This window comes from Uloborus diversus, chromosome 6 (assembly GCF_026930045.1).
Source record: "Uloborus diversus isolate 005 chromosome 6, Udiv.v.3.1, whole genome shotgun sequence".
Lineage (NCBI taxonomy): Eukaryota > Metazoa > Arthropoda > Arachnida > Araneae > Uloboridae > Uloborus > Uloborus diversus.
This window is the reverse complement of record NC_072736.1, coordinates 144,767,833-144,912,011: the sequence shown is the minus strand read 5'-3', so window position 1 is coordinate 144,912,011 and position 144,179 is coordinate 144,767,833. Positions and strand designations below refer to the sequence as shown.

The window sequence follows — 144,179 nt, the reverse complement described above, 5'->3', positions numbered from 1 at the left end:
TTGAATAGAATTCAGAAATCCTATGTATTAAAAGAATTTGCAATTAACGTTTTGAGATCTTATGAAATTTATAGCTTAAAAAGCACACAGACTTATTTCTAACCACGATAAGCCATTGAACTTATCTTAATGCTTTTTTATTAGACTACTAACCCATTTTTTCGTGAGAAACAAGTGTTACAAACACACACACACACACACACACACACACACACACACACAATTAGTTTGAATTTTGAGATTTAAAATTTAAATTATGTTTTTTGCAATCACGAACTGAGATAGGATCCTTCTGGTTAGGCTTCTTGTTCCTACTAATGACTTTTATCGCAACCATAATTTGATTATTTCAAGATGCCAAAATTCAAATGATTGCCAGGGGTTGGATGTTGTGTGCTGTATACTGTTTTTGCATAAAAAGGATCGTGTAAAGTCGAGAAGATCGTTTATAAATAATTCGATTCCGAGGCACATGGACGCCTGCATTATGAACACAGAAAAATCAAAGCAAAAGGCGGACGTCAACTAACTATCGAGTGAAAACAGTAAGCAATTCGTGATTGCTCAAACCCTATAAGAAAGATAATTATCTCGTTATAAGATCACTAAAAACAGGGGGAAAAGGTTTAAATTAAAATTAACTAACTTAAAAAAAAAAAGAAAAATAGAAAATTTGAACTTTGGTTTTACAGTAAGGTAAGTGTTAAAAATAAGGCCAACTTAAGGTTCAGGGTCTAATATTTCACTTATTATGGTTCTATTGGCTCCAATCTTTTGTAATTCATCTTGATTAATGACTGAAATTTTTTTTTTGAACTGTTCAAAATTGAACGAAAAAATTGTTCAAGTTAAAAAGTGAAACATGGGAATGAGGTGTCCTTGCCGAGATCTTTCGAACAAAAAGAAAATTGTTCCAATCGGACTGTTCACTCAAAAGTTATAGGGAGCGGGTGGTCAGACAGACACGTATTTCTCCATCTCAGAACCCTACTTTTTTATTTTTAATTTTTCAAACAACACGAAGCTTGTGTAAAAAAATGGTATGGAAAAGTGATATTAGGTTTTTAAAATGGTATCATAAGAGAAATGTAAAAAATATATGGAGCACAAATGGCGCATGAAGCAGTCATCTGTTGAGGTAATATTTAATGAAAATTCTCATGTAATTACCCAGGAAAACAAATTTTTTCCAATTATTCAAACAAACAGTTTGATCAAGAAACATACTATCGGTTTTTGGTTTCAAGGATCAAGGGAGAGATTTTGTTATTCAAGTGGAATAGAGTAACCGTGAAAAAAGCTATAAAAATAGCTCCGAAAGAGCATATGATAGTTGATGCGAGCAGGGCCGTCCGAAGAGCTGACAACGCTCGGGGCGAAAGATTCATGACGCCCCCTCCCCCCTATACGCAAAAAAAAAGTTAGTTATAACATCTATGCCTAGTATACGTGAACGTGTCATACTTGAATTTTTTACATGTTAATGAACAGAACAATCAGAGAGCTATACATAAAACAATCTAACACGCAAGCAATGAATCTGTTTCTAATATTTGTAAAACATTAATGCACAAAAAACTTTTCGAAAAATGGAAATATTAAAAATCCAAATATTTATCTAGTAAAATGTTATTCCACTAGACAAAAAACTAACAATTAAAACTGAATTAGTAATTCATATTGATCAAACTAAAGAACACGTATAAATAATTTGCTGGTTATAAATAAAAAATGTATTTATCGAAGTAAATTACATCCAAAATTAAATCTCGATCTGGACTCATCCAATGATTCTTTTCAAGAGTTTTTTGATTTTACTTGCACCAACTTAATATCAGCTTTCATATATGTTAAAAACAAAGATGTTATTCTTTTGCATCAAATGTTTGTAAGTAGAGAGAAGCCCACAAATACTCAACAACATCGTAAATCGCTCAGAATTTCGTTTTTGGAGCTCTAATTTCGAAAAATCACGGGCCCTAATATTGCAAAATATGGCCTTATAAATTTGTTTTAAGATTTAAGCATAAGAAAATATACAAAAAAAAAAAAAAAAAAAAAAAAAAGCCAAATAGCCCCTGAATGTAAAAAATTGCTTAAATTTTTTAGACCATAATTTTGAACAATTTTCCTGGGAAATGCTCCAGACCCTCCTATCCATAAAATCTTCAAAGTTTGTCTAAAGTTTCCTGTTTGAAATTTCAGTTTCGAAAACTTGCAGGGGGAGAAGGAATTGATTTCAATCTATTTAAAAAAAATAATCGATCGGAAACAGTCTCTGAGCTCCCTCCTTTCCCTAACGTCAATAAACATGGCTTATAATCGCGTTTTTAAGGCTAAAATTGGGTTTTTAAAACTAAAAGTTTCAACATTTTGACCGGACACCTTTTGACCTTTTTCCTATCCGATCAAAAAAAAAAAAAAAATTTTTTTTTGCTGTTTTTTGTTTTTCAATGTGCCCCTTAAAACTTTTTTCTGGTTACGTCTCTGCGCGCAGGGGCAGAATTCAAGCAAATTTGGTGAGAACTAGACAAAGGAGAAGTGCATTTTGCTTGATTCTAATATTCTCAGAAATTGTATCTGCTTCAATGATACAAAGGAAACGTGTTTTGGAGACTTAAAGAGAGGAATATTTTCGTGTCCTAGGAAAAAATAGAGAATCTTTGCAATAATTCTTTTTTTGCGTGTGTGTCTATGACTGTGTATCTACGATACACGAAATGAGGGGGCGCCGCTAATTTTATACAATTGGGGCATTTCATACGATGAGGGGTGAAGCAAGGCACGGCGCACAGTGGTTCAAGGGCGGTAAAAATAGCCATTTTTAAGTTTTAAGAAAAAAAATTTTCATGCCGTAATTACTTAGCCCTTGAGTTGTAGTACCTTACTCCATAAGAGTTTTTTGAAAAAAAAAATTTGTTTTTACAAAAATAAGCCGAGATTGTTGAACAATTGTGTTTTTACTTTTTTCGAACGTACGCCTTATACTTCAGTTTTAATTCATTCGTTCAACAAGGAGGACTAAAAATTAATAAAAGTCATTTCTGATTGGTTTTTCACACTTATAAGATGCATATTACATCGTAATTAAAAATTAAAAATTCATCAAAATTAAAAAATTTCCTGAAATAAAAAAACATTATTTTCTTAAAAATATAATGAAAAGTATTGTGGAATATACTTTTATCGGCGGCTTCCGGTGGGCTAAAATTTACATGTATCAATAGTTTAATCCCTCCTGTAAATAAACAACAACATTTTAGCTGCGACCACCTGCGACTACAGTCGCGGCAGATGTTTTTGTTTGATCTTCTCTATTTACGAATACCAATATAGTAAGTTAGAAAATAACTCGTAACGGTATGACGGGGGTAAATTGCTTTTTTATCAAAGAAATTGGTCATCAAATTTGACATGCTCTAGACTAACGTATGTCACAGTTTCACTACTTTGCAGGAGAGCCTAAAAACGTTTGTTTACTGTTTCTGAAAGTTGGGGCTTTTGAAACATTCATCAATAAATATAGAGGATTTTTTAAAAACAGATTTATGTTGTTATGCCTTAATGCGGAGCATTATTCTACATGCAATGCAGTAGTAACCTGAAAAAAAAAAAACAATTTTCGGTCCCGTTTGGCTTTAAAGAAGATACATATGAGAAAGAATTTTTTTAAACTCATGCAGAATTCTATATAAAAAGTTAAATAACCATTCTGTTCATAAAACAATGAAATTAGAAAATCATTAAACGTTTGAAATTTCTAATTTCCTTTTCGAAATCATTCTAGTATGAAGCTGTTCTCAGTTTGTCATCATTGCCAGAAAATATTGTTCGAGGGTATCAATTGCAATAAATAAACCTTGCGTGTGGCATACGACTGATTTAATTTATATTTTTCACTAAAAACAGAAATGAATTTGAATAACAGAGAAACCCCGATTTCACGTTTCTCAGAGGCGTGAATCAAACAAAAAATACATAAAATATGGGAAAACGTAAAATACGGGAAATGTATAAAAAGCAAAAATCAGATAAGAAAACAAAAATAGTAATAAAGGTTGCTACGATGACGCTTATAAAATGTAAAAATGCGATATTTTGCGAAAAGAACATTATTGTACGCACCAGTTTAGATCATTCTAACACATTAAGTAACGAATTCGGGCGTTTAGGTTGAAAACAGTCAGTAATAATGAGTCATTGAATCGAAAGTAAATACAGCATCTTCCAGTATTGGAACACTTTGCAAAGTTTTTTCCTGGTTTTTATGACAAAGAAAATAGTCTTTCACTATTATTAAGCTTTTAAATGCAGTATTGAAAGAAGAGACGAGTTGGGTTTCCTCTTCTTCTGTTCATCTTCATTGGCAGCCGAAAAGTCCATAAGGTCAGCTACGGATGGAGCAGAAGCGTTTCTGTTTTCATGGATTAACTTTCAACAGAGTGGATTATGTTTAAAAATGCACAGATTGAAAACCTTTTCTTAGTTTTAAAACATTTTTTTTCTCTTTTTTTTAACTGCCAAGGGAAAACGTAAAATGCGGGAAATTCATAAATAACAAACTTTCCATCCGGGATCAATTAATATTATTAGTGTACGGAAAAACTGTGACCTGATGATAAAAAACTTAAAATGTGGGGAAAACGTAGATTCGAGGGACGTAAAATCGGGGTTTTGCAGTGAATACTATCAGCAAGCATGAAGATAAATATTACCATGCAACAATTTTAACAATTTTCCAAAGCATTTTTTGAGAATATTCAAAGTTATTGAACTTTTTCCGCTTTTTTGTCGTTTTGAACCACTGTGCGGCGCCTGTGTCTTCGTGTTCCGTCGAAACGAGAGGCGCCTTGCGTCGCCCCCTCATTTTGTGGCGCCCGGGGCGATTGTCCCGCTCGCTCCCCCCGTTCGGACGGCCCTGGATGCGAGTGATACAGATATTTTAATCCTTCTACTATATTATTCTTTTGGGAAATTTTAATTGCAGTTTACACGTGATCTGATCAAGATCGTGACGTTCAATTCATTCTAATTCTATCAGAGATAAATTTCGCAACATGTTGAATTTTGTTTACGCATGGTGACATGTGTGTTGCTTGGCCAACAGCAGGGGCGGACTGGCCAGGTCGGCTAGTCGGGGGATCCCCGACTGGGCCACTTAAACGATTTTTTTTTTAATTTTTATTGAACTTAATACATTTTAGTTCACACCTAACATGTTTAGTGTCAAAAAAAAAATACAATTTCCTAAGCAGAGACCAAAGTGAATAGACACACGTTCAAATGCTTCCCTCTCTTATCAACTTTCTCTCTTTTAGAGCTCTGGGGGCAGTGGCTCCAACATTGAGGAAATGGGAGGGGCCAGAGAAATTGGGGTCCGACGCAGCCTGAAAAAGGGTCCGGGACGAAAAAAAGAGCGTTAAAACTTATATTTGTATGTCTATTAACAAAAATTGAAGGGGCCTACACCATTAGACAAAGCGACCTCGACCCTGCTGTAAATGCGTGGACCATGCTTTGGGGTATTAATGCATGAATAGAGGCATACACAAGGAGGGGGAGGGGAGAAGGGACACCTGTTGGCCCGGTTCCGAGCCTAAAGGGGGCCCGAGATTTTTTAAAAGAGGGGTGAAATATATATTGATGGATGTGGGGGGGGGGGGGGAGATGGAGGGGGGAATTCATTTGTGACCGGCCCCAAAATTGCTGTGCACGCCCTTGGTATTCACTGGTTGTGACAGATTGAACTAAATACTGTCAGCTGGCAAGAGATTTCATTGGTTAATCGTAAATTTTCGCTATACGAGTATTTTCACCTCAGAATTGAATCCGAAAAAGGACCAAATTCGACATAGAAGGGAGAGCTCCTGAACATAGGCGGATTTAGGACTGAGTTCTAAGGAGGAGGGGGGGGGGGCAGGGTTTTTTTTTTATTGAACAATATTGGTTGTAATCAGGACCAGATTTAGACTTAACGGGTCTCCAAGGTATTTCCGGTATAAGGTCCCTTTGTAGTCCCAAAGTCGCCAACGATAGTCTTTAGTCTACAATTGAGGACTTTGAGGCAAAAACCAGTTTAGTCCAAGCTTTTCCTTAATTTTTTTTCATTTATTGTTGCGGGTGGTGAATATAGATGTTCCGCAATGGTGCCCTTTCCTAAGAGCAAGGGCGCACCCCCCGCCTAAATATCGCGAAGACCCCCCCCCCCCCCCCCATAAAAATTTCAATAGCGCAGGCTGTGTTCCGATGTGCCACCCCTGTATTCCGATTGGTGCAACAACGAGACACAAATGTAAGACCAGACCTCCGCTTTGTAGTAAATAATGTGGGAAAAGATATTACTCATTCTATCGGACACTGATGTTATTTGTTGGTCTTACCAAAAATGGGTGAGTCGGGACTTTCCTGTTTCTTAGATAAAGGCTCTCAATTGTGATTTTCAGATTTAAGTGTCGAAAAATTGCTAAAGTCTTCGAACCTTCACCGTTCCCTTAAATTCACTAATGATAGCTTAAAATTTCAGTTGTAGAATTTTCCCGTGGGAGAACTCCGTAACCCTTTTATCTGCACTATAGCCTAAAATTTATTTCAGTTACAGAAAAAAATACCCAGAGGGAACTAGTGTTTCCCCCAAACCAAAAAAGGAGCAGTGCGCCTTCCGATAAAGGGTACTTTTTAAGAGAAGTTTTTAAAAATGAGTTTCTTTTACTTTTTGGTATGCTAGGTACAGACAAAGTTCAAGTGTTTTCGATATTAATTATTCTTAAAATATTAAATATCTTCTTGATGTTCAGTTTTAAAGGTAGTGCAAAAAACATTCAGATATATTTGAATCAGATTCTTGTAGATAAGTGATTGAAACGAGGGAGTGACGTTTCAAGGACAGGCTTGTGTGAATCTTTACCTTTTGAAAAAAGTTTCGCTTTTATGAAGTTTTGTTGAAACTTTTAAGGGGCAAGGAGGACTGATTAAGTTAAGGGACAAAGGTTAGCTTGAAAGCGGAAGGGCACGGCGCACTCCGAAAAATTTTAGGGGAAACACTCGGAAAAACTGTCCCCTTTCTTTTTAATGTTTCCAAACATATTATAAGATTATGTTTTTAAAATTTCTATATCGAAAAATTCCGAAGGAGAGTCGCCGAATTCCCTATAGTAACTAAATGTAGTTTAAAATTGGGTCGAAAATACTTCAGTCTTTAAATGCTTCCAAATGAGTTCACTGAGCCTCCTACTTTCTCAAATGTAACCAAAGATAGTTTTGCGTTTTTTAATATTTTAAAGTCAAAACGTTTTCGTGGAGAGTTCCCGTTGCTTTCCTGTTCCATTCATTTTACAAAAGGTAGACTGAAATTGCTTTTCTAAAACTTACCACTTCGTAGAATTTCTGGGAAGAGCCCCCGTCATTCTATTGTAAACAAGGATAAACTAAAATAGACTTCAATTTAGGAAAGAAAAAAAAAAGGTTAAAAAAAACAAAATTGTGAGGGAACTCCTTTTTTCCTTTCCTCTAACGTAACTAAAAATTGTGGTTTTTGACATCAACTTTGAAATTATCGCTTGGAAGGGAACTCTAGAACCCTTCTCGCTATTTTTTTTTTTCTCCTTGGGCGTATATAGATTAACCAATTCCGAAAAATTTCTGGGGAGATTTACCTGATCCTTCCCTTTCCTCATGTTCTTCCTATGTTGTCAGAATAGAAGCCTAAAGATGTGCCTTTTCAGACTCATAACCATTAGTATCCTTCTTTCAAGGCCCATAAAAAATGTGTCAGTGTTAGCTTTATTTTACGTTTCACAATTTTCTTTTTTTAGAACTTTAAAACTTGATTTAGACACTTAAAGGAAAATAGAAACTAGCGGTTGATTAATGTCTTGCTCGACTCTTAAGAATCGAGATCCGGCATTGTTAAATTTAACTTTTTTAATTTGCAGAGGTGGGCCAAAATATTGCCGACTGGACCAAAGTGAGCCAGTCCGCCCCTGGCCAACAGTACGCTGTTTGACACAAATAAATCATCGGCTTTAAAAATGCCATAAAATCTTACACTCTAAGATCAAAGAAATTGAGTTGGCCATTTCGGATCAGCCAAAGATCTTACTAAGGAATATTTGGCGGAGATTGGCAGTAAGATTATCTATCACTACAAGAAGGCAGTGGCGGATACAGCCGGCGGGCAACCGGGCATTTGCCCGGTGGGCCGGTCATGCATTGGGCCGATCAACTAACAGCAAAGTATTTCGGGCCTGTCTACTAACAGCAAAATGTAAATTTTGCGCGCATGTGTTTAGAATAACGCAACTGCGCAAAACACAGCCTCAGCTCTTTTTTACGAATGGGCTAAAGCTTGCGGGTGGAGGGAGGCAGGGCAGTCACCAAGAGGGGGGAGGGGAAATTTCTGAAATGGATCTGTCCAGAGCCTGATTACCATAACAGGCTGACTAGGCCTAGGCAAGGGGCCCCATGTTCCTATGGGGCTCCACATTTTTCAAAGAATTATGCATAACATTGCAACGGTATGAAAAAATACACGTATTTTTAAAAAAATAATAATTATAAATTATGACTTATTAATTGGGAAAAAACTTCTTTAAAGGGGAATTTTTAATCATTCTGCCAGTAACGAATTTCCTTGTTCACGATTATAAGGGAGCCCAAAATGAACATAAGTGATTTATACATAGTTGTGTGATTAGACAAAGAGGCCTCCAAAAGTGCATTCGTGCCTTAAAAATGTAATTCAAACACTGCATAGTCTTCAGGGGGCCTCCAAATTAATGTGAGCCTAGAGTCTTACTTTTAGTTAGTCGGGCCCTGGGGCTGCCAATACAATTTTAGTGGTGTAATAAAAAAATGAATAAAAAAAAAAACACGGAAACCTTAGCGGTCGTAAAAAGTTAAAATACTTTTGGTTTCTTTGACGCTTTTATTTATAAATGACAATTCACAATTGCTCTAAAATGCAACTTACAACAAGGGCCGACGTGAGGTCATGTCAGCTTAGTTGGAGGATAGGGGCCCGGCTCGGAATTGAACTCGTGAAGAGTGTAAAATATCCTAATGGCGAAAGGTGTAGAAGGGGGCCTGTGAAAAATATTGACCTATGTCATTTTTTTCCCTTTTTGCTCTCGGCGACCCTGTTTATAACTATTCGAATAAAAGTGACAAAATATTTTTTTCCGTAAAATTATTTTAGAAAATGCAATTTTAAAATACCGTTGAGGAGCATGAAAGACTCTACATTATTAAGATTATCAAATCAAAGCCCAAAGGCCGCCGAAATGTGAATTTCAAACATTTTTTGACGAAACATTTAAGTATTCTGTACGCTGCACAAACTTACGGTTTCGGGCCCCTCAGTTTAAAAAGAAAATAGGTTGATAAAACCCAATGTTGAAAGAATTCCGGTGGTCCCCAGAACCTCCCCCCCCCCCCCTCCTAATATCATCGAAGATCGCGTAAAATTTAAATTTTTGGGCTTCAATTTTAAATAATTTCCTAAGAGAACAGCAGAATCCACTCCCGCCATAACATGGAATTCCAGTTTCGAAAGTTGCTGGAGGAAAGTACTCGAACCTCTCCCATTTTTTAACATTCCCAAAGATGGTCTAAAACTGGGTTTTTAAATTAACAGTATCAAAAATTTTCTGGGAAAGTGCCCCATCCCCTCTCTCGGCATCATCAAGGAAGAACGTTTTAAATCTCGTTTTTAGTGCTTCAATTTCGAAAATTTTCCCGGGTGAGCCTCCTGAAAACTCTTTTTCCTAACATCACTGAAGGTCAGCAGAAATTGCACTTTGGAACTTAACTTCGAGTAACTGCCGGTGCCCTACACTGTAACAAATTTCGGAAACGTTTCTGGATATATCCGAAACGTTTCCGAAATAGTAGGAATCCTTCATCCAATAGCAAACTCCTCAATATTCAGAAAGCTTTTTGTTATTTCAAGATATCTAAAAGCGGAAGTGATGACGCAACGCTTCGAAACCTATTTCATCCTTCCAACACAGGCGCCAATGAGTCGGAAATAACGAGAACTTCTTTTTTTCTTATCTATGGTTGCTGCAGTCAGCAACTGTTTAGCATTGGATTGCTTGTTATTTCATGTCTAGAGAGTAGTAAAATGTGTCGAAACTAATTTTACGCCTTTGCATTTTGGACTGCCCTTGATTTTTTAGACGATGTACGCAGCTATTAAGTTAGTTAATAACCATTTGCTTCTTTACAATTTCCAATGCGACCATAATTAGATATATATTGTGTGTTCAAGCGTGAATAGTTTCAACACCCGTGTTTATACTTAATGAAACGAAACCCTTTGGATTACTTATTCAGTTGTAATGGAGGTACTTAGATTTTCTTCCGCTCATGTTCACTTGTAAGTATTAATGAATATTTTAAAACATGTTGTTATATACATTTATATTTTTGTTGATTTGCATTTGATGAGGCTCCAATTGTAACTGTTTTTGGGTTTATCGAATTAATTTAAAGTTATCCTACATACCTATGTGCGCGGTGTACTATTTGTCGTAACCAACTGAAACTGATTAATTACGCAAAAGAAGTAAGATTTATATTTGAGAAGCAATCACAGAAAAGTTATTTCGAAATATTTGGATGTACATACATTTTGGTTCAAAAAGAAAAAAAAATCAATTGTTTAATTCATTAGAAATATGGTAATGCAAATATTTTCTAGTATTGTAATATGCTTCACAAAAAATGTGGCGGTATAATTTATCTTTTTTTATTATAATTCATTCATTCATTTAAAAATATTTATACCATTAGAAAATGACCATGTTATCTATTGGTAAGAACATAGTTATGAAATTAATTCATCTGCTTATTCATTTTGTTAAATGTGGTTAACAATAAAAAAATTCCTTGACATTAGTTCCGAAAATAACATTTCCTTCGTGGATATATTAGTTTAATGTAGGACAATCAGGAGGAATGAGTCAGTGGCAAAATGGAACAGCTGCATTTACATGCTGAAATAAAAAGTAATATTATTTCATGTCATCGTTTTAAAAGTGATCAGTTTTTAAATACTATGTTATTAATATGCAATGCACATATGGTGAGAAGACGAGGGGCGTTCACCACGAAAACTGTGCCATTGACATTTTCAAGGGGTTGCTTTTTTTAAGGTGGGGGGCGCTTTATATCATTTTATGGGTGCACCATCACTCTTATGGTGTGGGGGGGGGGGACTCTCGTATATATGAAATGGAATAATCATGTAATAGAGTTCAATGTTTTAATAAATAAAATATATAATGCATTTTGCGCACACTCTAAATCAGTAACCTATTTTGATTAAGTATCTATATTTGTGATAAACTGGAAAAGGGCAAGAACAGAAAACCCGAATGGTTCCAGCAGGGGGACTTTGGTGTCATATTTAAATTCATCAATTTCTCTGTTGGTACTTTTCGGTACACTTTGTTCGTCAAAGAAATTGACTTGACGTGAACGAATTTCGGAACGCAAAGTGTAGGTAAGTTCTGTCAAATTTTATCCGAAAATAAAAGCTATCAAGTTTGATACAAGATATGTTTTTAACTTCTGCATTAAAAATACAATATGCTGATAATTTTGTCTTGAAAATATTGAGAGAAAAACTGAAGTTTAATATTGTGTAACAAACAATCCCACTTTTGAGAAAGTACTCCCCTTCCCTCCCCCGACGATTTTATGATTATGAATGAAACTACTATATTGTTTCATAAATTTTCAAAAATATTTAACTGTGCATATGTTATGCTGTTAACCATGCTATTTGTCATTTGAAATTCAGAAAAAAAAATCCACGAATGATTCTAAAATTGCTTGTTTCATTGCTCTTAGATATGAAAGAATTGAAACTGATATGGCATGCAATACTATAGTAAAGAATTATTTTTTAGAAAAAATCACGGAAAAAGGATTCCGAAATTCTCAGAAACGTTTTTGAAAATTATTTGGAGAATTCCGAAATACTCGGAAACGTTTTCTAAACTTTCATGAACCACAGCTGCACAGAATACTCAGAAACATTCCTGGAAATTACGGAAAGAGGATTCCGAAATACTCAGAAACGTTTCTGAAAATTACAGAAAGAGTATTCCAAAATACTCAGAAACATTTCTGGAAATTATAGAAAGAGGATTCCGAAATACTCAGACACGTTTCTGGACATTACAGAAAGAGGATTCCGAAATACTCAGAAACGTTTTTGAAAATTTCATGAACCGCAGCTGCACAATATACTCAGAAACGTTTCCGAATTTTTTTTACAGTGTAGTCTTTACCAAAAAAGGCTTTTAAGACTTCAATTTGAAAATTTTCTGGTGGATGGCCTCGGAATCTATCTCGACTAAAAATCCCCAAAGATCTTCTAAAACTGCGTTTTCAGAGCTAATATTTTTTTTTTTTAATTTCAGAGGAGAGCCCCCGGAACCGCTCTTCATAGCATATACTCGAAGATAATCTGAAATTCTGTTTTTGGATTTCCACTTCCGAATAATTGTAGCAGGAGAAACCCTGAACCTACGCTCCCCTGACATCACCAAATATTGCCTAAAATTGAGTTTTTAAGACTATAATTTCGAAAATTTTCCGGGGGAGAGGCCTCCTGGACCCCCCTGTTTCAAACTCAATGTTAATCTTTCCATTAAGTTTATATGCTAATAATTTAATGGCTCCCAGAAGTCCGAAAGCTAAATCCACTTTCTCTCTTTGTATTGATACATGAGTTTGAAAAAAAAAATTAAGGGGCTGCCAAACTCGTACCCGACCCCTCCCACCAGGTTTTTGACCTCGTATCGAGTCTGGGGGTCGTCAGGGTATGGCAGTATAAAAACGGGAATGTTTATGACAGGGCCCAGTAATGTGTGTTTGTGTCGAGGGACCCATCACGTTCTAAGACGGCCCTAGTCTTTCACCCATGAACATCATAAAACAGGGCAATTAAGTTACTTGTTATGACTGCAGAAAAGGACATACTAAACAAGCAGTGTTATCAAGTATATTCAATCGAATTCCCGGCATTATAAAAATACTTAAATGGACAATTACAATCACAAATTTCTCTCAAAATAAGATTTAGCTAATACTGTATCAATTTGTTCACCACTAAAGCGCAAAAGTGTTCCTATCTGTTGAATTTCGTTTAAATGAAACATATTTAGTTTTTAAAAATAATTTCCTCATATTTAAGTGTTATCCCAATCGTTAGGTAAAACTTAATATCTATAAGAGCTATGGGGCCGCTACATCTAATGCCAGGGCCGATTTTTTCAACCAATCCGCCACTGCAAGAAGGTAACATCGACACATGCAACTTAAATACGCTTCACTATGAGCAATACTGTATAATAAAATAGCTTCAGCTAAAAAAACATTTGAGAAAGCTCGTTTGCCTTCAACACAAAAGCATCGAAATATCATCTATAACTAGCTGCGTCACCCGGCTTTGTACGGTCTACCTCGAAAGTAAAAGTTATCTCAAGTGACGCGTGTTCAACATTTAGGTTCTAACAAAAGGAAAAAAAAAATCAGTAAAATTTCGCGGCAGATTGCGGAAAAATAACCAAATAGGAAACATTTTAAACCCTCCGATTACAGGAAAGGCCTCAAAACAAAAAGCTAGAATTTTATTTCTTCATATTCGAGAAAAAATGGCAACAGATCTTTTTTTTCAATGATTTTCTTCATGCTACAAATTTCAATCAAAGCATTGTTACAGAAAGTTGAGATGAAGCATTGAATAATAATTTGAATGGAGGAAAGCCTTCGAAAAATAGGGGTTTTATGTCAAAATCTAAGGATCATAATTAATAGTTTTTAATTGATACCTCCGCTAATTATTATCGGAGGATTACGTTAAATAGCAAAACATAAAGACGGAAAAATTACGAATCCATCGATACCTGGTTCGATGGTCAGTTCACTGGCGTTCGGGAGAAGTAACTTGGACATAGTTACATAGGTACATACATAGATACATATAGGTACGTACACAGATACATATAGGTACGTACATAGATACATATAGGTACGTACATAGATACATATAGGTACGTACATAGATACATCCGCTCAGTTTCTAATTATATAAGATGAATACATTAGCAGTGATTTAATTGGAAAAACTTGATTTGCAAGCTCCTTATCTTACACTGTGTACATGAGGATGGCAGTTGGTTGATGGAGATTTCAGCCGGTACCAACAGACTTGAGCCCAACACCAGATAAAATGTTAAATATGTTCTAAGTTTATTCAAAAACGTACTTAAAATACTTACTCAAAAAAATGATACGTAATCTAGGACAAATTACCTTTTCGAATCATCAGAGAACAAACAGCCTGTAACGCTATGTAACAAGGCAGGGCATAGATCCGTTTGTTGGCGGTTAAACATAAATTTGAGTTTTCTCGGAACAGCTGAATTGTAGCTATAGCTGTAATATTTGCTCCACGATATAATTCTACTGTTAAAATAATGGGTTTATGTCATTTATAGCCCCCGCCTCCTTTTCCGCTTCTATAACTGACCTATATTTTTGGAGTCTACTATACACTGAAGTGACAAAAGTCATGGGATACGTCTTAATATCGTGTAGGTCCTCCTTTCGCCCGGCGAAGTGCAGCAACTCGACGTGGCATGGACTCAACAAGTTGTTGAAAGTCTTCTGCAGGAATATTGAGCCATGCTGTCTCTATAGACGTCCATAATTGAGAAAGTGTTGATGGTGCAGGATTTTGGGCACGAACAGACCTCTCGATGATGTCCCATAAATGCTCGATGGGATTCATGTCGGGCGATCTAGGTGGCCAGATCATTCGCTGGAATTGTCCAGAATGTTCTTCAAACCAATCACGAACAGTTGTGGACCGGTGACATGGTGCATTGTCATTCATAAAAATCCCATCGTTGTTGGGGTACATGAAGTCCATGAATGGCTGCAAGTGATCTCCCAGTAGCTGAACATAAGCATTTCCAGTCACTGTTTGGTTCAGTCGCACCAGAGGACCAAGTCCATGCCATGTAAAAACAGCCCACACCATTATGCTGCCACCACCAGCTTGAACAGTGCCTTATTGACAATTTGGGTCCATGGCTTCGTGGGGTCTGCGCCACACTCGAACCCTACCATCAGTTCTTAGCAACTGAAATCGTGACTCATCGGACCAGGCCACGGTTTTCCATTCATCTAGGGACCAACCGATATGCTCACGTGACCACGAGAGTCGCTGAAAGCGATGTCGTGCTGTCAGTAAAGGCACTCGAGTCGGTCTTCTGCTGGCATAGCCCAAGGAAGACAAATTTCGCCGCACAGTCCTACCGGACACGTCCCTCGTACGTCCCACATTGATTTCTGCGGTTATTTGACGCAGTGTTGCTTGTCTGTTAGCATTCACAACTCTACGCAGACGTCGCCGGTCTCGGTCGTTAAGTGCACGCGGTCGACTACTGCGCTGTCCATGGCGGGATGTTATGCCTGAAATTCGATACTCTCGGCACACTCTTGACACAGTGGACCTGGGAATGTTGAATTCCCTAACGATATCCGAAATGGCATGACTCATGCGTCTAGCTCCAACTAACATTCCGCGTTCAAAATCTGTTAATTCCCGTCGTGCGGTCATAATCACGTCAAAATCTCTTCACATGAACAACTTGAACACAAATGAAAGCTCTGCGAAAGCACTGCGCATTTATACCTGTTCTACGCGATGCTACTGCCATCTGTATATTTGCATATTGCTATCCCATGAATTTTGTCACTTCAGTGTAAAATCAAACGTTGGTGTTGAAAACTTTATGTGGTTCCTAAAAACAGGGAAACTTACTGTTGTGACTCGTAAACTTGTTTCCTTATATTGATTAATTTTATTACTAGCGGTACTCGCACTGCTTTGCCCGTAGTAGAAAATTAAAAGATCATTTGTTTCGCCTGTACATTTACAAATAATGGATGATGAATTTCTCGCCAATATGCTATATTAATTTGCTCGTCCATGTTATGGTAATTTGCTCGTTCATGTTATAGTAATTTACTCGTCCATGTTACGGTAATTCGTTTGGTAATGCTGCAGAGGAATTAAATCCACCAACTGTGGTTTAAAATTGGTATAGAAAAAGAACAAAATAGAATGTTTGAAAAATCACTTCGAGGTGCTCCCCCTTATGCTACGAACTAATTTTGTGCCGAATTTCATGAAAATCGGCAGAACGGTCTAGGCGCTATGCGCGTAACGAACATACAGAGACACAGACTTTCAGCTTTATTAATAGTAAAGTCCGAAACCAGACAAGACAAATGTATGTGAATGGATATTTACAAATGAGAAAATGTACAAATGCTTTTTTATAAATGCGTACGTCGTAAAGACATAAAGTTGAATGTCGTAGTATGCAATGTCTCAATAACGTAACATATAGTGCAGCTTTTTACAAACTCAAAACTTTTGAACGTAAATGTAAGAACAATAACGTTTTCTTCTGTTGCCAAATATAGATAAAATTCGAAGCTGAACTAAAGAAAAGAGTGACAACACTTAGATCCTACAGTTTTTCTTTTTTCTCTTTTTCTTTAAACCTTCAGAATTCAGACTAATAAATTCTTCAGATAATACTTACGCACGAATATCTGAAGAATATAGGGCAGCACTGATTTTTTGGTTGAAATAAAACCCTCGTTTTTCCTTTAATCTCTGCTACAAGGATCTCTAAAGGGCAGATTTTCAGTGGTCCGGTGGATGGCCAGCCAGCTTAGAAATATGTCATCATGGGAGTCTATATGTTTCTTTTTTATCTGTCTTCGACCTACCAATAAAATGAGTTCCCCCCACCTGAAATAATCATCTAGCTGCAAGCTCGAATGAGTGTACTTATCACAAGTTAAAAGAATACGTGTTCTTCTTTCGATGGACCCTTGCGAAACATATCAGCTGCTGCCAACCCATTTCTTAGAGAAAAATAATAAGATTCGAAGCAAGGAAAGCTAACGGTCGTTTGGGTTTTATGAGTCTGGGCCGAGTGAGGTAATATCGGGCCAAAGGCAGAAAAAGTACAGACACAAAAAAAGAAGCTTCAGTAGGCGGGATTGAGCTTCAATCGACTCGGTGGTCGTTTGGCGGTAAACGACCAATCGCCGCGACATTCGGCCCTAAAACCTCCCTCCCGACTCGAACGCAGAGAAGGGATGAAGCACTCCCCCCACTCCTTGATCCGCTTCTCGATTGTTTCTTCGGGATTTCGGAGAGAGCGCAGACATTAAAGTTAAATAATGGCGCCGGTACTGGCTTTAGCTTGAATTCTAATTGGAGAAGAGGATAAGGGAAGGGAAATTTCTCCCGGAAAAACGGGATTTCCTCGAATGAACTCGACAAATGGCTCTTCATGATCGTAAAACTTTTATCCCTCTTCTTGGGATGCTTAGATTCTTCTTTTTGTGCCTCGCGCTGCGAGAGAGAAAGGGAAAGCCATTGATGCGTGATGTCACGTCGGCGCTGAAGAAGTATCGATTATCTCTGGGACTCCTGGCAATAAATTCGATGGATAGTTCGGGAAGAAGAATACCATATATACCCTTTTGAAATGGAAGAAAAGGGGTGGATGCGGTCCCGCAATCCCGGGCATAATCGATACGGAGGCACTTTTTAACGTCGAGACTTCAAAGGGAAAATGGTAGTTCTAATGTTTGAATTGATGTTTGAAAAATGAAAACTGTGGCATTGCTGGTTGGGGATTCCTCTCGCCCGGTTGGGGAGCAATAAATGTTTTCTTCAATCGATGGTCCTCCTCTCTGTGAAGTTTTCGAGGAGCCCCTTCTCCGGAATTGTATTCCTAAATCAAACTTGTCCCACCGTAAAGGAAAATCAAAACTTTTTTGTCGTTGTTTTTTCTCCTTCTCGCAGTAACTTCTTTCTTACAGTCAGAAGCTTTATGGTTCGTTCGCGAAAAAATGTTTCAAATTGCTGTCCTTCAAATTCAATATCCGGAATGGTAGTTTATTTGTTTCTAACTATATAGCATGTCAGAACAAAATTAATTTGCAATTTTTAGCGCTGTAAAATATGATAATAGTGATATAAATATTAAGCCTAAATGGAATAAACAGAAAGAGTTAGTACAAAATACAGTGGAAACTCAGAAAGCTGGTCTAATTGCTGGGATTTACCGGGTGTCCTATATTTAAATTCTTGCTGTTTGCTCAATAGTGAGCCGAAAGTCTTTGTTTGAAGTTGTTAGTTATAGTAGCAGAAACATCCTTGTAAGCAAGTACAGTGCAGTATAAGAAGTACGAAGAGAGTGTACTGCAACTAAGATCTCCTTCACTCGAGGCATTTGAGTTGAAACAACTTACAAACGAGCGGTTATCAGGAAGTGTAACCAGGTAGAATAGTAACGGAATCGCCTGTCTTGCTTCACACGATAGTAAACTCTTCAGGCACGCCAGATACATGTGCTGCTACCCTTCGACGAGTTTAATCAACTAAAAGAACATTACCAAGCGTCTGCTACACCCACGAGTAAAACTAGTTGAATCAACTCGGTTCAGTTTCAACAGCGTTGAATGGAGCAGCTGCTCGAATAAATTCGACTTAGCCCAGAGGTGTGAGACATTATTTTTTTTCTTTTTATGTATCCTTTCCTTCCGAGAAGAACAGTTGATTCAACTAAGTTGCCTCGCTTGAACACAACAAAAAATGCCAGTCAAACAGTTGACTGGCAACTAATTTAAAAAGTTGATTCAACCAACCATCTCGCGTACAGGAGATTTTGTATGTGGATCGCGCCAGCCTATTGCTGGTTGTAAGCTTAAGCTGGAGGTACTTTGCTGTATTGAGCAGAACTCGAGAGTAACTCCAGCTGACTGATGTAATGTTCGTGCAACATCTCGTCAAAAAAGCCGATTCAGTTCGTTACGACCACGCAGTGACAGCGAAGGGGGAGTTTCGGGGGTGAAAACCCTCCAAGAGCCATTGGTTTAAACATAAATACCGTTTCTAATGCAGTAGCACATGAAAGGGCTGTTTTGATTTAAAAAAAACCCTTCAAAAGGTTTTTTGATCAAAAAGTCCCTTTTAGAAGGTATTTTTCATCAAAAAAAAAACCCTCCAGAAGGTATTTTTGATCAAAAAACTCCCTTCAGAAGGAATTTGGCTGCGCTAGTGCGACCACTAAAGATTACCGAATTCAGTTCTACATAACAAGGTACTAAGCCTAACAAATTGTATTCAAATGTATGTAGTCATTAAAAGTAGTTTTCATTAAAAAGGTTTCAGCGTATCGGTCGTAGATCTTGATTTCCAGTTCTTTTAAATCTAATTTTAGACCTTCACTTTGCAAGCAGTCCGGATTATCGGAACTTCGGATCTCTGGAGTTCGGATTTCTGAAGTTCTACTGTAAAGGGTAATTCTCCACTCTGGTACCTTCGTTTATTTACAGAGTATGCATATTTCAATTAAACTTTTGCACAATTTTATTCATTTAAAGATTATTTAGACATTTAGTAATATAATTATCAACTGCTAATGTATGAAAATGTTTTTCAAGAAAGAGTGAAAAATAAGTGGTAACAGAGGCTGACATTGTATTTTTTAGTAAGCAATTAGTTAAATATAATTACTTGTCATGTAAAACGTGTTGATATATGCATGCAGGAAACTTGACATTTGAATTTTCTCACTTTTGTGAAAGATCAGTTTTGAATTTAAAAAAATATATATCTATAATATACATAATTTTAAGATTGTATCCAAAGACACAGCATGAAATGCAAAACGGAGAGGGGTTCATATCACACACATCAACCCACGCTACTGCAGCAGCGTCTAGAAGATGTTTTTATAACGAATGTTATTTGTGAAATGAATGTATCCAATCCATACGCATCCGAAGGATATATTTTTATATTTCAAGATAAATAATTCACTGAATTTTCCCTAACGTTCATTGCAGCACAGTGCGAAAATTTCAATAAATATCATTCGCCAGCGTTTTCCTGTTATTCAGGCCCAGTCCGTTTTAAAGAGATGCGTTTTTATTCCAATCATCCTTCACGGATAGAAAGCAGCCAAATAGAGTGCCAATAAAATCGCAGCCTGGATGTGATTTTGTCGAGACACTCTTTTCTTTTCCTCTCCTTGGCTAATATATCAGTGACGTCCATTGAACGTCAGGCGGGCACGACGACAAGATCAGTGACATCAGCCACTTAGAGTTTATTTCATGAATAATTCAGGAGAAAGTTGACTGCGCGGTCTACTCCCAAACAATAAAAACGATAATCTTTCCATTAGGCTGATTTAGCGAAGGCCTGACACCCGAGTTGGTGGATGCAGTGACGCAAGTCAGTTTTCGTCCAATGAGCGGGGATTAACAAATAGGCGAGTTTTTGATATGGGAAGTGATTTTGCAATGAAAGGGGCGTTATTCATAAATGCTATTGATCATTTTCGTAGTGAAGCAATCAGTCTTCATAAAAGAAGTTCTCATAATATTTCAAAGTAATCACTTTAAAGTTGAAGAAATACCATTATGGGCTGAGAGTTGAGAAACTTGAATCTGCGATGAACTTTCACAAAATGAATTTTTGTCGGTGGCAAAATTTTCAAGGACACTGACATTCATATTTTTTCGCTAATACGTTGATATTAAAATCTTAGGTGGAGTCATATAAGATGATTTAGTAAAAATTTATAGGCGAAACCATCGGAGGATTTTGTTAAACCTTAGGCGAAGTCATAAGAGGATTTTGTTAAGCGAAGCCTTAAGCAAAATCATAAGAGGATTTTGAAATCTTATTTTTTTTTTGCTCTCTAAATTCGCAACTCCAACGAACTATAGGGGGCACTGAAGTCACTGTCTAATGGCGGAATTGAAAACTAAAACAAACGCACATGGTAACGAAGAAAATGCTAAAAGTGTTGTGATTTTTGTTCGTACGTATGATTGTTTCGCTTTATTCTTTTTAAATTAATTTTCAAAGTCTTGTTGATATTCTGACCCACGTAGAAAGAAATGAGAATTCAAGAAGCATTACTAAACGTCAAACATTAATGCAAAGTACGTAGTTCGTAGTTCTAAGCAGCTATTTAAACAATGTTGCATTCGATATTTATCAATTCTTGATAAAACTAAATAATAATTGTGGCCTGACAAGAATAACAATTAATGCTAGAAAATTCAATATGACATTGCAAATTGTTATCGAAAGAAGATGATATTTTTTTACCTTGCTTGGCTAGCGTTTATTGTTTTCCGTTTGTAGCTGAGTTATTTCTCTCGAATTCCCGTATCGGTTAATTTAAAAATTTTCTGTTTCGATTTTTCTAATTTCTGAGTTACGATTTAATTGTGTCATGTTATGCAAATCATCAACAAATTTCTCACGGATATATGGTGGTAGTTTTCTTTTCAGTTGATTGACAATTATTTCTTTTTACTTATCGAATTCCGTAATCTTACTACCATTTTATTCCACTCATGATAAAAATTGAAAATGGTTTAACTAAAAACGCGAAATCTCGCCAAGGCTACTTTGCTCGCACAATGCCAAAATTATAACCCTAAACAAATTTGGCGATACCTTTCAGCTGAGAATAAAAGGAATAAAGTAAATTCTTTCTCGGTTATTCATTTTGTTCTACGATAATATATTCAAGAAAATATTTTGCATACTGTCCATTCCAACTAAATGCTGCTGTAAAATATGGTAAGTTTAATTAATTTAAGATTAAAAAAACTCCCATATTCTTACAAATTCATACAAAACAATAAAATTTTTTACCTTGTAGAACGTTATCCAAGTTTGTTAATCCAGAATTTTCGCTTTCGCCTATTATTAAGGAAATAATGAAAACTAACATTATTTTGAGGAGCTCGAGAATACTACTAAGGGACGAATTAATTTCTGTAGCTGAAAGCAAACTATGACACATCGATTGCGTTAATAAATACTCAGAACAAACTGCCTGTGTTTACGTCAACAGACACACATGGAACGCAACGTGGCAAAGTTTTAGTTGCATTCGCAGTTTTATAAATCACCGCAAGGTAGCGTATTCGAGCGCTGGAGTTCCGAATAACAATTATAGTACATATTTCTAACTGAACATCACTTCTTGCGCTGTTAAAGTCTTCAGGGGACATTGAACTGAGTTTGATACATGTCTGCTACTGTTGAAAGTTGGAAAAGTGAAGCTAAACTTTGATGGGGGGAAAGTATGCTATGTTAGGATTTTTTTTCTCTAAATAATAATTACTATACGTACAGTTTGAGTAAAAACTTTAAGGCCAGTAATTTTTTTAAAGAAGAAATTGAACATATCTTAAACTGAGGCTCAAAAAATAATTTGATAATTATTAACCTTGAATACGAGTTGAAAAAGACAAAACATTCATTTGTAATTTTTTCATTATCGGATAATTTTGCAGATCAATATTTGAGCCTGAGTAAAATCTTTAAGGCCAACATAGAAAAAAGCATAGAAAAAAAAAAAAAAAAAAACATTTAGAAGCTTGTGTAGGAGCCATTTCTTCAAATTACGTCAAATATTCTTGTTTGCATGGATGAAACTAGTTTTTGACAAAGTTCGGGATCTGTTTTATATACAATTCATCTTCGATAGTAAATTTTAGCTCTATTGATGAAATAAAATAGTCTCCCATTTGCATAAACGTTTCTTGCAAACTCGCTCCATAAATTCTCGATTGGGTTGAGATCTGGAGACTTAGCTGACCATTTCAAAGTTTCCACATCGTCAACTTGGTACCTTTTTTTTTTTTTTTGCACTGTTACTCGAATGGACAGGCACATTGTTTTGCTGATATTTGCAATTTTTCCAGCAATAAATTCGGCATTTGGTAAAAGATGACTTGCGAGGACATTTTGATATGCTTTTGAATTCATTTTACGCGAAACAAACGCAATTGAGCCCATACCACTGTAAGCAAAGCACCCCCAAGTAATGGGAGCGTCCACCTAATTGGCGCTTGGAGAATATTTCTTTTTCTCTTTGTAAATCATGCCTACTTCCATCCGTCTGGTCCATCCAAGTTCCATCCGTCTGGTCCATCCAAGTTCCATCCGTCTGGTCCATCCAAGTTCCATCCGTCTGGTCCATCCAAGTTCCACCCGTCTGGTCCATCCAAGTTCCACCCGTCTGGTCCATCCAAGTTCCACCCGTCTGGTCCATCCAAGTTCCACCCGTCTGGTCCATCCAAGTCCCACCCGTCTGGTCCATCCAAGTCCCACTTCTTTTCATCAGAAAAAAATATTTGTATCCATTGGTTATCCTAGGTCATGACTTTCTGGCTAAAGTAAACGCTCTATTTTGTGCCTATTCAGTAACTGAGGCTTAGTCAATTTTTCTGCATAAATAAAACTTTTACACCTTCTAATTGCGTTACATATCGTTTTTACTTCCTTTTACAAAAAAGGAAGTATTGTATTCGCGAAAAAATTTTCACTCAAAAATCGGCCTGAATTTCCATTTTTCTCACCGCCGAATGAATGTTGAGTTTTTTTTTTCGACCCGACCACACGTGAATATATGCCTTGGAACCTACAGACACCCGAAATATCCATTTTGACGACCCCCGAGTTAATTACAACGAATTTTCTCGTGACGTCCGTATGTACGTATGTATGTGCGTATGTATCTCGCATAACTCAAAAACGGTATGTCCTAGAAAGTTGAAATTTGGTACGTAGACTCCTAGCGGGGCCTAGTTGTGCACCTTCCCTCTTGGTTGCATTCGGATGTTCCTAAAGGGGTCTTTTGCCCCCTTTTTGGGGGAAATCATTGTTACTTTCAATGTAAACTCAAGTGGGGTTATAATTTGTCGAACGCTTGGCGATATATCGCCAGTATTTTGGCCGCCAAGTTTTGTCGCCAACTTGGCGACAAATTTGACGATTTTTTTTTTAATTTGGTTTCAATTTGGCCACTGTTGGTGATATTTAGAGAGTAAACTATTGAATCACATTAAAATTGCCAGTAATGGGGAAATGACATTAAATTGGAGTAAAAGGAAGTCATGTGATGCACACATCAGCTCGTTTTTTTTTGGAATAGTACGGAGACTCATCCTTGTTGAAGAAAAAGCTTCAATCCACTCTCTTTCACGATCTTACCCTTTCGATATCTTCACAAAGAGCACCATAACTTCGAAAAATTAATGAAAAAACTACAAGTTGAAAGGTTTCCCAATCTTATAAACTGATGTGATATTTATTCCAGTATATCTACATTTAGTGTTTAAGAAATACTGGTGGCCTTAAGCCTTAAAGCTGCTGTTACTCAGGCTGAAATACTAACTTTGAGTATACTACTGTTTTTCTGATAGTTGCATACTTTAAAAAACTAGTATGTTGCGATATTTCTTACTAATCAACATTAATAATAAATAATTCAATAATATAAAAATTCCTTTAATTTTATTTTCCCATTTTCTCAAAATTTTTTGACTGGCCTTTCGAACTGCGTTTGGTATAGTTGTTACAATTGAAAGTCGGAACAGTAAATCTGAATTTCGATAAAAAAGTACTTTACAAAAAAAATTGCACAATTTTTGTGGCTTCACATGTTTATAGATTTTAGGATATATAGGTTCGAAATTTGTAGGAAACGTTCATCATTAGATTTTTTTTCGAAATGGGACCACTGTATTACAAATATCCTTCGGATTTGAAACTGAATCATTATTTGGCAAACATTTTTTGTTTCATATTTCGGCAGGTATTTCCAATGAACAAAAAACACCCTTCCTGCGTGTGTATGTATTCACATGACTATTGCCGAAGGAATATTTTGTTGGTGTGAGCCGATATCTTTTAAACATTATTCGATTTCGAAATCACAAAGTTTTTTTTTTCCAGTTACTTAGCGATTGTTTTTTTAATTTTTCGATTAACCCTTATATATAAGTATTTGTATACTGCTGTACGTACATGGTTTTAGTCTGCCAAATATGAATATGTTGTGCGATCAAGCTGTAAACCAATTTAATTTTTATTTACTTCCTTCTAGACCAGCATTTCTTAAATTGTGTTCCGCGGAGCCCCAGGGTTCCACGGAGCTCTCTCAGGGGTTCCATGAGACTTGCAGGTTTTCTTTTCCTAATTTTCAAATTTGTTCTTCAAAAAACCGATACAACTAACTCTTTTTAAAAATTAAAAATAAATTTACTTTTACTTTCGTATACTAATCTGATCGTTATTACCTATCAGGGTTAGTCACTACAGGAATAATTTTATTTGTTGCTTAAAAGAATGCAAATTTCAGACTATCAAAATAGCCTGAAATTGTGCCTTCAAGATTTCAACTGCACAATTTTTCCAAGATCAATCCCAAAACACCTCCTTCTGCCTTCTCACCTAATGTCTCCGAAGATAGAAGTTTTTAAAGCGCAATTTTAGCCTATTTCGAAAACTTTCCGTGGGAAATTTCTGATCCCCTAATATCACCAAAGATATTTTAAAAGTGATTTCAATGTTGAAAACATTTTGGAAGTGCACAACAAAAATTACGATTTTTGTCGTCAATTTCATCTATACTGCTCTTGATACCAGCTAATCACCCTGTATCTCTGACAGCATTTGAGAGGACAATTTAAACATTTAACTAGTAAGGACCAATTTAAAGAGCAGTACTGGTCAAGGACATCTAAATGTTCTAACTCTGTCTGACGTTTACACATATGGTAACATCTAAGTCCATGATTTAAAAATAACTAAAAAATTGTTGAAATTTAAAGACATTTTTATTTCTGAGGTTTAAAAACTTTTTCTGTGTAAATTTAAGTGAAGTATTAATACTATTGGTTGCAGGTAAAAAACATGAGTGTTTCTTTTCCTAAATAAAAATGTTTTAAATCAAAAACTCATTCATAAATTCTGAGGTTATTTGCCCTTTTAAAAACTACAAATAGGAGTTCATGTATTGGTATTTTACAATAACAAATAATAACTAGCAGTTATCAATAATTAGCATGATCGTTAATCAAATATGTAATTAGCTATTTAATGACAAATACAAATTGTTAATGTGATAGTTTGTTTGAGGTTTAAATCTGCCTCCCCGCCCCCCCCCCCCCCTAAACAGAGTTCCGGCTATGCCACTTAAAGTTGGTGACGAAAAATCAGGGATTCCATGATAAAAAGGGAGCATTAAAAAAAAGGTTCCACCAAAAAAAAGAAATTAAGAAACGCTGTTCTAGACTAAAATACAATTACTATGCATGTTTCTAATTAAACATTACTTATTGCTACATATTTGCACTGATACGTACACGGTTTCAGTCTGCCAAATATGAATATGTTATAACCCTATTCATCAAGCAATAAACCAATTTAATGATTAGTATTTACTTAATTCCAGACTAAAATACAAAAGACTAAAAGAAGTAAAATTTCCAAAACCCACTTTTTTTTAGTTAGCAATTTAAACTACTTGTAAACGCACTTAGTAAAGGAAGAAAGTTTGCAGTTTGCGGCAAATATAACACAACCTTAGAAAATTATTTTCTACAACTATTGGTTCATGTTTTCATATGTTAGGTTATTTAGAAAATAAGATTAAAGTTCTGTAAACATATCAAAATACTTACAACAATAAACAAGGAAAAGAAAATATAGCTTTTTAATCAGTAAAAAGCATTTATTTTTTTTTTCCATCTGTCGCTGGTTTGGGAGTGAAGTAAATGGTGTAACTCTAACAAGTATGCACTATTTTGTCACATTACTCTCATTATGTTGATAAAACGTGTCAGATTATTCTGCTGCTTTCGTTTGAAAAAGATTTTTTGAGGTACTCCGTCTTGAAGAGAAGTCTCGGTTTATGCATAATGAAGTTTTTCTTCTTTTCACTTCATCTAACGTTAAACTTTTTGAGATGTTCACATTCAGAAGGCTAAAAATTTGTTGCATTAAATTGGCAACGATAGAAAGCTTCGTAAAGTGTATCTTATGCCTTTTTTTAAGTATTCGTAGACGAATATATTTCTGTTTCCATCCATTTTTTTTTTTAGAAAAAGAAATTTCTATTAATACCTTTGGTTAAGATTTACTTCGTTTGAAAGTAAAGTTTCAGAATAAAACTAAAAAGTTTGGAAATCCATTAGGCATATTTTCGAGGGGATTTTCAGTTTTTTTTTTTTTTTTTTTTTTTGTAGCAAAAATGAAAACAGAAAGTTTGAAAACTGGATTCAATTTATTTTATGGAAGTACATCTATTAAGAATTCATTATGGTTTCAGCTTGCTACGTTTTTTTAAAAAAAATTTCTACAAAATTTTATGAAAAACTAATATGCTCGGCCGATAGCTATGCGGCTAAATCAGACGCTAATATGATTACATGGTTTGATTCATTTTCTGTTATTAATAACCGAATCATTGCTTTGAAACTATTCATTTAATAATTTTCTAAACTATCCTAACGGAGAGAAATTGGACAGAAATGCGCGAATAGTTCTACACGGAACAATAGCAACCAATGTCAGATTTCGACGAAATTTAATTTATGATAGAAATTGGAATTAGTAATATTTACGGTGTAGCAACAACCAATGTCATATTTTGAAGAAATTTAATTTATGATAGAAATCTGTCCACAAAGTAGTAATATTTATGATGCAACAACAACTAATGCATCATAAATATTGCAACTTACTATTTTGACGAAATTTGATTTATGATAGAAATCTGTCCACGAAGTTGTAATATTTACGGTGCAGCAACAACCAATGTCAGATTTTGGCGAAATTTAATTTATGGTAGAAATTTAAAGTAGTAATATTAACAGTGCAGTAACAACAATGTCAGATTTTGACGAAATTTTATTTATAATAGAAGTTGTAATATTTACGGTGCAGCAACAACCAATGTCAGATTTTGGCGACATTAAATTTATGGTTGAAATCTGTCCACGAAGTACTAATATTTTGGTGCAGCAATAACCAACGTGATTCAGAGTCTTAGTATTGAGTAGTCATAATGACATATCACATTTACATCGTATTATTCTTTTTTTTTTTTCAACAAGCAGTATTTGTAAAAACTTTCGTTGGTCTAGAGAGTAACTGTTAGAGACAGAAAATAACTGAAGAAAATTTACGACCCCTTTTTGAAAAACTGATACTTTTTATATTGTTTGTTGTAGTTCCGAAATAGAGTCATGCATGGAAGCTTTCAAATGTTATAACAAAAAGTTATTCAATCCAACTTACATATGTTTATTTCCAAGTCATATTTTGCCTACTGCTTAACTTGATACATATCCCAGACAGATAAATAAAATAAAAGGTTCAAAACTGACTTTTACAAGGCGCTTTTAAATCTACATATTCATCTGGGTGTAATGAACGCTCTTAGAGAGAAAAGAACCTAACAAAATTCTGCCTGCTGGAAAGGTGAAAAAGAGCATTAAACCACTCTTTATAGCTTAATCCATAGTTTTGACTCACCGCATCACAACTCTGATCCCGTTTTTATTCCGGAGATATCTTTTAATTTTATTCTTCTCAGTGACCTCTCGTCTGCAGGAGAACTCATCGTCGTTCCCCCATCCAATCCGAGGGTTTAGGACCCCCCTAATCCCCGGATCTCTTAAAAACCGTAATCCCGGGGTCCGAACTTGCCCGGTCAAATGGCGACTGGGGACCCATTCATCCCCGATTTGCATGGGCACTAATTCCTCAGAACGGTTGCCCACCAAAAACGTTAATTGATTCCGGCTCTAAATCCTCTCCAGGGACCCATGCACGGAACATTTGCGATGCCAACCTTTTCGCCGGGAAGTTGCTGATCTAATGATCAGTTTTTCCGCTATGCAGCGGATTTCTAATTTGATTCTCTCATTTCCATCTTGTTCTAGACGCTGCAAGTTAAGAGGACCGAAGTATCGGTATAGGGATTGCGCTTGCAGTTTCTTCTCTTATTAGCAAAAGGGAATTTTTACTGGTAAAGGACGGAATCGTGTAGTGAAGGGGTGTAGAATAGGGGGTTATATTCAGGCACTAGCGCAGCCAGAAAAACCTTCTGGAGGGGTTTTTTTGATCACAAATACCTTCTGGAGGGTTTTTTTCGATCAAAAATACCTTCTGGAGGGTCTTTTTTTTCGATCAAGAATACCTTCTGAAGGTTTTTTTTTTTGATCAAATATACCTCCTGGAGGAGTTTTTTCGATCAAAAAACCTTCTGGAGGGGTTGTTTTAATCAAAAATATCTTCTAGGGTTGTTTTTTTTAATCAAAATTACCTTCTGGAAGGAATTTCTTGATCAAAACAGTCCTTTTATATGCTTTAACTACTGTATTAGAATACACATCTATGTTAAAACCAATGCCTCTGGTGGGTGTTTTAACCCTCAACCCCCCCCCCATCCCTGCGCGACTATATACAGGACCTGATTACTGAACAGGCCAATTAGGCCGTGGCCTACAGCTCGTTATTTTTAGGAGCCCACAAATGAGTTTAAAAGAAGTTAGTTCTAGCTGATTATTTAAGAAAAAGAAAGATTAAGATTTTCTTTTTTTTTCAGCATCTCAACGAGTGTTTTGAGTTAGTGTTTGAACCCTTCAGCACCCTTTGCGTCGGCATTCCTGGTTTTTAGTGAATATTTGTGTTTTTAAGGTTTGACTACAGGGGACCCCCAAAAAGTGTTTGGCACAGGGCCCCCTTAACTTCTTAATCGGGCTTTGGTTATAACCTCCCATAAAGAACAGACCCCGATCAAGACTTTTGAGGATACTGGGCACGAACTTTATTTGGTGTCCCCCTCCCCCCAACCTGTACTACATATTAATAAAATATTTTGATACTTAAGTGTTTTCTGCAACCACACTAAATGTGGTAATGTCTTACATTGCATCATAAATTACGAAAACTCTATAATATGAGATGTTGTCGAACTTTTGTCAGGTAGCAATACGACGTAAATATCAAATACTATCTCTAATATAACATTTAAAACGCAGTAAAATGTAATGTGAAGTCTGGAGTAGCTTTAGAAGTGGTTATTAATTATAAAAGTGTAGATTTTTTTCTAGACATTGGTGCTCCCACCCCCCAATGTTGGTGTCCTGAGCCCGTGCCTCGTGTGCTCATGCCTTAATCTGGCCCTGATGAAGAAGTAAAAAATTTCAAGTTTGTTTTTTATTTATAAGCTACAAAATTTCGGAAAAGCATTTCTGTCATCATATTAAAATTTTCGTCAAAGATTTCAATATTTTTCACTGAAAGAAATACACATATAGGCATATTTATTTCAGTAGAAAGCGTTGTAACCCCTATTCAATAACTTTATTTTGTTGATATATATTTTTTCTAAACATTTTGTCGTCTGACTGGTTTTTGAAGTAAACGATTCAATTGAGAGCGCAGCTGTAATGTTCCATGAAGATCTACTAAATAAGTTCTGTGTAAGACAAAATAAATAGTACGGATATGAGGTACTTTCCCCTTGAAGATGCGATGGAATATCATTGGTGTTCACCAATCTCTAATCAACCTCTTTGATCTGGTCGACTGTCTTTATCAGCTCGACCACTAGTTTGATCTTATCGACTCCCAGCCGATCCCCTTATATCGAATTCTTTGATATCTCTTGATTTAGATAATCATTTACAAACAAACATTGCATTGGGATACGAGAAAATGTGGATGTTTGAATATAAAATTACAATGGAAATGAATGTAGGACCTCAAATTTGTAATTTATATGATCTGTCAGCTTTGCGTAGATATAATCTTTTGCAGTAGATTTTTTTTTTAATTTAAGCTTCAGTCTGTGTTGTATATGATGCAGTAAAACTCTGAAATATGGTAAATGTCGACATTACTTGGAGAATGTCGAAATTCAAGTACCAAAGTAGACATCGACGAAGGACCGAGTATTTCCGGGGAATCGCTGGTGAAAGTCGACATTCTCCAACTTTGCTCTTTTACGATAACGCATATACAAATCTTTTATTCATTGCCGCGTTCCCAGTTTGAGAAAAGCTTTACATAACCACAATACTTCAATCCCTTTGAAGCAAACGGCATAAACAGTTCCCCCCCCCCCAAAGATATACGCTACTTCTCTAAAAGAATACAAAATTGATTTTATGAACAAAAAATGTGCAAAAGACGGAAAGGAATTCTGGAAAGTATGCGACATGGATCTTGTTCCTATTTCGTAGATCGCAGTGCCCGCTCCAAAGTGAAAACAGAGCAAAAAAATTCAAAAGAACAATTCCATCCGTCGGTGACACATATTTGTCAAAGAAAAAAAAAGGCACAGAGATGTGTGGAGTATACAAATGTGATCCGAATGGCGTGCGAAATGCCGGAATAATAAAGGAAGAAACATAAAGAATGCGAAACATATCGAAAAATGTGATACAGCTGTATCAAGTATTAGCATTCGATTTGTTGAATGGAATTTTTCTTGGCACCATTTTCGAACAGAAAACTCGGGCGACAAGCGATGTTTTTTGTTCAGTTTAGCGCCAAGTTTGTTTTGGATACATTTGAGTAAAGAGCAGATTATTTAAGGAATTCTGACGGAGCAAAATCTCATTCTGCCAGTTTTAAATGAGTTCGGGGCTAATGTATGAGTAACTTGTTAAACGCAAAAAAAAAAAAAAAAAAAAAAAAAAAAACGAAGAAGAAAAAAGATCGAGATGATGTGTGCACCACATGACTTCCTCTTACGCCAATTCGCCAATTTAATGATAACAGTAGTGCCTTGGAGTAAGCAAAGAAACACTTTAAATATTTTTAACCCAAGTTTGTTGCGAACTGAAGCAAAAAAAAAAAAAAAAAAAAAAAGAAAAGAAAGATAAATAAACGATTTTGCGAGTTCAAACACACAGACGCCTTTTGGAGACTTCATTTTATACTATGTAGAGATATAAAAATTTAAAAAACCCCCGACTGAGTCGCAACAATAGAATCAAGAGGGAAAATTAGAAATTCTTTCAAAAGCTCTAGATTATTAAAAATCAATGTCAAGTATTTTATTTGCAACTAGTGGTACCCGCACGGCTTTGCCCGTAGTAGACAATTAAAAGGTCATTTCGTTCACCTGTATATTTACAAATAATGGATGATGAATTTCTCGTTAATTGGCTACGTTCACTCTCTCATTCCACGTCATGATAATTTCGTAATTTACTCGTCCATCTTATGATAATTTTGCTCCGGAAAATGTTCTTAAAATTGAAATAGTAAAAGAACAAAATAGAATTTTCGAAAAATCGCTTCGAGCTGCACACCCCCATGCTACAAACTAATTCTGTTCCAAATTTCATCAAAATCGGCCGAACGGTCTAGGCGCTATGCGCGTCACAGAGATCCTGACAGACAGAGAGATATCCAGACAGAGAGACTTTCAGCTTTATTATTAGTAAAGAAGAAGATTAAATAGAAACTAGCAACAGATAAAATTTTAAATCATTGCGTTTGATTCCCTCGTTGGCCAACAATGAATTTGGTTATCAATCACGTGAATAAAAGCTTATCCGTTATTAAAATCTGCTTTTAAAAAAACGTTATAATTCGAGTTTTATGAAACATGGAAGTTTCAAACACATTCTATCAGACGCGGAAAAAAATTCTCTTTATTTTGGTATTGAATTTCAATTTTTTTAATTATGTTTTTACTGCAAAAATCGCGAAAAACCTTTTGGAGGTTTTTAATTAATATCTTCGTTAATTAATGTCATCCAAAAACGCAACCTAGCTAAGAACACTCTCGATCAACTCTCCTTTCGAACAAAAAAAACGTTTTTCAAAATCGGTCCATCCGTTTAGGCGCTAGAGTGCCACAGACAGACACACAGATACGTCAAACTTATAACCCCCTTTTGTGTGCCGGGAATTAAAAATAAGATTATTATTATTTAATTACAGATACAGTCACGTATGATAGGACTTTACAACGACATTTTACAGTACGGCGGGAAAAAAATCGCAAAAAAGTATCCTCGGTATAGTTTCCAGGAATAAGCCACCGGCTCAATCATGGCAACAAAGGTGGCTTCATTAGAGGCAACTGGTAGCGCTATGTAATAGTTCCTCTTTTTCGGTCCAAACGAATCAAACAACCACTGACAATGCAGCTAAATAATGCTGATTTAGCAAAGATTTAAATACCTCTAGCTGCGTCGCCCGGCTTTGCACGGTCCACCTCGAAAATAAAAGTTATATCAAGTGACGCGAGTTCAACACTCAGGCTTGAACCAAAAAAAAAAAAAAGTCAGTGAAATTTTGCGTAAGATTGCGGAAACCCCCCAAAAAGTAAACATTTTAAATCCTCTGATTACAAGAAAAGCCTCAAAACAAAAGCAAGAATTTTACCTGTTCACACTCGAGAAAAAAAATGGCAACAGATCTTTCATCTCAATGATTTTCTTCCTTGCTATACATTTTAATAAAAGCATTGTTGCGGAAAGTTGAGATGAAGCACTGAATAATAATTTGAATGGAAGAAAGCCTTCGAAAAATAGGGATTTGATTTTGAAATCCAAGAGCAATAATTAATAGTTTTTAATTTATATCTCCGCTAATTATAATCGGAAGATTATGTTAAATAGCCAAACATGAAGACGGGAAGATTACGAATCCATCGATACCTGGTTCGATGGTCAGTTCACTGTCGTTCGGAAGAAGAAGCTTGGACATACATAGATACATACGCTCAGTTTTTAATTATATAAGATTAGCACTTGAAACACTATTCTCGTTTCGCTAATATCTATTGCTTCAGATTAAAACTAGTATGTTCTAGTCACGACGAAACTTTCTTTTAGATCTTTATTATGAATTATTGGATTTAACGTTAAATTGCTTATGTAATCACTACTAAAAAAACTCTACTATTTGCAAAAGCGGAAAGATTTCGATAATAGGGAAATTGATGATCTTAATTCTTTGGCTTTAAATTTTTGGCAAAACTATTAATTTGGGCGAGGAATGTTTTTCTTTGCATACACAAACAAAGAGTAGGGAAATATTTATTTGCATAGGGTTTACCATTGTTAACAAATATATATACACACACATACAAACATTTTTCGAAAATAGTCAAAAACGGAATCAGAACACCTCAAAACGTGCAAATCTGTCAAAATTCGAAAAATTTCAGGAATCCAATATTTTTTTTTCTATATAATTAGACACAGAAGAAAGTAAAAATAGAAGAAAAGTATTAAAATGGTATCTGCACGTACAGGAACCTTGTCTGAGCTTTGATCAACACACTGTCAAGATGGCAGCTTTAAATCTTAACGAAGACCATGGCAGCAGCAACAGAACGCACCTTCTATTCGTAATTGCAAAATAATGGAGGTGGCTTAGTGAAGGAGCCGGACCAATGATTGCAACCTTACTCTATATGAGGAATGATTCTAAGGATAAAACTTAAGCCAGTTCAGTTTGAAACAGTATAGTCTTAAGATTCAGTGGCATCCTTTGTTAAGCTGTAACTTGAGCAGGGATTCCGCAAGTATACACTATTTGCCTTATCAAAGCGCCAAGGATCATGGAAAATTTAAATTTTGTATAAAAGATCGAGTTTATAAGTGTGGGTTGTGCTAGCAATATGAAATATAAATAAATATTGTATAGATAAAATAAAATAGTTCCAGATTCAAAAATATTTCGAAGCAAAAAAATACTCAGTCAAGTCATTAAAAAAAAAAAAAAAAAAAAAAAAAAAAAAAAAAAAAAAAGAAGCTTTCCTTTTAAGAGGTCTTTTTTTCGCAGTGGCACAGCCAGCAGGCCAAAACCCCTCCTAGTTTCCTTGATTTTAACGCATATTGTCAAACTTAATACGATAGTTGATGTACATAAAATGGCAGTTATGACCCCATCCCGATGGGTATTTTTGGCTGTGCTTATACCTTCAAGAAAAGGGAAAGTTCAAAGGATTCCTTGAACAGCAAAATACCCTTGATTTAAATGTTCATAAAGCAAGGGCAGATTCAGGGGAGGGTCAAAGGGTGACTGATCCCATGTGACAAAAATTGTATTATTATTATCATTCAATTTTATTTATTTATTTATTTTTTCAGATCCGAAAAAACAGTACATGGAGTCGATGTTAACCTTTTTTTTTGCTTGGTTCAGTGAGGTATTTTTTCTTAGAACGTCATAATTCAAAGGATTGACTAGGTTAATTAACTGCGGTATTGCCATTTTGAGTTTTTTTGTTCATTTTTAAAAGAACAATAATCTCTAATTAGCTCAACCTTTTTCCAGATCACTCTTCCACCTCAAACCTCATGTCGTGTGTAGTGTGTGCTTTTTCCTAATATTTTATATAGCTATATTCTCAAACATTCAAAGCTTACAGTAACTTGCCCAGCCTGTCTGCCTAAAGAAATGTGACTTTTGATAAAAATTTGAGGGAATATGATTCATGGCGCAGGTTGAGCCATTGAAAAAATTATGGGGCGGGGATATGTTGAAAGAGTTTTGATCTCATTTGGTGAGGGTTTGTTTTCCGAATACCGGCCATTGAACCTTGACCCCCTTACAAAAATTTCTGGATTCGCCTCTGTCATAAAGGTATCAACTTTACCCACTTAATACTTTAATAACATGTGGCCAGTTATTACCTTTCTGTTCTAATTATTCAGTCTTCATCTTCTTCGTCAAAACTCAATAATTAAAGCTACAAGATTTTAAAGTTTGCGCCGTCTTCTGAATGATTCTCTTCAAAACAAAAGTCGATATAGTGGGTCCAGCTTTCCAATTCCAAACTCAATTTATCTGGAACATGCACCATTTTCGTTTCGAACGCTACGCGGGTGAAAAATAATGATCTCAGAAAACCGTTAAAGAACAAGGGCGAGCGAACATAATTACAAGGAACCATTTGACGCTTCTCGGCAAAATAAATAAGAAGAAGCGTGCTGGAGGAGCGACGCCAGGATCTATCCATCCAGATCGATCGGGCGAGCGAAGTTTATGAATTCATTCGAAGCAGACGATCTCAGGGGTGGTCATCGATCATTCTGTGAGCTGACACGGCCCCCGGTTAACCCTCACCGCGGGCGGACAATTAATTTCAGGAAGGCTCTAATTCTAAGGGGCACACGCAGAAGATATATCCATTCATCTTGTTATGCAAGCGTCTTGCTGTCAAAGGTCCGATGTTGTGCCTTTGCGGCCTGTGATCCATCCCTCAATTTCCGAAGTGGGGGCTGCTTCCCCCTCTTCTCTCATGGGGGGGAGGGTGAAAAATGTTCCATGACAATTAATGCTTCGAAGGAAAGGGGCGGGTGTCATCTCAACTCCACCCAGAAACCGTGTTAGCTGTTGCTTTGGCACATCTGAAGGTTTGAACGACCTGAGGTAATCCATTATAATAAAGAATAATAATTTTAGTGCAGAAAAACAGGCAGTGGTTGCTCTTATCATTTTTGAAATAGTTTCATGCGTTTCAGTTTTTAATTGTTAGTGAGAGGAAGTGACTGGAACTAATTTTCTATTTCATTGGTTAGAGAAAAAGGTATGCATTTTGAAACCTGCTTGGCAATAATTAATTTTTATTGAAAGTATAAGTTATGCATCTGGTGTTGTATTTTTTTTAGTAGTTAGTGCGATGAGTTATCATTTCTCTCTCTCTCTCTCTCTTTCTTTATTGAAATAATTTAAAGAGTACTGCTGCCTAGTTTAAATTCTGTTGTGTCGAAAATTTCAGGGTCAACTGAATTATATTGATAACCAATTTTTCTTTAACAACTATGTAGCTCTCCCCGCCACCAATTACTTTTTGGAAGTATTGACTACAAACAAGAATTTTTAATACTTCTTTTCTTTTTTTTTTCTTCAAATGTTGAGACGTGAGGATTTCTTGTTCCCTCTCAAAGCAGTGGAGGGAGAAGGAAGGGGGGGGGGGGGGGGGGGTCTGGGTCAGAACACTTCCGAAACAAAATTGTACCAAACGATACTTCAGGAGGTTTAACCCTTAATATACCTGCTTCGACACTTTCAATTTCCAATGCGATACCCGAAAAAAAAAGTATGGGTACAATCTTACTTCCCCCTTTTCTTTTCGGGAGGGGAGGGGGAGGAGCCATACCAACCATAATTGCTTCTTCCCTACAATGTTGCAATCATTACTGGCACTTGTTGCAAGGTTACACAGAATTAGCAATGATTATCCTTCAGTCAGAATTGCATATGAATTTTTTTATTTGATTGATATACAGAGTAAGCGTTCTATGGCAAAGGTGAACAGAACATCGAGTTTGGAGGTAAAAAATTAAAATAAATATTTCAGCGCGAAAACGTGATGAAACATCATGCAAACTTCATTGTAAAATATTCATCTTAGCGATCATAAATGTAAGTATTTTAAATGATAAATAAAAGATTAGATATTAAAAAGTATATCAGGAAATGGAACGCATCTTTTCGACGATAATTCAAGGTTCGAAAATTTGGCAATCCCAACCCCATTTGGGAGTGTTGCCAATGCCAAAGCGAGAAATTCTTGCATCGATATTAATAAACAGTGGCGAATCCAGGGGGACGGCTATGAGGCTGCAGTCGCCCCCAGACCAGAACTAAATTATTTCTTAATGTAAAATAATATTAATAAAAAATATATAATTTCCTATATTTATCATTTTATTCGTTTTCACTCAGGTTGATACACGAATTTGCTATAGTAACGGAGATGTTAATTTTCCGAAATTTTCCTTTAGAACTTCGGAAATTTTGCCCTACCTGCGCCAAAAATTTATTTATTTCATCTCTAAGAGAAGAAAGAGAGTAAACAAATTGCAGGCCTCATTGCTACTTGTTTTTTCCTCTCCCCCCTCTCTTTAATTGCTTCTCACTTTTTTAAACTTATTAGTTACCAATTTCAGGTTTTCTTTCTTATATTTAGTTTACACTACCTGCATCTTTGATGAGCATTTTTTTTTTTTTTGCATAATTAACGAAAATTAAAGTTTGTGCCTTCAAATTGCTTAGCAATGGTCTCTAAAATGCATGATATTTTTCTTTTTTTTTTCTTTTAATATACACTGACATTTAAACCAATGAATACTAAACCAATGAATTCTAAATTTTAGATACAAGTGTGACTCAGAGCACCTCACTCATTAACACCTCTTGATAAACAAAAATTACAACAAAAAGTGTAAAGAAATGCCTTCGTTTGCATGAATGAACTTTGGTGATGTCAAAGAGACATAAATTTTTAATGATATCAGCCGCCCCCAGAACAAAATCCTGGATTCGCCAATGGCAGAATAAGATAATAATAAGCAGAAAGTGAAGAGTCAACTACAAAAATATCACACAATTTAATCAACTAATAAATAATCAGCAGCTGTTCAACGTTCATGATCGATATACCAAACACCAGGGCTGAAAGGGTTAACTGCTTTATTAACAAAATCTATAAATTGAAGGAAAAGTTTTTCGACATCATATATTGAAACTTCGTCCTTGTTTTATTGAAGTATGTTGGTTCGATCTATGAGGGCTTGTTCATTTACTCATTTGATGTCCCAAAAACCAAAAATAAGATATATTTAGCTAGTGCATCGTTAATTGAGATTTGGCACATTCAATTACAACTGTCAAAAACTATGACAACAGCATGCTTCAAGAACGACCCTACAATGTCACGAAGAAAACGCAAAGCTATTACAATAGCAATCGTTGGAAAGCAAGCGGAAAAAAAGGCAGAAAAACGTCGCGACACATACACCCCTCGAGAAATAGTTCGGAGGAGGGGGGGGGGGAGAAGAATCACGAAAGAACGACGACTCGAAATGAAGAAGCGCTGAAGAAATAGGAGGAGAGGAGGACATACATATATATTTTATATATATATATATATAAAGAATTCGGAAAAGGAAAAAAATGGAAGGAGAGAATTTGAAGAGGAGAAACTCGAAATGATAAAAGAAAACACTTCTATATCTGAAGAAAAGAGCAGTCGAGGAGGGGGGAGGGGATGCACCGAATAGAAGCAAGAGACAAAGGCTTCTATGAGTGCCAGCAATCCAGCAGTCCGCCATTTTTGGACTAGTTGGAAAACATCGCGTGTTTTGGGAGTTTTGCTCACGGACGTGTAGTTAGGAATTGGGCTCAGAATTGCGAATAGTCTGATCCCTAATGTGATTTAAGTTAATAGTTTGGTGTTTAACTTAATAGTGTACTTTGTGGATGTGCTGTTGACTTATCAGTTCAGCTTGTTTTACTTTAAGTTGCAGATAAATAGTAAATATACAAAAAAAGACAAAAAAAAAAAAAAAAAATCTCATACCTCTTCTAATTCCAATTACATACTGTCAAAATTTGACTGACAAACTATATCCTGTTTAAGCAACACAGATCTGACGGTAACTGAGTTCGAAACATTTGCTGATTTCCACGGGAAAGTCGAAATCAATGCGACTGTCGCACAGTGGGGCGAAAACGCCAAAAAAGCGCTTATAAATGGTCCCCCCCCATATTAAACCAATTGAGGATTAATAAATTTGCACAGGTCTACCTCTTAGGCAGTCAGAACTGGACTTTTAGAGCCCTTCGTCCACTACAAAGCTGAAGGGAGCCTTTAGAAAGTTGAAGAACCATGACTGCGGGAATTTACAAAAATTGCATTTAAGCAGTCTGTATTTTGTTTTTCTTATTAAAGGCGGGTATATTTAATATACCTCGTGTCCAACGATAATAATAGGACGAAAAAAAAATGAGTAATCGAATTCTCAAGCCGAAAATCGGTTTTGATCAGCACCGAAAACTTGAAAATTCAAAGTTATTTTTTTCAAAGCACTCTACAAAAAAATGTCCTCTTAGAAATTGATATTAATTTAGTCATTAATGGTCTGTAGAAAGACTCTGAAATGGAATTAGCTGCGTAAATTTGCGAACTTTGGACCATGAGTCCAAACAAACCGAAAAAAACTCGTTAATTAGGTGCCTGTGTAAACAAACAAGCGAGAGAGGTTGAAAAACATTTTGAAGCGCTTTTTGGCGTTTTCGCCCCACTCTGTGGCGTGCCAAGAGCACTGATAAAATGGTGCTATCCGTAGTTGACCCCTTGACTCCGGATAAATTATATAACGACGGAAGCAGCGCTACTGAATATGTATTAGTGCAGTGTCCCATGTGACTCCAATTGTCATATTACCTTCACATAAAATTGAGTGCGTCAAACTACAAGAAAAAAGTAAAGCACAGAGAGCGACAAATGTTCTCAAGAGTACTCCAATTTAAGACAAGCAGAGGCAAAAAAGAAACTAAAAAGAAAGGTTTTAAGCTAAAGGTTAATAGTTAAAGGACATTTAATAGAATTTATTCTTCCAGGAAGTATGAAAAGACTGAAAAAGTACAGAAATGGACAAAACTACTGTTGGGGCAAACCAGGGCAGTGGTGGCCTGATTGGTAAGGCATCGGACTTCTGACCGGAGGGTCCTGGGTTCGATCCTAGCCGGTGGAAGATCCATCGTCTTAATTAATAGTGGCTGGGGGACATTATTTGTACTCGTGGTCACAAAGTCCTCTAAGTGAAACGATACCTCTGGGAGTGCTGGACCAGGGATTGCTCGGTTTCTGGTATGGATCAAAAAATCAGAGCTGTCCTCAGGGTCCCAGACACCTGGTTAAACCGCAAACAGTGGTATAGGTACGAGGGACCCTGGAGTGAAAAGCGAGAAGTTGGGGCAAACATAGCCTGGCAGCTTCGTAATGCTGTGATTAGGATCTGCGTAGCCTTCACAATGCTGCCAGATTAATTTTTCCCCAAATGTAGAATAAGAACCTAACCTCAGAGTGAGTTACTTGGTTTCGGTGAGTTGTATAGTATAGTTAACGATTCATTTCCAAAGATTGAATTAGATGTGATTGATGAGTGATGACTGAGGATCTGGGCTTATGATACTTGCACTTCTCACTGTGGCATTGGATTCTATTATAGCGGTAATTGTCTTGAAATTCAGGAACGTTTCCAACAACTAGTATGAAATAAATTATTTGGTTTGATTAACATTTTAATGTTGTGATAACTGTAAAAGCAAAAATTATTTTTACGTCAAAGCTGAGAGCCAAGTTACGGTCTAAACTGATTTGATCTCATAACTAATCACTATCCATTTTACCCAGGGCTTAAGCTACGGTTAAAACGGGCATTTGAAAATTTTTAGTTTTTCTTAATGATTTTTATATGAAAAATAATTATTTGCTTGTTTTTGTTTTTTTCTAAGTAAGCAATGCAAAAATAGCTAAGTACTATTAAAAGTTATAAATACTAAAAACCAAAAAATTAAACTTCTCTGTTTACTTTCAACTATAGAATACTTGTTTTGAGCGTATCTCCCAAAGATCAGATTTTGAAATTAGGATGTAAAAGTTAGGCATCACAGGCACATTGTCCTTTTTGTTTTAGTTGCTAAAATGTTCTGCATGCTAAGGCTTAAGCTCAAAGGAATTCAAGTAGATTAAGCAAAGTTTTCTGCATAATATTTAAAGCTACCAAGAAAAGGACGACTGGACATAAAATTACGATCCTCAAATTATTTTTTTTAAAAAAGTTTGGCATCAAAATGGGCGAATGAATGTTGAATCGTGGTAGTCAAGTTAAAACTTTTCGCTAGAAAAACCAACTAACGACCACTTGTTTTGAACAGGGTTGCGGAGTCGGAGTCGAGCTGAATTTGAGGTAAAGGAGTCGGAGTCGGGAGTCGAAGGTTTAAAATTCCACGAATCGGTGTTGGTCCTTTTCCCCTCGAAATCCGCAAATCTGCCAGTGCTTGCAGAGCCGGAATGATTTTGGGGTAAAGAAGTCGGAATCAAGAGTTCTGAAATTTTCGGAGTCTGTGCTTTTCTCTCCGACTCCGCAACCCTGATTTTGAACCCTGGATCTCGCCAAACTGTTCTTTAATATGAAGTAAAATTATTTTATTTTATTAATGTTTTCATATTTTTCCAAGGAAAAACACCTTAACAGTCTGAAGAAATGTTTTCAGAATTTGAACCATCCAACAGTTCACCTGAGGCTGAGAGCTATAGAAGTGGGCTACTGTTTCCCAAGCACGCCTTCTGATTCGGGCATAAAAATGGCTGCCGTGCCACACCCTGCACCCAGCAGGAGACAAGTGAAAACGAGAACCGAAAACTGGAGTTTATGCGCGAACGCCGGATTTGGAAGGACACAAAACTGAAAAATGAAAGTCTCATCCCACTGTCTTTCCCCCTTTTTTTTTGCCCTGCCAGCTATTCCAGGGAGGATCCACTGTCCCAGGGGGGGAGGCGCGACACAGATGCGTCCCGTCGCGCAGGTGGCAGTGTCGGGCCCGAGGATTAGCGAGGATCCTGGACGACAGACGTCCGCGCCGTTTGCCCCATCTGGAACTTCATTACCGACCCCCCTCCGTCCCCTTGCATAATAGCCGCTCCCTCACCCCCCCCCCCAGCACGGATTCCTCAGAAGATAGTTGGGAGAAAGGGATTATGGGTGTTATTCTTGGTCGCGCGCTGTTTAATTCCTCGGGGCTTCCGTTTCCTGTTAATATGCCCCTTGTCTTTGAGTTCGATTATTTCTCTTAATGGATCGTCTGTCTTATTTCTTCGTTAAAAATCAGGTTCACTCTGGAGGAAAGAGTGAAAATGAAAAAGATCTTCGCAATTTTTTATGCTGCTTTTCTCTAAGTGAATTTAAATTAAGACGAGAGAACTACGAATAAAAAGTCATTAATGATAATTAATTTTTACTCGGGCACACACATATTTTTCAACAATATTTTCAAGTAAATGTTTTGGGAAAAAAGCTTTCACTGTTTATTCCATCGCACCTACACAAATCCCTCCCCCCTAAATTCATACATTGTCAAAAACATATGTTAAAGAACGTTCATTATTTTCTGTGAATTAGCCAAAAGATTTTCGCTTAAATTTTTGCTTTGAAAAAGAGGTTAAAATTTTTATTCGAGCGTTAATAAAAATGTCTGATGTAATTCAATGTTATTGCATTATTTACTTTTTAAATTTACCGTGCAAGTATTAAGGTTGGTAAAAGTGTTGATTGAAGTTTCTTGAAATCATCCTTCTAATAACTAACGATTATTACATGCACGGAAAGTTTTCAGAGGAAGTTCGGCAAGTTTGCCTGTAAGTTTGCTTTTTCAGTAAAAAGTGTCATACTGTACAAAAGTGGGTATTACAGACGCTCTGTGCCTTTCACGCTGCCTTTTATTACGGAACAACGTGAAGTCATAACTGCAACCGACATCATTTACCGATTAGTCAGGAGTACAAACGCTATGTGGTGTGTTGATGAATGGAATATTATTATCGAACATCAAACAATTAATCAGAAGGTTGAATAAATAAAAATGTTAAGCCATAGAATTTAAAACATAAATATATACATTTATTTACAATAAATCACCAAAATATTCAAGCGACTTTTTAACTCACAAACTTATTCCGCTATCTTTGTTAAATTATTATTTATCGAATTCTAAATTAAAAGTTATAGTTATTATTTTTCTTTTCTTCTTGCAACCTCTAAATACAGCAAGGCTTCGCTGTATGTTTTAACACGGTGGAAGGTTTTCCTGTCCGCTACATGGTGCACCAGCGGCGCACATAGGAATTTCTCAAAGGGGGTGGTGGGGGGCAGGATCGAAGGACCACCATTCTCATATCATACTCCAAAACGCATCCAAACATATTCTTTTAATTTTATCGATTCTCGGGAACAAAAAAGATTTTAAAAAATTAAATAATTACTAATTATTAGTTAATAAAATAAATTTATGAATAACTTGGTTAAAATACCAGAAAGCCCAAGAATTAATGTATTTACTTTTCTCACAGTTAAAAATAAAAGCAGCGAAGCAAAATCATCATTCTAGAACAATATATGTTCACATACAGTTCAAATTTGTTGGGGAAGATAGGGAGCAAATAAATTATATATTTTTTCATTTATTAAATCTGTAATTATTGTTACCTTTGCTTGGAATTATTTTACGTTGTACATACACAGGATTATACTCAATTAAAAAAACGCAAGGGCCATGGGAGGGGTCCGGAACCTCAATTTGTGTGCACCACTGTAGCGCACTCCTTTAAAAATGTCTAATTATTTATAGTTTCTACTTAAAATAAAAGGTGGTGGCTCGTGCCTCTCCCTGCAATGAACAATTAAAACCTATAAGGGCACCGCAGCTTTTCTATCTCTAGCCAACATTTTCATTCGAGAATTAATAGTTGTTTCCACTAAAATAAAAGTCATGTAGAGGTGGTTTTAAACATTCTCATCTTAACCATGTAAGTATCAAGTTGATAAGAGTGTTTATTGAAGTTTCTTGAAGTCATCCTTCTCATAACCAATGGTTTTTACAAGCATGGAAAAATTTCAGAGGAAGTTTGCCTGTAAGTTTGCTTCTCATTAAAAAGCGTCATACTGTACAGAAGAGGGTTTTACAAACTCTCTACATGGGGAACTGCTTGATTACCAGAACTACTTGTGGAGTCATAGTCGGAACTGATATAATTTGCTTTAACGTGCAGTCAGGATTATAAACACGATGCAGCGAACTCATTTAAAGGTTTCACACCATTTAGAGTTTCTATCTAAACTAGAGGTGGTGGTTCGTATTTCCTCCTCTTACACGTAAATAAATTATGTAATTAATTAAAACTGCATGTTCACTGCAACTGTTCTGTGACCAGCCAAAATTTTCATTCGAGCGCAAACTACAATTTACAACGAAATTAAAATCAAATATGATTAATTAAGAGTTCTTATTATCCACACAAGTGTAAAATTTATTAAAGTGCTCATTGAAGTTTCTTTGAATTACTCTTCTGATAAACAATTTTCACGAACATAGGAAGTGTTTCGATGAAGTTTGCCTGTAAGTTTGCTTCTCATTTAAAGCATCACACTGTACAGAAGTGGTTTTTACAGACGTTCTATTAGGAACCGCTTGCTATTGCCGGAACTACGTAGACACGTAGAGTCATAGCCGCAACCGACAGCTATTACATTTAAAATGTGGTCAGGAATATGAATGCATAGCGGTGAACTTATTTAAAGAGTTCAGAGTTGTATTTTTTTATCTTTTACTAATAATAAAGCTGAAAGTCCCTGTGTCTGTCAGGATCTCTGTGATGCGCATAGTGCCTAGACCGTTCGGCCGATTTTCATGAAATTTGGCACAAAGTTTGTAGCATGGGGGTGTGCACCTCGAAGCGATTTTTTGAAAATTCGATGTGTTTTTTTTTCTGTTCTAATTTTAAGACCAAAATTATCATAAGATTTACGAGTAAATTACGAAATTATCATAATGTGGAACCGTAACATGGGCACAATCCAATTGGCGAGAAAATTCACCATACATTATTTGTAAATATATAGGTGAACCTATATATCTACAAATGTAATTATGTGTATAAATGTATTTACTTTTCTCAAATTTAAAAATAAAAACAGCGAAATAAAATCATCAATATAGAACAACTTATGTTCACACACAGTTCATTTTTGCAGGGGAAGAAAGAGCAAATTTTATTTTTTATTTTTTCAGTTGTTAAATCTGAGAAGTTCATTTCCGGAGGGGTCATAAGTGTCTTTTTTTTTGGGGGGGGGCGCATAAATGGGGGTTCTGGAACGAACTTTTTGAAATAAAAGTCCACAAAGCGCAGTTTTAGGCTTTGATCGGTTTATTTGGGGTCATGACCCTCCCCCCTGGATCCGTGCCTTTGTGAATTAAACATATGACCACCGAAACTTTTCTGTGACTTAGCGATAATTTTCATTCAAGCACTAACAACAATTTATAATGAAATTAAAAGCCAAATAAAGGCTGATTTGGAGTTTATATTAACGTTGAAAGTATTACGTTGATTGAAGTAATTTATTGAAGTTCCTTGAAATCGCTCTTCCCATAAACAAGGATTTTTACAAGCGTGGGAAGTTTTCGAAGAAATCTTGCTAAGTTTGTCCTTTCTTATTGAAAAGTGTCATGCTGTTCAGAAGTGGTTGTTACAGTGTTTATCTCAGTACGTTGATCTTTGGCTGCTGATGCACCGAAAAGGGGGGGGGGGAGCGGCCAGAGGAGACGCGAGGGAGGGGAGTGATGGAGTTTAAGTGGGCGGTGCTCCTAAAGTTGATGGTTTTTTTTTGAAAAAGACTATATTATTGAATTTTAAAGTCACTATTGATTAAATGATCTTCAAAAATATTGGAACAGATGGCCAAAATAGACTCTCCCCCCCCCCCCAATTCAAGAGTTTGAAATTGTTATGAAAAAAATAACGTGAGGAAAATTTAAAACACGCATTTAATTCAATTCTTCTTCGTTTAAACTCGTGAATTCATAAATACTCGAATTTTTTGATCGGTCGATAATTTTGAACTTAGAAAAGTGGAGGGGCAGGGCCCCTTTGCTTTTTAAAATGAGGGGGCAGTCGCCCCCCGTAAGAGCCACCTATGACGTTGATCATTGAGCTAGGAACTAGAGGAAGTGCCATTACCAGAATCGAGTTAAGTATTATTAATAACAATAGCCCATGCGTCACCCGTGTTTTCTGACAATTTATTAGATTTAACGTGTGGTCGGTAGTCATTAAACTATCCACATTGTTATTTTGTTTCAGATTCAAGTCGGTGATTCATGCCCCCCTCCACTCTCTAAAAATAGAAAAATAAAGAAACATGATTCTTCACCGCAGCTTTTCTATTATTATCCGAATTTTTAAATAAAACGCTAAGAAATATAGTTCGAGTAAAATAAAAATTGATTTCGAGTTCAATATATTAATCATAAACCCGTATTAAATTGGTTTAAGTTTTTACTGAAATTTTTTGAAAGGATCGTTCTCAGAAAAAATTGATTTTTACGAGCACACGAAAGTTAACCTAGAAAATTTGCGAAGTTTGTCTGTAAGTTTACTTTCTCATTAAAAAGTTTCATACTGTACAGTAGTGGGATTTGAAGACGCTCTAAATTTAGAGCTCTCCATAGTCCATCGATCATGGAGTTAGGAACTAGAGCAGTTGCCAATACCGGAATGCTGTGAAGTCTTATTTGTAAGTAATAGATGTACCTCCTGCGGTTTCCGACAATTATTAGATCTAACGATGTGGCCAGGAGTATAATTGTGATAAGGTGAACTCATTTGAAGTTTTTCAATCATTATAATTTTAATTTTAAATAAATTTTGGTGGTTCATATTCTCCCATTTATAAATAAACAAATAAACCTACGCAGATCTCTCAACTTTTCTCACCCGAAATTTTAATTTTATAGTTGTGAAAAAACTAACCTGGCAGCGTCGTCAGGCTGTGATTTGGATCTGCATCCCTTTCATAAGGCTGCCACGTTAGGTTTTCCCCAAGTATAGTGTTAAAAAAATTTTCTAAGCATTAACCGAAATTTTCAACTGACTGACATAACATTAGATGCAAATATACAATAATAGACGAAAAATTCACCCGGATTTTTCTATGTTTTAAAATAAATTTAATTACTCAATTAAACTCAAAATATACATTTTGTATGATTAAAAAATACATGAAAATGTTTAAAATGGAGTAACTAACTGACACTAATGAGAGTAACATCACATTTAGTTACCATGTTTTAGATAATTTTTTTAAAACCATACAAAATATATTTTGGGGATTCAATTATGCCCTTAAATTTAGCTTAAAAAGTACAATAATACAGGGGAAAAGATCATTTGTACGATGTATATTTTGCGTTGGAAATTAAATACTTATTATTTTGCTTTAAAAATGTTGATAGTAACCCGCGTTAGCGGAATTTCCCTGTACTATAACTTGAATAAAAACAAAATAATTATTATATTGATCATGAATGTATTAAATTATTCAGGATGTTTTTTGAATCTCCTTGAAATCATCTTTCTCATAAATGATTTTTACAAGCATGGACAGTTTTCAGAGAAAGTTTGCCTTGTCTGCCTGTATTTTTGCTTTCTTATCAATAAGTATAATATCGTACAAAAGTGAGTTTTACAGAGACGCCGTGCTTTCTTAAGTGCGGTAGATTATCAATTACCGAAATTGAGTGGAATTTTAATTATAACCAATCCGTCACGTGTGTTTTCCGACAATTATTAGATTTAATTGTGTTCAGGAATATAAACGTGATGCGGTGAACTCATTTAATGATTTGAAAAAAAAAAATATTTTGAACAAATTTGGTATGTGAAATACACCGCCAGCTCAGTCATTTCCAGTCGAGGACTGCATATGCACGAAACTGCAGTTCTCGGCTGGAAATGACTGAGCTGGCGGTGTATTTCACGTATTTCTGCTTTAGCCCTGGCTAATGGGCGGTAATTTGCTGAATAAATTTGGTATGTCATGTTCCTGGCCTTTCAAAAATAATTAAATAAATAAAATTACGCTGCCACCGAAACCTTTCCGTCATTAGCCAACATTTTTACTCGAGCGGAAACAAAAATTTCTTTCGTAATTAAACTCAAATAAAAATAGTCCTTGCATGCATTAAGTTGTTTGATGTGTTTGTTGAAATTTCTTGAAATCATCCTTCTGATAATGGTTTTCACAAACATGGAAAGTTTTCACAGAGAGTTTGCCATATCTGCCTGTGAGTTGCTTTCTTATCAATACGGGTACTGTCGTACAAAAGTGGGTTTTACAGAGACGCTGCGCTTTCTTTAATGCGTAGAATATCAATTACCGGAATTGAGTGGAATCTTAATCATAACCAATTCGTCACGTTTTTCTGACAATTATTAGATTTAATTGTGTTCAGGAATACAAACGTGATGCGGTGAACTCATTTAAAGGTTTGAAAAAAAAATAATTTAAACAAAAGTTGGTATGTTATGTTCCCGGCTTTCAAGAATAATTAAATAAATAAAATTACGCTGCCACCGGAACCTTTCCGTCATTAACCAAAATTTTCACTCCGACGGAGACAAACTTCCTTTCGTAATTAAACTCGATTAAAAAATTACTTTACATGTATTAAGTTGATTGATGTCTTAATTAAAATTTCTTGAAGTCATCCTTCTCATAATGGTTTTTACAAGCATGGAAAGTTATCCGACAAGGTCTGCCATACCTGTCTGTAAGTTGCTTTCCTATCAATTAGGATACTATCGTACAAAAGTGGGTTTTACAGAGACGCTGCCCTTTCTTTAATGCGTAGCTTATCAACGGAATTGAGTGGAATCTTAATTATAACCTATTCGTCACGTGTTTTCTGACAATTATTAGATTTAATTGTGTCCAGGAATACAAACGTGATGCGGTGAACTCATTTAAAGGTTTGAAAAAAAAAAAAATTTAAACAAAAGTTGGTATGTTATGTTCCCGGCTTTCAAGAATAATTAAATAAATAAAATTACGCTGCCACCGGAACCTTTCCGTCATAAACCAAAATTTTCACTCCGACGGAAACAAACTTCCTTTCGTAATTAAACTCGATTAAAAAATGACTTTACATGTATTAAGTTGATTGATGTCTTAATTAAAATTTCTTGAAGTCATCCTTCTCATAATGGTTTTTACAAGCATGGAAAGTTATCCGACAAGGTCTGCCATACCTGCCTGTAAGTTGCTTTCTTATCAATAAGGGTACTGTCGTACAAAAGTGGGTTTTACAGAGACGCTGCGCTTTCTTTAGTGAGTCAATTATCAATTACCGGAATTGAGTGGAATCTTAATTATAACCTATTCGTCACGTGTTTTTTGACAATTATTAGATTTAATTGTGCCCAGGAATACAAACGTGATGCGGTGAACTCATTTAATGGTTTGAAAAAAAAATATTTTGATCAAATTGGTATGTCATGTTCTCGGCTTTCAAAAATAATTAAATAAAATTACGCTGCCACCAAAACCTTTCCGTCACTAGCCAAAATTTTCACTCGAACGTAAACAAAAATTTCTTTCGTAATTTAACTCAAATAAAAATTGTCTTTGCATGCATTAAATTTTTTGATGTGCTTGTTGAAATTTCTTGAAGTCATCCCTCTCATAATGGTTTTTACAAGCATGGGAAGTTTTCACTGAAAGTTTACCATAGCTGCCTGTAAGTTACTTTCTCACTAATAAGGATAATATCGTACAAAAGTGGGTTTTACAGAGACGCTGTGCTTTGTTTAGTGCGTGGATTATCCATTACCGGAAAAGAGTGAAGTCTTATTTATAACCAATCCGTCACCTGTGTTTTCCAACAATTACTAGATTTAAATATGTGGTAAGGAGTACAAACGTGAAGCTATAAATTCATTTAAAGGTTTCAAATTAGTTTTATATTTATTTCAAGCTAAAGTTGGTCATTCATGTTCCCGGCTTTCAAAAATAAATAAATTTACCAACTCTGGCATCGAAACCTTTCAGCCCAAAATTTTCATTTGAACGTAAACAAAATTTCTAATGCAATTAAACTCAAATAAGAATTAACTTTGAGTTTTTTTATTAATGAGTTGTTTAATCTGTTTGTTGAAATTTCAATATTCATAAACAATGACTTTGACAAGCATGACAAACTTTGAGAGAAATTTCACGAAGGAATCGCTTTTTGTGAGCACTACGTTCAAATCCTGATACTTATTCAAAGCCCATTGTCTTTGCTATTGGTAGACAGGGACCTTGTGATCCATTGCCGTGTGGCCAGCGAAAATCATTCTCTAAAATTAACTACCTATCGTCTGCTTCTTTGTCTGTACAAATACACTGTGGTTTTAAAGATGTAAAACCAAGACCACGAAAGCTACGTAGGGTGTGACCTGTCAAATAAAACATAGTTGAAATATCTTACCTCTTCGGCTTTTTTTTTTAATCACTGCAATGTAGCGTATACAAGCTGTGATTTTTTTTAAATCAATTTTCTGTATTATTATTTAAATTTTATTTATATCTATTCATCATTATTTTTCTTTCAGGATAAATTTCTCGTTTTTTTTTTTGTTATTGTTTTCTCTGGTTATTTTTCTCAGATTAAATATTTGCGCTCTATTACTCATTATCTAACTTTGAACGCACTTAGACGTGGAGCCCTTGGCTGAAATCCTTGATTTCGAAAACGTCAATTTTTCTGAAACGAATTCAAGTTCTTTTAGGAACATTTTTTCTAAACTTTATTTCCTCCCACCCCCATTTTTTTAACGAGTCACGTGTTCACCTACGTCCAACGCAAAAATTTTCACCTGTTCCAATATCAGGCACTATTCTCGCTCTTTCAGCACAACAGATTTGACATAGCATTTTATTTTATTACCATAATCGATTTCATTAACGATCAACTTTGCACCCTATTAGAGACATGAGGGCCGATATTCCTTCCGCCATCAACTCACTTTCCCATAGCAAGTGAAACGAAATGAAGCGTAATAATAGTTGGTTGTTAAACCTTTGTCCATAGCTTCATCTTTGCAGTGCTTGAAAACAACCTGCTCCCCCTCCCCCCATTTGCGACACAAGTGTGGAAATAAAAACGTTAATTGAGTGGGAGGGGAAAGTGCTCGCGTTCGAAAGCGTGGTTCTGAAAAGCACCTTGTTCCAACTCTCCTAAAAGAAAAGGGAGGGGGAGGGAGAGAACATCCCCGTTTCCAGTCGGAGAAACTGGTTATCAAATCAGGGCTGATGTGACGATAGAATCGGGGGGAGAAGGGATAACGAAGTGAGTTCGCATTATGGTCACTAATGTATTATCCATCTGCCTGAAACTGTAACCGTGACCTGTAGTTGTTAATGGGGAGAGTGGAAAAGATGAAAAACTTTAATCCTAATTGATGGAGGGAGAGTTATTCTTTAATGTGCTAAACTAAAAGTATGAAATTTTCGTTTTCGGTAAAATGTGTCCAGAAAACGAAAGGTTATTGGAAAGTAATATTGTTTTTCACCTGCTTTTGTTTACTTTTTTCAAATAAAGACTTGTAATTTTATTGCGTGAGGCTTGTCTTTCTTCTCTTTCTGAAGTTTTGATTTTGCGTGACGGTTGCATTTTTTAGAAAAAATATTTCATTTATTCTGGATAGCTTCTTTTTTTTTATTGTTGGTTTTGCTAAATAATTAATTTCAGTCATTTAAAAATGTGTCTGTGGATATATAGGAGATAATATAGGAGAACATTTACAAAACGAAAATCGAAACAGTAAAAATTCCAAACGCCATGAACGAAACTCGAAAATGAGCACATCAAATATCAGAGATGTAGCAGTCAAACGTCAGAAGACCGTTTGAATGTTACCGAACAAGGAAACCGCTGAATAAGATTATGCATATGAGAACTATCAAAGCTCCTATTACATCAGGACCTCGTTTATCCGGCCCCCGTTCATTTGGATCTTCCATTTATTCGAATCAAATTTGTAGAGTTAAAGAAATTTATGTTCACCGAAAAAATAATTTCAAATTATGATAGCAAGAATAGAACTTTAAACATGCCAAATATTCGGTTTTTATGTTGGTTAAATGTACAACTCCTGTATAGATCGTACAATAAACTTAGATAATCTAACAAACAACGGCGTGCTTGGAGCGTCAGTTCGAGCCGACACCACTGCAGCTGAACTGTAAATCATAAAGTGTTTGCGAGAAACGATACTATGTACTTTTGTTTTATTTTAAGTTTCATAAAGTTATATGGTTAAGTTTTGTTCAATAACAAATTTATTACAAACTCGTATAAAAACTATAGCTTAGCGACCACGGTTTCGCATTCAGTCGTCCTTTTTGAACGTTTACGTTTTGTAAAAAAAATCAATTTGACTATCGTAACTTTACTCCCAGTAGGCATTTTGTACTAAGATTATGTGGAATAGGTTTAAGCTGTTTTTTCTTTTCCAGATCAAATTCCTGCTTTTCAGTTTTAAGCTTCTATGAATGGTGCTGATCCTTGTCAAATTCACCGAATTATTTTCTTTGGTATTTTCAATTCCTAATCTGATCCAAGCAGGACACATTTTAACAAAATGTCTTTTTACTGGTAGCTATCGCAAATTGCTGATGGAAACCTTGTGAAATGTCTTTTTTACTTATTAAAATTTTGAATATTTATTCTCTGTATAAGCGTACACTCAAGAAAAAATGTTAATTTTTCAAAAGCTGTTTTCTCTATATGAAAAAAAAAGTAACGTCAAGAAAATAGTGAAATTCTGTTTGGGTCTGCTTCCGGGAATACCCACAGCACCTACATCCTTGAAACTTTGAACAAAATTACTTCAAGATCCGGGAGTTTGCACCTGGAGTGTTTTATTTTGAATTTCGAATTAATTTTTTTGTAATTAATTTTTTAAGCTAAAGCTTCACGTAAATTGCCTGTTAAGGGGACGCGGTACCAAACATCAAAAAAAATTTTATATTCATTTTAACTCAAAACTTTTTATGATTTTATGTTTATGATTTAATACAATAAAACAATTTAGCAAAAAATGCCGTGTTAATTCATTATTTAATATAAAATTTAAAATTTTTAAATTTTTGAAATTTTTTTAAAAAAGCTATCTTTTTCTACAATTTTTGTCGTATCGAATCCATTCTTTTTTTAAAACACTATTCAAACACTTTTACATAAAACTAAGTATTTTTTAAAATATCAGAGCTATAGAAAAATATTTATGATTTTTTTTATACAGTATGTCTAAAACGAGCTGATGTGTGCATCACATGACTTCCTTTTACTCCAATTTAATGTCATTTCCCCATTATTCGCTATTTTAATGTGATTCAATATTTATTCTCTAAATATCACCAACAATGGCCAAATTGAAACCAAAAAAAAAAAAAAAACTCCGCCAAATTTGTCGCCAAGTTGGCGACAAAACTTGGCGACAAAAAGACTGGCGATATATCGCCAAGTGTCCGACAAATCATAACGCCACTTGAGTTTACATCGAAATTAACAATGATTTCCCCCCAAAAAGGTGCAAAAGACCCCCTTAGGAACATCCGAAAGCAACCAAAAGGGGAGGTGCACAACTAGACCCCACTACGAGTCTATGTACCAAATTTCAACTTTCTAGGACATACCATTTTTGAGTTATGCGAGATACATACGCACATACGCACATACGCACATACACACATACGCACATACATACAGACGTCACGAGAAAAGTCGTTGTAATTACCTCGGTGATGGTCAAAATGGATATTTCGCGTGTCTATACATTCTTAGGCACTTTTCCGCATGTGGTCGAATCGAAAAAAAAACTCAACATTCATTTGGGGGTGAGCAAAATGGAAATTAAGGGCGATTTTTGAGTGAAAATTTTTTCGCGAATGCAATACTTCCTTTTTTGTAAAAGTAAGTAAAAATTGGTTAAAATCTCTTATTTTAAAGTTTGATTTAAAAAACAAAAACTGTTTCACTTAGAGTTTCAAAAATACCCAATTATGTGAGGCAAATACTTATAAACATGTGCAAAAAATTTCAAATTGCTATCTTAAATACGAAAAAAGCCTTTGCACTTTAAATACACCAAATCATGTAAAAATTAGAAACTGAGAAAAACGCATTTAAAGTTTTCAAATGGATGTGAACTACCGGAGGAAATTCAAAGTGATCACAGCAGACATGATGTTACGAAATCGGTTATAACTTTTTTCCCTTTTAATATTTCAGAATAAGATTTAGAACATACAAAGAAAACAGTTGAAGGATCATTTTAAGACTAAAATTTAAAAACCGACAATTTTAAGAAAATTTCATTTTTTCGGTACTGCATCCCATTAAAGGGATGAAAGATTCCCCACACCCTGTAACATTAGATGTCGTTCGAAAGAGATTTTTTTTTCTGCATCAAATAAAACTTGTTCCAACTTTTTCAATTAGTTATATTTATTAGCAGATGTAAGGGTTTCTGATTTAGCGAAAACATGACTAGAGATCACGAATTTGAAATAAGCAGAAAACGACCGTTTTGCTACAAGAGGCCCAAGATGGGAAATTGCGTGCAAGTTGCTTTGGATCCTAGAAGAGAAGTGCTATTTGCAGCTTTTTTAAAAAAATAATTTTCTCCTGTGTGTTCTTATCTTTTTTTTTTTTTTTGCCTTCAGATTGAAGTCGGATTTTAATAATTTTCTAAATTTGATAAGCTTTGTATTGAAACTATTTTATTCGGGAAGAAGAGATCGATTTTTATTTTGCTCTAAGCGTAACGTGTATTTTAATCTAATTCTACTTAACAGGCATCGCATATCTTCGCGAACCAAATAAGATTTCAAAGCAATCTTGGGTGTTGGCGGTTAGTGGCAGCGCTCCTTAGTTTTTCAAAAAAATGTTATTACTTTTTTTGAACAGAAAGTGGTTTTTAATAATTCTCTTACTTATCAATATTAGCATCAAACTTTTTACAATAACTTGATTATCGTAAGTCGGTAGTAGCAAGTTTTTCTTAAGCTACTTCAACTATCTTATAATAACACCTTAGCTGAACATTTTGGCAATAAAGGCAAAAAAGTAAGGTGCCAATGACGCCAAGTTTCAATGTTCTAATTTCCAACCCTGAATTGCAGTTGCTCTTAGCATCTTTACATTGATGTGATGTCAATTCTAAAGCGTTCTATAAAATCTTAACTTTAAAATTTGAGAGAAGTAGAAATATTGACGGCAGTGGAGCAGCAAGAGGTCTTGTTTTAAATATTGTTACCAATCCTATATGCAGTAGTTTATACACAAGCAAGGGTAGTTCTGGCTGCGCTAGTGATTTGTGGTTTGGTAAAAGCTATTCGTACAAAGCTCTGCGCTGTCTCTCTCACACACACAGACAATTTTTCTTTTCTCAAAATTTTAAATTCAAAATTTAATTGGCATGCTTTAGCATTAACCTAAACAGCAAATTTTTTGTGTTGTAATCATTAATGTAAATAGTTACTCAATTTCATACTTTTTAGTGCGAACCGAGGTAATAGAAATAGACTTTATATTATCGATTTAACATTTAAGGAATTAAACTTAAAATATAACAACAATACTGACTTATATTGTTCTGACACTGTAAGTGATAAAAAGCATTAAAAAATCACACAGGTTGTAAACCACAGCCGAAATTTATCTCCTAGAGGGTGGTGGGTGTTATAGCAGTCCTTGCACGTAGTGGAATGTAGGGCAAAGTGAAATGGTGAAATATTTGCTCTGCTTTTAGCGCCACCTATCTAGTAATATTTTAAGTATGTAGTAACACGTGTGGTCTATTTCATTCAAGAAAAAGTTACCTCTGAAGATCAAAGCATATGATAATACAAGCAGTTTTCAAAAAATGATACACATATTATAATATTTTACTGCAAGTCCAAAATTATTTTTGTTGTTACAAAATGATAAAGTTTTTCTTATTAATGCTTAAAGTAATAATTGAGACCTACTAAGATTCGGTGCAGTATTTATTTGTTTAATTAGCTGCGTGCCCGGCGTTGCACGGGCTACCTAAAAAATGTAAGAGCAGTCCAGTTGATGCTTTTGTAGTACACTGACACTAGTTTCTAACGCGTTAAGGAATAAATAAATGCGCGTAAAGCAAGGTTTGCAAAACACCAGTAAAACATATTTTTGCCAAAACACCTCATCAACGTTAATAATCGTTATCAATGATACAAGTTATGAGTACATTTTCAGTCAGCACAAAAGGGGAAAATATATGCATTATCAACTATAATCTTTACTCACATTAAACTGAATTACTATATCGGAAATATTTATGCACAATAACAATCCGCTTTTTACATAAAATAGTCTACTACCCGGCGTTGCCCGGGTGTTTATTAATGCAACATACCACTCAGATAAATATTTGGATGGATTCTATCCACATGGTCGTACAAGAATTACATCAATCCGTTTTCCAGGTACAAACCCTCAAAGAACTCAAATAACTTGTAAATCACTCATTTACTTTACGACGTGCACGGTCCTCCTCGAAAATGAAAGTTATGTCATGTGACGCGTATTTAACAATCAGGCTTGAACCAAAAAAAAAAGTCACTGAAATTTTGCGGCAGTTGCGGAAACCCCCAAAAAGTAAACATTTTAAATCCCCTGATTACAGGAAAAGCCTCAAAATAAAAACAAGAATTTTACCTGTTCATATTCGAGAAAAAGAAATGGCAACAGATCTTTCATCTCAATGATTTTCTTCACGCTGTAAATTTTAATAAAAGCGTTCATCCGGAAAGTTGAGTTGAAGCACTGAATAATAATTTGAATGGAGGAAAACCTTCGAAAAATATGGATTTTATTTTGAAATCTAAGAGTCATAATTAATAATTTTTAATTGATATCTCCGCTAATTATTATCGGAGGATTATGTTAAATAGCCAAACATGAAGACGGGAAGATGACGAATCCATCGATACCTGGTTCGATGGTCAGTTCACTGTCGTTCGGGAGAAGAAGCTTGGACATAGATAGATAGATAGATAGATACTCAGATTTTATATGTATAAGATATTAAGCTTATTTGTGTTTCAAACGTTTTGTACCGTTAGTGAAGTACATGCGGAGCAAAGTGGATGGGGCAAAGTGAAAGTGAGTTCATTTCGTTCACTTATTCAATTATTAATCAAATCATTTACGTATTCATTTATTTATTTTTTCATTTGCATTCCTTAATAATTTCCTTATCTATTCATTTATTTCTCATTAATTCACTAATTTATTCACTCATTTATTTTTTCTCATAATTTGTATATTTTTTTATTTAATTGTTTATTGTTTCATTTATTCTTTTATTTACTCATTCATTTGATAAAAAATATCTATAATAATCAAATAGAAAGTATTTCATCAGAAAAATATTTTATTTTTCACTTTGCCCCTTGAAAAAAGAGGAGGGGGCAATTTCCATCTTTTTATGGACGTAGAAATGTACTGCAAAAAATAAAACAATGTTTCGATGCAAGTTTTATTATAAAATATAGTGTTCTTTCTTTATCTACCGCATTTTTCAGAACGAATTTTTAAATTTGTTTTGAAAAAAGTCAGTTATCTTAACTATTTCACTTTGTCCCACCTTTCCCCACATAAACTACCGTATTAGGATTGCCAATATGTGATAAAACCAAGGGCTTTGATGGGTTTACCCTCTCTCCAGCAGCGCCGCTGATTTTTCTACTTGCCAATGATTTTCACAATCATGGAAAGTCGTCAGAGGAACTTTGTCAAGCTTGCCTGTAAGTTTGCTTTCTCATTAACAAGTGTCATTCTGTACGGAAGTGGGTTTTACAGAAGCTCCATGTTGCTTCTTTGTGCATATAGACTGCTGATCAGTGATAGCCACCTTGCAGCACGGCGGAGTGTTGAGAGTGGCACGCGAAGATTTACTGCACAATTTTATAAATTGAGAAATTAATATCGTTTTTAAGAACTTCGACTTTAAAACCCTGCTCATATTCGAAGAAAATCATTAAAACCATTCTTGTGATTAATTGATATCATAATGGAAAAATATGTGAAAAATATGGTGATTGTAATAGCTTTATCTAGAAATATAGTTTTGCGTCGCATAGAAGACAAGGCTAATGAGGTTAGCACACAAAAATTTCTGGGATACACTGCCGTGGGCAGGTAAAGAGAAGTAACTGCAAATTTTTCATTTTTTTTTTTTTTTTTTTTGCTTTTTTGTAAGCTATTCCACGCTAGCTTTATTGTACAAACTTGCTTATTTGGTTTCCGCTGGAAAAAAAAAAAGCACGAAAGAAATTCTAATTTCAACATTTCCCTATTGTTAGTATTGAATCCAAAATGGGTTTTTCAAATATCTTGAAAAATCATTTCTGCAGATACTGTCTTTTACTTGCCCACGGCAGTACAATATTGTAGACTTTAAAGGAAAACTGATATGGCAGACAATGAACAGTGAAGCACATTTGTGAGTTGCACCAAAGATAATTTCGATATTTCCGAAGTTCATGTTATGCGCTTATTCGTTTCAACTACTAGAGAGGACTTTTAAAAACTTAAAAATGTAATTGAAAAGAAGGAAGACAAACAAAATTAGATATTGTTTGCACTGATGGAGCACTTATCGTGGTTGTCAGCAAAAAGTTTTATTTTTCCTTGAGTGAAAATTATTTGGGAAGAAAAGTTTCTGAGTAAAACTCTGTTCTCTCTCAAGAAGCTCTTTGTGCTAAGGACTAAAACTTTTCTTCTGTTACATCATCCACGTTTCATTACAACTACTAAATTTGACTTTGTGGACATTAGTGCAAATGTGATGCGAGGTATTACAAATTTTACAATTTTTATTTTTAAAGAAAGTGGCGATTTGTTCGCCCCTCCAAAAATAAATAAATAATCGTACCTACTGGGTACCGAAAGTAAAACCAAGGGGGGTGGGATTCTAAAGATTCTCGGATAAGCAAAATTTGCACTTCATTAAGGTAGTTTTATCACACTTAAAATTCAATTTTCAACCCCAATGTTTCATTGCCACTAAAAGGAAAAAAAAAAAAAAAAACTATCACCTTGTAAGGTTGACATAGTTCAGTGTAAAATACTGCTTTGGGAAGATAAACCGCAGTATCTACAGAAATGAGTTTTTGAGAAGTATGAAGTAAAATGTTGAAATTGGACATCCTTTTCGTGCTTTATTTTCACCTTAAACCAAATAATGCAAGTTGTTCAATAAAGCTTAAGTAAAATGAAAATTTTGCAGATACTGCTGTTTGTCTTCTCAGGGCAGAATAGTACAGAGTATGATTTTTCTGACAAAATTTATTTTACTTTTATACTCATCTCAAAGAGTTTGTATTTATTTCGTGCTCGAACTTTCTGCATCTGGCACTTTCATTCCTATTGTAATAAAACTTATGTAAAATAGATGACAAAAATACAAAAAAAATTAACGATTTGCAGATACTGCTGTTTACCTTACCAGGGCAGACTAGTACATGGTATGATTTTTCTGACGAAATATCTTCTACTTCTGCGGTCTTCTCAAAGAGTTTATTTATTTTGTACTCTAACTTTCTGCAGCTGACACTTTCCCAACCTATTGCTCAACTTGAAAAGTTGAACGAGGCATCATTTCACTTCTGTTTGTTGGAAAGTGTCTCATGTACTTGACGCGCCACTCCATAACTGTCTTCCTTTCTGCTGTCCGCCGCACAGAAGCTCGTTAAAAATAGGTTACACGGCCCCAGTTATCGAATAAACTCCGGTTTATTGAACAACGAGTGTTATTCTTTCATCAGTGTCAGGTCCCGCGAACGACATCTCACGCCCCGCCGAACACCCCCCCGTCACGACAAGACGGGCCTTGAACGCGCTCTGCTGATTCCGAAGCCATCGCCGGCGTTGATTAGACTTTTAAAAAGGTGGGGGCCGGATAAACCGGTCAAAAGGGCGCGCGCTGATTGGAGCCGGCCGGGGGGTCCGGCAGCTTTTCTTGAGGACCCCCCTCGACGCCGAGGAAATTATCCCCTTTCTCGTCTGTCGTCAGAGGTTGCCAGATCCAGAGACGGCGAACTTGTTACGAGTGTGGATGCTCTTCCCGGGATCTTCCTCCTTGATCTCATGCTGCGCCAGCAGAAAGGGAGAGGACAGTTTGCGTAATGGGATAGCGCTTTACGGGGGGGGGATGACGATTAGCCCTTCAGTCGCACCTTCTCTATCCAGACTGTCTTTTGCCAGGAGCGATGTGTCGGGGGGGGGGGATTTAAGTAAATACCAGAAAATATGAGAAAGAAGAATCGCCTCGTCATCCGAATAAATTCAGCATGGTAGGAGGGAGGGGGAGAAACAAAGATCTTTTCATGTTTGTACGCCTTCCTGACGATTAATTGAATACACAATTAAAAATCTTGGACTTTTCCCGAGGAGCACGAACGCCGCTTTGACTTTACTTTCAAAAGTAATTGAAAAACAATTATTAGCAAATATTTCCTTCAAACACTGGGATCTCCTCGCATTTAGCGCGGAAATTATTATTGGCGTTTCAGATTTACGTTTTACGGACAGGAAATAAATTATACCTCTTTTACGTTACCATAATTATTTTTTAATTGAGATTTAATTAAATCAAGAATGTCTCATTTTGAAAGCAATCATTGTTGAAGTGTATAATGGCCATGTGATTTTATTGTCGTTCAAAATACTAGTGTTGAAACATATTTTAAAATGGTAAGCTTCTTTTAAAAAAATATCATTGTTGCTCAGATTAAAGCTTTTACTTTAAATGTACTCAAATGCAACGCTCCCTTAATACTAAATGCCTATCGCATTTGCCTCAAAAAGTGAACTCCGACAGCGTCCGCATTGACTTCCGGAACGAAGGGCAGCGCTATCTAGCGGCAATCCAACGATGATATGGCGATGAATTACAACAATTCAAATCAATTTGTCAATTGGTAATTTTTAAGTAAAATTAAGAAAATGCCAATTGTTAAATTCTTCTCTTTTAGTTTCTTTTGATGGCAGTGGCCTCCATTCCAACATTGACTGGTCTCGTTCTCTCGCTTTGAGTTCATTTTTACTCTATGTTATAAGCGAGAAAGCGACAGGCATTTAGTACTATAGGGATGTTGAATGAACAGGGTGCTGTAAAATTTTAAGCAGTGTTGAGCCGAGGGGGATAATAGCCCCCCTCATAAATCAAGACAAGTAATACGTATTTGTAAGGGAGGCGTCACTGAAAATTTGGTGTCGAGAAGAACTTTGACCTTCTTAGAAATTTGTTCTAAAATGAAAACTTTGAATCAAGAACTTCGGAAGACTCCTCCGACGCACCCCTGGTACAATAGGCAGTCCCCAGGTGGTGCCCTTTCCATCAAGGCGGATAGAGTAGTCCTAACAACAATCAGTAGGCTTGCAAGTGGGCACATCAAGTGCCTTTCTTTTCATTTAGGTGAGAACGTTTTTGAGACCTGTACCAAATGCAGATTGGTGTAGGCGTCTCCAGTCCATCTTTTGAATTATGCGGGACTAGACAGAATGTCAGCGAAGTTAAAATAAGATATTATTAAGTTGAATAATTCCATCTAGTTTCAGCGCAGAATGCCTCAAAATACTACAAAATGTTTTTACAAAATTCATTCCGGTGAACGAAAAACGGACGCAGCTGCTCAAAAGCTCCTCAACACGGGTTCAACCAGATAACTGCAACTGAAATTATCACAAGATGTGCTGTGGATTCTGTAAGTACGTCCACAGGCGATTTCACAGGTGAACAAATCGAGTCGGTTTGGATTTGGTATTTTCACAAAAAGACCAAGTCATCAAAAAGGATGACTTGTGTTGGGTCTGTAACGCTTTTCAGACGATATGATTAGAATGGAATTCTGGATCTGGGGAATAAATCTAGAACCTGCTAGATCTATTTTGCATTTAATTTACCTTTTCTCTGGACTTAATTTGCCCGTGAGCTCTGCTTGTGAAGTTTTTTTTTTCTCCAGGTTTACGTAAAATTTGACATATAAAACGAATTTGGGGTATTTATGTATGTAAAGTACCTGGACGACCGAGCCTCGCTCGGCTTTAAAAGAATTATTTTTTGTGAACTCGTGTTTTTCTAAGGTTCAATACTTTTTCAAATATACTTGAAAAGTATCACGTTAACGGAACATTAAGGTTCTCGATGCTTCCGAGAAACGAGAGATATACATGTAAACACTTCATCAGCAATGTTATTATTTCAGATTTTGAACTTGGGGCCAATTTTACTATAGTGAAATTATTTTTAACCCAAAACTTCCTTCCACACTATGTTGCGATTCACGATTTTATCTCAATCGAGATTTTCATTTAGAATAAGTAATTTTAGTGTAGTTGGTCACTTTACGCCAGAAAATGCTAGATACAGCATGCTATCCATAAAAACTGATGATCCACAAACCACTCCAACAAATTATAACAACAAAATATAAACAGTCTCAAGACATATTTCTTTTCGAAATAAAATTTGGATGCGTGATTTAAAAAAAAAAAAACATATAAAACTATTTGAAATGAAAAAAAAAGTAAATAGAATAAAATAAGACTGTCAAGCAATAGTTCTGCTTAAAAAAAAAAAAAAAAAGCCTTACATCGACTTACATAGTGCTTTTGAATTTGCTTTTAGCCAAGTGTGATTGAAATTAGCTAAAGTGGCTATTATCAGCCAAGCCTGGCAACCTTAAGCAAGTTTAAAATTTTAAAGCGAGAAGAGACAAATTTTCATTGTTATGGTTGCAAATCGTCTGCTTAATGTGTCAATTCACAATTTCTTTCAAGGCTTAACTCAATTAAACTTTACATTTAAAAACCTTTTTTTTTGTAAAAAAATCGTGTTTTTGCAGAAAAAACACTGATGTAGATGAACTTAGAGAGAATGCTAAACTACAATTAAATCAAAAATTTCACCCAAATCGTTAGAGCCGTTTCCGAGATAAGAAATATAAATATATATACACACCCACAAGAATTGCTCGTTTAAAGATATAAGATAAATTTTGAAGACCATTGGGCTCCTGACCTTCGTTCGTTGGAATTTCAGACTTTTTCGTCATCTAGTTTGATAGGTTGTCTTCTGGCCAGTGGCGTAGCCAGGGTTTTATTTCGGAGGGAGTCCATGTTCATAAAATTAATAAAGAGAGAGAGAAACTCTGCCCCAAAACAGATGTTTTCCGTTTTGCATAAAATCCTCTAACAAACTCAAAGTTCTAGTTTTTAAAACGTTTTTACCACACCCTCTTTTAAGAAAAGGACTAAGACAATGCTTGGTTTTAAAGTTGCGTTTTACCAGGAACTACAGTGTAAAAGTGTAGTTTCCCTTAACATTTCTTTTCAAGAAAAAGAAAAAAAAATTGTACTTCTTCAAATTTGGTATTTTTTTTATATTATGCTAGCAGATGGATTATGAGAGAAAAGAAATTGACATCTTCATTCTTAACTTTTTTTACCCGTTCCGGGAAGGGCCCATGGGGGGGGGGAGAGGGGGAGTCCTATAAGTGATATTGTCTATCTAATATGCACTATGTCTGAAGACAAATTCTTGAGAAGTCTAGGAAGGGAACTACCTTACACCCGATAGCTTGAACCACCGATTACTCGATGGTTTTTGCCGGTACCTCGGGACTTCAAGTTATCGGGAGTTGACTGTGTGTGTATATATATATATATATATATATATATATATATATAAGAGAGATGGGGGGGGGGGGGCGGACGGGAGTTATTTGACTTCTAGTTTAAAAGGGAATCATTACAAAATCGTTTACTACAATGAATCTAATCGTAAGTATAATATTCATTTATAAAAGGAGGATCCGAGGTTTTCTCCTTCGGCAACGTTTGGAAATTTAAATCGCAATTGCAAATCATCGTCCATGATGTTGTGAGGAGAAGGGGCTCCTCTCCCGAAAACTTTCGTAATAGTACTTCAAAATACGCAGTTGTAGACGATTTTTTGTGATGTTAGAGGAAGAAAGGATTCTGAGGACTTCCCACTATGGAAATAGTTCAAAATTGAAGCATTAAAACACCATCCTTGACAATTTTTGGCAACGTTAGAAGACCGAAAATTTTCAAAATTGAAACTCCCAAAACGAACTTTAAGCTGACCTTTAATGATTTAAAGAAGTTTTCCGGGACTTATCCCCGGGAATTTTTGAAATGCATTCCACAAAACAAATTTTAAGACCGTATTTAATAACATTAGTTGGGGTTGCTTTTACAAAAAATATTCGAAGTTGTAACTTTCAAAAGGCAGTTTTAGACGATTTTAAGTAACATTAGTGTGAGCAGAGGGTCAAGGGCATCAACAAGTTTTCGAAATTGAAAGTCAGAAACACAATTGTAGATGATCTTTAACGAAGTAGTAGCAGTAAAATGATTAGGGGGTCTCCTGCGGAAATTTTTTTGAAATTGAAGCCCTAATAGTAAAATTTGAGACAACCTTTGATGATGTTCAGAAGAGGGGAGTTTTAGGTGATCTTGATAATGATAGGGAGGGCGCTCTATTAGAAACTTTTCGAAATTCAAATCCTAAATACGCAATTGCCGCGGTCATCTTTGATGCCGTTAGGAGAAGAGATGGGGTTCGGGAATTCTCCTCGAGAATAATTTCTAAGTTAAACTTTTAAAAACGCACTGCTAGACAATATGTGGAATAAAGGGATAACGTTCGAGGACCTCGGTTACTTCTTTTCTTACATTTATCTACAACAATGAACCATAAACAAATAGTCCTGAGTTAACCACCATGTTCAACTCAGGATTAAATTCCTTTTTTCAAAGTAAGTTGACGCGTCATTCTTGTTACGTTATTTCTCACATATAGCTTCTCATCATCTTCAAATAAATAATAACAATAAATAGAAGATTTAAAAAAAAAAATGCTTTGACATAATAGGAAATAGTTTTTTTTCCAATTTAAATAGCATCAAATGAGTAAGAGCTACATGCGGATTATTATTATTAAACCTTTAATTTTTATGGTTTCCATACATGAATACTGAAAATACTTTTATAGTTATGTTGTGATGCACCTTAAAACATGTCGCCTTTTTCATTCTGCTGACAGAGATTCATAGTGAATACGGCTTTTAGTATTTCCTTAGTAAAATGTACAATGATAAAAGGAGTAAGTTACCTGTAATTCAATAGTGAGGGTTTGAATTCACTGAAGACGGAAAGCAATTTTGTAAACCGCGATGCAAAACAGCTCGCAGTTTAAAATTCAGTGCTTCAGTCTTTTAAAACCCAATTTTAATCCTGACTTCTAACTCATTGTCTCGCTCCCGTTTTCAATCCTCTGTCGCCCGACCAATCAATAAAGTTATAAAAGTAAGAAAGAAAAAAGGTGAAACACACGCGAGAAAAACTAAATCCGAGGCGCGACTCGTCACTGATGATGAGAGGCGGCCAATGAGAGACATGGAAGGCGGGGTCAGCCGTCCTCCAATGAAAAATCCCAGTGAAAAGCCGTGACGGCAGGGCGGGGTTACGCCGTCAAGTGACGTGACGTCTGAGGGGGCGGACGGGTCGCTCGTCCAATCAGAATGTGGATCGCGGCTGGATCTTTTCCCTTTTGATCTCAGGACCGAAGCGAGAGTGGCAGCAGCAGACCTGTTGACTTCTAAGCGACCGGACCATGTCAGAGACGGAAGCGATGCAGCCGGATGTTCGACCCCGAGCTACTCCCAGTCCGGCACATTCCTCAACTACGGACGACGGTAAGTCCTTAAGAATACGACTTAGAGCTCCAATCAAGCGCCCTGAGGCAAGTTGTTATGCCTTAAATTTACTTACATTTCTTAAAGACGGTTTCAGGAATTTATCTTGATGTACGTATTTGTTTTGAATTGAAATATTGAAGATGTCGAACATTTTAACAAACTATAATGCACATTAAAAATGCATTTCTTCAAAATAAAAATATTTAATAACTTTACCGACTTTGTGGATCTGCACTACTCTTGTTTATTGTAACCATGGTAACACTAAAGAAATGATTTTTTTTAAACTTCCTTTCCACTTTTGTGTGAGTAGTTTTTTCCCTCTATCTTTCTTTTTATCTTTTTATTTTTTTTTCTAATATAATATTGCTTTTGCACGAAATCATCCTTTTTTTTCATTTTCAGTAAAATCGCTGTTTTACGTTTATCTCAGTTTTATAAAAACATGTTTTCAGAAACAGCTTACCTTTAATACTTGCAGATGAAACTATCAGTCACTTTTCTGGATGTTATTATTATCCTACAATTTATTTTCAGATCTGTCTCTTCCTTTTCTCACAGCTGCAAAATGATATAAAACTTGAAATGATGTAAAACTTAATTCTTTAAACATAAATAAATTGGTACGAAAATTATATATATATATATATATATATATATATTCTAAATAACGACATTAAGTTTCAGAGAAGACCATTTTTTGTGTGCTTTGACTTTCTTGCAGAATAGTAGTGACAAATTTCGTGATACTCAAATGAGCATTCTCACTGGGAGACACTTTTACATTTGCTTTATGATTAGCATATTTCTTTTTTTCCCCCCTTTGCCTTGAAGCACTAATAGATTGTAATTAAAAACACTCTTCAGCTGATGGGTGTGTTTTTAATTCGTATTAGAGAGTATAGCAACCGTGGAGCATCTTACAAAGCAGTCTAATTTTGGTGAATATTCTTTTGTGTCATACCTTAGTACGTTTTCTTTAAAGTAAGTTTTCTAAGTACCCTATCTCATTTTATGGGCAAAATATATGAATGTGTCTATATTTTCTTTTCTTTTCTATTCTACGTGAAATCAATTTGTTAAATTATCTTGATTGAAATGAGTTGAATTGAATCTTAGAGTTGTATATTTCCGTATATTTTCATTATAAATATGATTATTTAATTTCGATGAAATCCAGCTACAGTTAACAGTAATTCAATTTACACCTTTAAATTTCAAAAGCATCTGTAGTAGTAAACAAGAATTTTGTTGACAATTTAAATTTGAATAAAATTCGTCTGTGGTTGACATACATTGCACTTTTGATTTCGGTCAGTTACCGTAGCCAAAACAGGGGAATGTCGACTTTCACCGGTGATTCATCGAAAATATTCATTCTTTCGAGATGCCTTTCCATGTAAATTTTGGTAGTATTCACTGAAGCTGGTAAGTGTGTATCTCGACATTTACCAGTGTTCCGACTTCACTGTAAACAAAAAAGAGCTTTTCTGAAAAAGAACGGGCAGCTAATGTACCTAAATTCTGCCATCAGTAACATATTTGGCAAAAAGGAGGGAAAGTTCCCGCTAAAAGTTAGTAACCTCCCTAACAGAGTTCAGAAGTTCTGAAGAAGCCCGAAATTCTTGCAAAGCATCCAGAGACCGCATTTCACCTTCATTTGGGACTCAGTCAATCTGGACGGGCCCCAATTGAGCTGAAGGTGAAACACTTAACAAAAAGTTGATTGGTTGGAGGGGGGGGGGGGCTGGGGTTAGCTGATACACGAGGTCAATTACATTGCCATTTCGCACTTTTGGGTAACAGGAAAAAAAAATGCCTGATAAAACAATGAGATGTAGTTTTGCTTGTGCAGCTGTACTTATTTCTTCAAGATGTAAAACATCACTTCGTTAATACTTTTTTTTTTTTTTTTTTTTGTAAAAAAAAAAAAAAAAAAATCTTCTGTGATAAATTTATCAACCAGTCAAGGTATGCCAAAATATCTTATTGCATTTAAAAAAATCTATTTAGACAAATATTTTAATATTTTTTGGATAAACCTTTCTTACCAGTAATTCAGATAGACTCTTATATGCAGTCAATGGCCACATTCGACAATGGGTCAGACGATATATATTTCTACTCATATTCTAAATCTGTGGAAGAAAAATTGGTGAAGTCCATGCGGTGAACAACTGGGCACAATGAAGTGTGCATTAAACGCTACGTTTTTTTACATGAGTCCAACTTGTGATTCAGATTAAACGACACCATAGTCGGACTAGATTTTAAATAATGTAATTTTTTGTTTTTCTAAACTAAAACACTTTTAATTTGATATTGTATCACTTTTTCTCCTTAATATGTTCTGTAAAATAATAAAAATAATACACTAGATACAAATATATTTTGAAATACTAGTTATTGCTTTTCTCTTTTTATGTATCAACTGACCCCACTTTTTGGGACTGGGGTTAGTTGATACAAACGAAGTGGTAACATATTATTTTTACGCCTGCCTTTATTATTTTACATTAAAAAATAAATAAATATATTCATTAATCATTACACATGATGGTTAACAGTAACATCTTAGATTACGCGCACAAAAAAAAAAAAAAAAATAAATAAAAAATAAATAAATAAAATAACAGAATTAAATTCAAAAATTCTCAAAAAAACAAAATGTATCAACTAACCCCAGTCTCCCCTTATAGTTTAACACTGGGAATTAATTTTTTTTTCCAAGATTGAGAAGACTCCATTTATGCAGAGTGTAGCAATTTAGGAGACTTTTTGGCAAATATACTTGATTTTCCCAGGAAACTGGTGAAAACCAGTGAAATTCTGGAACGTTGCCCGGAAATGATCCATGGCGGGCGGCGCACACAAGGGGATGTGCAGGGGGTTTGGATCCCCCCTATGTTGTAAAATATGATTTTTGAGTAATATTTTAAAAATGGGTGATCAAAATCCTAAAAGAACACAAGTTGTCTTTTTTGAAAAACATACGTGAAGGTTGAAAACAAAATATTGTAGAGCGAAAGGAGATTCTCTGTCTACCGCAGATGATTTGTCTTGCCCCCTTTTTTTTCAAATTATGGAAAAAAAAAAGAAAAGAAAAGAAAAACATAAACTATTGTGTTTTCCGGTAATTTAATCAAGCATTTGTTATTAATAACTTATTTGGTTAATTAATGCATTTTATTTATTAAATAATTTATTTTTAAATGTTTTTCGTTGCTAACAACCGATTAAATCAAAATAATATGCTTTTCGTCGCATTGGAGTGGTACGATACGAGAATGGTCCGACTTTCGACCGCGTCCTTGAAAAATTCCTGTTAGCGCCACTGTCTGTGACATTTCGTCTTTTTTTTTTTTAGTGTTTCACAGTAACATAAATACTTGAAGTATGTTGTTTTATCTTGTGCATTGTTGCATGTAAGAAACGTTAATACACAGACATGCAATAATAATGGTGCTGATTTAATTCGTTTAGTTTGAAATATTACGATCTTGGTTTTTGTTCAGTTTTGATCAATTTTACTTCCTTTCTACACACTGTCCCATGCACATAAGGGCCATTCCACCGTCACGTGCGGGACAACCAGATTCTAAATTTTACCAACATTTTGTTATACCTCTTAATATTTTAATTAAAAAGGAAGCACATTTTTTAATAATTACATTTGACCGAAAGATACTTTTTACATAGTTATATTTTTATAAACTAATTTTGTTGTTTAAAATTTAATAAATTTGCATACGTTACGTCTAGAACATTCAAAGTCAACCTTTTGTAATGTCTTGTAATAGTGGTATCCGCACGGCTTTGCCCGTAGTAGAAAATTATAAAAGTCATTTGATTCGCCTGTATATTTACAATTAATGGATGATGAATTTCTCGCCAATTTGCTGCGTTAGTTTGCTCGACCATGTTACGGTAGTTTGCTCGTCCACGTTACGGTAATTTTCTCGTCCATGTTATGGTAATTTACTCGTCCATGTTATGATAATTTGCTCGATAAAATGTTCTTAAAATTGGAATAGAAAAAGGACAAAATTGAATTTTCGAAAAATCGCTTCGAGGTACGCATTCCTATGCTACAAACTAATTTTGTGCCAAATTTCATGAAAATCGGCCGAACGGTCAAGGCGCTATGCGCGTAACAGACATCCAGAGAGACAGATATCCAGACTTTTAGCTTTATTATTAGTAAAGATGAATTAGTTAGTATTTTTGCTCCATTAATGTATCACTGATGAAACATTGAAGTTCACTGTAACCTGATTTCACTGCCTTTTTTAATGAAATAGATGATTTGTTCATTTGACCATTTTCCGTGTACAAAGTGGCCTTTTCCAGGGAATGGTCCGTAAAGAGAGTATACACAGACAAACATATTTTATAAAACCGGTCAAAATGGACTCAACACACATCAAAACGTACAAATTAAATAAAAATTCGAAAACATACACGAATCCAGTTCTATATGAATTAGATATAGTTGAAATTAAAAATGAGTTGTTCTTGAGAATTGTACGAAGTTTATGTTTACATAACACATTTGAAAGTTTTTTTTCTGGCAGGAAGAGGGTGGGGGGGGGGGGGGGGGTGACACTAAAAGTTAACACCTCGTGGAACGCCCGCGCTAGGAACGCCAATTAGTAAACCTCTACGATCCAAACAACAAAAAACCAGTCAATTCGAGTCAATGATGCTTGTTGTAAATTAATAAAAGTAAACATATTAAAAAACGCGATAAACTAAAATATTCCTTCAACGTGGGTATTTATGAACATTATAAAGGAAGGAGTAGCACGGAGTGGGAAACAGAAGAAATTTATTTAATGGTTGAAGAATAAAGTTTTTTTTCCCCTGCTAATAAGTAAATGTACTTGTAATTTTCGATTTTTTTTTCAACTAAGTTTCGTTTTCCAATTGCAAAATTTGTGCTTGCTGATTTTTCGCTAATTTTAATGATAGTGGTCCGAAATCACGAACGCAGCCAGAATTGAACTTCTTAGGTGAGAAGTGTATTGGATGTATCGACTTTCTGCGTTTATAAACTACGGTATTAGGATTGATAATAATGATAAAACCAAGGGCTCTGGGAAGGTTTAACCCATCCCCTTCCCCCCTGCTGCGCAGCCTATCCTTATCATAACCAATGATTTTTTCGAGCACGGAAAGTTTTCAGAGGAAGGTCGCGAAGTTAGCCTGTAAGTTTGTTTTCTTATCAAAAGGTGTCATATTGTACAAAAGTGTATTTTACAGACACTCTGCTGAAGATGCGCCTCTGTGCAAGATAGTTCTAAGATTATAGTCATGCAGTGGCGTAACCAGGATTTCATTTCGGAGAAGGTTCAATCAGTGGCGTAGCCAAGATTTCTTTTCGGGAGTGGGAGGGGGGGGGGTATCAGAAAGTTTGACAAATTGATATGGAGATCTTCTTAAAAATAAGCAAAATAGATTTTAAAGACGAAAATTTATTTAACTATTATTAATGACAAGTAATAATTTTGAATGCATTTGAATTTAAAGCTAGGAGCAAAATTAAATGCAAAATATAAATTTGAAAATTGCAACATAATTACAAGAGTAATCTTCTGTTAGACATAGTAATTTTTTTGATAACCTCGTCGGGAGTTATACAGGGTTAGATTAAAAGAATATCCGGTTTTAAAATTTTATATTTCATAAACTATTGCAGTTAGCACTATAAATGATGCATAAAAGTGACCTGGGAATTTTTTTTTAAACTCATAATTGTTCATCGTGTGTGCCTTTGGTAACGCGACACGCATCTATAACATACATTTTGGAGTGTTTCACTGTAGATTCTTCGTAATGCTACACATATGCGATCTTTCAGTTCTTGGAATGTTGTAGGTAATGGAGTTGTATAAACACTGTCTTTGACGAAACCCCATTAAAAAATTACATGGGGTTAGTTTTGGGGATCTGGCTGGACAACGCATAAAGGGTAAATCATCAAAGCACGGCCAATCCAGCGTTGCGGAACGTCAGTGGCGCAGCGATGTGAGGGGAGGGGTGGGGGTAAAAACAGCTCCCAGAGGTCTTGGTTTTAACATTGTTGCTAATCCTAATACAGTAGTTAACACAAGTATAAAGAATGTTGTGACCAAAATACCCCCTCCAGGACGTTGACAGCAGATTCGATCTCAGGTCATTTCGTATTGGCAAACGGCTTAGCTGATCACCATACGAGCTGGGACACACCGAGCGAGGGGAAATACGGTGTTATGTGCTTCGCTCTGTAAGTCACGTAGTGTATCAATTGGCGCTGCAGTCGTTTATATATATATTTTTTTTCAGTACAATTCACTGAAATTTTTTTCTGTACTGTAAGCACTCCATTTTACAGTAATATTTATTGCAAAACTTTCCTGAATTTTAACAGTGTACGTTCAAAAAAAAACTTGTGCAGCTGATCTTTACTTTATGAAACATTTAAAGCGGTTAGTGTAAAAGTTTTTGAAACATGAGTTTTGAAAACAGGGATATTCTTTTATACTAACTCTGTATATTCATTATCACGATAAACAGATAGTAAACCAAACCTATCAACCTATTTTCTCTCATTTTGCTCCTCAGATATGTTTTAATTCTCTTTAAGCACGAGAAACTCTTTTCGGCAGAACACGTCGTAATAGGAAGTGTGCTTAACGGAATACTTACTTGTTCTACAAGAAGAATAAAGCCGAAAACAAAATTCTCAATATAGTTATCTTATTATCATGAAGCACAACTCTAAAAGAAAAAAAAATCAATGGTCAGGGTCTCACCAATCATAAAGGCAATAGAAATTTTTAAGTCAGGCTGTAGTTGGAGTGAGATCAACAAGCAATCTTCTTGATTGCTCAATTATTATATGAAACGTAAGGGTGTAAAAATATGGCATATTTTACTTAGATTTATATCGATTAACATAATATATACATATGTTCAGTTTATAAATCTTGTATCAGCTTTGAGTTGACTAGCCCTATAATAAACAGCTACTCTTTGATTTCACTGATTTTTAAGAGAATTGGTCGTAATGGAAAAAGCGTTTCTACGTTTATACGGGAATCATGCTTGGGTCATTACAAAAAACGCGATTTTTTAGGTCCAGGATAGTTAGTTTTAAAAATATTTATTTTGAAACAATTTTTTTACGAGATTTAGAAAAATATAACAAATTTTGAAATATGATCAACAAAAATTAATAATTTTTTTTTATTCTTTTAAATTGCTTTTTCACTGAACGGAGGGATACTTGTATGCCTCCGTTACATGTCTCAGCACATTTCTTCCCATGAACCTTTTTCATTTATTAAAAAAAAAAAAAAAAAAACAGTAGATTTAATAGTGCAATTTGAATTATTTGGTGTTTTTTTAATAGTTTAAAAAATTATGAAATTAAAAATAGACATATCATTCATAATCTTTTGAATCACAGTCAGTCTTTCTTGTATCTTTCGTTCAGGATCTAATTAAGTATAAGAATTTCCTACAAACGGGAGTACTGACAGCTCATTACAGACATTTAGAATCACAAGTAGCTTTTTATAACTCTGGGTCTAGTGAAGCTAAACAACTTAGTGGGAAATAATTTCAGCGTTATTCTCTTTGAAGTCAAACAGGGCCTTAACTTTGTGTATCCTCTATTCTTGATTTTAAAAGGTAATTGTTTATGTACTATTTTTTTAGTTAAAATTGAATAACTTTTTTTTTGTGAATTCTAAATAACAAAGTTGTGTTAACCCTAAATCAACACAATGGGCAAAGCAAAACTTAACTGTTTGTATCCCCCGTATATGAATCATACGTTACAGTACAGATAAAATGGAAGATATACGATCAGTATTGGAGTATACAACTTTTTTAAAAAATCCATTTTAAGAAAGATGCGTAAAATTTTATCAGTTCAAATCGTGTTCCTCATACAAGATGCAAGTTTATTTAAATACAAAGTTTTAAAATACCATTTAAAACATATATTTACCAAACGGTACCCTCCGTTCAGGTCCAAAATTTTAACTACAAAAGAAAGTGACAAAATAATCCATAAAGAATGTGACTATGTGAGGGTAAAAAGGTGCCTAAAAGGAACAATATAAATTAATTTAAAACAAAATGGAAGATTTTTTTTATGAATTCCAACTTCAAAAACGTACATTTTTTTGTATAATGACCCATATAACTTTATTGTAAGTTCTTTCTTGGAAACTAAATTATCGTCACGATGATCCTTTTGCACGAGCACAATATTCAATACTTAACTGATTTTTTGTGAGAAATATACTTTCTTCCGATACTGGGTTGCCCGCTAACGAAGAAATTCGGGCACAAGATTAGCAATTTCTAAGCATTCTTAAGATTAAAAGTTAAAAACCTTAAGAAGGGTTAAAATCTCTTCAGGTTACTATGATATAGAGTGCCTATTACTTGCAGCCTCAGAGCGATGATAATATACTCGTACTATAGAGTGAACCTTCCATTGTTAGTGAAGTAGAAAATGGCTTCCTGGATTACAGTGGAAGTTTCGGTCAAAAATGAGAGGGAAGTATCAAATCCAGAATTTAGTATCAAAACCAGTTAATCCGTGAATTTTCAAATGTTTTATTGAGCAATCATAGATGGCTATTGTCCTCACTTGGTTGAAGTTGGCGTTTTGGGTCAATTTTGAGGTCCATCGGCCTCCCTGCGCTGGTGCTCCTCTTAGGTGATGTTGTCCATATTCCGCGGAATCGACTTTATGTATACAAGATCCTCTCGACTTTACACAACCCTCTCAAAAAAAAAATAAAAAAAAAAAAAAAAATTCTGGGATTTTGAATTCAAATTATGTATTTCGCAATCACGAGTTGCGGCAGGGCCTTACTTATTGGAGTTATTGTTTCTAGAAACGGCTGCTGTCCCCCCAAGCTTGCCCCTCCTCCTGGGCGGTTATGTGTGTGTGTGTGTGTGTGTGTGTGTGTGTGTGTGTGCGTAGGCGTGCGCATATGCATGTGTAGGCTTGTGTGTGTGCGTAGACCTGTGTGTATGCACGTAGGCGTATATGTGAGTGTGTATGAGCACGTGTGTGTACAGGACATGGGCGCATCCGACCAGGAAAAGCGGATTCCGACGCGCCAGCAGAGGCCGGTGAGCGGTGGTGTTGCAGAGGCCCCTGGTCCAAGCTGAAAAAGGAACCACAACGCCAAGAACGGTCAAGTGAGAACAATAAGCAATCGTAACTGCTCCAAAAAAAAAAAAAAAAAAAAAAACAGCGTTCAGCTCTCAAAATCTAGCATCCAGACCCTAGCATTCATTTGAATTTTGACGTCTTGAATTCAAATAATGCTTTTTGCAATTTTGATTGCGATAGGAGTCATTTGCAGAAACAAGAAACCCCATGAGTAGGGTCATATCGTAATTCGTGATTACAAAAAACATAACTTGAATTCAAGACGTCAAAATTCAAATTAATGCCTTGGACTGGATGCTGGATTTTGTGTGCTGGATGCTGTTGCAAAATTTGATAGTTCTTGATGGGGATACTGTCACACTACAAAACGATTTGGAATGCATCCTGTTCAATCAAGTCACTAACTGCTGTCAAAGCCATTTTTCTTTGAAAAGCAGCTCAATTTGTGCGTGTTTTTTTTTTTTTTTTTTTTTTTTTTTTGACTATCCTGTAAAATTTAAAAAGTGGAGTGAACTTGTTCTGCAGGCTTGAAGCTGGGTTCAAAAGTGCATTAGCATAAAAGCTAAAATTAAGAGAAAAATTTTAGCAAAATGCTAAAATGTTACACATTCTCATATACTTACATATGCCTCAGTGTGTTTCGTCTCCAGTTGAAAATAAAACTCATATTTTATCTGTGACATCTTTGAAGAAATAAGTACAGCAGCTATTTTTTTAAACGCAAAATAAAAAAAGAAAACAACATGATTGGTGTTTAGAACGTTGTAGTCCCTCCTCCTAATAGAGCAGTTATTGGGGGACATAATACCGGATAAGACAAAGTCTTATTAAACTTAATAGTTGTTTAATCATCTTAGCTAAGATTTAAAAAGATTAAGTTGATTATGGCCATGCATGCTTCCTCTCTCTAGGATCATACATTTTTTTTTTTTTTTTGATGAATTTTTCAGTTCAGCAAAAAACCAAAAATGCATTGCTTTGTTTTCGCAATTGAGATAGGGTTTTCGCATTCTGCAAAAAATGCGACCGTAGCGGAAACTATGTTGTTCTGATGATTCTAAACGCCTCACTTCATCTTATTTCAGCACTCGTCCATGCTGAAAGTGAGGCTCATGTGCGTTCCAGTGTCTATTGTTGGCTTAGGCCTGGCAGCATTGTGAAGGGTGCTCAGATCCTAATCACAGCAGTACGACGCTGCCAGGTTAGGCTTGCCCCCAACTATAGATTTCAGAATTTATATAATCTGCACGAGTCTCGTATTCACTTGATTGCTCTTTTACATTTAATGTGACGCGAAACGGATACTTTAAATTTTGCATTCCATTTCCATTCTCGTAACGAAGTTTACAGATTCCATTTTAACTTCATCGCGTGCCCAACAAGACTCCATTGGTCTACGCTTCCAGCGTCTGGTGTTTGAGTGGGCGTCTTTTATGGACGACCCCTCATCCATGGAACAAGCGGGCACTGGGAGCAATCGAAAATTAATTACGTTAACTGGATAGCGGGAGAGGCGTTGATTTCATCATCGGTAATCCCGGGCGCAAAGCTTCGACTCGCACTCATTCAATTACCAACCCCCCTTCATCCCCCCTTTCTGTTCGATTCCCTCGGAAGCCGAACCTCGTTAAGTACCTGGAATTGAGTGGGAGGGGGGAGGGTCTGAGCTTCATTTACATCCGTTGGCGCACCCCCCACCTATTCCATGCCTCCCTCTGGATTCGACAAGAAGGCTTTTGCACAAATGCGTCCTAATTCAGGAAGGCTGCAGGATCCTTCATTAGATTCCGTTCTTTGATTCTTTCTTTCCATCTTTCCCGGAGAAAAGGAGACCAGGAGGATGGTTGAAATAAGGGGAAAAAAAAGTGAACCCCGTAGAAAAGAAAAGAGCCGAAGAGAGATTCTTCAAGGAGTAGCTTACTTTGCATACCGAAGAGGATGGGAATTAAATTTCACAACTCTGGCTTTTATTCAGCTTGTATCGTCTCTCCTCTTCGGCTCTACTCCACGAGAGAGGGTGTGCTTTAATTTCGCGCAGAATATTTAAATCTTTTCGGAGAAGGGGGGCGAGACAATGGGCGATTTTTTGCGCCCTAAAAGGTCACCCAGGTCCACTCTCTAACAGATGGGTCCTGTCTTTTGAACGTCAGAGTTAATTCCGGCGTTCTTCCACTTCACGGTGCGCAAACAAAGAGAGCTGGAAATGAGATTAGCAACAAGAGGTCAACGCATCCAAACGTCTGCGTCTTAATCAGTTTAGAGTGTCGAGGGCGCTTCGTCGGAATGCGGGTTGTATTGTTGGTCCCGCGGTTTTTGTGGATGCCGATTGGTCTCACTTCAGAATCGCAAGACATGATTCATTAAAATTCAAGCGTGTCGCCGGATTATGCAAAAAGTCCCCCTAACTTTACAAACCGAAAGTGGTTTTAATTAAGATGGCACACACTGGCACTGCAGCTGTGATCTGGTAATTGAGTTATGAAGGAGATTTCCACAGCATTTGAGGACGAAAATCGTGTTTGCTTGTATAAAGTTTGTCTAAAAAAAGCATCACCTTGACTATACCTTGCATCTTATGAGAAGCAAAATTATTTTTAACAAAAATATTTATTGAATATTTTGATTAACAAAACACTTTTCTGCAGGAGTTCAATCACAGTTTCATATACTCTCTTTGTCAAGCAAAAGTGATACTTCTAAAAACCTGCTATATTTATATAAAGTCTACTATACTTACTTTTCTGGTAGCGTCATTGAAGTGACATACAACAGAACTTTTAAACATTACGCAGTTAGTAAACAAGATCTTTATTTCAATGTGTTTCGATGTTAATTCAAATGTGTTGAAAAACTGTTTTGTTGATTATATCTGCAATTTTTCAAATTCTTGAACAATACCTTCAAGCGTGTTAAACGGTAATCATGCGTACCTAGTATTTTAATAAAACACTAATCAAGCCAGCATTGTGTAATTATTCTGAATTATTATTTTGGTTCTTTCAAGCATGTTCCCGGATTAACCCAAAAAGGTCCTTTAAATTCACTAAGTGAATATGGTTGCAATTAAGGTAGCGCAGTTACTGCTCTGTGATCCGGTTATTGGGCTACGGATGAAATATTCGCAACATTTATAAACCAGTGTTCTTGTTTAAAAATACATATATTCCGGTGACGTCAAAGTTGATGGTAAAAAGTTTATGTCTACATTTCTCGCTTTAATTAGCGTTCTAGCATTCATAATCTTAAATAGTAATAATTGCTTTCTTCCTAAAAATAAATAGAAAGAAATACTTCTTTTTAATAAAAAAGAAATTAATTAAAAAAATTTTAATCTGTCCAAATACCTGCTTTCTCCGTAGACTATACACTACGGAGGAGTGAAAAAAATCAAAATCTGATAAACATTAAGTAATAGTGCGGAAAAGTTGCCTTTTGTAGAGATATTTAGTCATGCAAAAGGATTTCGACGGAAAAAAATATCTTGCGCCTTGAAGTTGACCATTATTGCATGAAAACTGGGAAAATTTACAATAATTTCATCAAAATTAAAAATTTGATAAATTTGATGTAATATCACTTAAGAGTAGGCGTTTTGTGTAGATTACACACTGCATAAGCTCATTTTCATAATAAAATATACTTTAAAGTTCCATACATGCTTTGAATTTGACGAATATAGCTTCAAAATTGAATAACATCGTGATGCTCCGTATATTGAGGAAAAAGTATTAGAAGTTATTATTTGCAAAAATTTTCTTCTATATGAATTAATTCTTACATAAATACGGAAAAAATAAGTAATACAAGCATTTATTATCCAGTAAAAAAAAGATAATTCTACACTTAGTCACTTTAGCTCAAAAATTAAAATTTGCCTACGATATGGAACATTGTTTAAGTGTAAAAATTTGAAAATATAAATGTAGCTTCAAACAGCGGACATAATCCACACCTCGAAACAAAAGAAGTTGCCAAATAAATTTTAATATTTTTGAGCCCTCAAACTGTAATCACATTTATTACTATAAAATATGATTTGGAGTGCTAGTTTAACTATTTGACTCCTGCCAATTTCGGTCTTAGTGTTATATTGTGGCAATTTCTAGATTCTAATTTAACTCGAATAAAGCCATCTCTCTTGGTTATAAAACAAACTATAGCTGGCTCTTCTTTGTCTAATTTTACCTATCGTCTCACTGCTATAGTACCACACGTGAGGTTTTGAAAACCATAAAATTCAGTAATTACGCCATCAAGCACCATTTCTTTCAAAGTTTTATCTGAAATTCCCATTTTGGAAAGGTGGAGCCAAGTTTTCCCACTTCTGCTTATCGATGAGCACATGGTAGTCTCTCAGCTTCGAAATTGAAATCTGAATGTGTAAATTTTCAATGTCCAGTCAAATTCTTCGAATTTGTCTTCCAAATCCGACGTAAACCAAGTTCTCTGATGACGATCATCTGCATTCTCCAGTGTTATATATTTTAGATTTTCAAAGTAACCAGTGTACAGAACTACAATATTGTTGATGATCGAAACGTCATCTGAGAACATGGTTTCCGTCGGAGTGCGATGGCAAAGTTGAAGAATTCGACTGGACAACAAAAATTTATAATTCCAGATTCCAATTTCGATGCTGAGTTCATTGATAGGGGGGAGTGGGAAAACTCGAATAATCTACCTAAAATAGGAGTTTCAGATAAAACTTTGAAAGAAATCGTACTGAATGACGTGATTTAAAAAACCTTACGTTATACTAAAACAATGCTACGATGCGTAAAATTAGACAAAGAAGCGTCAACCAATTTGTTGTCTAACCAAGAGAGATGGATTTCTTAGAGTCAGGTTGGAATCCAGAAATATTACCCCACAATGCATCAATAAGGTCAAACATTGGTAGGAGTCAAGAGAATAAGTCCGACTCGTCAGCCAAACTGAATCGATTATTTCAGAAAGGGCATAAGTCCAATGGATTTCCGTAGGACTTATGCCCTTTCTGAAATAATCGATTCAACTATGCTTTAGTGTGCTTAGTTAGAGAGCTCAAAAATCATTAAAATTTATTTAGCAACTTCTTTTGCTTCAAGGTGTGCGACTTATGTGGGATGTTTCAAGCTACATATTTATTTTCAAACTTTTATACTTAACCTACTTTCTTTATCACACCTAAATTTCACATTTCGTACCAAAGTTATGCGCTTACGTTCTTTTAGAACCCTTATAACTGGAGAGGCCGACGCGTCCGACATCGGTTCCTCCACTGGGGGCCTTACGTTTCTTATCACACGTAAACTTTCCATTTTGTTATGCGCCAAGGGGAAAATCAACTTTTTCTTTCTGTATGTAAGAAATGCTTTTATTACTTTTTTTTCGATATCTATGTAAGGAATAATTAATGCGAGAGAACATTTGACAAAAAATAATTTCTGACACTTTTTCTCAAAGTACGGAGCCTTACGATGTTGGTTTTACGAGGCTATATTGGTCAAATTCAAAGCATTACTGGACTTTAAAATATAGTTCATTATGAAAATGATCACATGCGGTGTGTAATCTACACAAAAAGCCTACTCTTAAGTAATATTACATATAATTTATCAAATTTTTTATTTTTTGATGAAATTATTGAAATTTTTCCCAGTTTTTATGCAATGAAAGTCAACTTCAAGGCGCGGGCGAACCCTCAAGATATTTTTTTCTGTTGAAATCCTTTTGCATGACTAAATGTCTTTACAAAAGGCAACTTTTCCGCGCTATTACTTAACGTTAATCAGATTTTGATTTTTTTCACTCCACCCTACTATACACCTAAAGCAATCAGATTTTTCGGGATGGGTAATGATTAAATGTATGAGATCAAATTAATTTGGACGGTGATTTAGGTCTTAGCTTTGACTGAAAATCAACTATGGTTCCTTTTACCATAATCACAACCTTAAAATTAGTCTTGGCTGAACTAAATGATTTCCTTATATATCACAGTAATAGAACAAGGTGCCACTGTGTCTTATGAGTCCACGATCCGTAGTCATCAAATCTAATTCAATCTTCAAAAGAAGAATCGTTATGCGAGGCATCACACCAACAACACCACTTGGACCAAATTTTTATTGCGGTTTTGCCCACTGTTGGACTTCCTCACAACTTTTTCTGTCTTTTTGTACTTGCAGAAGGTTGAATTCCTTTAAACGTATTTTAACTGTAACCACTTTTCTTAGAATATTTCATTTCAGCTTCCTTTTCATTCTGCTGGTCTTTAATTGAGTGCTCGTGAGAGTTTCTACTCTAACCTCCACGAACCAAAAAACCTCCTTTCAAAAGACATAAGGTTAAATGCACTAGTGTAAGAATGAATGGCAAACCAAAGTCTGGGTCAAAATTTTTAAAAGGGGGAAAGGGAGAATCGGAACACAGCTAAAACATTATATGCATAAATACAAACTTAAAAACGCTTTGTTTTTTCTCCAAATTGCAAGAACAAAACAAAACCGAACTTTCTATAGCCAAAAAATCAACGTTAAAAAATTTCCTTATTTACATTTTTTTTTTTTTTGATATTCAAAGTTGAAAAGTATTCCGGTTCACAACATTTTACGATACATAATTATACTGCATGTCTCCCGTTCACCCTGCAATATCTCTGTTTTTGCAACCATTAGCCCTGGACACTTTCAAGTGCAAAAATGGTTAAAATAAGATGGAGAGTTAAAATATTAATAGTTTGAAGCGAAAAAGTTCGAAAACTTTTTTTTTGGTCCCCAATTCTTGTACCTTGTACTTAAGGAAATAATCTCCATTGAAAAATAATACCTACACAAAAAATTGAAGCATCTGGAATTCAAGATTCAAGGAGATTTTCGCGTTTAAAATTTTAAGGGACCGTGCAGAAGATGAGATTGGAACTTGCTGATCTTTCAGAAGAATGGCATGTTGTCAATGTAAAAAAAAATATATAGATATATAATGTAATAATAATTTAAAAACATAATATAATGTAATGTAAATATAAAATATTTATTTCTTTGTTATCACACATACATCAAAACTTCCTCAATACCTATAAAAAGTTCTTAAGTAAGAAGCCGCATTTTAAAGATTGTTTTTTCCGCTTTCGGCGAATAATAAGGAGACCTATTAACATTTTGGTTTCTGACCGAAAAAAACGATTTGTTCTGTTGATTATTATTTTTTTAATCACTCATTGCTTCAAAGCATAGAATATCGAAACGGTATCGAAAAAGTTTTAAACAAAATAAAGACATGCATTTAAGTTTCTTTTGTTGCTTTATTGTGCATTGCTTTAACGTATAGCATCAAGAGGCGGAAGCCCAATATCTCAGTTGGTAAGATCGTCCTGCTAATAACGTGAAGGTTAAAGAGTCAAAAGTCCCATAGGTTAGAAAATGTAACTTTTGAATGACTGATTTTCCTCACCTGGATTCTGATCCAAATTTCCTTCAACATATAATTGTAACTCATTGAGGGCAGAATTTTAAACCATAATTGCAATGCGTTGAAATCAGGAAAACAAACTTATTTATATAAATATAAAATATTTATCACACTAATGTCTTTTTTTAGAGTTGTTTTTTATTCCTTGTGAGTTACCTAAATTCAATGTAAGGGACTTGGGGAACGTATAAAAAGTTAGCTTTCGCATTTATTCACTAAATTTTTTTTCGCTTCAAATTTTTAATATCTTTAAACTCTGTATCTTGTCTTGAAAATTTTTGCAGTTAAAAGTATGCATCGAGGATTAACGGTTAAAAAATGGAGACCTTGCAAGTTGAGAAAAGTAATCACATTCTAGATTCACTGTACGTTATTAGCAGAAACAATGTAGGAAAAACTAAGTGCTTTTTCCGCTTAAAAAAACTACCATCTCGTCTCTGGTGAGCTGTATACATCGCCCTCTTCTATTGCATATGTTTACATCGTACTGAAGTTGATCCGATAAATTGAGACTTAAGTTAAACAATTCGCAGATATTTAAATGATGGGTCAAGTACTATCCCGTGAGCAGTTTTTATCCCCATTCTTTTATGTCCTGTAAATTCTGAGATGAGGCGGTGCATTTCCAAGAGAGTATAAACACTAAAAGAAAAGTGTTTTCAGAAAGAGGGAGAGAGAGCTCCCCACATAAAAATAACCGACGCATCATTTTATAATTAGAAAGATGTAAATCGGATCGGAGTATTTGTTAAATAATATAGTAGAATCTACATTCACCAAGATGTATAGGAGGACATTTATGTACCTTATCACGGTTGTAACCTGAACACTTTCGTGTTTTTCAGAAATTAGGTTCAAAACCACGTTTTGAATACATTAGTTTCAAGTTCTGGTTACATCTTCTACAGTTATGCTTAACAATTAAAATTAGTTACTTATTTAAGTTAGTATTAAGTAGTGTAGAGCGGGGCACGTTTACGCAGTGCCCTTTTTTCAAAATGAATTATAACAAGAGCCAACAATCATAGCAGACTGATGCTGCTCTCTAGCACATATTCTCACAATTTTTTGAGCATCAGTCGAGCTTCAGTCTAGCATGCTGAAATTATAATGTTTTCTACCAAGTTGCGTAAGTTTTGTGTTGAACGTTTTGAAGCTTATTGTGAATAAATAATACTCAGATAAAGAACAAACATATAAAATTAATAGAATTTTATCCTTTTTAAGGATTGTACTTGTATGAACTGAAATGTTATTATTTTTTTTAACATTAAAATTAAGTTCAAACTTGGTGACCGGACAAGTTTACGCGTTGACGTCGGAGCACCTTTACGCACGTTCTTACGGTGTCTTACTTTTAAACGTGCCCTGACGCTCTTTTCGCTCCGAACTGTCGCAAACCTTAATTTATTATTTTCAGGCTATTTCGTTTTGAAAATCATCATTTATTTTTTAATTAAGTTACGAATTCGTATCTTATAGGTTACAATCATATAGTGCTGTCTTCATGCCCATTCAGCTTTTACTGTATACACTATTCAGTCTATAATAAATTTGCTTTATTTTAACAATGATAAGACATTATGTTCAAAACACCAACAGAACCACGTTAGGTGTCAAAATAAATTTGCATAAACGTGTCCCTTGTCCGGGGCAAGTTTACGCAAACGACTTGGACTCAAAAATAATTTTTTTTTAACTGTTAAAAACACATACTGAGCAACAACTGAATTTACGAATTTTAACTCCATTAACTGCTTCATAAAATCGCCATATCTAAAATTTCCTAAGTTAAAACATAAAAATTAGAAAATTCATTGGAAAAAATCCGCGTAAAAAAATACATTATTATAGTGCATCTGCCATATGGTGTTAATAATGTCGAATATTCCGTACGTGTTGCTCTTCCCTCCTTTCTGTTAGTGACATTTTATGTGCGTACGTAGGCAAAAGGTATGCCCCTTTTCACTTTTTTACTTTCTTCTATATCTAATATATAGAAGAAAGTATTGGATTCGTGCAAATTTTCGAATTTCGAATTTTGACGGATTCGAACGTTTTGAGGTGTGCTGAGTCCATTTCGACCATTTTTGGAAAATGTCTGTCTGTCTGTGTGTGTATGTATGTGTGTGTGTGTGTGTGTGTGTATGTATGTGTGTCACGTCTGTGTGTGACCAGTTTTTTGTGGCCGCTCTACAACAAAAACTACCGCATGAAATCGAACGAAATTTAGTACACATATGTGCCCCTATGTGAACTTGTGCCCATTAGTTTTTGGCGCGAATTCCTCCAAGGGGGGTGGAGCAATGGGACGTTTTTCGAGTTACGCGTGCTTGCTATTCCTCAGGAAGTTACTGGCGGAATCAAACAAAATTTGGTCCATATGTTGGTATTAACAGGAACAGGTGCTGATTCAATTTTGGTGTCAATAACTCAAACGGGGGTTGAGCTATAGAACGTTTTTTGTCGTCAATTGTGACTGCTGTATCTCAAGAAATAATGAACGGAATGAAAGAAAAATTTATCGGCAAGTAGCCCTTAGTGGGTATAAGAACTGATTTTATTTTTGTGTCAACAGCTAAAAAGGAGGTAGCGCAATCACCCGTTCTTTTTTTCCATTTTGAGTGCCCTATCTCAAGAAGTAATGCTACGTTCTGGTTGAAATTTGGAATATATGTGAATCCATATGTAAACAGGCTTTGGTTCTATTTTGACGCCGATCGCTCCAAGAGGTGTTGATTTTTTTTTTTTTTTTTTTGCGAATAAAAAATATTTTTATTAATGCAACAATAAGAAAGATAAATCGTAATAGATTGTCGTCTGCGTATTTCTCGTGATTTTAATTGTATGGAAATGATAGGAAATATTATCTCAATGATTTAAAATTTTTAACTGTTGCCATCTTATGTTTGTTAACAAATAAAATATTTGTAATTAATTCAAGCAAGGCTTTTAAAATAACTTTCAATTTTCGCTCTTTGCTTTGCTTTTGCAATAATTCAGACATTGGGATAGTCGTCAAGTTTTTGCATGTGTCATTTTGTTTTTGTTGGGAATATTGCTTCCTCGTCAAGCATGGGGAGGGATCAGAAAAAAAAAAGAAAAATATAGAAGAAAGTTTCGTGATGGCCACAACATACTAGTTTTGCTTGGGTAGACGTCGAATCGTTTTTTATTTGTCTAACTTGTACAACAATTTCTTAATACACTTGAGTTCAAGTGCTCCAGGCAATTGATAGTTTTTGCCCCTAGTCAGAATCATTGGTTTTAACACACATTGCTAATCCTATTACAATATTTCATACATATATGTAAGGGAAGTTGTGACTCTTCTCTCCAGAACTGGCTGCGCTAGTGCTCCGATGCCTATCGGTCAAAGATCCTCGGTGTACACTAGTAGTACCTGGTGCACGTTAAATCTACAGTGGTCCCAAAGTGTTCCATCTTTTCCTTTCAAATCAACATATTAAAGGTCGCTTGACTACTGGGCTGGTTCAAGAAAGAGCAGTTTTCAGGGCCTCATCCAATCGTTAAATCACTTACAGTGGTAGGTCATGAAATTCCTTCACTTATCCACAATTTTTCACTTTAAGTTTTCTTTTTTGCGATTCATTTTTATTTATTTATTTATTAATTTATTGTTATTGTTGTTATTTATTCAGTTATTTTTGTATTGTTACATGATATGCTGGAGATATCTGATGTAAGCGTTAAATCCAATTACATAGCTTCTCTCAAACATTACAAAAACATACCACCTCAAAACGTGAAAATCATAGCAACGGAATAAGGGGGGGGGGAGTTGTAATTACGGGTGGCTAATGCAAACAAAACGGCACCGATACAGGGCAGGGGGAATGAAGGTAGCTTACCTGGGTGACAGGATGATAAAACTTCGATTAATCGGATTGATATTGGAACGATTCAATCTCTGGTGGTCATTATTGTTACTATTACCATCACTATAATTACAATAATAATAATAATTATTATTATGAATAATTAATAATAATAGTTAGTAATAAAAATACTAATAAATGATAATAATTAAATAATACTTATTTTATTAATAATAATAATTAGTATTACTTATTATTACTACTATCGTTACGTTTACCAACATTGTTAATATTACTATCATTGTTATTTATTAATATCGAGTTGTTATAAATACAGAATATTGAATACAGTAGGAGCCGATTAATTGAACGAGTGGTTAATTTAATCAGCCGCTTTAATGAATCAAATTGTCAAAAACAGAACAAAAGCCAGCTTTATTGAATTATCCGCTTTATTGAATCAGTCGCTTTATAGAATCAAAAGTGTTTAGAACAAACTTGATTCGTGTACAATTGTAAATTCCTGCTATTCATATCTACCTTCAAACAGTCCAAAATTAGGCCGCCTTAAAGCATGAGAATTATAGCAATAAGAAAAAAGAAATAAATAAAAAAAAAAGAAAAGTTAATTTGAATTTTGACATCTTGAATTCAAATTATGTTTTTCGCAATCACGAGTGTGTGTATGTAGGCGTGTGCTTGTGCATGGGGGGTATGTGTGTGTGTGTAGGGGGTATGTGTATGTATGTGTGTTTGTGTCTGTGTGCTGGCATAAGTGTGTGGGTAATAATAATTGCTGGGGCTGGAATAAGTGTATATGAATGTGTGTGTGTGGGGGGGGGGGGTATGTGTATGTCTGTGTAGGCATATGTGTTTGTGTCTGTGTGCAGGCATGAATGTGTGGGTAGTTGTGTGTATGTGTTTGTGTGTGTGCGTGCGTGTAGGACATGGTATAACTTGGAGACGGTTTTCGATAGAGGTGCAGCATCGTGAGGACCCGGTCGACGGTGACGGCAGAGGGTGGCGGTGGGAAAATAAAATCAGAGGACATCAAAACAGTCAAATGAGAACAATAAGCAATCGTGATTGCTCAAAAAGTTGTAATTATGGGTGGCTAATGCAAACAAAACGGTACCGCGATACAGAGCAGGGGCAGCAGTGGTAGCTAAGCTGGATGACAGGATGATACAATTTCGATTAATCGGATTGATATGGGAACGATTCAATTTCCCGTGGTCATTATTGTTACTATTACCATTATTATAATAACAATAATAATTATTATGAATAATTAATAATAATAATAATAATAATTGATAGTACTAATGAAATATTAATTTGTTTATTAATAATAATAATGTACATTATTAATAATTATTACTACTGTCATTACTTTCATCAACATCGTTAATATTACTATTATTGTTATTTATTAATATTGAGTTGTTATAAATACGGAATATTTGATACAAATGTAAATTCCTACTATTCATATCTACCTTCAAACAGTCCAAAATTAGACCTCCTTAAAGCATGATAATTGTAGCAAAACACTAAAAAATAAATAAAAAAGTTGTAATTATGGGTGGGGCTAATGCAAACAAAACGGCACCGCGATACAAAGCAGGGCAGCGGAGGTAGCTAAGCTGGATGACAGGATGATACAATTTCGATTAATCGGATTGACATGGGAGCGATTCAATCTCCGAGCTTAGGGCTAAGGCGCTTTGGCTGCTGTGACATTTTGACACTGCGGCGATCATCCGCCCCTTCTCCCGGAGATTTGATTCGAATCGATTTCGAAAGCTTTTGGCCCCACAAAAGGTCCATTACGCACGCCGCACTGACCTCGCAAGCCAAAATCCGACCGCTATTTTTATCGTCTGACGATCAGAGGGACGGGGGAGTGACGAGAGGAGATTTTGTTCGATAGGGGGTTAGTTGATCTCTCGCTTTCGGGATTTCCCGGAGATTCCGGAAAGAGGAAAGATGTACTGAAGGAGCTTTTCTTTTCTTGCCTCTTCGTCAAATATGCGAGTTGAAAAAGTATCACATAAAGCCCTGTTTTTTATTTCCTGGTTATTTCTGAGTAAAAATTGCTGTACTATTGATTGTGCTTTAGTCCTTTTGTTCGTTTAAGCTCCGTTGAGCAAATCGAAATACTTTATTAATAAAACCTGAATGTTTTATGAACCAATACAGATGAATTTTAAAAAAAGATTACAGTGAAAACCCGTTACAACAAATACTAATACAACGAAATGTCCATTTCGCCCAATTTAATTTTGATTACAATGCTTAAATTCCATTAAAATGAAGTTCCAGTTACAACGAAAAAAATTAACGTCTCTAGAAGTTCGTTTTAATAGGTATTTATTGTATTTTGCAAAAAAAAAAAAAAAAAAAACCTTTCACACACACATAACACACATAAAATTGTAACTTATTGTTGCAACAAGTATTAAAACAAATGTACTACATAGCACTGGAATCAGCAGTTTTGCAAAAATTGTCATTTTTTATTCAGGTATTCTCGAAGGTGTTTTTGAAAGTTGATCTTCATTCTTTCTAATATTGCTCTGTTGATTTTAGTGATTTCTTCCTCACAAATAGCATTGTTTTAAAGTCTTTGAATATGCGTCACTTATGCTTATCCACGCGTTATTTGAGGCATCCCCCCCCCCCGGAATTATTTTAAAAGTGGTCAAATCCTATGTTTTTAAGCATGCTCTTTCAGAAAAAAATGCTTTTAAAATTTCGGAAACGACCCCATTATATCGCTTTACTAGTGCTTAAAAATTAATTTTATTCAAAAGCGATAAAAATAAAGTTACAATTAAATTGTAACCATAAAGAATCTGTACGTTAGTATTTTAAATTTTCGTTCATAATTTTCATGTCTTCATTGAGAGCTTATAATTACTCATCGAAATATAAACAGGCCGTTCATAAATTTCGTAGTTCTTTTGGTCGCAGTGGTTAGCCTTGCTGAAGGGGCAGCGAGGCAACGTTCGACGATAAAAAAGCATTTAAAACCATTTAATGAATTGTTGTCATCACGACTTTTGTAGCTTAATGAAATTTTCTATATGGTTAAAGATTCAGAGACGCAGGGAAAACTCTGTAAATGTGCTTTCACAGTCGAAAGATTATAAAAGTAAAAAAGTGTATTTACAGGGTGATGTTCGCTTTCGCTATTTCTCCTCATCATAGCTTCCGAAATTTCTATTACAAAGGTAAGTCCGCCAAATAAAGTCACCTTTCGTTTCATGGCCTAATATCTCACTCATTTTTGATTCAGTTGACTCCAACTTTTGCACAGTCATCAGCTGAACCAAAAAATAAGAAAAAAGAATTTGCAAAGGAAAATTTAAGTTTCAATTATGCTTGCCAGCAGTTTTGACTAAGAAAGGCGATTTAGCTTTATTGAAACATGGTTACCCAATAAGACCAATTCTGGGTAAGAATTTCCTCCGGCAAGGTTGAAGATTTAAAGTAAAAACTCCAAAAAGAGTAAAATCAAACTGAGAAAAAAAAAATGAAAATTCCTTAATGTGGATATAAAAACATATAAAACCACATTTGATAAACTCAAAAACATAATCAAAAATTCCATGCTTATTTCAATGAACAGGAGAAATACCAATATTCAAATTCAGGGCTTTGGTAGTACTTATTTTCTGTTCTGCTTTTTTTTTTTGTCATCCCCGTGTTCCAGGTTAATTCATATGTTGAAATTCTAGCTTGGTGGTACATTGTATCTGGTTCAATACTAGTTGTGCTCTAACTTCATGTCTATAAGAATGGCACATTTCTCTGAACATTCCACAAATGTAGACATTTTCTTTTATAAATAGAGATAAATAGTTGACTAACGAAATGGTTCATTAGATAATAAGGTACACGTACTTTACTTATTTAGTGCCGAAAGACCTTAACGCCGCATGAAATAGTATTCTGTTAAAAATGTTAAAACAAGTTTGAAATACAAAAATAGCAATAGTACAGTATTGCCTTTTTAAGTTCCTGTGCCACAACCCCCTCCCCCCCCCCCCCACATGCATATAAACATCCTATTTTATTATATGAGGCAGTGAGAAGCAAAGGGATGTAAGTGGCAAAATTAAAAATTTGGAGATAACCAGTACACATGGTAGGTGAACCTCTCCGTCTTGGGACAAGAGATGGTACTAGTAGCCCTGGTATAGTTGCTGCTATACAGCATAATTTAGAAAAAAAAAATTCAATGAAAGCCTACCTAGGAGCTAATTCTTTAAACGCGTTTTACTCAAAACTTGAAAATATCCACCTGCATCTTTGCTTCTCACTGCTTCATATGTATAGAAGATAGGAGCTTTGTTGACCTGTGTGACTTGAGCGGTGCAATATGCTGTTTTACATTTTTGTTTGTTGGCACTCACACAAATTGATATTTCAGTCAGTCACAAACCTATTTTGAAAACATAAAAAAATTCAAAAACAAAAATCCACCTTATGTGTGATCATTCTTTAACATTTTGGGCATTTTTTTTTTTTTGCAGGAAATAATAATTTGGGTAGTAAAGGTCTAATATCAGCACAAATAGAAAAAAAATGTTATTGTCAAAAAAAAAAGCCTTTTTTTTTTCTATTAATCTGGAAACACCGCAAACTTCAATATTTTACTTCGGAGCTTCTGACCTTCAAAAGGTTAACCGTATTCTGCTTCCTATTTGAGTTGCACAGATATGTTTATCGGAAAAATATTTTTTAAATAACCCTTTTCCATAAACTGATGGCTATCTCGTCATTGCTTGAACCTCTTCACAGCATCGGTTTTTCAGATATATTTGATAGAAGTTTCTCGCAGACAAATCTTTAAATGCAACTGCGACGAAATCGTTATACTTCTGCTTTTATAGTTTTTCGATACGATACTGTATCAGTATATCAGCGAAGTTATCCCAATAATACGTGATGCTTCCTCGAAAGTTGGATTCCGAGCGAGTGATAATGGCCGAAGTGAACTGAAAAAGGAAAAACTCCGGTAAGCTCTATCACGTGATTAATGACGTGGGCAGTTCGAGAAGGTTATAAAAGTTGTTCCCACGTAATGGTAACAGTTCTCTCTCTCTCTCTCCATCTCAGCGATTCGTTTTATCTTTCATTCTTATTAGTTGCGAGTTTAAGCAACTGGAAATAATGGTCCGAAGAGGTAGGTTCAACAACGGGAGGGCGGCTTACGAGGCAAAATCAAATCGAGGGGGATTTCGGGAAAAGGAAAATTAAAGGAAAAGTGATGAAATATCGACAGTGTAACTCCGAAGTCGTTAAATGTACAAAATAAAGATGAGGGGTATAGATATATATTTGTTTGGATTCTGAAGTTTTTAGCGGTTCCTTACATCACACAAAAATAAATGAAATAAGAATATCTTAGATCGATAAACAACGACCCGTCAGTTGTTTTTTGTTTCATTTTGCACTCACAACTGCTTATTGTTTTCACTTGACAATAGCATGTTGATTTGAATTATTTTTCTATGCAAAAACGCGATCTGCTCTGGTCCACCGCCTCCCCCCCCCCCCCACACACATCATCTCTCGACAAAAACAGCATCCAGCCCAAAGCAACCATCCCCTTTCATTAACTTTCATTTTGACATATTGAATTCAAATTATGTTTTTCGAAATTATGATTGCAATAGGAACGATTTGAAGAAAAAAGAGCAGGGTCCTATTGCAAGTCGTGATTGCGAAAAATATAATTTGAGTTAAAGATGTCAAAACTCAAATTAATGCCAAGGATGGTTGCTCTGGGCTGGATGCAGTGTGCTGGATGCTAGATGTTGCGTGCTGGATGCTAGATGTTGTGCGCTGGATGCTAAATATTGCGTGCTGGATGCTAGATGTTGCGTGCTGGATGCTAGATGTTGCGTGCTGGATGCTAGATGTTGCGTGCTGGATGCTAGATGTTGCGTGCTGGATGCTAGATGTTGCGTGCTGGATGCTAGATGTTGCGTGCTGGATGCTAAATATTGCGTGCTGGATGCTAGATGTTGCGTGCTGGATGCTAGATGTTGCGTGCTGGATGCTAGATGTTGCGTGCTGGATGCTAGATGTTGCGTGCTGGATGCTAGATGTTGCGTGCTGGATGCTAGATGTTGCGTGCTGGATGCTAGATGTTGCGTGCTGGATGCTAGATGTTGCGTGCTGGATGCTAGATGTTGCGTGCTGGATACTAGCTGTTGCGTGCTGGATGCTAGATGTTGCGTGCTGGATGCTAGATGTTGCGTGCTGGATGCTAGATGCTGCGTGCTGAATGCTAGATGTTGCGTGCTGGATGCTAGATGTTGCGTGGTGGATGCTAAACGTTGTGTGCTGGATGTGTAGGAGAATGTAAACAAAATCTCCAATGAGTCACCAGAAATATTCGGTCTCTCACCGAAGTTATTGCTGTGTGAATGTTGACAGTCAGCGGCAAATGTCAACATTAACCAGGTTTCGGTCTTTCGCAATAACATAAACGTTTATAAGAAAAAAGACCCCGACTGCAAAGGGTTTCGTATATTAATTAGGATTGAAGATATAGAAGGTGACAAAAGAGACAACAACCCTACGTCATACCATACCCAGCCTAAAATCTAAGTATGGGTTAAGACTAGTTTTCTTTTTCAGAGTTAAATTATTGAGAGTCTTACTCGGCGTTTAAAAAATTTAAGTAAAGAGTGAGTGAAATTTTCTAGAACAGAATTGCACATGGTGTAAATATAATCGATTTGTAAATTTGGCGATTCTTAATTTATGGCCTGTTTTAATATTATCTTATCCTGCTAAAAATAATTTTTCATTGATAGTTGCATTTTATCATCATGACGTTTAATGACTCATCGTAGCGCTTAACCAGACAGTTGTGATGCAATGCGCAAACGACACAACATTTTGCTTTACAACTGCGCAAGAGCTTCAAATTGGTAAATAGAAAGTCAAAACTCGGAATTAATTGAGAGCATAGGTTGCTCAGACTCTCAAATGTTCGGATTTTCGGAAATAAGAAAGAAAATTCCGTTTAGGAATTAAAATATTTCTTTACTGATAATCTAGCTGAAAGTTTGTTTGGATCTCAGTGGCGCGCTTGACCGATTTTCATGAAATTTGGCACAAAATAGTTTGTAGCATAGGAGTGTGCACCTCGAAGCGATTTTTCGAAAATTCCATTTTCTTTTCTTATTCCAATTTTAAGCTCATTTTTACATAAACTTGAAAACATGGGGGAGAAACATTTCATGCACATTTTTAAGTTTTACGTCATTTGAAAGCTTGGAATTTTTTTTTGCATAAGATGAAGTTCGTTCGAAATTTCTACGAGAATCAGAAGAGCTGTAAGAATTGTTTTAAGAAAATCGGAATCTAAGGTTTACCTTAAGCAAGATAAACGATTCTAAATGATTAAGCTCGAGAATAAAATCAAAAATTTGAAGTTAAACTAATTATTATCGTAACGAAAATTAACTTTTGTATGTTAGTATAATTCATTTAGTCGCTTGGATTGACTCAGTTTTTTTTTTCAAACGTTTTTAAAAACGCACTTATTTTTTCGATCCAAACCCTTTTGTTTCATTGAAAAGGATTTGAATTGAAATATTTTAACTGTTAGAAAAAGTCGTCTGCTACTATTTTCTCAGTTTTCATGGAATAATGTTCAGTAAATTATTAAAATGTTGTTATTACAACGTTCTTTCTGTAGTGTTTAATTTTGGAAACATTTTTTATTAAGTGTTTTAAAGCCAAAAATGATACGCCAAACTCAGTGACTAGCGTACAACGTACATCAGCATATGCAACCATGTTTTCGATTTATTTGACATTTTTTACTGAAAAAATACAGTTGTTGTCATAATAGCAATTAATCAACTGGTAGTCGTATTGCTAAGTTTTCAAACTGTCCAAAAATATGAAGTTATCTTGAAAAAAAATATTAATTTGAATTTTTGGCATCTTGAATTCAAATTATGTTTTTCGCAATCACGAGCGTATGTGTGTATGAATGCACGTGTGTGTTTGTGTAGGCGCATGTGTGTGGGTGCGCGTGTGTGTGTATGTATGCACGTGTGTGCGTGTTGTGTATGCAGTGCTGTGTGTGTAGGCGTTCGTGTTTGTGTGTATGTAGGCATATGTGTTTGTGTCTGTGTGCAGGCATGAGTGTGTGTATGTGTGTAGAGAGGTGTGTGTGTGAGTTTGTAGGTGTATTTGTATGGCGTGTGTGTGTAGGCATGTAAGTGACGCAACCTTGAGATTGTTTTCGCTATAGGAGCAGTATCATGAGGCGGCCGGCCCACGGTGGTGCTGCAGAGGGAGGCGGAGGAAAAACAAAATCATAAGACATCAAAACAGTCAAATGAGAACAATTAGCAATCGTGATTGCTCAAAAAAAAAAAAAAAAAAAAAAAAAAAAAAAAACTTAACGCATAGTGGACGTTAACTGTAAATATGCTGGCAAATCAAATGACCATTTTTTTTCCTACTACGAGCGAAGCCGTGCCGCTAGTACTCACATAAAGTAGTTATACAAAATGTATGCACGTACATAACATACGATGCAGTACGATCTTAATTTCTAACGAAAGAAGGGCAGGATTCCTATAGTCCCAAGAACTTATTTTCAAAGGTAAATAGAATAGGTTTCGTCTAAAAAATGTTGAAATTCACATAAAATTCAAACGTGCAGGAGCTCGGCTCCTGTAAGCTCTCATTCAAATAAGCCCTGGATACAGTACATGACTCTAAATCCTCATATATATATATATATATATATATATATATATATATATATATATATATATATATATATATATATATATATATACATATATATATAATAGCCAATTCACTGATCGAGTAACGCTCCTGACGTCATCAACAATGAAACTCGCACCATAGCATGATCATTTGATAATAGTTTTTGGTAATGTTCGACATGAAGGGAAATGCTTTATTTTGACAAGGTCGAACTGGATCCGGTAACTTAACTGTTTCACTGGTAAGACTGTAATTTTAGAAGAATGAAGAAACGAACAAGTGGTCAACAATGAACGCTATCTGTTGGACTTTGGGGTTAATATACTGCAGTTAGGGTAAAATTTAGCTCATCAAAATATCACCAAACATGAAAGTGCTTCGTTCAAATGAGAAGCAATTTTCACCCGTCATATCTTGACGGACGATTTTCTAGTTATGTAATTAATTATATAGCAAATATTACCTTTCAATGTTTACTGAACATGAAGACAAGTTCTTTCACTGTAAAAAAAATCCGTAAAATTTACAGAAAAAAACTGTCAGCCAGGACGCCAGTTTTCTTCCGTTTATTTTACAGAAATTTTCCGTATTTTTATTATTTATTCAAGCTGATTTATTATTTTATGAAGATTAAAAAATGAAACTATACTTTCATAAATCCATTTCAATATTTACTATACTACTACGAAATACATGTATACAAAGGTAAATTTCCGAATATGCCTCTGTAACAGATGACAAAAAAACATAATAATAAAATATTGATTAGAATGCAATGAAATGTAAGTTGCAAACGATTTAAGGCTTACTCGCTTTAAATAAATATAAGATCAAAAACTCGAGCACGAGAACGAAAATCCAAACACGCGGGCGAAATTTCGAAGATTCGAAGAAAAACAAAGTATAACCGGTTACAGATTCAAAAAAAAACAGAGAAATCCTGTATTATATTACGAACAGTTTTTTTCTGTAAAAAATACGGATAACTTCTTCAAAATTTACAGTTTTTTTTTTTACAGTGTACAACTGCATGGGAGTGCGTTCGAATTTTTGGACATTTTACAATAATTAAACAGAAAATACGAAGAATCGCTCACAGAGGACACTTATTTACTCTTCTCCATCTAACAAAACGTGTGATTTTGTACAGAAAGCGCGAAACTTCCCTTTCTGTCTCTGGTGTCATTTGCGTAATGGGGACTGTCTCTCCTCCACTAATGTCTTCTCTCTCTTCCAGATCCGTCCTCGCCCGGGAGTCCGTCGGGGGGCCGCTCCCCCTCTCTCCCCTCCCCTCCTAGAGCGGGCTCCTCCCTGGCGTGCCCGCCGGTCTCCGTGCACGGGTTCTACGCCCCGCCGGGGCTGCGCCTGGGCAGCCCCCAGCCCTCGAGCAAGCCCCGTGTGTCTCCGGGGCTGACGTGCGTCGTCTGCGGAGACACGTCCAGCGGGAAACACTACGGCATTCTCGCCTGCAACGGCTGTAGCGGCTTCTTCAAGAGGAGCGTCCGCAGAAAGCTCATCTACAGGTGGGTGCGAAAATATTTTTTATATCATCCACTTTCACCAATTTCTCATGTAGTTACTCTCATCTGGTAATGTTTGTAAAAGTTTATCCCCAATTTCGCAGACGTTTCAAATTTCCTCCCCCCGTCAATGCATCAAAAGGTATGATTGATAAAAATCATTCTTGTCATCCATTTTCACCATTTTCTCATGTAGTTACTCTCATCTGGTAATGTTTGCAAAAGTTTATCCCCAATTTCGCAGACGTTTCAAATATCCTTCCCCCGTCAATGCATCAAAAAGTATGATTGAAATTGAAAAAAAAGGGGGGTTGGATTTCGTGTCGGTGAAACTGGGGAGACACCTTTGTGGATGTGATCTCACAGAAATTGGCGTTACCCTTTTTGTTTTCAAACATAGTCTTAGAAAATGAATTTTAATATTGCAGCAACAGTTATCGCTGTCCCGAAAATTAAATTCGCAACTTCAATAAACTATAAGAAGCGCTCAGTCTCTGACTGATGGCGGCTAAAATAAGTAAACAAACAAATTTATAACCTGCTTTTAAGTAATTTTTCATCGTGTTTGTGGGTGTTTTTCTTTTTTCTTTTGAAATTACGTCACACCACAAACTGTTTGAAGCCTATATTTTACTACGACGGAAAAACGTGGAACAAAATGTTTTACCTATTTCGATAGTTTCTAAAATCGCCGCAAGGTAGCGTATTAAAGTTCTATAATTGCGAATAAACTTGCCTAATTATAATAAAATGCATCAAGGGTGAAACAGGTCCAATAGTTACATAAACCGTAGACCAGTTGCATAGACTATAATTACAGAGACCGGCTTAGTGGATTGTTTGTTTCTCACTTTTTATTCTCACTTACATTTTGCTTTTGTTTTAAAGTAACCTTTAGTCTCATTTAATGGATTGCTTTGTTTAAAAGTTAAACATTAAATTTTAAAGTAGGAATGAATTCATTATTAAATTTTAAAATTCAGCAACATTGATTTCAGTAATGTTTGACGAGCAAATAAGCGCTTTGTTTTGACCAGTTTGGCGAAAGTTTTTGAAAATGAGCCAAGTATTCTGCGTTATGGTCACTCTCTCAAACGTGCGTCACACTGTGATTTGGTTGTCAGGAGTCAAAAGGCGCCATAAAACACACGATATGAGTAGAAAAAATAATTTCCAAATCATTAACTTCGAAAAGATGTCTATGATAACGGCATCTTAAGACATTGGCTTTTACAAGTTTTGTTATATATAACTTAATTTTGTTATTTTTCCTTACACGCGGATTGTAATTCTTTTTATAGTTTCCTAATGCCTGTACTTGGAGAAAGTCAGTAGATTATTTCTTCGTTGAGGTGAAAAATAACCGCAATCAATTATTATTAACAATTAGTTATTTATTAGTATGACGATGGATAATTCTTTTCGCATAATTCTACATTATGGGAATGGGGAATCATTCCAATATTTCTTTCTACATATTAACACCTTATTGTGATAACCAGTCATAGTCCGTCTCACTATTATTGGCACTAGGGCAAACAGGAAAAATCAAACAACCGCATGCAATACGAAGGAAACATGTTTCTTTCTGTCCGACAAATTATTGGTTTTAGCAACTCTAGCTTCTCTTGAATATAATTCATTTTGCAGTAGACTCGCTCGAAAACGAATGCCAACAATCATGAGGTGCACTATAGCTGCACTGATGATGAGAAATTGATTAATCAATTCCGTTGCTGCACAATATCGATTAATTTTCATGCGCAACAATATATTCAACGAAAAAGGTTAGTAACAACGAAATATTTGAGCAGCTCGTAAAATATTTTTTTACTAACGTTATTTTAATGTTAATGAAACTATGCGTATATTAACTGGTACAAAACACTAGTAGTAATGGTAAACTGTAATAGTTTGAGTAGATGAATTGACTTTTTTTCGACATTAACTTGGAAAGCGAATGTATCTCAATTTGTTCGTTACAATATTCCTGTTTGTCCACATTTCAAGCATTGGTGATATTATTTGATACGATGAATTTATTTCATTGCTTAGTGTTATAAATTTCGCTACTATTTTCCTCTTATAGTCAGCAATACAAACTGTAGGGGTATCATTTAAAACAATGCATTTGCTACACAACACAAGAAAAAGTACTTGAAATATAAATAACTTAAAGCGGCGTTGCAGGTCTATCTAGAAAATAAAAGATGTGATAAGTGACACATGTGTTCAACAATCAGGCTTAAAAAAAAAAAAAAAAAAAAAGTGCAAAATCTCCCGTCAACGTGTACAAAAGAGCAGTTTTATGACTCAAAATTTAAATTTAGACCTTTTCGGGTTTATTTTTTTAAATTCCGAAAACTCTGTTATTGTTATTAAAAGGCGTAAACATTCAGTTTCATGGATTTTTTAGCAGAATCCCCCGAACGGGGGGGGGGGGGGGTAAACTCTTCTCTGAATTCCTGAGCATCAAAGGACCTCTGTGCCAAATGTGGCTAAGATCCGACGTAAACTGTGGATTTGTACAAGGAATACACACATACGCAAATAAACAACCATTCATTACATAGATTTACTCTATTTTAATAATGGCATAGTACATGTGAAGTCAAAAAAAAAAAAAAAAAAAAGAAAGAAAGAAAGAAAAGATCTTACTTTTATGGTCTCGGAAGTTTTGAATTTATTTTATGTTAAAACATACAAAAAGGAAAGTTACAAACATATTTATCTTTTCATAAAAATTCCTTGCCCGAGATACAGCCCACCAAAGATGGACAACATGGGCGTTATTCCTCTCTTACAATTCTTGACAAAAAATTTCAAACGGTTTTATCTCGGAATGGTGCGCGATAATTTGCCTTTTTTTTCCTTTTTTTTTTTTTTTTTAAAGATAATCATTTTCTCTTTAAAACGATACGCATCACTTACTTTTCTCACTACAGTGTTTTGAAAATAAATAAATAAATAAATAAATAAAATTAATTTTTGAATTTTTTTCTAAAACCCCAAATTTACAATTTTTGCTTTTTTAAACTGTTAATAATTACCCCCTCCCCCGCTGTGTACTATGTTCCCTGAAAAGGAGAGCTTCCACTGTGAGTTTAACAAGTTTTAGAGGATTCGAAAAAATGAGGTTTTTTCAGGAACTGTGTATATAAAGGTAGATTTGAAAACTCAAAAAATTTTATTTAGCAGAGAGTGCTTAAAAGACACTTTTAATTTACTTATTGAAGCCACATTCCATTCATTTCTTTAGTTGCCGCTTCATCCACGAAATTTTATTTCTTATGAAAACAATAACGCAGTTTTTAACCGATTTGTCAACTGTAAGCTTTCTCCCCACGCAACCTCTGCTAAGAGATTCGTTTATAGCGAAGTGCATTCATGTTTTCACAAAAGTAAAAATCTCGGATGAAACGGAAACTAAAAACCAAAATGTGGCAGTATTACTAAATTGAAAGTGTCTTCTGACCACTTGTTGCTAAATAAAATTTTGAATTTTAAAGCCTACCTTTACATATAGAGTTCCTGAAAATCCCCTATTTTTTTTCCAAATGCCTCTAAAACAAGTTAAATTCAAAAGTGGAAGCTCTCCTTTTCAGGGCATGTAAAGCTCAATGATATTAATCAACAGTAAGCAAAGAAAAAATTTTAACATTTGCGTTTTGGAAAAAAAAAAGATGCTTTTTTTTTTTAACTGCTGTATAGTGAGAAAACCCGAAACACCTATTTCCAAACGATGCTCATCGTGAAATAAATACCTTTGTGCTTAGCAGTAATTGGAGAAAACCAACGTATTTATAGCACAAATATACTCATTCCAACATACATATGTATACATATGTTTCGGGGTTTCAAGGAACCCCTTTTTCAATTCAAAAGTTGTGAGCTTTATATAACTATAAATACGTTGGTTTTCTCTTGTTAGATACTCATCGTCTTAAGAGAAAATAATTATCTTCCAAGTAAAAAAACCGCAGCAAAATATCGTGGACCGTTCGGGAGATAAAGCAGTTTGAAATTTTTGTCGAACATTGCAATCGAGAAATGGCACCGATGCCATCTTTAGCGAGTTGTATCTCGGGCCAGAATTTCTTTTTGGCGAAAAACAAAAACATGCATGTAACTTACTTTCCCGGAATTTTAAATATGAGGCGTGAGAAGCAAAAGGATGTAAGTGGCAAAATTAAAAATTTGGAGATGACCAGTACAAATAGTAGGGGAACCTCTCTTCTTGGGGCAAGAGATAGCAATAGTAGCCCTGGTAGGTGCTGCTGTACGGCATGATTTGGAGAAAAAAAAAATCCATGAAAGTCTACCTAGGATGTTATCTTTAAAATCGTTTTATTCAAAACTTGAAAATGTCCACTTACATCCCTTTGCTTTTCACTGCCTCATATGTTAAATTCATAAACTCCTGAGACTTTGAGGATGAGGGCAACCACCCTGCCTGAAATGACATAGATTAGATCTAATAAAAAAATAATTTGATTGACATGTTGATTTTTTATTTATTTATCCACTTTTTTTTTTTTTTGCATTGACATGTTGTGTTAAAGTTTTTTAAACACCATGCAAATCCGCCAGTCTTTTTTTTATTGTCGTGAGCGAAGCGATTTTCAGTCCACTGTAAAATGTGAACACTATGAATAAAGCTTAGTGGTGAAGCGAGAAGGGGTCTGTGGAGACACCCTCAAAAACCTTGATTTTTAATGCATGTTATTCTGCTGTTAGAAGATAAAGTGCAGTAAATGCAATTTTTTCATTCTTTTAAAATTTTTGTCATTTATTGTACTTAAGCTTTATTGTAAAGGTTGCTTATTTTGTTGCCACAGAAAATAAAGCACGAAAACAACGTCAAAATCCATAATTTTCCTATTGTTAGTACAGAATCCAAAACGCATTACTTCAAACGTGTAAAAATCTTTTTTTTCTACGCATACTCCGCTTTATCTTCCCACTGCAGTAATAAACCTAATACGGTAGTTTATATACATGTAATGACTGTTAAGGGTCACAGAAGGTAAATTCTGGCTGCTCTATTGGCTGGGCGATGCAAATTTCCTGTACTTTCATTGTAGATTACTATAGTTGCTTATAGGATACATTATTTTGTTATTGTTACCAAGAATTTTGCTGCTCGAACTCTGTTAATGAAGGGGAAGGGGGGGGGGTTGAAATTTACCTCGCGGTAGCAAAAAAAACTCAGGAGACTAAGTTATTAGATTTTTATTTATCTAACAGTTTAATCAGTAGAAACATCGGCACATTTTAGCATTCTGTATCTATAGCTAGAAGCATTTCTTCCTGGTTAAGCTCATTGAAGGAACAATTTGTCAAAGACATTTTCTTCAGTAAATCTTTGTATCTCGGAGAAATTCATTTTGTCTTTTACATATCTGTACCTCAGAGCCAGACTAACTGTCATGTACATATCTGTACCTCAGAGCCAGACTAACTGTCTTATACGTATCTGTACCTCAGACCCAGACTAACGTAAGTCCAAAAACTACGATTTTCCATTTATTAGTGCATATCGTCGCCTCAGAGCAACAGTAAGACATCTAATCCCAGGAATAACACTAAGATATCCTACTGTTGTTCTGAGGCGACGATATGTAGAATCTAATTCCGCATTGAGCTATATAAACGTAATTCTTTTAAAAAAATCCTTTGTAATTATTTGCCGGTGTTAAAAGAGTTTGCCTGGCGCATACAAGTCCCATCCCTTTTATGCACTAGGCAAACGTCTTCCTGCTCTCCTGTAAAGCAGCGATTATGCGACTTACGTAAGTCTGGCTCTGAGGTACAGATATTACATGGAGTAATGTGTCACTCGCATTTTTGGAACGTTTTCACTGTTTTTGCGATTTTAATGGTAAGCGTTATACCAGCTTGTTGCTTCTCTTCAACAGGTGTCAAGCGGGGACTGGCAACTGCGTTGTGGACAAAGCTCATCGCAATCAATGCCAGGCTTGCCGACTGAAAAAGTGCTTGCAGATGGGCATGAATAAGGATGGTACGTGCGCATTTCAGAATCCAATTACGATATCACAGTTTATTTCTAGTGTTGTCTATCACCATACGATCACAGAAAGAAGAGAGCCCCCCCTCCCCCCTGTTAACAGTTATACAGCGTACCAGCAACAGAAGTGACACAACTTAAAAGTCATCAATTCTACAACTCGACAAGTAAAAATATCAAGAATTTCTCTTTTACATTGTAACAGACTAAAACTTAAGCTCCGTTTTATCCGTTAGCGTTTCCAAACGGTATTACACTGCTTTTTTTTTTAATTATTTGGGGCAGTTGAGGGGAAAGGTGTGTTGTTTTAGAATTATTGAAACTTCGTAAAAATTTAAAATTGTGTCATTTCATACAAAACATTTTAAAACTAAAGTGGAGTAATAATTAAAAATTGTTTCACTTTATGCTCAAAAGGTGTCACAACTCTTAATGTGAAAACTTTCAAGACTTAACTTATTCACTTGAAATGTCACAATTCGAAATAAGACAGTTTACATGACTCAACTTATTCAGTTTCGAAATATCATAACTCGAAATAGGCTATTTCTAACCAGTACTTAGGTTAGTCAAAAGAAACAGCACAAATTAAAATGAGATAGTGAAATTCAACCTTGTTTTTTGGTCTTTCTGTGACTAGCTCAATTCACATTTGTGTCATTTTGAACGCCCGAGCCCGTTCAATTTTAACCGGATTCAAAAGTGACACAACTTAGTAAAAGCAAACTAAAAAGTGTAATTTAACGAGGATATGCTGATCAATGGAGCAGACTTTCTAATTTCGTTTCTACACGACACAAAAACTTTTTTTTTTTTGTTCATTTCTCTTGTGGAGTGTGCGATAAAATTTGAGTGATGAGAACTATTTATAGAAACTTATCCTCTGCTGTTTCGAAATTCAAATTTCAGTTATGAGTAAGGTAAATCAGCCAAAGACGACTGAATTCTTAAGGTAGCCCTTCCGCAAATAGAAGGGCTAGTCTCCTTTTAATCACAAAATTCACTGCTGCAATTTAAGTAATGTATATGCAGTGCACGTGGCTGAGTTTGAAGATATCACCTTGATCGGCTGCCGTTATATGCAGTGATTCCATTTTCAAGATTAGTAGCTCTAATTTCCAGGTAAGAATATAATTTACATTCGTTTAAATTCTTCTCATGTTTTGAAATTTTAATAAATTTATCATATTAACAGTTTTGAATCGTTCAAATGGCAACCGTGTGCATGCTTCCTAGGAAGAAATATTGTAGCCGACATTTCAGAAAAAATGTTAGTTGTTTTGCAGAAAAAAAGAACATTTTACACCTTTTCGTGTTGCACAACAGAGAAAGTTTTTTTGCATGTACAGTCGGGCTCGTTTATAGCGAATTCGAAGAAATCAAATAAAAAATTCATAGTAGCCGTAATTTCGTTATAAAACATTAAATAACACTCTAACATGTGAAGGGGAATTAAACCTATAGGTTATAAACGCAATATATTGCGTTTATAGCTGGGAATGTGCTATATACAACTTCGCTATAAACGGTCATGACTACTAAAAATTGCCACGCTTGTGATTAAATTATTTTTGAACTTCAACTCCTCACATATGCTTGAATATAAATAGAGAATTACATTTACAAACTTAAAACATTGGCCCTGCTCTGATGGGCGACTAAAATCTTAAATTGCAATTACAATACTACTGCCGTGAGCAGGTAAAGGGCAGTAACTGCAAATTTTTATAATTATTATTATTTTCTCGCATTTTTGTCATCTTTTGTACGTTAACTTTATTGTAAAAGCTTGCTTGTTTGGTTTCCACTGAAAAAATGTCTAATTACAACATTTCTCTATTGTAAGGATAAGAGGAAGGTTTTAAATACCTATGTCCCTTATTTTGTTTGTATAGTATTGTTCGAATGGAGAATTTAATTATAAAACACAAGTACTATATATTCTGGAGATTGATAACTGCAAGTTTTAAGAAATTTGATGTTGTTTTTGCCTCCAGAGAATGAAATTTGTATTTACAAATAAAAAGAAATTAATCCAACATAGAATATAGAATACTGTCTTGAAGGAATAAAATGGTAAAATTTGTAGAAAAAATAGTAATAGGAAATAAATAACTTAAGAACGACTGTGCAATACTCTCATAAAACTTTTCTTATTATGCATTTAAAATATTGTTGATTCTACTTTGGTTGAAATTTTGGATGATCTGCTATAGAAGATACTCGATACTCCTCTCTGAAAAGTACTGATAAATACTGTTTTGAGAAAAGAAACTTTTAATGAGTCTACAGTATATTTTTCTTTATGCTTTGATACCCCAAGAGTGACAATGGGTAATTCAAAAAAAAAAAGTTATTCTTAATTATAAATAAACCTGAAAATTTCTGCCCTCGTCTCCCTGTTATCGATTTATAAGCTCATAAAGTCAAGTAATTTTAAGAAAGTCGCCAAATTGGTCGACTTGGTGAGAAATGGAAAGTACCAAGCGACTTTACCGTCTACATGTGGCAGGACATCCATCTGCGAAGTACACTAAAGATGTCTTCCATTTCTTACTGAAACTCCCAAATTTGGCGACTTTTCTTAAAACTTTGACAGACGTTCCCAGGTAGCATCAACTCATCAGATTTTGCTCGGCCGATCATCGACTCCTCCTAAACTCATCGCGTAATGCACGCTGATATCGTTACGATCAGAATCCGAGAACGGTTTTCGTTGAGCTGTTTTTTATCGGAAAACTATATCCTTACGATCAAATTTTCCGATGAAACTTTGCCGAGCTTCATTACATTGGAAAAAGAGATCGTAAGGATCAAATTTTCCGATGAAAATTTGCCGAGTTGCGTTTCATCGGAAAAAAAGATCGTAACGATCAAATTTTCCGATGAAAATTTGCCGAGCTACATTTCATCGGAAAAAGAGATCGTAACGATCAAATTATCCGATGAAAATTTGCCGAGCTGCATTTCATCGGAAAAAAAGATCGTAACGATCAAATTTTCCGATGAAAATTTGCCGAGCTGCATTTCATCGGAAAAGGAGATCGTAACGATCAAATTTTCCGATGAAAATTTGCCGAGCTGCATTTCATCGGAAAAGGAGATCGTAACGATCAAATTTTCCGATGAAAATTTGCCGAGCTACATTTCATCGGAAAAAAAGATCGTACCGATCAAATTTTCCGATGAAAATTTTCCGAGCGAAATTTCATCGAAAAACGAAATCGTAACGATCAAATTTTCCGATGAAAATTTGCAGAGTTACATTTCATCTTAAAAAAAGTAGGTCGTTTAAATTTTCCGATAAAAATTTTCCCAATCTAAAATTTTTGGAAACCTCCCAACTGTTAAAATAAGAAAAGTTTTATTTTTCGAATATCCGACGATTAATCAATTGTAAGGCTATACGGATCCACATTCAGGGTTGAGAATCGGAGGAAAAATAACTGAGACTTTGACTCCGACTCCTGGATTTTGGAAGGGTTTACTCCGATTTGCTGCAAAATCAATTCAACTTTAACTACACGATTCCAACCCCGATTACCTCACTGGAATTGCGAACAAAATGAGACTCCGACCCTTGAATGATTTCTCTCTAACTCCAAAACAATTCCACTCCGTTCAATTTGACTCCCAGAATTATCGACTCCGACTCGGTTTGCGGGCAAAATGATCGACTCCGACTCTTTACTAGCTGGCGCCACAAGTATATTCACTGAATAAAATTCTCACTTTCCGTTCAGAAATCTGTCATGACCTTGCCACCCGATAGATGGCGCTACAAATGATTTTCCATTTAATACATTATCTTCCTCCTTGGAAAGAGCATTACTTGTCTAGTGGTTAGCGTATGAATCTCGTATTCCAGAGGTCTAGGGTTCGATTCCCGGCTAGAGCGACTTAGATTGAACTCATGAATCACGTTCATCAAAAGTTGTTAAATTAGAAATTAAATAAACAAGTTATTAAAAAATATAAAAATACATTAAATAATTGTCCCAAATGACGTCACCCGAAAATACCCCCCTGAAAGTTTTCAAGATGGTGGAAGGGTCACGTGATCATCCAAGATGGCGGACCTCCCTTCCCACTGTCAATTTTTTTTCTTCCTGCTTATCCCTATATCGCAGTTGTTACTACTTCTCATCGTATTTTCATCCTAAATTCATCGCCTCGGAACAGCACTGCTCGTATATTGCTCCAAATCTCATCTTATTTTCATCCAAAATTCATCGCCTCGGAACAGCACTGCTCGTATATTGCTCCAAATCTCATCGTATTTTCATCCAAAATTCATCACCTCGGAACAGCACTGCTCGTATATTGCTCCAAATATCATCGGTATAGGGATCAAAATTCATCGGATTCTACTATTGCCGATGAGACATATTGGAGCAATTTCCGATGAAAACTCATCGGAATCCGATCATCGGCCGATCAAAGTTTGATCGGATTTCGATGAACGGCCGATGAGTTGATGCTACTCGGGTTAAGACGTCATATTTCAATAAAGGGAATCGTATGGTTACCAGGTAAGAATACTTATAATGTTCAGAAGTTACCGTCCTATAACCAGGGCTAAGGCAGAAATACATGAAATACACCGCCAGCTCAGTCAACTCCAGCCGAGGACTTCTGTATTAGCTACCAGTTTGTTTGGCACTCTTGGCTTCCTTGAGAGGTTTTTCCACCTCCAGCTCATTTACTTTCCTATGCCGGGTTGACGAGTGCTAATAAGCACGAAACTGCAGTCCTCGGCTGGAATTGACTGAGCTGGCGGTGTATTTCATGTAATACTTATATGGTTGCAAATTTGAATAGGCGTTATTTTCAGAGATAACCAGGCCGTGGTCTCGGGTCCCCGATCTTTAAGAGCCCTCTAATGACTAAATTTGCAAGTTCTATTATATTATTTAAGAAAAATTCTTCCTTTATTCACTTTTTTTATGCTTACTTAAAGTTGCTCTGCACCCTAACAAATATTTTAAGACAGTGGTTGAGCACCGCTTCACCCCTGAAGTTGTCACTGCAGATGAACAGGGGTCCCTCAACAAGTGTTTGACCTAGAATCCTCTAATATTTCAATCGGGACCTGGGACGGGGACTTCAGAGTCCTCGGATTAATTAAATAGAAAAATTAATTTGATGAAATTTGATCAAATTAGGTGGAAAAATAAAGGTTGTTTTAACTATGTTATAAATATATTTACATTGATGTTTGAAATTTTGGATCGAGGTTCGGACAGTAGGGGGGGGGGGGCAGAATGTGCCCTTTAAACCCTCCTGGGAGAAATAGATTCATCCTATTGCATAATCGAACAAACCTCTATTTCTATTATAAAGAACAAGTTGATACACAGTCAAAAAGTAGAAGCGTTTTTAAAATTGAATTGAATTATTGTTAGTTATTTTTATTTTGATTCATTTAAATTCGTCAGATCGATTAATCTAAAAAAGAAGTAAGTTTCCTGTACAAACTTTTATTCCAAAATACTCAGTTCCTGTTAGAGATAAATTTGTAACTCTTATGCTCTCTATGCTCGAAGTGTGAGAACGCCGTATTTCCCTAATAAATAACGTTTCGTGTCTCCAAATTTTTAACTATACCATTTCATTTTCTCGAATAAAAATCCAGAGAGACATTTCAGTGGTTTCAGTTGAAGCATAAACTTGTTACATTTATTCTATACAGAAGTTTGCTGTTGGTAGATAATGAAAAAATTTTAAAGCATGATTTTGCGCGTTAAGGCAAAATGACGGTTTTCGCAGTAAGAATCAATTAAAACAAATCAACGCTACTAAAAAGAGCTAAATGTTCATAAATGGCGCAAATAAAATCTGCCTGAGTAAAAAATACTAGACCTTTTATCCTTTATATGAACTCTTTTCTTTGCGCAACTAATTTTTTAATGTCAAAACTTTGCTGACATCAATAAGCATTAACAAACTGACGTTGACCATCAGGCATTAGTATAAACAATATACAACACAGATTCCAATTCTTGTTCAACTTCTTTGCACGTTCATTGTATAGCAAACGTTTTGCTGATTTGAAACCGAAGTTTTTTTTTTTTCTTTTTTGCTCAAAATCACCAACCCGGTTGAAAATGAATATGCATGTGCGTAAAACGAAGGTAACTTTCTTCTACATTTAAGTTTGGTAATGCATTCATTTTCAGCTAAAATAGCATCAGGAGAGCCCTGAAACACGGTGGAAGGACCTACTTTGAGAGCTGGGAACTTCTAAATTTACCTAGTGAAACACCGAATTTTACCAAATGATTAAAAACGAGCATGCATATTACCTCCCTAGATGTAACGAGTAGATACGCCAGAAGCATTATAAAGATTTTCCTTTTCTTAAAGCAATTATATTACAATAGTTTATCGAAATTCACTGAATCGACAGACAGAATTTGCCGAATAATCAATTTTTCAGGAAGTCACAGTGACCTCCTATCGGCACGCCCCTGTACACAGCATGTTTTTCTCTGTCGTAAATCACAAAAAACTTCCACTACTAGGTTCAGATTCAGTTAAGATATACGATTTGTTTCGAACAAACTACAGTCAACCTAAAAAACAAAAATTGGCGTCCGGCGCCTTTGATGTAAAAAACACTCTAAATGACATTCTTTTTCGTTGCAATTTTCATGAGCGTTATTATTACATTAGCGAATCAATTTCTTTTTTACTATCGTTTGCTTTTGCAGGCGATGTCTTTGCTTCAGCTCTTACTTTACTGAAGAAAACAAAAACATTTCATTCAAGTCTTGGAAATGAAAAATAGATTTTTAAAAGAGCTCATGATGTTTTTGGTCTTTTTCGAATACGAAAGGTAAAGTAATATGGAAGAACTAAAGAACAAGTAAAGGGCAGTTGAATTTTCACGAAATCTCTTAATTTATTCAATAAAATTCTTTTAATAAATAAATTTAAGTTTATTTTTACTTGTTTTTAATTTAAGCGTAATTTACTTTCAAATTGATATTTAATTTGCAACCCCCTCTTCTTATTGATGATTGTACAGTACGAAAAGAAGGCACTCAAAGAGTTTTTTTCTTTTCGGGGGATTATTTCTTATGCGATTAGTTTGTTAAGAGTTAAAATAAAATTGGAAAATGGAGAGTTGAATTAAAAAGGGAAAAAATGATTAAGAATACAAAATGTTTTGCTATGTTTCTTTAGATTATTTTAAAAGCTTTTAATCGAGTATTTTCAACATGATACAGTCACCCCCATTTATTGAACAGTCAAAAGAATTAAAAAAAAGTTTTCGTACAGTTGTAATTTCGGTATAAAATGTTAAAACGTGAAGGGGAATCGAAGCTACTATACGCTATAGCCATAAATCCGCTATATGCGGCTTTTCTATAAACGGGTGCGACTGGATTTACTTCTTCATAACGAATACCAGAATAGCTTTTGCTTATTTTATTGATACTTTTTGTTTGTTTATAGATTTTTTTAGAAACATATAATTTAATGAACGCAGTAAATTGATTATTGTGTGCCATTCAAAGTAACTCGCGGTTACCTATTTTCAAACACTAAGTATAAATATCCTAGCAAACTGCACATTACACTTCTTGTGAGACACTGATTTAGAACAGGTATTCCTAACGTTATTGAGCCCCCCCCCCCCTTTAGAGGTTGACTGACACCTATCGCACCCCCTCCCCTAGTTTTTTTTTCGAAAAAAGTCATAAGTAGGAGCTAGTCAACATCGATATTATTAAAAATGCAGATGCTAAATTTTCGTTTGAAATTTGAAAAAAAAAAAAAAAAAATCCAGAAAATTAAAGGAAGTAGTTTTATCCAATCATTCTTAAGCTAACAAAACAAGTAATAATAATAATTTTAAAAAAAATTTTAAAATTCCTTTTTGTCGCCGTCCCCCTTCTTTTACAAAACGAACTGATATCTATTTGAAGGGTGGTACTTAATTAAGACCATTGTCGTAGTTTTCAAAAGCAGAAGTAATTATTTTATGAAATTATTTTTTTTAAATTTAAATCTGGGAATTGAAAGCACTGACACTTTAAATTAAAAATAAATGACAACTTATAAACTTGGCGATGAATGATGAAATACGCAAGGTTCAATCGGGATGCGTGGAGAAAGCTCCTGAATTTTAATTTGCTTCTTTTCTAACTTGCAAATCCTTATCTGAAATCGGGACAATCTGTTTCGTTTGCGTTTTCAATTCTGATATTCGTTGGCTTTTTATTATTGCTATTATTTTATTTTTCAAATACTCATCACCTCCTTATCACGCCTCACGAATTTATCCCCCTCCCTTTGAGAAGCGAAATCACCTCTTTAAAGTTGATCGCCATCTCCTCCGCCCCGGTTGGTTTGAACACAATTTAACATGTTTTAACACAGTTTAATAAAACAGATTTTTTCTATCGCCTTGTAACAAAATCATTTCTATGTTCAAATTTAAGAATAATACTCACTTTTAAAATTAATTAGCATTTTTGACCGAATAGGAAAATCTTCAGTTATTGTATTTACTCTCTTATGTCAATGCTTACATGAAAAACAACTAAAACAAAATTACGGCTAAGCAGCTCAGAGCTGTTATATTAATCAGTTTTTAATTCAACATGATCGCAAGTAGGGTGCTTTTTTGCTCACCGATCAATTGGTTTTCAAATATTAATCGTTTTGCTTTTAAAATGCAGTACGATCTCGTTTATCCTGAGGATCAAAGGAAACCCAAATAGTTCGGGTAAAATGGGTAATGTGTAAAGCAAATCCTTAAATAAACATACTTTAGGCATAAAAAAAAACATGTATTGAAAGAAAATAACATAGAATTGTTTGCGGGACATCAATAGGTGCAAAAATACCCTTTTACATCGCTTTAAACAAAGAAATAGGCATCTGTCTTCTCACCCAAACAAGTGTAGCGTTGGAAAAAGCACGGTCACCCTAAAAGCTTTATCATTAACAGGTCAAAATAAAAAGCCAATGTTTGACTTCTTATATTTATGTTCAGGATGTCATAATTTAAAATTATCATCTGTGCGAACATAAAGTTAAAAAAAAAAAAGATTACAAATTCGATCCGAATTATCAGAGGATCCGGATCACCGAGGGCTGAATAAACGAGGGTTGAGTACACAAGGTTCTACTGCGCTAGAGCTTTGTCACAATATTGCGCATCAAAAAGATTTCTAAATTACAAAATCTTTACAACGTAAAACCAAAATTTGCTTACCGTAAATTCAAAGACTTGAGGAATCCAAAGGTATATTAGTGTAGTGGATCAATGCTGTGCTAATCTTAATTTAAAGTTATCTTTCTACTATAGACATTGACAAACAGCATACCGTGAAACTAACCTTTCTAAACAAACGGTTCAGTAAAACAATTGAAACGAACAAGTTAGAATTTACAAAACGAATATACTATAACGCTAAGTGATCATAAAACATGGTTCTAACTGCCCCGGAGAGAAGCAGTTCTTTTGTTTTTTTACTAGCTGTTGCACTTAATTCAGTTCCTTTCTTGTAGGGCTACGTTCGGCAACAGTTCACCGGTTACACCGCGTGGTTGGTCATATTGCGGTTATGACGTCATTGGTAGGTGTTTTTTTTTTCCTTAAATTAGAGCCCGGTAGAACAACTGCTTTTCTGAACGCTTGCAGTGGCACCGGTGCAACCGATCCCTGTTTCTGAACACACCCTATGAGTTTGGAGTTTTTAAACATAATTTTTTCGCGAACTCTAAAGCCACCGCAGTAGTGAACATTTAAGTCAAGAATACTAAAAAATAAAATTCAGGCCAAGTTTTACAGTCTGAATTTTTCGCAATCTAAGTTGTGAGTTGCTATTACCGTTCCTATACAAGAAACTGACCAGCTTCACATACATCAGAGGACTGCGAACGAAGCGCTTTGCCACCAGGCAAATACACAGGAAGGACACAAAGAACGAAATAATACCCAAGAGCTCCGGTGGGAAAATCGAGTCCACAACCTCCGTTACTGTGGTCAGGCAGCTGTCAGAGCAAGCGCTTTCCGCCGCTTGGCCACAGAGGCACCCCCTAGCTGTGAGTGGCGACTTTGGAGCAAGAATTAAAATGGAGGGAGCAATTGGCTTAGCAAAAACTGATCCAAAGACCCTAATTCACGTGACTCAACAACAATGAAAGGTTGGCACGTTTTGCGTGAAACAAGCGAAGGAAACCTGATTTCTTCCACAATGCTTTGCTTTAAGTCTATCACGTGACTTGGGGTCTTGGCTTCACGAATGAAAGTCTTCACTACCTCTATTTTATCTCTTTTCAATGGTTGCTACCGTAAATCTTATAATGTAACGATCCAAGCAATATCAAATTCAATCTCTTCGTCATTAACTTGCATAGCACTAAAGATATTTTACAATGATATAATTTTTTTTGGATCATTTCCCTTCCCATTTTCTTTATGGTTGAATATCGTTTATTTATGGTAAAGGCTCTTATTTCGAAACGACCTTCAAATTTCTCTTGCGTTAATACGCTGTTTTGTCTCACAAGGGTTTTTTGGAGGTCTCCGCAAAGAAGCTTCGTCTTCTAACTTGGAGGTCGTGGGCTCGATTCCCGCCCGCGCCCGGGTGTTATTTCCTTCTCTTGTGTTGTAAACCTTTTCAGGGGTTTCTGTATAAATAAAATAAATAAGTCTTTGATTCAGCTGCACAGTGTCAATAACAGAAGTTTACATTTTGGCAGTTCACACAAAGGATCAATTCGTGAAAAAAACATGTTTTACTGTCTGACCATCGATTACATGGAAAGACTAATATCCGGTTTATAGGCAGAAATGGATGCATCTATTAGTTTATAGGGGTGTTAGTTGGTTTGTTACATATGTGCACTTTTGCCTCTCTATTATTTAGCCTTAGTTTTGTAAAAATGAAAATTTGCTCTCTCTCAGAAACAGTTTTTTAATCTAAAGTATATTCGATCTATAGTCTCCCGGCCAAAATTAATTGATTTATTTATTCACAACAAAGTTTTTGAGCTTACCATTTTGCTTTTACGTTCCTGAACGAAATGAAAATATTTTCTTTTCTTCTTGTTGTTTCCATTGTAACTATTTTTGTTTTCCCTTATTTTATTATATAGAATGCAATACAATGAATAAAGCACTAGTGACATTATAAAACGCGTGCATCAAAATCCCATCGTTATTTTCCCTTCTCCGCTGTTAGATTCATTCAGATGGAATACTCTTTACTTGGCAGATTGCCAAATTACATACAATCCGCGGTCAAACAGTAAAATTAATAAACATTAATATACTACCAAGAAACATAAAGTTTCACTCATCTTTAACGCTTAATTTAACAAGATCCTGAGGTTTTGACTTCTTTTTTTTTTTGGTTTTTGTTTTGTTCATCTTTTTCTATTTTAGCGACTTTGTTGGGCAATTGCAAGAAATCACTATGAAACAATCAATTAAAATTGATCCATTTACTCAACCCTTTTCATTTCAGCATTCTCTTAAAATTTTAAACGAAATATTTATTATCAAAACTAACTCATTTGATTTAAAAAAAAAATACAGCCGAGACAAAAATTATTGCCTTTTCTGCCCACTTGATTTTTCTAAACGAATTCAATATCGCTTAAGTAATCTTTGGTGTGCATACGACTTCATTTTGGGTTTCTTTTTTTCTGATTAACAGTACTGTCTAATTATTTACAAATAAAAATAATTTGGATTCAGCTGACTTGAAGTACATAAATAGACCTTTTTTTTGTTCATTTTTCCTATCAAATCCCAGTTAATTCACGAGGTGTCTCAATTTTATGTCATGTATTCTCCTCTAAAATCAAGTGAGTTGATTGAACAATTTATTACACTAATGTTGATTTTATCCGTGAATTTTTACAGTGGCCATTCATTAGAAGCTTGGATTGAGGTATCTTTGAAACAAAACCGGTTTTTTGACAGCGGTTTTCGACCTGATTGAAAAGGATGCGTTCCGAACCGCTGTGTAGAGTGGTAGAATCCACAGAAGAAAAAAAAAAAAGAAAATCGTGAAATAAAAACTTTTGAAGAATCATGGATTGGGCTGGTTTGATACTAAAAGTCTCAAATGAAAAGTACTAACGAATCGTTTGGTTAATTATTCTGCCGTGGGAAGGTAAAGCGTAGTATCAACAGAAATGTGTTTTCGAGATATTTAAAGAGACGTGTTTTGGATTATACTGTCAAAAAGGTACTGACAAAAGGAAAGTACTGACTAAAAAGAAATGTTGGAACTTGACGTTTTTTTCATGCTTTATTTTCAGCGGAAACCAAATAAGCAAGTTTGTACAACAAAGCTAAAGGACAATAGATGACGAAAATACAAAAGTGAAAATAGAAAAGTGAAAAAATTGCAGATACTATACCCTTTTCCTTCCCACGACAGTACTTGGCTCACGTTTAAAAGTACGATTTGTGGTAGTCAAGGGATTCAAGTCACTAGATCTTCATGAGACAGATTTCAATCCATTAAAATCCGTTAGTGACTACTTGAATGAAACTGAGGTTTTACTCTGGTTTCATTCGAAACTGAGAGCAGAAATACGCGTTGAACGTAGAAAATCGAATCAAACTCTATACTTATACATTCATTCATTTTATAAATTACTCATATTTCGTCCCTTTACATTCTTACTTACGTCACACAAAAAGCTTCAAAACTTTTGTTTAAAAGGGTGCAAATTTTTAAAGTCCTTTTCTACGACGAATGATGAAGATTCTTTTTCATCATTCGTCGCACAAAAATGTTTCAAACCTTTTCTTTAAAAGGGTACAACTTTTGTAGTTCCTTTTTTACGAGGAATGATGAAAAAATTCTTTTTTATCATTCGTCGCACAAAAACGCTTCACAAGCTTTTTTTTTTTTTTTTTTTTTAAGGATACGGTGCGACTCAATGGTTATTGACTATTTCAAACTGATGAGTCCATAACAAGAGTAAAATGGCAATCTCTGTATGTCATAACCAGGCAGTCGGTATGTGCTTGTAGTTATGCTTTGAACCCTGCTTGAGGGTGGTAACTTAAACTGGTTAGATAAACTATAACTTATAAGGAGATGATGCTCCAATAGCAACGATGTCAAGTATGGGGGGGGGGGGGGATTTTTTCTTTGCCTTTTAAAAATATTCATCCAGTCATTTAGTTAGATAGTTCCCATTTTTGTTGAAATCTAAGGTTGAAAAGTTTAAATTTTCAATTATATTCACTTCCTGATGTTTTTCAAATGTTGAATTAAGAGAAAAAGCTCTTACAACGAAATTTGCAAACCTAGTTTATAGAGAGAAGAGAGAGAGAGAGAAAAAAGGAGAGAATTTCAGTTTGTAAATCAATTAAAAATTACATTAGTTCAGTCAAAAATTAAATTCAGTTAAAAATTCCATTAAATCTAAGGAAATAGGATCAGATCCGGCGGCGGCAACAGGTTCCAAAAATCGTGTGTGTTTGAGAAATTTAGACACGTGAAAACAAACTTGAACTATGCACACACATAAACACATCAACTTTAGCGAAGATTGGGAGAGTGCAAAAAACATCTCGCATCCTCTGGTTTCGTGTGGAGTGATTGAATCTTCCGACACGAACTTGTTGTCAAAGATTCCACTGGGCTCGAATTAAGTTGCCATTAGTTGTATTTTGTAACTGTCAACTGCAGTTTGACAGCTATGATTTCATGTCCAGTTGGCATTTTTGACACCTAACTTGTTAAATAACTTTATTTCATGATCGCAATTTTAAGTTCCGTTTTTTTTTTCCCCTTTCTTTCTTGATTATTGTTCAACATGAGTTAGTAGTAAATTCAACACTAAAGAGCGACAAAGGCACTGTCCCCAGTGTTATTTAATTGGTTTAATATGGAGTACAAACACAAATATGTATTAAATAGTAATATTTACAAATTATTTTTTTACAAGTAATCAATATTTCACACAGAACAATAATTTGACTGTTTGACTCCAGAAAAAAGAAACACAATAACTCGCATTGAAACATTTTATAGTATAAAACGTACAATACAAAATCCCCCCGGTTGGCAAGTCAGTAGATTTTATCCGCTAAAAGTTAATTATTGATAGAATGTCGTTATTTTGTATATATTTATTGACCCCTTGTTTATATTTTTTGAAGTTCTTCTCATTCCTAACATCTTCCGTTAGTTCATTAAACAGCCGCGGTGCCAAGTAAAAGAATTGCTTTTTAATAATCGTTTTATTTGGTTTTATAACTTTAAAGTTTCATTTTCTAATTAGCATTATATATTATGCACAACAGATCAAACCTCGCGTTTTTAAATTGAATTCCTGTTTTTCATTTTTCGAGCTCCAAACAATGGCACCGATTCTTAGTACATTCGTAGGATTCATTTCTCTGACACACACTTCATCACCTCAATTTTTTTCAAGCGAGACACGTTTTGACAAAATGGCAATTTTATGAAGAAATCACAAATTGCTCATGGATACCTTATGAAAAGTCTTTTGTTATTTATTTTCAACCATTAATGTCTCTATATACGTACACTTAAGTCAAGTTACTAAAGAGTAGATCTTCAAGAATTTTCTCATCAAAAATTTTGTTGGTAAGACTGATAGTTTGCGATTACAAGTGGAAATATATTTTCCTTTAAATCTTTAACAATAGAAATTTTTTAACAGTATTATGATTGTGGTGAAATCATAAGTTGGAAGTTTTGCTTAAGCGGAGCGTTTTAGAAAGCAAATAAGAAAAAGCTAGATGCCAATGACAGCGTAACTTTTGCTTCCCAATTTAAAACAGTGAATTTCTCACTATAATTCGTTAACATTATAACATTAAGAAAGGCATTGCAGTACTGAAAATCTTTCAAGTTTGAAATTGGTTTTACAACTCGAACCAAAGAGGACATTTTGGCTTTGAAATCCTTACAATTTTCTCCTAAGATTTTACTAAGAGAATTTTAAAATGTTTTCAAACTTTTATAACCTTCATGTATTTCAACCTTCTCGAGATTGAGATTTGAGATTGGTATACACTCTATCTCGAAAAATTAGCAATAAACAGAAAAATGACTCTAAAATGAAAACAATTTATTAAAACATAATGAACTTTCCACAGGCTCTTGAACAGAAGAAGAGACCATGCCACGTAAAATAGCAGAGAAGAGAAACAATGGGTTTTCAAAGAAGCAGTGTTAATAATAATGTCCCTAACTCGTACTAAGAATGTGTAATTGAAAATATTTAGCACCAACTAAAAGTGTGACTATCTCTGTCGGACACGCAGGCTCATTTTCAGAAATTTGGAACAAATAAATCAAGAAATAAGCTTCAAATAAAAGGTAACATTCAACGCAACAAAAGAAACAGCCAAACAGCTAAAATGCGCCTGTTTTTCTACCTAAAGCATTATACACAGCCATGTGTAGTTTGTGCTAATTTTTAACTCTGTTACTGCTTTCATTGCAAGGTACATGTGCAAGTTTAGTTTAACTTTTTTCTTCTCATGTTTATTTAACTGTTTATTGCTTAATTTTTGAGATAGAGTGTAGATTTAAATGCATTTAATCTCCCCACCTTGTGATTGAGATTCGAGAAATTGACGGATTCTATCTTATATTTTCTTCTTCACAAAAATTGGGACAAATAAGTTTTCTTCTACTCCCCCCCCCCCCGAAAAAAAACAGTGGAACCCCGATTTCACGTTTTTTAAGAGATTGGGTTTTTATAAAACTTAAAATATGGAAAAACGTAAAATACGGGGAATACACAGAAAAACAAAACTCAAGTAGAAAAAAAAAAAACTAAATGTAGTAAAGATGGCTTTTTAAAAATGTATTATGTATATATATATTTAACTAAAAGAACATTGTTATAGATACCATTTTTTATCATTTTAACACATTTAGTTGCTAATCTGGTTGTTTTGGTTGAAAATAGTCTGTAATAGTGGATTAATTTTTAGTAATAGGCGGACGGAAAGTCCATACGAAAGACTACCGGATGGAGCATTAGCGTTGTTTTCATAGATTAACTTTCAACAACGTGGATTATCTTTTTAAAAGCACAAATGAAGCACATTGCTTCTTTCAGAAAACTTTTTTTCTTTTTACTTCCCAGGGAAAACGTAAATTGCGGGAAAATCATAAACAACAAAATTTCAATGCCGGTTAAGTTAAAATCATTAGTATACGGAAAAACTGGGACCCGATGAAGGGGAAAAAAATGTGGAATGCGGGAAAAAAGTAGCTTCGGAGAACGTGAAATCGGGGTTTCACAGTAAATGAGGTAAAATAAAGTAAAAATACGTTGGGGCTCTCTAAAGTGACTCGGCACACGGGTCGGGAATCATTCAATACCCTGTGATTATCGATAGTGTTAATGTAATCGATGACAATCGATTTCTCCTTCCTCACGTGCTTTGTTTCGCGCAGCGGTCCAGAACGAGCGGCAGCCGCGGAACACGGCCACGATCCGGCCGGAGAGCCTGTCGGAGCTGGAGTCGGAGCGCTTGCTTCGCGACGGAGTGGCCGCCACAGTCGCCGCGCTCTACCCGCCGCCTCCACCACAGCCGCACCACCGTGTACCACCGCCGCACCACCACCACCACCTGCTCGGAGGAACCAAAATAGAGAGGGACCACGACCCCAAGGAAGGTAAGGGAGACACCCTCCCACAGTATTTTGTTTCTATCTACTTGTCTGTCACAGTGATTCCCAACAAGTGTGCCGCGACTACTTTCGAGATTAAATTACCCAAGGGTGCCGTGAATTGTTTTATAATAACAACACAATGAGTTAGGAACTGTGTTAGGTGCAGGGGAGAGTCGGATGGTTTAGATACTGATAGGAGTTTAACGCTCCAACTTTGTTTCGATTTCAGAAAATTATAAACTAATGCAGTTATTACGTTACTTGAAACCTTTCTAAAATATTATTTTCCCTATAAAGGGGTCCGAAACACAAAAATCGTCAAATTTTGCAATTTTTTCCCATCATTTAAAAAACTTCCTTTTTTTCTGCTTAGAAGGACGTTTGAATCTTGTTTTTATCTTAATTTGAAGGAAAAAAAAATTACTTTTGTTGCATGCATTTAAGTAATATTACATTTAAGTTTAAAACTTTAAACGCGTTTTTCTTCATGATGTAGTTTTCCCCGACTTTTTGCATTCAAACTCTTACCAGTCTAGAACTGATAAAGTAATGAAATTTGGAGCATATCTTTTTCAAACAATTTACTTTAATTTTAATTCGCACATTTAAAAAAAAAAAAAAAAAAAAAAAAAACACGTTTACAGCAAAAAAAAAAAAAAAATATGATTAAAAACAATAAAAAAAAAGGAGCTTCGAATTTTTCTTCAATTATTTTTTGTTTTTTATTGAATTAATATTTTTAAAATCACCGAATAAAAATTAAAGCTTAGATATGTGCATAATTGTTGAAAGAATAGAGTATTGACCAAGAAAATTTTGTGTTTTAGCGATTTAAAGCAATCCTTTTAAAAAAAAATAATTAAATTGAAATTTTAAAAAAATATATTTATGGCATAATTTTGCTTATTAAAAAAATGGTGAATCAGTGCAAAAAATTTCAAAACTCTAAACTCTTGAAGTTGGAATAGAAGGCTACGGACAGACATCATTTTAAACGAAAATTATAAAACTACTATTTATACAATGTAAATTTATTTATTTATTATGTGGAAGGCGCTACCAGACAAACATTATCTCAAACAAAAGTTAAAAACTTAAATTCACAACATAAAAACTAATTTATAACATTCCGATACAAGATATCATCTTCATTAAAAGTAAACTGTCTATCGGCTAAGCAGGAAGAGCGCGTTTAAGATTCTGATTCAACTATAAAATACTACTACTATATACTACTATAAAATACTACTACTATACTACCTATATACTTCTCGTAACTAAGGAAATGATGAAAATATTAAGGAGAATGATTGTCCGATACCACCCGCTACTTTTCTCTACAGTTTACTGTGTTTAACTTTTAAGAGAATCAATCAATGTTCACCCCTTAATCTTCACTTTAAAATGTACCCACTTTCAAATAAAACAACTGACAATAAAAAATGGATGGGGTAACCTAGAAATCTAGATTATTCGCGACTCCAATAAACTATAGGAGGTGCTGCAGCCGTTGTGTAATGGCGGATGAAAAAGGTAAAACAAACAAGTGCCATTACTTATAACTTGCTTTGAAGCTTAGTGAATGACAGTAATATTTCATCGTGTTTATGGGAAGCTTTCTTTACTATTCCTCTGAAATGACATTGCACCACAAACTGTCTGAAGACTGTAATTTACCCCAAAGAGAACACGTGGAACGGAATGTTTTACCTTTTCGTTAGTATTGCTAATCATCTCAAGGTAGCGTATTCGAGCTCTGGAGTTGCGAATTCTTCCCTGAGGCTCAGAAACTTATCGTATCATTAATAAATTCATTCCCATTATTTTTAGAAATGTATTCCCTTATCCAAATTGTTTTATATCGATCATCGAGCAAGATTGTTTCTAACATGGTAGTGCACTGACCATATAACAGCTTGGTGGAAAGTTTATTACTCTCAACTTCTGTGGGTTTCTCCTTGAAGAGCTTTTTTTTTTCTTTTTTTTTTAAATAGCCTTTTTTTTTCTTTTAATTTCTGACTTTAAGTAGTAATTGATAAACAAACCTGTAAATACTACAATTTTCTTGAAAAACTGCGGTCTGCCAAAAAACATACGAATCGTCAGAATATTTTGTAAAATGTTAAAAATTATTCAGAAATTTCAAAAACTATTATGGCTGTTTATTGTATGAAACTTGAACGGAGAAAACTTTTCAAATAAACAAACACTAGCTAGTAAATGAAGAATTCGCACAACTATAATTGCTGCTACATACAAAGCATGCATTGATTCTAGATTGCTGAAAATTATGCTCATTAAAAACAATAGACTCGTGTCTCAACAGAAAGTGTCCTTGATGTATTTCATCACACTTATTGAAAATACAAGATCCGGCTATTAATTTCCAGGACTGAGGTAACTGTAAAAGAGCCGGTAGATGGTGCAAATGATTGCATATTGAAGAGCATTTTCTAGCACATGTGCAATGCAATCGGCGCCATTCTGAAGTGAGTGATTCTCGTGTAAAGGCGCATTAAACATAGCTCTTCAATTTCTGTTGTCAACATAATGTGAACTTTTTCAATTGCTTCTAGCGTGCGTACGGACTGCGGCCGACCTGTGCTTGGGTCATCATCGATGCTTTTGCGCCCGTCCCGAATGTATTTAAACCATTCAAAAGTTCAAGTGAACTTGTTTCAACCTTTTGTAGGTCTCTTCAGCTGTCTTGCCCAATTTGAAGCAAAATTTAATGTTGATTCTTCGCTTCATTTTCACTTCGACGACAAGAATTTGAGAGCTACGTTTTAATGCGCTCTTTCCACGAGAACTGCTTACTTTAGAATGACGCCGATTGCACTGCACATGCACAAGAAAACGCTCTGCTATATGCAATCATTTGCGCCATCTTCCGGCTTTTCGTTCTCCTATAGTTACGTCAGTCCTGGAAATTAATAGCCGGACTTCGTATATAAAGAGCTGGCATACGTTTGGTTGAAAATGTGTACCAATCTGATAAATCTGTACCTCAGAGCCAGACTGACGTATGTCCAAAACATGCGATTTTCAGTTTTTCGTGCAATGTATGTAGAATCCTATTCCGCATCGAGGCATGTGAACGTAATTATATATAAAAAAAAACCACCTTTGTAATTATTTACCAGCATTAAAAGAGCGCGCGTCCCACATGTTTTGCATGCGCCAGATAATCTTTTTTCCTCTCTCCTATAAAGTAGCGATTATGTGACTTACATTGTTCTGGCTCTGAGGTACAGAATTATTGAATGCAATGTATCGACAGCCCGGTTATGACACCCAGAGACTGCAGTTTCGTACTTCTGCTGGACTCATCACTCAGGAATAGTCACTCACTGAGCTGGAGGCAGACGTTCTCTGAGATTACCAACAAACAGGCAGCTCAATTGAATTAACTATTAGCTGTCGGTATATTGCATGCCGCCATTTTAGGGGCTAAAGCACTTATTGTTTAGGAAAAATATTGGTTTTATATTTAATTGAGTCATTCATAGCTACATAAATTCCTGATAATGTTAATACAAAGGGACGTAATTATGAAAAAAGGATTTCTTTAAAGATAATCTGCTTACAGTACTAAATGGGAACTCATTTTTCTTATGTTGCACGAAAGGATTATTTTTTCCTTCTAGTCTCTCTCTCTCTCCCTCTACAATGCGTTTTATATATACATGTATACAGTTTTTGATCGAACCATTGTAAAATTTCATTACATTTATGTATATGCCTATTTTATTCTGCTTTTAATATAGGTACTACTCAGTCTTGTATGGGACAAGCTTTTTAATCGTTGCCAAAAACAAAAATGAATAACAGCAATAGATCTGTATTTTTGCAACCGTTAGTTCTAGATAAAATAACTCAGAAGCAACATAAAACTAAAAGTATAAAAGAAACATTAAACCGATTTAAAACATGAATATGTATCAGTTTATAAACGACCTTTTCGACTTATTTACACAATCCTTTTTACGACGCGAAAACAGTATCCAGCATTCAGCACAAAACATCCATCAGTAGAAACAAGAAACTCGACGAGTAAGGTCCTATCTCAATTCGTGATTTCGAAAAACATAATTTGAATTCAAGATCTCAAAATTAAAACAATTTTTTTTTTTAAGTTTTCACAAAATGTAAGATTTTCGGATAGTATTAAGTTAATATTAATAGCATATAAATTTAAATTTACATTTTTCGGTAGTTTTTTGTCACGTAAAAAACTTTTATCACTTGGATTCATGAAAATTTTCAAAATGATTTGTACGATTTGGATCTGCTGAGTCCATTTTGACGATTGGAAAATGCCTGTATGTCTGTATGTGTGTGACGGTCTTTTGTGACCGCTCTAGCGTAAAAAGTAACGAAATTTGGTACACATATATGCTCCCATGTGAGTTGGTCCTCATTAGTTTTTGGTGCCAAGTCTTTGAAGGGAGGTGGAGCAATCTGACGTTTTCTCCATTATGCGTGACTGTTGTATTTCATTTAGTAACGGGCGGAATTAAACAAGAATTAGTGTATATCAAGAGCCTAGAGGGTACAGGCGCTGATTCAATTTTGCAGCCAATATCTCAAAGGGGGTGAGCAATCGAGTGTTTTTTCTCATTACTTGTGACTGCTATATCTGAAGAAAAAATGAAAGGATTTAAAGGAAAATTGGCCCACAAATAAACCTTAGGAGGATCAAAAGCTAATTCGATTTTGGCGCCAATAGCTCCGTAGGGGTGCATTCAAACGTTCTTTCTTGCTCATTGCGACAGCTATTTCTTAAGAAGTAAAACAAGGAATCAGATAGAAATTGGTCCATTGGTATACCTCCAGAGCAGGGGTCTCTATCTTACGGTCGCGAGTCACATCTCCCTTACAAACATATTTTGTGCTGTCTGCTGAACGCTTACAAGCAGGAAGAAAAACATTCTTTTAAATTTGATAATATGCAGTAAACCCTCTTTAACCCGGACCCTGTTAAATCGGACTTAATTAATTCCGCATAGCCATTATGATTTACATACTGTACAAATAAAAGACGTGATAGCGCAATAAAGTACTTGTTGTCCCTATTTTGTATTTTTATAATTTTCTCTTACGAAGTTTAACATTTCATTTTCTTGAATTCAAAATACAATTTTTATTGTGCACAATAGTTTGTTTACGTACCTTGGTTCAATTTATAAGTTATTTTGTTCAGTCCGTACTTTCAGAAATTCAGACGATCTGGAATCCCCTAGTCCGGAATCTGGATGAATGAGTTTCTACTGTATTTCCTCTTAAGTGTTTTTAAAGAAAACTAATCCCAGATAATCTCAAAAATTACCAATCTGATGAGCGCTTAGTTAAAAAATAAAATTAGTGAGTGTTTGGAGTAGGGGGGGGGGGGAGAGGAGCTAGCACTAGCTAGACTATCCAAACTGAAATATTGTTAGGTGCCTGCCTCCGCTCCAAAAATTTACAATGTGACCTTTGAATTGAAAAAAGGTTGGAGACCCGGAGGGGGGGGGGGGTTTGCTAATAATTCTAAAGGGGTGGTGCAATACAACATTTTCCCGTTAAATGTGACTACTATATGTGTAGAAGTAAGGCTACGATTTACATGATATTTGGAAGAAAAGTGAACCTTCACAATAACTGGTACTGTTTCCTTTTGGTGCCAAACACTCCTAGAGAGCTGATTTTTATCATATTTTGCGCAACTTTTACTGCTTAATTAAATCAACAACTTCGTAACTACTTTCGTGAAATGAATCCTCTCATCCAATAAAAAATCATTTTTCAACCGATTATTAATTTGAAACTCTGAAAAGTGAGGGGACAAGGCCCCTTTACTTTCGGAAGTGAGGAGGCAGCTGGCTCTTTGCGCCCCCCCCCCCCCCCTCTGGTCCGTCGTACTAGCCGCCTATGCACTTTCGTGATGACTCTGACATGGTTTGTAACGGGAAAGTTTGGATTAGGAGTGTCATTGGTTTAATTTACTCGGAAGCGTAGAAAGAGTTTTTAGTTGTTACAGACATTTTAGTTGCGGGAATTCGGAAATAATTTTTGAAAGCATTTCAAAAGCATCTTTTTTATTTTACTAAAGGATTTCAATGCAGTTTAAGTTCTTAATTTTTAAAATCTGTATATATAGTGACAAATTACGTTTTTTTTACGTTTTCAATTCATGGGCTAAACCTATGGTGAAGATTGATATAATCCTTGAAACAATAAAAGACTAACTACTAAGACTTTATCCAGAGACGAGACAACTCAACTCGTCTGGTTTTTTTTTCCTTTGTGATTTAGAATGACGAGAATTGTGCGAATTTCATCATGTTTATGTTTAACACGTAACATAAACGTATTTCTATTATTTATGTGTGTTTAAATACGACACCTTTTGAAAGACAAAAGAAATGCATATTTTGTGCTTAGATTTTTCTAAATTATTTTCGCGTTGCGGCAACTATTAAACACAATTTTCAGCTCAATACATGTATTTTCTACGATTCCAATTATTTTTTTAATGATTTTTTGCTTTCTTTACATTAAAGTAGAATATTATTAAGGAAAAGAAACGGATTTTAAATCGTATTAAATGTTAAGCAGTTCTTTATGTAATCCTTTTTAAAGCTTCTTTTATTCCAGACATGTTCTGATTCTTAGAAAATGCTAAGTACTAGAAAAATTAATTCTCCTTTCCTTTAAAAAACCGCATTCAAAACTAGAAAAAGAAAAGGTTACGCTGTTTTTAAGGCCCCCTTTTTTTATTGCACCCTATTTTCATACACTTCATTACTTAAAGTTACTTTTAAAAGGGAAAAAAGAATCAGAAGAGAAAAATGAACAACCTTGTGCAGATTATTTTTTCCCCTACGCTTCGGTTTTTTCCCCTAAATCCATGTCATTAGACAGTATGTGAGACACAAAAGTTGACAGCGGCACAAAATGCGGTTTTCCCTACTTTAATGAAATTACTGGGCATAAAAACGAAGTGAATCCATCCAGCCTAGCTACGAAAAAGCATTAAAGAGCTAATGAGTAACTGCCTGAAAGAAACTGGACATTTTTAATAAGTCAGCGTCCACTGGCAAAAAAAATGAAAAGCATTAAAAAAAAGTTAATGTTTAGGAACGCGATTAGAGAAATTAACGGAAAGAAACTTAAAAAGAAATGTTTATTAAGATGCGAGAATACTTACTTTTTTTTTTCTTCTTTTATTTGGAAGAAAATTAAATTCACTGAAACAATGGAGAAATGAGTTTAAGTTGGGGAGAATACCTTGAGTATTTTTTGTGGGCTGAAATTTTATTTTACGTCTGGTGAAACAATGGCAGACGGAGGAAAAAATAACAGCTTGATTAAGAAGAAAAGATGCACACAAAAGCGGGAGAAAAGCATTTTTTGACATAATGTTTGGATCATTGGGCCTGGTAATTGAATATGGAAGCAAACCAAGTGAAAATGTCTTTTTTTTTGCTTCTTTTTTTTACCTTAAGGTGGTAAAAAATTTAAATTATTTTATTTGTCGAGATGAGTAGCGGTATTTTTTTTTTGTCTCGGGGAAATTAAATTACCTGAAAGGTATTCAATTAGCTTTCTAATGAGAACAAATGAACGCAATGAATAAAAAATAATCGGTTTTATGAATATAATACTAATGGGGGGAGGGGGAGGTTTCGATTCCATGGTTTTGCATACCGCTGGACTCATCTAATTATTTTTAAACAGATGAGAATTGTAATAAATGCAATTTAGCGTTAATGAAACTAACGAAGTATACGTTGTGTTCGGTTCTTTTTGCAAGATAATATGAAAAGGTAAAGAAAAAGAAAGATTAAAAAATATGTTTAAAAAGCTAAATTTTTTATTTTTACCAAAAGAAACCTCTCTTTGTTTTCATTGTTTATTTTTTAGGTGGAAGAAACCGAGTTTTTGAATTAGATTTGACGTAAAAAAAATTAAAAAAAATATATTTTTCAACATAGAAACCAGTATTTCTTTTCTCTGTTGAAAGAACAAGCCCAGCATTAAAACCAAATAAAGGATTCAATAAGTGAAGGATTTTAAAATACTTTTCCTTTTGTCATGAATAAAAATAACAATTAATTTTAATAACATTCACTTAAATAAAAACATTGTATTTTTTTTTAGCTAAACTAGCGACTCGGGTTATTTTTTAACATTTTATTTTCCAAAATACAGCACAAGTAATGTAAAGGTTTTTTCTTTAAACGTATACGACGACTATTGGAATGAATTTGTAATTTTTAATTTTCATGCTAGTTTTAAAATGATTTCAACATATGCCAAGGCCCTGGGCTAAGAGTTTATGCAGGCCCTTCCTCCCCTCCTCTTTTTACATAAAACATATTGCATACCTTTACATGTTTCGTGTAGGAAGAAGAGGCCATAATACATCATCACATTTTTTTTAAGCAGTTCTTGCGTTTTATGAATCCTAATAATACTCAACTTTGTTTCTTCTATATGCACTTTATTTGAAATGCCTAAACCGAAATCTCTTTAGTAGCCTTCTTTTAATGCATTGAAATTGAACATTGTCAACATTAGCGATATGAATAAAAGCAAAAGATTGTTCCGAACTTAAGTTTCCGTATTTAAATGCAATTTTTACTCATTTGCAAAAAATAGTTTTTAATATAATACTTAAAGATAATTTGGTATGTAAATATAAAGAATATTTACTTCAAACCACAAATCCTGGAAGAATCAAAGAAAAAGACACAACAATGGAAATATTTCCTTCAGTAAAAAGTACTACTTTTACCCACTAAAATTGGTAGAATAAGCAAAAAAAAAAAAGAAACATGGACCCAGAAAATACTTTTATTTTCCCATCATTTTTTAATTAATTGTTTCAAATGTCTGAGTTTTAAATTAAAATGTTCCATCGTGTGACGTCACTAGTGATGAAAGCCATCTTGAATCGGAGTTGCGGGGTTGTCTTTTCTTGCAAGATATCGCCGGCCTGAAACTTTATTTCGGTAACCCTAGCGATTTGCTCACTTGTGACATCAGCAGCGAAAATGAAGGGGGGAAAAAAAAGTAACTTATCCCATGCTTTTGACCATGCTCTTTCAGAAAAATATATTTTTGAAAAATTGGAAACAACCTAATTTTAACAGCTTTTTTGTTTTTAATAAGTTTATATTCAAAGCCTAATAAATACGAGTTGTATTACATATAATGTGGTGACTATAAACACAAATGGAGATCTTAAACCTTGGAGGCCCCTTGAGCCCAGTTGACTCATTTGTTAATCAAGGTTTGAATGTTTCCTATTTTTCATGAACTTCAGTAAAAAAAAAAAAAAGTTCCCTCTATGTGTTAAAACTCCTCTTATTTTTCCTTCTTCGCTTTCAGCGTTATTTTTGTAAGTTTTCAAAGGAAGTTTTGAATCATATACCTTGATTAAGTTTTTAACTTTCCAGTTGTATTTGCTGCTGAAAGAAAGGGATTTGAACATGAAAAATAAAGCCTTCGGGATTTTTTTACTTTATTTACTTTATTATAAATTAGATCACTTAGAAAATATCCGTTTTTATAGTATTCTTTCAAAAAACTTAAATGTTTGATTATATTCTTTGGACATCACCTATAGTGTCAATCGCTCAAGTTTTAGTGCGTCGCCACGTACAATAAAAGTAAGGCTTTTAAACGAAAATTAAGTTTCTCAGATTGCTGCTTCTGTAGCTTCGGAATATATTTTCCATGTTTTCCAAGCGAGGTGTGAGGGGAGGGGGAGGATAACACTCGTAAGAGTATCAAGTTACATGAGTTTCGTGAAAGAAGTAAAATTTAAAGTGAAGCGGCGTGGCGTATAATTCAAAGCCTTTTATTCTTTCTCCTCAACAAAAAGCGCAGTCTTTTGCTGCTGATTCAAAACACCGGTTTACTGGTTTTTATGGATTTTTTAAAACCTCGGTGCTGGAAGGGGACACCTCCACATTAAAAAACTTTCATGCATTGCGAAACAGTTTTAAAAACACATTTTTAAAGATTTAGTTTCGATATTTAATATTATATTAGTATTTACCTGTAGGAAACCAATTTGAACAAAATATAAAGCTACTTGTAACTAATGGATTGGAGTTCCAAATATATGTAATAATACAAATATAATTTGGATTTTTAATTATAATTCAAAAAATATTGGTTTCAATAAAGAAAATAGTACGAGTCTCATGAAAAAGGAGCCAATCGTTCTTCTTCTGAATTGTTGCCAGTTACGTATCTTTAGCTTTTTACTTTCTTCTATATCTAATATATAGAAGAAAGTATTGGATTCGTGCAAATTTTCGAATTTCGAATTTTGACGGATTCGAACGTTTTGAGGTGTGCTGAGTCCATTTCGACCATTTTTGGAAAATGTCTGTCTGTCTGTATGTGTGTGTGTATGTGTGTCACGTCTGTGTGTGACCAGTTTTTTGTGGCCGCTCTACAACAAAAACTACCGCATGAAATCGAACGAAATTTGGTACACATATGTGCCCCTATGTGAACTTGTGCCCATTAGTTTTTGGCGCGAATTCCTCCAAGGGGGGTGGAGCAATGGGACGTTTTTCGAGTTACGCGTGCTTGCTATTACTCAGGAAGTAACTGGCGGAATCAAACAAAATTTGGTCCATATGTTGGTATTAACAGGGACAGGTGCTGATTCAATTTTGGTGTCAATAACGCAAACGGGGGTTGAGCTATGGAACGTTTTTTGTCGTCAATTGTGACTGCTGTATCTCAAGAAATAATGAACGGAATGAAAGAAAAATTTATCGGCAAGTAGCCCTTAGTGGGTATAAGAACTGATTTTATTTTTGTGTCAACAGCTAAAAAGGGGGTAGCGCAATCACCCGTTCTTTTTTTCCATTTTGAGTGTCCTATCTCAAGAAGTAATGCTACGTTCTGGTTGAAATTTGGAATATATGTGAATCCATGTGTAAACAGGCTTTGGTTCAATTTTGACGCCGATCGCTCCAAGAGGTGTTGATTTTTTTTTTTTTTTTTTTTTTTGCGAATAAAAATATTTTTATTAATGCAACAATAAGAAAGATAAATCGTAATAGATTGCCGTCTGCGTATTTCTCGTGATTTTAATTGTATGGAAATGATAGGAAATATTATCTCAATGATTTAAAATTTTTAACTGTTGCCATCTTATGTTTGTTAACAAATAAAATATTTGTAATTAATTCAAGCAAGGCTTTTAAAAAAACTTTCAATTTTCGCTCTTTGCTTTGCTTTTGCAATAATTCAGACATTGGGATAGTCGTCAAGTTTTTGCATGTGTAATTTTGTTTTTGTTGGGAATATTGCTTCCTCGTCAAGCATGGGGAGGGATCAGAAAAAAAAAAAGAAAAATATAGAAGAAAGTTTCGTGATGGCCACAACATACTAGTTTTACTTTATGAAATATTTGTTGGTGTGTCTCGTTCTTTCATAGAATGGAAGATAATATCTTTCTTTATACAAATAAGTGAGCCAAAGATGACCATAGTTAAGCTTTGATGATTTTTCATAATTTTTTGATTAGGTGCATTTGCCCGATTTTTTTTTTTTTTTTTTTTTGTGTTGAATGTTACACTTATCTGTAACAGATATGAAATGCATTTTTTTTTTCTGTGGAATAAAGTTTAACTATTTTTGAATGCAATTTCAAAATTCTGTACCACCGAGCAGGGCCGTAACCAAAAAATAATTTCGGGGAGGGTTTAAAAACTTTCATACGGAGCTTTGCGCTGTTTGTGCTAATGTTCAAGTCGTCGGGTTATCTATTATGAAAGCGTTTTATGCAATTAATATACATATGAAAGACATTTGAGTTTTGGAACAACATTTTTTAGAAATTTTTAAGTATAAACGAACATTTAAATGTCAAACCGAACTTTTCGGGGGGGGGGGGGGGGAGGGGCTGAACCCTAAGAACCCCCTTCCTCTTGTATACGGCCCAGCCTCCAAGCCAGACTAACGTAAGTCCAAAAACGGCAATTTTCAGGTTATTCACTTTTTGTACAGAATTTCATTCCACATCGAGTCATTACGACGTAATTCTATTTTTAAAAAATCCTATATAATTATTTGCAAGCATAAAATAGCGCGAGCCCCATCCTTTGCATGCACTAGACCAGAGCTGTCCAACTGGCGACCCGTGAGCAGCATGCGGCCTACCAACACATACTTAATGTGCGGCCCGCATCGCTATTGACATACATCGATGTTGACATTCCTGCCTTTGTAAAGAAGGCGGATCGACCTCAGTTCTCCCATTAAAATTTAAAATTGTTTTATAATCCTTCTGTTTCATAGTTTTATAATTAATAATTAATTACTATTAATTGTTAGTGTATTAAGGTAAGAGGTTATTGTTCAACTTTTTCAAACTGCAGCCCGCCATGTGATCAGTGACCGGAATTCTGACCTGTGGGTTCTTTGCAGTTGGACAGCCCTGCACTAGACGATAGTTTTCCTGCTCTCCTGCGAGGTAGCAATTAAGTGACTTTCGTCAGTCTGGTTCTGAGGTACTAAATTGCAACTTGTGGGTCAGCTTTGAATCACAGTATTCCAAGGCTGACCCATGCCTTGAAATCACATAACAAAAAAAAAAAAATAATAATAATTTGAATTTTGACATCTTGAATTCAAATTATGTTTTTCGCAATCACGAGTGTGTGTATGTAGGCGTGTGTGTTTGTGTGTTGGGGGTACGTGTGTTTGTGTGTAGGGGGTATGTGTATGTGTGTGCAGGCATGTGTGTTTGTGTCTGTTGTGTTTATGTGTGTGTGTATGTGTTTGTGTGTGTGTGTGTGTGTGTCCGCGGATGGTGGAAAGCGAGGACCTGAACATGTTTACACACCTTCAAAGCGAGGACGCACCGCAAACCGAGGACGTCCTCGGTTTGAACTAACGGTGTTTTCGCTATCAGGGGATCAGTCTTATGGTAAAAAATTGTTTTTTATTAAAATTTTAAAATGTCCTCGTTTTCCGGTGTTTACGAACACGTGTGTGAAGTGTCAAAAGGGCCGTGTGTTCGTGTGTGTGTGTAGTTGTGTATGTATGCGCGTGTGTGTAGGACATGGATGCAACCTGGAGACGGCTTTCGCTATAGGTGCAGCATCGTGAGGACCCGGTCGACGGTGGTGCTGCAGAGGGTGGCGGTGGGAAAATAAAATGATAGGAACGTCAAAAACAGTCACATGAGAACAATAAGCAATCGTGATTGCTCAAAAAAAAAAGGAAAAAGAAATCCGAAAACTATTTTTACTTCTAGAAATACAATGTCGAACGAAAAGAAAAAATCCTAATTAGAAGACAGTTACCAGGAAAAACTTCCAATTCATATTTTTTCGATCCCGACCTGCCATGCAAGCATTTTCAAAAATGATAGCAGAACAATGTGTAATGTTAAAAAAACATATTATGGTACATTGGAACATTAAAAGTTAACTTGCTACATTAGTTTTCATTTTTTCCTCCTTAAGGTGGCGAGGACATGCATGTGGTCATCATTTGCGTGACGTAAACGTAAAACTATTAGGCTGTTGAATTTCATGGAGTTAAATTCAATTTAAGTGTATCTTACTACTATTATATATGCGAAAGTTTGTCTGTATGGATGTATGGATGTATGGATGTTTGTTACTCTTTCACGCAAAAACTACTGAATGGATTTCGATGAAACTTTACAATAATATAGCTCATGCATCAGAATAACACATAGGGTAGTTTTCGTCCCGTTATGGGGGGCAAAACCCCCTTAGGGGGCAATAAAACACAATTTTCGTATAAATTCTCTAATATGGGGATGAAAAAATACTTGCACATATTAACATTATATGTCCATCAAAAGCTCTGATTTTTCTGCTGAAGATGGCACCTGTTCGAAATTTCTAAGTAGAATAAAGAACGAGTTATGAGCTTTTTAGTTCCATGTTCGAAGGCTTTCCTCAACTCAATACAGTATTTAGTGTATCATCTCAACTCTCTGTCGATAGCGAAAATTGTTGTATTTTTTGACTATCTTTGCTTTTTGCGACTGCTCAAGGCAAATCTTGGAGTAAGATTTTTGCACAAGATTGGAAAATAATACATGGATTTGGTTGATTATTTTCCATTTTAATGCAACTTTGAAGCAATTAATGGTTTTTTTTTTTTAAATTTATTTGTGTTGAATGGATATTTAATTGATCAGCAGGAATCTAGCCAATTTTTGTTTTGTGGAATCATTTTAATAGCTAAGGCATTTGGCATTTTTTTCAACTGTCGCTCTTTTTGAAGCTAAAGACTACGCAATACTGTTTCTCGGTTTTCACCATGTAATCTAATATCGCCATTTCTTTAATATTTCTTTCTTTAAATTTGTTAACGCGTAAACTAATTCGCCAACTAAATTAAGCGAATCCATAAACAGCACAAAAACTTCCATTAATTTGTCTTTGCATACACTTTCAAACAATTGCCAAATTTTTACTGTTTATTGGAAACATTTCGAGTAGCATCATTTTATAATCACCAGAAGTATCTCTGTATTTGGCGACTCTATTTCTTCGATGAAAATTAGTAACACACAGCTTTACAAAGTAGGGAGGAGGAGTCTCATTTAAGGTATCCCAAAACGATTAACGCAAATTTAATAACATTTTAAATCGCAGTAAGGGATTATGAGCGGCTACACTTTTTAAAAGTTTGTACTTCAATAGCAATATAGAAAAGGTTTTAGACTATGTTAAAAAAGAAAGAAAAAAAGATAAATATTTTTGAACAAGTGAAGTTTAATTTTATATTTTGGAAATTCCTCAAATTTGTATATGCTTCAATACCGTTTTTTCGTTTCTAAAAGAGTACTATTTTGTTCTTCATACTTATTGCCATTTTACTTTTATGGGTAAGGGAAGAAGCTCTTTTTTTAATCACGTCAAAGCGGTGTGTTTTGAGTTATTTCAGTTATAGCAGAGAACGAATAAAAGTAGCGATTGTTTCTCATAATTACTACAGACCCGATATTTTTGCTACGTACAATTATCTGTTAACTAAATAAAGTCATGAAATAGAGTCTGCCCCCTACCCCCAGTTACCGTCGAAGAAAGATTCATTTTTGGCCAGAAACGGCCAAATACATGCAAAATATTTTCTTTATAGCATCTTCTGTTCGGAATTAAAAATCATATCTTATGAATATAGATTAACCAAACATTTTACGCAGTTTCATAAACTTGGCAAGTCTCTGCTGAATGTATGGTACTGTGGTCCTTTGGCGATAAATAATGGATTATAATTTATTATTTTACATCTTAACGTTGCTTTTAATTGCAAGAAATATAAAATGACATTTTAAAAACGTATTTGATAGGCAGAGTTATAATAACGTGTTCGAGACGAGTGTTCAAAACTTTTGGCGCTACAGCCATCACAAAAGTTGCATTAAAATGTAAAAATTCCGCCAAATTAATTTTGGTAAAAAGATCATTAAGTACTATGAGGTATTGAAGTTAAAATTAATCCGCAAAATTAGTGAAACAACACTCTTAAATAACATTAAAACTAATATTAAAATGTAAATGAATCCACCAAATCCATTTTTTATCTCCAGTCTTACCAGGCTACTAACTACTTAAGTGCATTGGCGAATTATTTAAACTTTTATGAAACTTTTCATTTTCTTTTTTCTTTTTTGTGTGTGTATTTTTAAAGGTTAATGATGCCAATTAGGATTTTGGGAAATTAATGTCCCTATTTTAATGGCGACAATGGAGAATATTGTTCTTTCTTTCTTTTTTTCTTTTATTTTGTTTTTGTTTTTTATCCTATGGGAGCTGTACTGATGAAGATTTTTGGAAATAATCATAACTGAGAAAATCAGAGGGAAATGTTATTTGAAAACGCTGATAGAGACCATTCTAATAGAGATTTTTGGGAATTTTTCTCTTTGCGATATGAGAAGTTTTTTGTACTATTATCCTCATTTAAATGGGAACTTAAAAAAAAACAGTTGTGCTTACTCTGATTTTAATGGTATTTTTACTCTGAACTTTTTCGTATTGTAATCAGGACCGTTTACGTTATTTAGAAACAGTTGATTTCCTTTTGGAGGGGATTTTAAAGGTTTGATGTTCTGACTATAAAGGGACTGTATTATAATCAGGATTTGTAGTAATTGTTGACCCTTTTTTGGGACGATTTTTACGGTAAGAAGTTATAAATTATACAATATTTAGATTTCCGGTGCAGCGCCGGATGTTATGTATTTGACGGAGATCGGGATCATAAGGGAACTGTTTCACTTTATTTAAGAATAGTTGACCACACTCGAATTGGATTTTTTTAGAATTACCGAAACTAACTTCTTTACAACTCCTGAAGGTTTTCAAGATCTATTTTGTGTGATTTTTTGAGTGTCTTCCAAGATTCGCCGACATTTCATTTACCATCCTTCCCCCTGATTTTCAGTTTTAATCATACCTTTTGATACATTTAAGGGGGCAGGCTTCTCCGGAGTAAACATGAGATTAAAGTCATTTAAACATTTGGAAACTGTACTTTTTGCACACTTAGAGAAACATAGTAGAGAGCTTTTTTTTTTTTTTTGTGTGTGTGTGTGTGTGTACTATTTAATTAAATAAAGCGCACATTTTTTGTTAGTGATCTTTGTTTTTGTTAGTTAGTATTTTGGAAATTCTTCATATTTTCATGTGCTTCAATTCGTGCTTTCGTTTCTAAATGAATACTCGTTCGTTCTTTATACTTATTGCTATTTTACTTTTATGGGTAAGAAAGACGCTCAATTTTTAATCACGTCAAAGCGGTGTGTTTTGAGTTCTTTCAGTTAAAACAGAAAACAAAAGAAAGTAACGATTGCTTCTCACAATTATTACTGACCCAGGCAACGCCGGGTATTTTTGCTAGTGTGGTTATAAAGAACGAAATTATCCATCGGAGAATGTATTTTTACTCAAAATTCTATAAGTATCTAAACACAAGTAAATTAAAATATACTCTTACCTGGAAATTAGAACTAGTATTTCACCTCAAAAGTGAAATCACTGCATACAAGGGAGACAGAGCAAGGTAATCTCTTCAAATTCAGCCATTTTCGTTGCAGATACATGTTTTTAAATGCACTACCACCGTTTTGTGATACAAAATAAAATGAATTCTACTTTTGAGGGGGTAGTCTACCAAGTTATTACAGGCCACTTTTGACTGACCTAGCTTATTTCAATGTAAAACACGAAACCGACAAAAAGTAGATCTGTCCCTTTCTTACACCGAAGTCTTAGCATGATTCATTATCCAAATAAACATTGGCTGTTGATTTTGATGACTGAACCCATAATTTGTTTCGTTCTAGCATTGGTTAGTCACATTTCCGAGGTCTACTTTAAGAACACTGGCCACTTTTGGCTCATCTACCTTATTTCAATGTAAAGCACAAAACCGGCAAAAAGTAGATATTTCCTCTTCTTACACCGAGATCGTCAATTTACTAGCATGATTCACTATACAAATAAACATTGGCTTTGGCTTTGATGATTAACCCATAATTCGTTTCTTTCTAGCATTGGATAGTCACATGTCCGACATCTCTCGGGAAGAACTGCTGGAGCAGCAGCAACAACAACAGCAACGCCAAGGCATTCCGATGGTGGGACCGAGTGGCCCCTATGGGCCCCAGGAAGTTGGGGGACCTGTATTTAGTTGCCCACCACCAGGACAGGAAACCATTTACGAGACTTCTGCCAGACTCCTTTTCATGGCAGTCAAGTGGGCAAAGAATCTTCCATCTTTTGCCAATCTGCCATTCAGAGATCAGGTAAGGAACTGGTGAAGTAACTTTTGTGATCTTTCTGTAGATTAAATTAAATATTTTAACATTGCCGATCTTCAACCTGGCTTAAATTTTTCATTAATGGCTTTAAAAATTATTCCGATAAAAAATTCATTTTCAAAAATCTTCACAATGTCTTAAATATCAAATATTATGGACAGAGATGAAATCTTGCCTCAGTTTGCCTTTTTAGCAGTTACGTCATAGAAGGAATTTTAATTCACTACTCTTATAGCACTGCACTATGTGTTTGAATAGTTTACTTTGTGTCGAATTCTTCAAGTCGTGCGAAATTGTGCTTTCGAATATTGGGAAATAAACTGAACTTATTAATCAAATCTTTATGGCGGCAATTCAATCATTCTGGAAATACCTTCTTCTGGATTTCCCGTTTATAGAACTCCAGTTTATGACTTGTTTTTATGTGGATAATTTTTCATTGTTTTTGGTGCTTTATTTATATCAACAAGGTAAAAAAGAAAAGAAAAAAAAATCCTAGATTCTTTTCGCTAAAATTTTCCGCAACAAATTTTGTATCAAATTCCATCAATATTTCAAGGTTTCTCAACAGTTATACATTGTATATTTTCTTACATTGCTTATGTTTTCAATTCCAAAGCGTAGGTATTATGTATGTGTTCTCAGGTTAAGCTAGTTTGAACTAAACGTTTTCGAAATTCAAAATTTTGTATTCGTTTGGATAAGCTGATTAGAAACATCAAAATAATAAAATACTATGGTCTTTCTATTTAAGATTGTGTGATTATTTGTGTCAGCAAGAACACAAACAAAAGGTCTTTAGCAAATGCAAAACTCTGCAGTAGTTGGGAAAAAATTAAGGAAAATCACCTTAGGTTTTGGGGGGGGGGGGGGGACTCACCGAAAAAAAAAAGTAAAGCTTGTCCATGGAGAGATGGCGATGACCATGAACCGGAAACATCATTTGCATCACTTGTAATTGGTTGTTTGTTATTGTTTTGTAATAGATATGATCAGCGAGAACGTGCCTATTACTACTCGGCGCTTTCTAGCAGATTCTAACTATTACAAATGAGGCAGTGAGAAGCAAAGGTATGTAAGTGGACATTTTCAAGTTTTGAGTAAAACGCTTTTAAAGATAATATCCTAGGTAGGCTTTCATTGAATTTTTTTTTCTAAATCAAACTGTATAGCAGCAACTACCAGGGCTACTAGTACCATTTCTTGCCTCAAGACAGAGGAGAGGTTCACCTACCATGTGTACTGGTTATCTCCAAATTTTTAATTTTGCCACTTACATCCTTTTGCTTCTCACCGCCTCAAATAATGTTTCCAACTTCAATGTTATCCTCCATCCCTCCGTGGTCAAACCTTTCTCTTGAAGCCAAACAACATTATTTGCATTATTTTCACAATAAACAAACCAAACGTTTCAGGAGAAGACCCCAAACCCCCACCCCAACTACAGCACTGTCTTTAGGAGAACATTTTCAGGTAAATGATGTCTGATGTCTAATTCTCTCTTACCCTTAGGTTATTCTACTCGAAGAAGCATGGTCGGAGTTGTTTCTGCTGTGTGCCATCCAGTGGTGCATGCCCTTGGAGCAGAGTCCACCCCTCTTTACCCCGGCAGAGCATCTGGGGACGGGACACCTGCCCAACGGTAAAGCTGCCCTGACTCTGGCTGACGTCCGGACTTTGCAGGAAACGTTGGCTCGCTTCAAGGCGGTCGGCGTTGATCCGGCCGAATTCGCCTGTTTGAAAGCCATCGCTCTCTTCAAAGCCGGTGAGCATATTTGCTGCATGTTTACACAATTTTTTAGTTTTCTTTGATTGTTTAAGTTTTAAAAAATTTATGTACTACTCTTATCTGCTAAATGAGCTTTTTTGAATTTCGTTATACTTGCATTATGGGTGGTAGCTAAGGCCGGTTCTATTTTTTGCAGTGCCCTTTTTCTAGTTAATTATAAATACTACAGAGAGCCCCTATAGAATGTGTCCAATGTGATAGTTAGTAATAAAATTATCTGCGGAGAATATTTTCAGTAATTTTTTTTTAAATAATATTGATCTAGAAACGCTCAAATAGTTAAACAACCGTTGGAGGATTAATATTTTAATGCAGATCACTAACTAAACTTCCATATTTTACTATTTTTATTCCTTTTGCTGGGGCTAACCTAACCTGGCAGCAAGGCGATGGCTACGGGGATCCTAATCAAAGCATTATGACGCCGCCAGGTTAGGTTTGCTCCAACTATAGCTCCGCAGTACCTAAAAGTTTCAAGAAACGGCCGCTCAGAAATGGGTTAAAGTCACCCGATACGAGAGGGGCTCAGAGTGCACAAAACCCAACTTTTCCCCCGAGGCTTGAGGTTCTTTTGGCTCAGCGGTAAAACACTCGGTAAGCATACGAAAGGTAGTACAGAGTTGTCAGTGCTGCAGTTGTTGAAGTTACAGTGGTTTGGTTGCTTCACAGTTTCAATTTTTTTTAGTGGTATGGTAATCAGATTGCGCCGTTCTTATAGGTTGAAAATATTGTTGCTATTTAGTATTTACAGTATAACCCCAATTTAACGATTGTCAAGGGACTGTAAAAATTAATCGTAAAATCAAGGATATCGTTAAATCAGAAGCATAGATATTCAATGCAGTGAAATCCGGACCAGTGAAATGTATCACTAAATTGAGGAAATCGTTAAATCGGGTATCGATCGAAGTTATACTGTATTTGATTTCTAGTAAAATAAATAATGTATGTGATCAAGAATGAAAAGTTGGTGAAGAAAGAGCGCAATATGGGGCAAAGCGCAATATCAAGTAAAAGCAGCAATAACGGGGCGAAGCAAATTTCTTTTTCTTCAAAACGGGAAAAGTGAAAGTGAAGATGAAAATGTTTCTGTGACCGAGCAACCGCTCCAGGCTTGCCACGCCGAATGAATCGGGTGCAGCAGTGGTCACGTGTGGGTGCGGCAGAATATGAACGCAAACTTGTACAAAAAAAAAAAAATGAATTTGAGCAGCGTGATAATACGATTATGACTACCACAAATTAAAAATTGGGTAAATATATGTATTTTACAGTTGTGATTTTCATTTCTCACTATTTGCTTTCTCATAATCTGCTTCATTCCCATATTCTGCTTTCTGGAACACAAGGGCGTATCCAGCTCAAAATGGAAGGGGCGGGGAAGGGGGGGGCAGACCCGTTATTCGGGTGATCGGATGTGGGGGAGGAATGAATCCCCCTCTGACAGATTTCAGAAACCATGTAATGATGTATTTTGTTCTTTATCCTTATAAAAGGTATTGCATTGCGTATATATGGGGCTGCTGCCTCACCTTGCTCCACTTCTGCATACGCTCATGCTGCAAACAAGAGTTTATTATTCTGTAGCAAAATGTAAATTAATTAATTATTGTAAAGTAAGATACATGTGTTCATTTTTTAAAGTGACATTTGATACCCACGGAATCAAAAGTCAACTCTTCCAACTACTAATTTTTTCCATTCAAAATTGACTATCAAAAAACTTGAATACATAATGCTGTTGTTTTTTGCTTCAATTTTGGTGTGCTATTAATTTTATTTACACCCGAAATGAATTTTAATTGTTGTAGACGCTCGTGGCTTGAAAGATGCTCATCAAGTGGAAGGTTTGCAGGACCAGGCGCAACTAATGCTGCAACAACATGTGAAAACGCAACACCCAACACACCCATTCAGGTAGGCAATAAATGTTGTACAATGAAAAATGAGTAAAATATTTATAAAACAAATAACGCGTATAAAGGACAAATCGTCAAAAAATTATAAGATAATTTAAAGTAATTAAAGTCTCCCGTTTAAGACCTATACGTACGAAAAGACACATTAAAAAAAAAAAAAATAATAATATGAATACCCCAGTTGCTGCAACAATCAATTGGAATGTTCCAAACCAGCAAACGTGCTCTTGTTTAAGGAAGAAAATACGGTGTCAATAACAAACTTCCAATATTTTGGTAATTTCATGATGAATGCATTTTGACAAAAAGCAAAATAACACTATGAAGCGGATTAAAAAACATAAAAAATACCAGAATGATATCTCTTGATCATTTCTTTATGAACAGAATCGGTGTTTGTAGAACAGCCACAGATCAAAGTTGTAACTTTAAGGGAAGAATAGACATACAGTCGAATCTCGATAACTCGAATTTTCCTATATCTCGAAGTTTTCATCGGGTCCCAATCACTTGAGGCTGTTGTTTAAACTTCCCATAACGCGAACTACCAATTACTCGAACGCTTTAGCCGTCAAGTTATCGAGAGCTGACTGTAGTAAGATCAGTAGGAAACAACTTTTAGATGAAGGGTTATTCATTGTCAATTTTCTATCTAAAAGTTTCGTAATGGATAACCCTTTAACCCCTATTTTAAGTGACATTTATAAACACTGTTTAGAGATTTAAAACTTTCAAACCAAAACTTTTTTTTCAATGTTCGTTATGTTAGTGACTGTCTTACATTGCTTGAATGCCATCAAAACGAAATTCCCATTACTACGAGCAAAAATTGCAGTCCCTTGAAATTCGTTGTAACGGAGTTTCGCTGTATGAGATTTCATCCTAATAAATGAACTTGATTATTACAGATTCGGACGCCTGTTGCTAATGCTGCCATCCCTTCGCTACGTACCTTCAGAACGAGTGGAGGGAATGTTCTTCCACAGGACGATCGGAAACACCTCCATGGAGAAGCTTCTCTGCGACATGTTCAAATGTTAATCCCCCCACCCATTCATTCGACTCCCCATTCAGTGTTCACTAGACGCACAACAGTGACGTATTCATTCGCTCTCGTCTCCTGGCTACTTTATGAAAGCATGTGGATTTTTCAGAAGATTTATTGAACTTTGTGTGAAACATCGGGAATCTATGATAAATGTGATCTCTTGATGCCATTTTTTTTTCTTTGTGCCATTTCGGAAAGAAGTTCCGGTTTTATCAATCAGATTAGCAGAAAACTTTCCGATTAAAATTCTAACAGGAACTAGAAGCCTGATTCTAGCTTTCTTTAAAAACCATTGATAGATGTTTGAACAAAGACGATTGGTGGATCATTAGCATTCATTTTGGGGAAAGGCTATTGTGGGTTCGAAATACAAAACCATGCTGTCTCTCAGTCATCTATTTTTATTTGAGAAATAATAAGTCTAAAAGTTAGATGAAGATGACTACGAATTAGACATCCAGCTATTGTTTGTTTTACCAACGCCCCTGTAATACTAAATGCCTAACGCATTTACCTCAAAAAGGGAACTTCCGTCAATGCCCGCGTTGACATCCGGTACGGAGGACAACGCTACCTAGCGGCAGTCTAACGAAGGTTGTTGCTATGGCGATGGATCAAAAACAATTCAAATCAAATTGTTAATTGGTTAATTTCAAAGCTTAAATTTTGAAATTAAGCAATTGTTTTCTTCGATATTAATTTATAATACCTTCGATAGATGGCAGTGACCTCCGTACCAACGTTGACTATCCCTCTTTCCCTTGTTTTGAGTTCATTTTAGCTCTATGCTGAAAGCGTGAAAGCGATAGGGTAGGTATTCAGTATTACAAGGGCGTTGGTTTTACATTTTACTTGGATATTTGTAATTTTTTGCTTTAGCTTTTTTTTAAAAATATAAGTTTGACATCAATGTAGTAAGGCACAGAATTTCAAACAATTTGTATCTCCTTCCTTGGTGAAACTTAATCTCTGTAATTAGGTTCACTTGGTGTAGATCGCTTGAGGTTGCTTGGATCTGCCTTCTTATTCGCGTTCATAAGTGAATAAGAAGCTAGTGGGCAGCCCAGGTCGAAATGTATAGGAATACGAAAAACTTAAAACTTGCCTTAAATGAAACAGTAGTAAAGAAGAGTTAGTGAATCTTATGCGAATTTTTATTTTTAGATAAAAGTTTTCCCATATTATACGATGGATTGAAGGCCAACGGCAATTTTGTGACACACAAGGGGCTGCCGACAAATGATGTCGTGCTCTGGAGGGGGGGGGGGGGGGCTCGTGAAGTTGTGACATTTTGTGACAAGGTAGAGGAAGGGGGTAAAAAGTGTCACATCACTCATTTTTTAAGAATATGTTTATAAAAAATAACGTGACATGTGACTAAGGGAGTAAGGTGAAGAGCGACCGTTTGTGACAAAGAGGGGTGCGGGGAGGGGTCAAAATTTTTTACATCAATTAAGTGCAGCCCCACAACTTAATCTCTACACTAAAATAGGTGATGATAAACTATGTGACTAAAACGGGAGAAAAAAATCGCTCGGTTATTATAAATGTAAGAGACAGATTTGGTGCATCACGTGAGCTGACGGAGGCTAAATCTTTTCAACTCAAATGAGCACAAAAGAATGAGATGGCGCAGTAGCCAATTGTGACTACTGAACTAGTACTTTAAAACCCAATAGCAAAAGCTCACTAAAAATTCATAAATTATTAATATTTTTTACGTCTCTTGTTGCTTTTGAAACCACCCATGATTTTCGTTTTTGTTTTTTTTTTTTTAATTTTCAATCTTTTTTGTTTTAACAGTTGATCTAAGTTTTGAATAGAGCCAGGGGGGCATAGAGAAATAGTTTTTGGAGGGGGCACCTAAGAGTAAAAGTAAAAAGCGCCTTCATATACAATTTTTCATAGCTAAGTTTTCACGAAGTTCTTTTTTAATGTTTTTTTAGGCTCCATTACTGTTAATTACCGATTCTATCAAAGAAGAATCATTTGACGAATCTCGATTTTATGTAAATTTGAA

At 35.1% G+C, this 144,179-nt stretch overlaps 1 protein-coding gene across 1 annotated transcript; it reads left to right on the top strand.

Moving 5' to 3' along the window:
* Positions 1–66,041: 66,041 nt before the first annotated feature.
* On the top strand, positions 66,042–142,152 carry LOC129225018 (photoreceptor-specific nuclear receptor-like). The gene is made up of 8 exons (XM_054859565.1): positions 66,042–66,123; positions 96,614–96,899; positions 102,815–102,918; positions 119,358–119,579; positions 137,135–137,388; positions 138,916–139,168; positions 141,004–141,109; positions 142,020–142,152. Exons 1-8 carry the CDS (start codon positions 66,042–66,044, stop codon positions 142,150–142,152), a joined length of 1,440 nt encoding a protein of 479 aa, XP_054715540.1.
* Positions 142,153–144,179: the final 2,027 nt, after the last annotated feature.

What these genes read in the sequence shown, in the direction of transcription:
- LOC129225018 (XM_054859565.1), top strand. Translation starts at nt 66,042, where the DNA reads ATGTCAGAGACGGAAGCGATGCAGCCGGATGTTCGACCCCGAGCTACT. An exon ending in GGACCACGACCCCAAGGAAG is followed by an intron (nt 119,580 to 137,134) that starts GTAAGGGAGACA and finishes GTTTCTTTCTAG; the next exon opens with CATTGGATAGTCACATGTCC. An exon ending in CATCGCTCTCTTCAAAGCCG is followed by an intron (nt 139,169 to 141,003) that starts GTGAGCATATTT and finishes TAATTGTTGTAG; the next exon opens with ACGCTCGTGGCTTGAAAGAT.